We start from the raw sequence: 121,980 nt of genomic DNA on the forward strand, positions 1-121,980 counted from the left end.
CAACATTCCTTCTTAGCCTTCACCTTTGTTTGTACCTCCTCATTCCACCACCAAGATTCCTTTTGGTGTGGGGCAAAACCTTTGGACTCTCCTAATACCTCTTTTGCTACTTTTCGAATACAACTAGCCATGGAATCCCACATTTGGCTAGCTTCCCTCTCTCTATCCCACACACACTGGGTGATTACTTTCTCTTTGAAAATGACTTGTTTTTCTTCTTTTAGATTCCACCATCTAGTCCTTGGGCACTTCCAAGTCTTGTTCTTTTGTCTCACTCTTTTGATATGTACAGCCATCACCAACAAGCGATGTTGATTAGCCACGCTCTCTCCTGGTATAACTTTGCAATCCTTACAAGTTATACGATCTCCTTTCCTCATTAGGAGAAAATCTATTTGTGTTTTTGACGACCCACTCTTGTAGGTGATCACATGTTCTTCTCTCTTCTTAAAGAAGGTGTTGGCTAAGAAGAGATCATATGCCATTGCAAAATCCAAGATAGCTTCCCCATCCTCGTTTCTCTCCCCAAAACCATGGCCACCATGGAAACCTCCATAGTTGCCTGTCTCCCTGCCCACGTGTCCATTTAAATCTCCTCCTATAAATAACTTCTCCGTCTGGGCAATTCCTTGCACCAAGTCTCCAAGGTCTTCCCAAAATTTCTCCTTCGAACTCTTATCCAACCCTACTTGAGGTGCGTACGCACTAATCACATTGATAAGTTCTTGTCCTATTACAATCTTGATTGCCATGATTCTATCTCCTACCCTCTTGACATCTACAACATCTTGTGTCAAGGTCTTGTCCACGATGATGCCAACACCGTTTCTCGTTCTATTTGTGCCCGAATACCAAAGTTTAAACCCTGAGTTTTCTAGATCCTTTGCCTTACTACCAACCCACTTAGTTTCTTGTAGGCACATAATATTTATCCTTCTCCTCACCATAACTTCCACTACTTCCATAGATTTTCCCGTTAAGGTTCCTATATTCCACGTTCCTAAACGCATTTTGCTCTCTTGAACTCTACCCTTCTGTCCTAGCTTCTTCACCCTCCCCCGTCTAATAGGATCAAAGTACTTCTTTTGTGTGTCCCGTGTAAAGTTGATAGGAGCATATGCTCCCAAACAACTTTGAGTGGAGTCGTTCGAAAAGAAGTTTCTATGGCCCCCTTGCTCATTTAACACTGCATCCGGGTGCCGATGGAGATACAGCGACCCTTGCTCATTTATCACTGTGCTCGGGCCACACAGCGCGCCACTTACGGGTGACGCCCTAGCTTTAGCGCGATTTTGTTCTGGATTCATTTTCATAAGGATTCGACGTGATCATGGAGTGCCGGCTGTCGACTACCTGACGCCCTCCCCCTCCTCCTTTATCCGGGCTTGGGACCGGCAATGTAAGATACATAGGCGGAGTTTTTCTATTGATGTATAATGGGACTAAAATGTATTGGACCAGCCGGCCTTGGACAGGCAAGATTTTTAAGTATGTTCCGGAAATTCAGTTGAATTATTTGGTCACGAATATCAGCTATAAGTCCGATGAATTTGGGAGTTATGTTTCTTATGATGCTGTTTTCCCCGACATCTTTGTCCGGTACATGCTTGATATCTCCGGGCAGTTCAGGGCCTACAAGTGGGGGAAGGACTATAATCAGTGGACTTCATTTTGGTTGCGACCCTCCGAACATTGCGAGGTATATGGATTCTGCGGTGCTTCTAGTATTTGCAACCAGCAACAAGTGCCTCTTTGTGTATGCTTGGAAGGGTTTGAACCGCGAGCTCCAAAAGACTGGGACTTGGAGGATCACACGGAAGGGTGCGTGAGGAAAACCCCTTTAGAATGCAGTACAGGCAGTGGAGGAAATGACACATTTGTGGTGATACCCGATTTGCGCTTCCCAGAGAATCCCGAGACTTTAGCAGGTAAGAACATCGATGAGTGTAGATCGGCGTGCTTGAGTGATTGCTCGTGTACAGCGTTTGCTTATGACAGTGGGTGTTTAGTTTGGAAAGGGGATTTGTTCAATGTAAAACAACTTAAATCTGATGAGACAGTCGGCAGAGAGTTGTATCTTCGGGTTGCAGCATCAGAGGAACCAAAGGTGAAGAGAGAGAATAAAACCTTTTGGATTGTCATTGGAGTACTTGGAGGTTTGTGTGGTGTTTTACTGGTTATTGTGGTAATTGCCAAGAATGAATGTTCCGGTTCTGGGGAAAGGTCTGAGGCAGATGAAGGCTCTTTGACAATGTTCAAGTACCGGGTTCTAAGAAACGCAACCAAGAACTTTACTGAAAAACTTGGGGAAGGAGGCTTTGGTTCTGTTTTCAGAGGGACACTGAAGAGTTATACCGCCATCGCAGTGAAGAGGCTTAACTGTCCAAAGCAAGCAGATAAGCAATTTCTTGCAGAAGTGAGGACTCTTGGAAAGGTCCAGCACATTAATCTTGTTCGTCTCCGCGGATTTTGTGCAGAAACTTCAAAAAGATTCTTGGTTTATGATTACATGCCAAATGGTTCTCTAGAATCTCTTTTGTTCCAGAAGAGTCCGATTGTCTTGAATTGGAAAACTAGATATCACATTGCAGTTGGGACTGCAAGAGGACTTGCATATCTTCATCATAGTTGCAGAGAATGCATCATACACTGTGACATCAAACCTGAAAATATTCTGTTGGATGCAGAATATGCCCCCAAAATAGCTGATTTTGGTCTTGCAAAGCTCGTGAGCAGAGACTTCAGCCGGGTAATTACAACCATGCAAGGGACAAGAGGGTATATTGCTCCGGAATGGATATCAGGAGAAGCTATCACAGCAAAAGCCGATGTCTTTAGCTACGGAATGTTGTGTTTTGAGATCATATCAGGAAGGAGAAACAGAGATCTTTTGGATGATGGGTTGCAAAACTACTTCCCCACTCGTGTTGCAAATGTATTAACGAAAGGAGAAGATGTCGATACCTTGTTGGATTGCAGGTTAGAAGGTAATGCAAACAAAGAAGAAGTGATGAAAGCATGCAAAGTAGCTTGTTGGTGCATTCAAGATGACGAGAACGATAGGCCGACAATGGGGCAAGTTGTTCAACTTCTGGAAGGAGTCATAGATCTCGGCATACCTCCTATCCCACAGTTCCTCGACCGGTTTTCAAAGAGTCTAGTTGAGTCCATACATTACCATAACATTTCTTCCAGTACTGCTTCGGATTCAAGGCGTGGCTACTCGAGTAGTATTACTATATCTGGAGCTTAAACTTAAAAGCTACTAATTTCCAACTTTCAAATTTCCATTTTATTTATTTTTGTTAACTTGCAGGAGATTGTGAGTCCCCTCATCCTCCCCTGTAGTTTTGCTTTACAATGAAAAAATTGTTGAAATAGTTCTCCGAACTTCAGTCTTTCTTGTCGTGTACTACTCTTTCTTTTTACTAATTAAATTAGAATATCACTTGAATAAAGGAATAAACAATTAAAATCTTATTTGGCCCAAACCTTCTGCATAGTGCATACCTCTTTTTTCCTGCAGACATTTGGAATTCCAGCAAATAGCATTTTCACAGAAAGAAAATAGTGTGCTATGTAAAAAGGGCATTCGATAGAAAACGTGGACTTGAAAGGACAGTGTACCAAACATGTTTTCGAAATTCTACTGTTTTGACAAATCCCAGGGAATGTTGAGTTATATATGTTACGTCAACAACCACGGAATCCTCCGCAATGATGACCACACGTTTAAAATGTCATGGACTGCAACTCAACTTTCAAAGTTCAACGTCCTATTTTCTTACCTTTCAGCCGTCTGGTTAAAATTACACAGCTGAAATGTTAAAATTAAGGTACGGTACAAGCGGGTTGAAAGTGATGTGTTATAATACATGAAATGGCTTGAACAACATGAATGATGATATCTCAACCGAATATCAAATGTTATATTGAGGTATTGATGCTAAATATAGACGTCATATCAACAATATCTATTAAATATCGATAACATATCAACCTCTACCGAATATGAATGACACAAACAACTACATTAGTGAATATCGTTGCTTCCATCGACGTCGTTGACACTTCCGACACGTCCTTCATTTCACCATTGGTTTATTTGTTTTTCGTTTTGGGTTGGGGTTCACATATGGGTGGCAACCCGGTCGTACTATTTATTTATTTTTTTTGGTCAAGGGAAAGATTTCCATTCCAACAAAGCACAAATACATAAAGGTCTAGATACACCTAGTCAGAACAAGAGAACAGCATGACCAGAGACCTTGAAACCATACAAACCAAAAACCTAATTAATTTACACCCCTGCCATCACCATAACACCTCAAATTCTCTATCATCTTGCAGCCTAAATTCCGATCAAACAAATTCCCAGGAAGGAGAAAACACATAGCTACATCATCCTTGAACCAGCACCAGATGATCCGCCACCACATCACAAGAGAAACTAATAGGGAAGCCGATGGGAAAACCAGAGGCATCCGTGCCAACAAGGGCACACAAGTAGAAGGTGGTGGTGTAAACACCCGAGCCAGAGCTCTACGCACCTTCTGGCAAATCCGCATCAAAACGTATTTAGTGTTAACGTTTGATATAGTTAATTCGAAGGAGAGAAGAGAAGATGTAGTTTCAAAGAAAAACAGGGAGAGAAGAATGTGGTGGTTTCTTCCTTCTGCAAAGACACAGAGGAATAATTTCTCATTAATTGCCTCTCACTCTCACACACAACGTGCAAGGAAAGATATAGCTTTACAACAAAAACTAAGCTGGATCAAAACATTCAAAAACAGATCTCAGCCACTCATTTAGCTAATAGCTAAGATCAACACACATGGCACTCATGGCCTTTACATCTATTTACCTTCTCACTTAGCATTTAATCTAAGTGCATACACATATTAACATCACAACTTATTTCTAATCAGCTATAGACTTATAATTCAACACTCCCCTTTAAGTCTAAAGCTGATTTCACTCCAAGTTTGCTTCTGAGAAGATTAAATCGATCTTTGGTGAGAGGCTTTGTGAAGATATCTGCCAATTGTTCTTCTGTGGGACAATAGATCAGATCAATGATGCCTTCTTGTAATGCATCTTTGATAAAATGATACCTCATGTCAATGTGTTTAGTTTTCTGATGAAACACAGGATTCTTGGTGATTGCAATTGCAGCAGTATTGTCACAATGCATTGGAGTTGCTTCAGTTTGTAACTCACCAAAGTCTTCAAGAACAAACCGAAGCCAAATAGCTTGAGTAGTCGCCTCAGAGGCACTGATATACTCTGCTTCTACAGTAGAGAGTGCTACACAATTTTGCTTCACAGAGGCCCATGAGAACACTCCACTACCAAAAGAAAATGCATAACCAGAAGTGCTTTTGCTGTCATCAACAGATCCTCCTCAATCACTATCACAGAATCCGATTAACATTGCATTCTTTCCTTTTACATACTCCAGACCATAGTCTAATGTTCCTTTGATGTATCTAAGCACTCTTTTGGCTGTTCCAAAGTGTTTGTTTGTAGGACAGTGCATGAATCGGGCTAGAAGACTTGCGGCATACATTATATATGGCCGAGTGGCTGTGAGATACAACAAACTTCCCACAATTCTTCGATACTGTTCCTCACTTGTTGAACCACTGCCATCATCTTTGCATAACTTCTCTGATGAAACAAGAGGTCTGAACATAGATTTACATTCACTCAAACCAAACTTATCCAACAAGGAGGCTGCATACTTTCTTTGGTGGATAAATATGCTTGTGTGAGTTTGAATGACTCCCATACCAAGAAAATGGTGAAGAAGTCCTAAATCTGTCATTTCATATTTTATCATCATGTCCTCCTTGAGCTCCTTCAACATCTCACTTCTATTTCCAGTATACATTATGTCATCCACATAGATTGAAATAATTAGAATTTCTCTTCCCCTTGCCTTCATGCAAAGAGTAGCTTCACTTTGACTTTTCACAAATCCATAGTGAGCAAAATAAGTATCAATTTCACCATACCAGGCCTTTGATGCCTGTTTTAGACCATACAAAGCTTTATGAAGCTTGTACACCTTGTCTTCACTCCCCTTGATCACAAACCCATCTGGTTTTCTACATAAACCTCTTCTTCAAGTACTCCATTCAGAAAAGCAGATTTCACATCTAGTTGGTATAGTTTCCAACTCTTCTGAGCTGCCAAAGCAATTAGAGTCCGAATTGTATCAAGTCTAGCTACAGGTGCAAACGTTTCATTATAATCAACACCTGGTTTCTGAGCATACCCCTTGGTTACTAACCTTGCCTTGTTCTTTTACACTGTCCCATCAAGACTAAGCTTGGTCTTGAATACCCACTTAACCCCAATTATAGGTTTATCACTCGGTCTGTTCACTAGCTCCTATGTTGCATTCTTCTCAATCGTTGACAATTCATTTTTCATAGCCTTCATCCATGATTCATCTTTAGCTGCCTCTTCAAACTTTTCAGGTTCCATAATGCAGAGATTTCATTGTGCTAGAACATCATCCAGATTCCTCCATCTTAATGGAGTGTGATCAAAGGCTTGAGTCTTTCTCATGCTACTACTTACATCACTTACTGATTTATGAGAAGATACCAAACTTGGTGTCAAAACATAGTCACGACCTTTTGGAGTTGTCTCTGATGAAATGCTTTTAGGCATCTCAGATAACTCATCATGACTCAACACAGTTACATAATTGTCAGAGGCTTTCTTCCACTCCCAGGCTGCATTCTCATCAAACACTACATCTCTTGAGAGTATAAGCTTTTTATTAAGAGGATCATACACTCTGTACCCCTTTTCACAGGTTGCATAACCTACAAATATGCCCTTGACACTCTTTGCATCTAGTTTCTGTCTCAACTCACTTGGTGTATGTACATAACACAAACAACCAAAGATTCTAAGGTGTGCAATTCCAGGTTTTCGACCGCTAAATGCTTCAAATGGAGTTACATCTCCAAGAGCTCTTGTAGGACACCTATTCAGTATGTAGACAGTTGTGAGTACTGATTCTGCCCACAAATAGTAAGGTAATCTTTTGTCATGAAGCATAGCTTTTGCCATTTCAACTACAGCCCTGTTCTTCCTCTCACCACTCCATTCTGTTGTGGAGTATAAGCCATAGAAAGCTGTCTTTGAATCTCTGCATCTTCACACATTTTGTTAAACTCACTGGATGTGAATTTACCTCTTCTGTCACTTCTCAGACATTTTACTTTAAAACCATTTTGTAACTCCACCATGGATTTGAATTTTCTAAAATAGATCAAAGCATCTGACTTGTATTTCAGAAAATAAACCCACATCATTCTTGTACAGTCATCTACAAGAAACATAAAGTATTTGTTACTCGCAAGAGAGTCATTTTGCATAAGACCACAAAGATCTACATGTATCAGCTTTAGAGGTTTGCTTGCTCTCCATGCCTGATTCTTTGGAAACCACTCTCTATGCTGCTTCCCAAACTGACAACCTTCACAAACTTTATCCACTTCTTCTAAAAATGGCAGTCCATGCACCATTTCTTTGTTCTTGAGCTGTTGAAGACCTCTAAAATGCAAATGGCCTAGTCTCTTGTGCCATACCCAAGTAGACTTAGAAATACTTGCTCTCAATACAACTTGATCATTTGGTACCAATGTCAAAGGATAACACCTATTCTTTTTCATTTCAACTTTAAGTACCAGACAATCCAGAGAATGACCATCAAAGATGCTACACATTTTCCCCCCAAACACTAGGTAGTAACCGTGTTCATCCATCTGACCCACACTTAGCAAGTTTTCCTTCAACCCAGGTAAGTACATTACTTCTTTGACATATTTTCTGCATTTGCTTGTGTCTATCACAAGTGTACCAAAACCTGCCACATTCATGAGTTCTCCTGTGGGCATTTGAACTTTGCCAACCACATTTGTCTTTATCTCTATTAATAATTTTGAATCCCCTGTCATATGGTTGCTACAACCACTGTCAACATACCATTCTCCATTCACCTTTGATTCAGTGATTGTGCTATTTGCATAAAGCAGATTCCCTGTCACCTCTACTTGATTAGCATTGTTTTCCTTTTGCACTGATTTGCCCACTGTGCACTCTCTAGCCCAGTGTCCAAACTTTTCACAGTTGAAACATTTAGGCTTCCTCTTATATCTACATTCCTCAAAGTGAAACTTAGAACATACCCTGCACTGTGGTTTTGTACCTATCTGACTCATTGACTGTGCATTATGTGCAGAATTAGTAGGAAATTTCTGCTGAAACTTGAGTTTTGAATCCCATTTCTTACCCTTATGATTCCAATTATTCTGGAACTGAGATGAACCAGATTGAACTCCACCCCTATTTTGCTCATTTGGACTCACTGAGAAAGATGAGAATGCTTTCCCAGTAGTATCAACAGTATGCAGATCAAATCGTTGTTCTTAACTCTTTAAGATTGCAACTACTTCCTGCAATTCTATAGTCTCTAGACTCTTTGTATTTTCTATAACCAAACAAATAGAATCATAAGGTTTACTGAGACTAATCAGAACCTTCTGCACAAGTCTCTCATTTGAAAGAGATTCACCAAATGTTCTCATCTGATTAATTAGTTCATTCAACCTTGTAAGATAGCTAGATAAAGACTCATCCTCTCGCATCCTAGCATATTCAAATTCTCTTATAAGATTATGCAATTTCACAGATCGTACCTGATCACCACCATGATATTCTCCGTACAACAAATCCCGTGCCATCTTAGCTAACTTGGCATTGGCGATTCGTGGGAAGATTTGATCCGAGACTGCATTCTGAATGATTCCTAGAGCCTTTGCATCCTTCATGAACACACTAATCATTTCTTCATCGACTGCATCGTCCGATGACCCTTCAGCTTCCTTCTTCTTCTTTGAGTCAGGGGTTGTAATCCCTTTCTCCACGAAATTCCATAACCTAAGCGATTTGAAGATCGTTACCATTTTAATCCTCCAGAACTCGTAGTTCTCACCGGAGAAAATTGGAGTTCTCACCTCCAAGCTTCCAAATCCAGACATTTTGGTCCGACTATTAATTTCTCTCCTCAAATGGAACTCCGGCGACCTTCACCGAGCTTTGACTTAGCTTAGTGATTTCACAGCTTCATGCCCAGACTCAGTTGATCGAAATCAGCTCTGAGGCCATGTTAACGTTTGATAGAGTTAATTCGAAGGAGAGAAGAGAAGATGAAGTTTCAAAGAAAAACAGGGAGAGAAGAATGTGGTGGTTTCTTCCTTCTGCAAAGACACAAAGGAATAATTTCTCATTAATTGCCTCTCACTCTCACACACAACGTGCAAGGAGAGATATAGCTTTACAACAAAAACTGAGCTGGATCAAAACATTCAAAAACAGATCTCAGCCACTCATTTAGCTAATAGCTAAGATCATCACACATGGCACTCATGGCCTTTACATCTATATACCTTCTCACTTAGTATTTAATCTAAGTGCATACACATATTAACATCACAACTTATTTCTAATCAGCTATAGACTTATAATTCAACATTTAGGAGATATAGTTGTAGATCGAGATTGGTGTGAAAACAAGGAGGGATGGAGCAAAATTTAGAGGATGAGAAAAAGAAAGAAACGAGAACATAGTGGAAAGAAATAAGAGGAGTGGGAAGAAATTAGATCTCTGAAACATGTATGGAAGGAAAGGAGGACAAGAAATTTGAAGATCGAAGTTTAGAATTACAAAGTAGAACACCAACAGATTGGATGGAGAATCAAAATATAGCAGGGGAAATATAAGCAAAATAGAAGGGAAACGTGTCAAAATACAAAGAAGTTCTTGATTGTCATATGTATTCTTGAGAGAGAAAGAGAGATTTGAGAGAGTATCAATCTTTAGAGAGAGAAATGAATTGTATCTTGTTATGTATTGAATGAATGATTTGTGTTACAATATCTACATATATATATAGACAAGGCTATCTTAGTCACTAAGTAAGTTAACAAACTTTAACTACCTAGCAACCTAATCTACGTACACTTGTCTAAATCTGAACCACCTAATACATCTTTACATCCCCCCGCAATCTCATGCTTGATCGAACTAAGCATGAGATTGGAACAATGAGACTGAAACAAAGGAGCAGCAAGGCCCTTAGTAAGAATATCTGCAAACTGTTCTTTTGAAGACACATGGCAAACATTCAAATCACCTCGAATCACCCTTTCCCGGACAAAATGGTAATCTATCTCAATGTGCTTCACCCGAGAATGAAAAACTGGATTAGAAGATAAAGCAATTGCCGAAATATTGTCACAGTATATCACTGGTGCAGTGAAAACAGAAACATGGAGATCACATAACAACTGACGAATCCAGGCCAATTCTGCAGCTGCAATAGCTAGTGCTCTATATTCGGCCTCAGTCGAAGATCTGGAGACAGTGTGCTGTTTCTTAGAAGCCCAAGATATGGGACTGGAACCAAAGTATACGACATGCCCTGAAGTGGATCTGCGATCATTGGGATCACCAGCCCAATCTGCATCACTGTATGCTTGCAGATGTAATTGTCCAGGTTTGAAATGTAGACCATAGTCCAGTGTGCCACGAAGGTAACGAAGAATACGCTTAACTGCAATAACATGAGAAGTCATGGGAGAATGCATAAACTGACAGCATTGATTGACAGAAAAGGCAATGTCTGGCCTTGTAAAAGTCACATACTGCAAGGCCCCAACAATACTCCTATATTGCTCTGGACTGTGATAAGGATCACCATCATCTTTAAGAAGTCTGTGGTATGGTAAGCAAGGGGTAGGACAGGACTTAGAATCTTGCAAATCAACTTTGCTTAATAGATCTTTGATGTATTTGGATTGAGAGACAAACAGGCCACCAGATTGATATGAAACCTGCAACCCCAGAAAGTAATTCAACTGACCCAAATCCTTCATATCAAACTCCTTTGTTAATTCCACAATAACATCATCAATCAGTGTAGATGAACTGCCTGTAAGAATAATATCATCTACATAGAGTAACAACACAACCGTACCAGCACCATTATGTTTAACAAATAAAGAAGGATCTGCAAAGGAGGACTGAAAACCCAAACCAGGTAAATAACTTGTAAATCGTTCATTCCAAGCCCGGGAAGCTTGCTTCAGGCCATACAAGGACTTATTGAGCTTGCACACATACTGAGAAGGAGAAGCAACACTCTGAAATCCAGGAGGTTGAGTCATATACACTTCCTCATGTAACTCACCATGCAGAAATGCATTCTTGACATCTAATTGACGCAAGGACCAATTGAATTGAGCTGCCAAAGCCAGGATCAACCGCACAGTTGTTGGTTTAACAACAGGGCTGAAAGTCTCAGTATAATCAATACCTTCCTCCTGATTATAGCCTTTGGCAACCAACCTGGCTTTATACCGAGCTATAGAACCATCAGAATGTGTTTTGATCCGATACACCCACTTGCAACCAACCAAATTCTTCCCAGAGGGAAGAGGAACTAAACTCCAAGTGTTTTGAGCATGAAGAGCATCTATCTCTTCTTGCATAGCTGCTTGCCACTCAGGACATTTACTCGCAGATTTGTAGGAAGTAGGTTCACTACCTTGTGCAGAGGATTGAACAGCTGCGGTGAACATTTTTCTCTTTGAGATTCCACTTTTGGACCGAGTTTGCATGGGGTGCAAACTCACTGAGGGAAGGGGAAGAACAACAGGGAATTGTTCGATTTGAAAATCCGGATCAATAGGTATTTGAGACTGTGTAGACCTCGGAGAAGGTGGCTCAATGGTAGGAGAGGGAAGGGTTTGCAAGGATTCTGAGGTTGGAGGGGAAGGAGCAAGGGAAGAAGATGGTTGAGGAGGTATGACTAGGTTTTGAGAGGTGACTAAGGGTGGTAAGGACCGAGGGATAGGAACAGGCACCTGTGACTGTGAGAAAATGTTAGGAGACTGAGGAGATGAGGACTGAGAAATGGAAAATGGAAAATCAAATTCATCAAACAACACATGCCTAGAAACCAGGATTTTATTGGTAAGAAGATTAAGACACAAATAACCTTTGTATTGGCCTGCATAACCAAGAAATACACATTGAGATGTTTTGGGTTGCAACTTAGTGGTATTATATGGTTTTAAAAGAGGATAGCATGCACAGCCAAAGATTTTAAGATGGGAAATTTGAGGAGGTTGACCAAAAAGACATTTATAGGGTGAAAACATGTGCAAGGTTTGACATGGCATGCGATTAATAAGGTACACAGAAGCAGCACATGCATGAAACCAATACTTAGAGGGCATGGAAGCATTTTGGAGAAGAGTGATGGCAGTTTCTAAAATATGGCGATGCTTTCTCTCGGCAAGACCATTCTGCTCAGGGGTGTAAGGGCATGATTTGTTATGAACTATACCCTTGGTAAGTAAGAAATGTTGAAATTGATGACTAGAGTACTCACCCTTCCATCACTTTGAAAAACTTTGAGAGGGGCAGAAAATTGAGTTTTCAAAAACTGATAAAACTGAGCAAAGATATGGAACACTTCACTTTTATTAATCATTGGAAATATCCAGGTAAACCTGGTACATTCATCCACAAATGTAACATAGTATTTGTAACCTTCAACCGAAACAGTGGAAAAAGGTCCCCAAACATCACTATGTATCACCTCCAAGGGAGTTACAGTTTTATGTGCAGGAAAAACAAAAGGAAGTTTAGAAAATTTGCCCTCTAAACATGATTTACAAACAGAAGACACATGAGAAACAGGCACAAAGATATTGGATTGTTTTAACATTGTAGAAGTCACAATGTTGGAAGGATGGCCGAGCCTGTGGTGCCACAACGTTATTTTGACTTGTTGACCAAGAAAACCGGAATGTGTGGTATTGTATGCAGAAGGTTGATGAACTTTATTGATGAGATGTTGAGGAAGAGAGAAGGGAATGGGATATAAGCCAGCTCTACACAGCCCCTGAAGAAGAATTCTCCCTGTGACCTTGTCCTGGATCCAGTAATAAAACTCATCACATATAAATCGACATTTGTTATCCTTACAAAGTCTATAAATGGATAATAAATGTTGAGATATATGAGGAACATGCAGAATTTTGTGTAATTCAAATGCATATTGAGGTGTTCGGAGTGTACTAGAACCAATATGAGATATGTTCAAACCTGAACCACTGGCTGTGGTTACGGTATCTGTACCAGAGAAGGGAGTAGCAAAATTCAGATTTGCCAAATCAGAAGTCATGTGAGATGTTGCTCCTGTATCAGCCACCCAAAACTGGTCTGAAGGTGCTGATGGTTGGTAAGTGGTATGCATAGCAGATAGAGTAGAAGAAGGAGCCCGTCCTTGATGTGAGAAATCATTGCGATGATAGCACTGTAAGGCAGTATGGCCAAATTTCCAACAAATTTGACACTGAGGCCTAGAAGGTGGATTAGGAGAAGAAGAATGTCGCTGGAAGCAATCAACAGCAACATGACCTCGTTTGTTACAGATTTGGCAGGTTGGAATATCATAACCATGGTCAGGACATGTAGAGACATGTGGCTTCCCTGGACCAAGTATTCCAGCACTGGAATTGGAAAACCCCGATTGAAACCTAGGAGTGGAATTATAGTAGTTTCTACCTCTTCCTCTGCCTCTGTAGTTAAAACTGTACCCTCCATTGTGATTAGAAGAACCACCAATATAAGAACCAGCATTGATTGAACTAGTAGGACTATATGGCTTTGATTGAGTTTGAGGAGACCCTTCGCCCAACATCAGAGCCTTTCCTTTACCTTTGGTATCATTTGCCATCATTACAGACACAAAAGAATCACTCACAGAAGTATTTTCAACCACAGCTTCCTCGGCTAATAGCTGAGACCTGAAATCTTTGAGTGAAATAACATTGTCTCTCCCCCTTATAACTGTTCGAAAAGTATTATACTCAGCAGGCAAGCCCTTAAGTGCCAAGATGACAATGTCATCATCTTCAAAGAGTACTCCGGCAGCAGAGAGATGATCACGGACATCCTTGATCCTTTGAAGATATTGAGAGACAGAATCAGAGCCTTTCTTGATATTCTGCAATTCAGTTTTCAACTGAAAAATACTTGCTTTCGTGACGGTGGAGAACCGATCCTTCAAAGTAGTCCACATGTCATGAGAAGTAAGACATCCAATGATACAAGACATGGCTATAGAAGATAGGGTAGCAATGATCAATTGCATGAGAGCACGATCATGCATTTTCCAAATCTGAAATTCCTCAGTTTCCACACCTTCAACATCCAAATCATCTATAAACCGAGGAGGACAAGGACGAGATCCATCAACAAAGTCAAAAATACTATGACTTTCAAGAAGCAATCGAATCTGATAATTCCATACCAGATAATTTGTATCATCAAGCTTCACAGTTACAGAATTAGAGACATTCGAAATGAGAGTCGTGATTGGAGACTGTACAATCTGTAATTGTGCAGCAGTCACCATATTTGCAAGAATTTGAGAATTCAGGAGAAAACGATTACAAATCTATGGAGTCAGAGAGACGAATCGGACAAACAACTCACAAGGAATGCAATTGTGGAGATATCTTGGAAGACGATATCAATGCAAACAAATCGTGGAAGAAGCAATTAATCAAACACTTGGCGTGCACAATGAGACAGAAACGGCAAGAAAGCAACTGCGCAGATACACAACCTCACAAAGCTATAAAGAGAGGAAAATCAAGAGCAGAAATGCACACCAGAGCAAAGCGATCAGGAATGCGGAAGCAAAAAGAAACACAGATCAGGATCGAGAAGTCGTCATCACCAGCGAGGATACCATGTCAAAATACAAAGAAGTTCTTGATTGTCATATGTATTCTTGAGAGAGAAAGAGAGATTTGAGAGAGTATCAATCTTTAGAGAGAGAAATGAATTGTATCTTGTTATGTATTGAATGAATGATTTGTGTTACAATATCTACATATATATATAGACAAGGCTATCTTAGTCACTAAGTAAGTTAACAAACTTTAACTACCTAGCAACCTAATCTACATATATATATAGAGGTTGCCGCCGACCCCGACCATGCCAAGGGCTGACTGCTGAACGAAAATCGGATCGGGAAAGCTCACACACAAACAGTGTGAAAAGTTCTCACAGAGAGAAAAGAACTCTCACCAGAACGGGAGAGAAGTTTTTTTCTTGTTGTAGGATTACATGACTGGTAATTAGGTATGTTGCCTTTAGATTAAACAACCCGGCACAAACTTCCCCTCGTGAAACGTAGTTGGACCAACTTCATCGACCCAAGTTGTTAATTGCAATAATAAGTTGGTTGCGAACATGATCAAATCGTGATATAATTGTTAGTGAAATTCTGTTTATACTTAAAATTTATAACTGAACTTTGATAAATCAAAGACGAAGGTACCAAATAACATTAATAATGAACTATTAATTTATTTGATACATTTGGAAGATTAAACGATCTCCGTTTTGTATGATTTTTTTGTAAGAATTATCTTCAAATGAAGATTGAGACTTTTTTTTTTTTAACAAAAATAAAGATCAAGACATTGAACGATTCCAATAATAAATTTATTACGGTAAAGACACATTATTTACAAGTAGATAAATGAGCTAATCCCAAAAAAGCAGAGAATACAAGTATTATTCAATGAGAAAATTATTCTTTCTATTTTATTCATTATCTTCAAGTGATAATTAATCATTTGTTAGATAGTACGTGACAATTGACAAATATTAGATAAGAGGCTTTTAGTGATAAGACTAAAACTAATTGTTTTATCCGCTGTGATAAACAGTCCCTTTAAATACATATAGGAAATCTCCATCACCAACACCATGTCATCTGAGGCTGCAATTGTCACGCATGATCCTCTGCTTGTGTATAAACAAATAATCATTCGTTGGGAGAATTTTCCTGCTCAAAAGCAGTTGCCTCAACTCGTTAACCGTGCTTACGTCCTTCACTTCCAACGGCATCGTTGCCGCATTGAGTAAACTGGACAATGTTTGCACCACCACATTCAATCTTCTCGCCGCCGGCTCCTCTCTTAGACAACTCATATAGTGTTGTGGAAGATGACAATTCCGAAAATGCACGTATCCCATACTCTTTTGAAATGACACATCCTACAAATTCTTCTGCCTTCCATATTTTCTCTTGTAAATACATGGTCTTTAATTTTATAGTGAGAAGAATAAAATGTACAAACCCAGACAACCAATTAAGAGGTAGACTGAAAGAAAGCTAAAGATGAGTAATTTTGGGTCTTTTCTCTGAACTGTCCAAAATAATCACCGATTATTGACAATACAAATCTCCGTAATTTCATACTAATTAATAGTCAATCTATGCTGGTACATCGAGTGATTTAGCTTAATTTCACTCCCTAATATCGTTAATTGCGTAAAAGAATTAAAAGGCCCCATTTTTTCATGTATTTCTTTCCCGTGGAGTACTTCTCAGAACTAATTCCATATCGTCAGAGACTGGAATTCCAAGTCTCAAAAGTATTCTTGCTGTGATTCTTGGTCGCTGGTGGATCCATTGACAAATCTGTTAAGTTTTTCAGTTATTCTTGCAGCCCCAAACTCAGACATAGATTTGCCTATCTACATGAAAGAAAGACAATTCATAGTCCAAAATTAATATCCCAAAGTACTGATTAATATCAAATATTTTCTTGAGAAACAAACAGAGAAAAATTTAGCTAGTTTTACGTACTTCTGCACGTACTATGTGAAATGTTGAGTCTACCAAAGTTGAAAAGTTAGCATGAACAACGTTGGAATGAAGCACATTAAACTTGATTTTCAGTTTGTTCGGGATCGAGTCAATCGTGGGCTTCTTCAAGTGTCACATGTTTCTACTCAGGATCAGCTTGCAGACATCCTCACAAAAGCCCTTCCTCGTCCACGCTTCCAATTGTTACGATCCAAGATCGGTGTCTTTGAAGGGACCACCGTCTTGCGGGGGTGTAAAAGGGAATGTTCTACTCACCTGCTTGTCCACTAAGTCATCTAAGTCCACTAGCTGTCCTTTCATGATTGCTTCCATTAGCTATTCATGATTGTGTTTAGTCCACTAGTTGTCCATTAACCTTTCATGACTCATTGCTTTTCCACTAAGCCGTCTAAGTCCACTAGCTATCCTTTCATGATTGCTTCCATTAGCCATGAATGATTGATTGTTGTCTGGCTCCTATAAAGAGCACTTGTAAATCATTTGTAAGTTAACTGAATATACATTCATACTCACCTTAATTGGGAGTAGAGGTTGGAGTAAAGAAGTTTCATACGATTTCTCCTGTTCTTCTCAACAACCCTCCTTTCAACTTTGGTTGAAGAAGATTCATTTGCTTAATTACGATCCATTCTCTGGCAAGTTGGCCACAAATAAATAAGTACAAATACCATATATATATATATATATATATATATATGCACACACACACACAGATATATAATATAAGTCCGTCTGATGAGAAAAGTGCAGAAGGAAGACGAAGTCTTTACTCTCTAGTGATGAGCAAGGAAATCAAAGAGTAGAGTCAACGCGTACGACTGCTACTCTGCTCGTCATCCAAGTTACATCAGCCATATTTATAAGTCAGAAAGAAAGCCGTGTTGGAAAATTAGTTATTATTTTACTATTGTTTATGGTTTTCTTGTGGGCCAATGATATTAGAGTTTCTTACCCGTCAAGGATTAGGGTTTTGCTTAGTTTTCACTATATATAGGAGTGATTGTATTAGTTTATTTGATTAAGTCATTCACAATGTAACCTCTCTTGGAGTTTTGTACCCGTTTCGGCATTCTTATTTATTTAATAATATTTTTTTTTTGTTAGTCTTTTCGTTGCACACTCTGATATTCAACTTGATATCAAAGTAGGTTTGATCATATGGGATTTAATCTGCTTGTTTGATATTCGTTTGTCTATCGCCTCCGTTATCTGTTAGGGTTCTCGTCGTCAGTGTATACCCATCACCCCCTTCACACTCTCTTCTTTCCCCAAGAAACACCATTTCTCTTCATCCCTTCACTTCCCTCCAACCCCCTTCCTCCCTTTCCCACCAATTCCAACATCTCCAACCGCCACCACTTTTTCGCTCGGCGGTTCCGGCTTCTCCTTCTTTTTCGACGGCTGTCAGCGACGATAGAGATCAGCTTTCAGCTTTCTACTTCCGAAACATATTTGTTTATCCCTGCTCTGTGGGTCCTTGCCCTCCGACACCACGCTGGCGTCAGCTAGGCGTCACTTGGGCCGGTCTCAAGTTCTATCGATTTTAGGCCGGCCTGTGGACTGGCTTGGGCTAGGTGCCAGTTGATTCCACGGGTTAGAGTGGATTGGCTGAGTCTCAGCCTGTTTTTTCTACTGGGTATCGGCCTATCCCATCCCCTGTGGAAATGCTCTTATGGATATTCTCCACGTTTTTAATTCTTTTATAGTTAAACTTGTCCTATTTCATAAGTTTCCACGTGATCTTTTGTTTTTCTCATCGAGGATTGTATTGATATTTTTGTCCTGTTTTTCATCAAGTAGAAATGGTTGCCCAAAAACAAAACGAGAGGAACGTTTACTTTATGTTTTATTTTTTGTTTTGTTCACGAAGAACAATTCTTAAAAGGATATGAAATTGCATTAATATCTAAGAATTACATTAAACATAATTATTCATCAACCACAGCACGTGTTGCAGGCCTATCAAACAAGATAATAAGTTGGAAATATCCAACTCACTAGGAACTGAAAGAGGAAGATGATCAATAGAATCGATGAAGCTAATTTTATAAGTAAACAATGAAAAAAAAACATTACAAGACTGTATTACTAAGTAGACAGATGCCTATAATTTAAATCTCACAATTTGTAGGATGTTATAAGTTATTGACACATCTATATGCAATGGCAGAGGCATAAATTATTTCAAAGCACATCTTAAATAACCATACGGGTAGAGTATAATAACAAAAACTCATATAAAAATACAATATCACTTGAAAAAAAACAATCTCATCCCAATAAACAACATATAACCAAAAAAAAAAGGCAACAAGCTAATTCATGGTACTTTGTACAAAGAAAATTGTAAAATTGTAGTCAAGTGATTACATAATTACATGATTCATTGATTGAAAGAAGAATTAAAAAGAGGGAAATATGATGTCTTGGAGACGCCAAAAGCAATTGGCAAAGAGGGGACAGAATTGGAAAGCAAAAATTAATGCATGTCGTATTACCCTCTCTAGATGGAGTTATGCTAAATTTAAACAGAGGGGATGGAAAATCAAGGAAATGATGAGTCAGCTGGGGTGGCTTCAACAGAATTGGGGTAGGAATTTTGCGGAGATTCAAGTCTTATCCAAAACAGTTGACTCGTTGTGGTGTCAGGAGGAGTGCTATTGGAAACAAAGATCGAGGGTTCAATGGCTGAAGGAGGGAGATGCTAATACCAAATTCTTTCACCAATCAACTCTGCAACGAAGAAGAAGAAATAAGGTGGTCTCCTTAAAAGATAACAATGGAAATTGGGTGAAGAACCCTGGACAGATTCGGCGCATGTTTGACGATTATTTCATGGAGCTGTTTACATCGTCGGGGATGCGGGATTGGGGTCAGATTTTGAACTGTGTTACTTAAAGGGTTACTGATGAGATGAATGATGACCTAGTAGGAGTGGTTTCGAGTGAAGAGGTTAAACAGGCAGTTATGCAGATGGGCAGTTTAAAGGCCCCAGGCCCTGACGGCTTCCCCGATGTCTTCTATCAGGCTCACTGGGATATTATTGCAGCTGAAGTGAATGAGATGATTGCGACATTGATGCTTGGGTCGGTTGACCCCCGGAATATAAATGCTACTCACTTGGTGTTGATTCCAAAGGTTCAAAATCCAGTGTCCGTATCTCAATTTCGCCCAATCAGTTTGTGCAATTATTCCTACAAGGTGCTTTCCAAGGTGTTGGCCAACCGTCTCAAACTGATTTTACCGGTGCTGATCTCTCCTACCCAAAATGCCTTTGTGGCAGGCAGACAAATTCATGATAATATTGGGATTGCGCATGAGCTTTTCCACTTCCTTAAAACTAGAAAAACCAAAGGCCAATTTGAATTGGGAATCAAGTTGGATATGCATAAGGCATACGATAGAGTGGAATGGGATTTTCTGATGGCAGTTATGGAGAAAATGGGATTCAATGATAGATGGCGAAAGTTGATAATGGGATGTATTTCTTCGGTGAACTTTGCCATCATGCTCAATGGGCACCCTGGATCACGGTTCGCGCCTTCTCGTGGTCTAAGGCAAGGGGACCCTCTATCCCCTTACCTTTTCCTCCTGGTCAGTGAAGTCCTTTCGCTTCTTATCCAACAGGCCTGTGATAGGAGGTGGTTAATGGGAGTGAGAATGAATGCTTTGGGTCCATCTATTTCTCATATTCTTTTTGCAGATGACACTCTCATATTTCTGAAGGCTGAGGAAGTGAACTGTCGGCACCTTATTCAGCTGATTGATGAGTTTTGTGTGGCGTCCGGACAACAGGTTAACAAGTCGAAACCTAGTGTTTGCTTCGGGTCTAATGTTTCGGTGTCGCTCTCACAACATCTAGCGAACATTTTAGGTATGGAAATGGTAGGAGATCCGGGTTTTTACCTCGGGGTTCCGGCTGTTTGGGGCCGATCAAAGAAGGCCGGTCTGGCCTATGTTAAAGGGAGGCTGATGGAAAAGCTAGAAGGGTGGAAAAAATCGACGTTTTCACAAGCAGGGCGGGAAATCCTTATAAAGGCTGTGGCTCAAGCTATCCCGGCTTACCCAATGAATTTGTTTAAGTTCCCAAATTCGTTTTGCCAGGAAATGGACGCTTTGATTTTGAAGTTTTGGTGGGGACAAAAACAAGGGGAAAATAAGATTCATTGGGTTTCTTGTGAGAAACTGGGGAGATCAAAGGATGAGGGTGGTATTGGGCTGAGAAGCTTTACAATGTTCAATGATGCCCTATTAGCTAAGCAGTGCTGGAGGCTGATTGTGGAGCCAAACTCCATGTGGGCGTCAGTGCTTAAGGCCAGGTACTTCCCGAATTGCTCTTTCCTTGAGGCTAAGCGGAGTGGTAGAGCATCGTGGATTTGGTCTAGTCTACTTGCTGGAAGGGAGATCCTTCGTAATGGTGCTCACTGGCAAATTATGAATGGTAATGATACTCGGGTATGGGTGGATAGGTGGCTCCCATCTCTTCCCTTAGGGAGACCTATCCCTCTGGGTCCGGTGCAGGTTTCTAAAAACTTGAAAGTCAAATCTTTAATTTGCCAGGAGAGTGGTGAATGCGACATTGATTTTCTGAAGCCTTTCCTTGTGGATGCGGAGTTAGCGGCGATATTGGAGACTATACCGGGAGACCCGTTGCTGAAGGATAGGCTGATTTGGCCCTATGAGAGAAGGGGCTCCTATTCAGTAAAATCGGGTTACTATTGGTGCTTGACCCGGAGCAGGGGGAGGATCCCTCTGCCCAGTTTAGCCACAAACTGCCCCAAGGCGCTATGGAAAATCATATGGAAGCTGGAGACACCACCGAAAATCCGAAATTTCTTATGGAGAACTATGCATGGGGCAATTGCCACAATGGCGAATTTATACCAACGTCGGTCTTCTCCTTCTCCTCTGTGCCCCATTTGTAAAGCATATGATGAATCAGTTGAGCACATGCTTCTTAAATGTCCTTGGGTGAAAGGGATCTGGTTCGGGGGTATGCTGAGTATCAGAGCACATAGGCAGCATGCCTCAAACTGGGCAAATTGGCTTCTCCTGATGATGGAGTCGGCTAATGGGTTAAGGGAGGTTCGGATTATGCTTTTATCTTATATTGGCTTTACTTGTTGGCATATTTGGAAAGCCAGATGCGACTTTCTGTTCAATAATCTGAATCTTAACCCAAGGCAGGTTTTGGATGCTATCTCTCTCTCTGTATCAGGTTATAAAGACTCAATTCCTACAACGGGGACAAATCTGGTGCCCAGTTCAAGAAACGGGAATAGGACCCTGCCCAGTCCAAGAATTGGGGAAGTGGAAGTCCGTTGGGCGCCGCCGAACCCGGGTACTATAAAAATCAACGTTGATGCAAGTTGGGTAGCAAGTTCGGGGATGGGTTACACTGAGGTGGTGGCAAGAAACAGCGAGGGTGGTTTCATGGCGGCTTGCAGGTATCGCATAAGGGCTAATAGTGTTGCTATGGCTGAGGCTTTGGCAATTTTACATGGGTGTGAGCTAGGAGCTACTAAGGGCTGGGATTCTATTATGGTGGAATCTGACTCTCTTGAATCAATTTCCTGCCTTAGAGATCTGGCAAGGAAGGGCAGTTGGGAGGCTTTTCCCATTCTAAGGAAATGCTCTAGAATGGAATCAGGTTTCCAAGATTGCCGCTGGTCTTGGATCCCAAGACTGGCCAACTTGGCTGCGGACCTTTTGGCGTCGCGGAAGTGTAGGGAAGAATGTGACTTCGTTTGGGTTGACAGACCCCCATCTTCTCTGATTCATGTTCTGTGTAACGATGGGCTTTCTTGTCCCCCTTGATTTGTGGTTTTGGTTGTGTGTGAAGGGACGCTCTAGCTTTAGTAGCGGCGTCATGGTTCCTGCCTACCTTCTCGCACCACTCTTCTGTGTAGAATTGCTTGTGTTTGTTTGCCTCTTTGTAGGCTTTCTTGTATCTTTCTGGCATCTTTGCCCGGGTAGTGAATCTCCTGATTTCCAAAAAAAAAAAGAGGGGACAGTTTGAATGGAAGGTAAGATTTAAGATTTGAATTGCTAATTTTTTTTTTTGTCAAAGATTTGAATTGCTAATTGATTTGTTTAAGTATAATATTTGGCAATTCTAAATAAGATAAAAAATGTAAATAATGAAATTATGAGCATATTGTACATAATTAATGATTTTTTATATAAAATATAATATGATATCATCTTCACCTTTCTCCGATTTATCACCAGCAGTCTGCTCAAAATTAACTTGATGCAAAAAGATAGGAAGTGCACAGGGTCAACTGACCACTAAGAGGCTACATTGGCTCCGCCCATGCATCCATGCCTAAATGGATTGTTTTGTCGTTGCTTATGTTAATAGGCTACGTCAAGTATAATGATTTAGACCTCACAGAGCACTTCCTCCCGTTGTTTCTAGATATGGCAAGATGATGGAACACTCCAAAACACGTGAGTGTTGGTAATTGGCAGCCATGATTTTTGCCATGACAATTTTAGCCCCACGGCAATTTAGACCTCGCGGATTCGAGCACTTCCACCCTTTGTTTCTAGATATGGCCAGATGACAAAACACTCCGAGATGACAGAACACTCCAATACACATGTGAGAGTTGGCAACTGGCAGCCATGGTTTTGCCATGGCAATTTTAGCCCCAAGGCCAGCTTTGGAAGGATGATGTTAGACATGTGAACATGCCAGAGGAGCTCAGTTAAAAGTTGGAATACAATGGTTTTTGCCATGTGATATTTTTTGGCCTTCTGATGTAAACGGTAACTTCAATTTTTTAATTTCAATTTTTTTTAACAAAAAATTGTTAAAAAAATTAGAAACACTTCGAAAAAAAACTATTAAAATTTGAAAATATACATTTAAATAAAAAAATTCTCATTTTATTCACCAAATTAAAATGTTGACCCTTAACTCAACTATAGCAGCCTACTCTAAATAGTAGTAACTTCCCTAAGACCATTTCCAGTGGTTGAGCTAAAAGCCAAATATTTTAACTCAGAAAATTTAGCTTTTAGCCCAAAAACAGCTTTTTTGCTTCAACCGTTATGGTCTAAAATTTTAGCCTAGAATTATTAAAGAATGAACTTAAGCTATTTTTGTCTTAAATTAATTTTAAATAAATAAATAAATATGAAGACTATCATAAATTAATTTTATGAACATTTTAATCTAAACATATTTAAATTCCAATAAATATTGAAAAATCACTAAATTTTCCACAAAGCAAGCTTTCAACTTTCACCAATCTTTCAACCCTGGGCTAACTTTCAATTCACTAACCGTTCAACACCAAATTTTCAATTCACCAATTGTTCAACACCAAACTTTCAACTTTCACCGTTAGATTTGAACAAATACATAGGTATTTATAGAGTTTTGGGTGAATTTTGAGTTAAATAATTTTTTTTAATTATTTTAGCCGTTGGATTTAAATTTGGACCGTTAGCTCTTTTTTTTTTACTGTTAGATTTGATTATATTCGATGTTAGCTGTTGGATTCAATGTATTTTAAAATAACATATTCTAAAAAAATTAAATTTGAATCTGGACCGTTGGATCAACTAACGGTCCTTAGATCTCAGCCCTTGGTTTAAAAATAGGGCCTTTGGGGGTTTTTTGGGTGGCCGACAACCTATGACATAGGGGCCCACCCCTGTCAGGCAATGTTTGCAAGCCCATCGCGTGGGCGCGTTGGAGAGTGACGGGTCCAAGACTGGCCCAGCTTTGGAGGGCATTTGGCCCAGCTTTGGCATTTAGCTTTTAGCCCAATGTTTTAGCATTAGTTAAAGGGTGTTTAGGGGGGGAATAAATGGAAAAATTTAGCATTTAGCTCATCATTAGAGATGGTCTAACAAATTATCCATTATATCCACGCATGCAGAGACATTACTATTCACTTCTTTTTCTTCAAATAATTGGACAATTAGCTACAATAAATATATTTTGACATTCGATGTATGAATGACCATTTCACCTAATTACCCAAATATGTTTACCGTAGGTATTTTTCCAATATAATATACGATTCTAATATGACGCACCATTGCCAATAAAATGCTTTAATATCACGGAGAGGAAATGTGGAACTCGGATGACACTTTCTTACCAAATGCAATATATTACAACTTAGTATTTACTTCGCTAAATTTCACGTCCTATTATTATTATTATTATTATTATTATTATTATTATTATTATTATTATTGCCAAATTAATAAAAGTCTTCATATTAATGATTGTAGTACTGGACCCAGAACTACTATTCGTCTTTCTCTTACACAACAGATCAAGATAGATTTTTCAATGTGTTGAGAATATGTTTCGATACACTAAATGTTATAAGACAAGTGGTTGGGTACTTGAATTTTTTTTTTAACTATTTGTATTAAGACACTTGATGTACTGAGTCATATTCCCAGCACGTTGAAAAAAAATTCAAGGTCATCCTATGATGGCGGAGCTATGCATTAGCAAGAGAGTAATTTTGGGTATTCACTCTATAACAGTGGAAAATAATCACCCTTAATTTGAATTTTTTTAATTTTTTTTTACGGAATGACCAAAATGATGGATGATGGACAATCTCAATGACCACTTTTATCGATTTGAAATGTTAGGGATCAAAATGATGAGTTATGCAAATCTCAGAGACCATTTTGACATTTAGCCTATTATTTACACTAATGGGGAGGGGGTGGGCTTAGCCTCACAATGGCTAGTAATAATTTGATTCAAATTCGCCTTTGGCAAGAATTGAACCTAAGACTTCTCACTTACTAATGAAGAGAAATACCACTAGACCTAGTACTAAGTGGCAATTTGATTATTTATAATACAGAACTAATTAATAGCCATATTAAGTTGGCACATCATATATTCATATGATTTAGCTAAAATCTCACTCCCCTAACATCGTTACATGAAAAACGACCGCAATTTTATAGTTTTGTTCAATATACACAGGTCACCGGGGAAATACGATTGATTTATTTGTTTGGTGGAGTACTTCTCAAACCTATCCCATATTATTTCCGCAGGCTCGAATTCGAAGTCCCAAAAGCAATCTTGCCGTAATTCTTGGTCGCTGGTGGATTCATTGACAAATCTATCAAGCTTTTCATTTATTCTTGCAGCCCCAAAATCCAACATAGAGTTGTCCATCTACATGAAATGCAAGCCAAATTAGTACTCCAAATAAAGATCCAAAAGTACTGAATCATATCAAATATATTTTCTTGAGATGCAAACGGAGAAAATTTCAGTTAACTTTCCATACCTCTGCGCGTACTACATGAAATATAGTGTCTCCCAAAGTTGAAAAGTTGATTCCAAATAAAGATCCAAAAGTACTGAATCATATCCGTTCATATATTATAACTTATTTCATAAAATTTATTTTTTGAAAAATTATTAATGAAATATGAGATATTTTTCCATCATTAATAAAATATGAGATATTTTGTTATTGAACTGTAAAATATATTATGAAAATTGATGAAAAATAATATAATTTTTTATCGATTTATTATAATTGATTATTGACTACATTTTTTTTAAATTTATTTGCAACAAAGATGAGTGATTTACAATATTAATGGTTCGACACAAATACAAATTTCTGTAAACACTCAGGAAGCATTTTAAGGTAGAATTTCTCCTCATTTTTTGAGTGTCCAAGAATTATTTTACAAATATTGTTGTTGTTTCTTATTATTTTACAAATATTGTTGTTGTTTCTTAATCTTTCTTTGAAGATCATCTTTACAAAAATAAAATAAAAAACTCATTTGACTCGGATTTTTTTCAGTCATCCAAATGTATGGAACAACTCCGCCCATGTCTTACATGGCCGGTCCCAAGCCCGGATAAAGGAGGAGGGGGAGGGCGTCAGGTAGTCGACAGCCGGCACTCCATGATCACGTCGAATCCTTATGAAAATGAATCCAGAACAAAATCGCGCTAAAGCTAGGGCGTCACCCGTAAGTGGCGCGCTGTGTGGCCCGAGCACAGTGATAAGTGAGCAAGGGTCGCTGTATCTCCATCGGCACCCGGATGCAGTGTTAAATGAGCAAGGGGGCCATAGAAACTTCTTTTCGAACGACTCCACTCAAAGTTGTTTGGGAGCATATGCTCCTATCAACTTTACCCGGGACACACAAAAGAAGTACTTTGATCCTATTAGACGGGGGAGGGTGAAGAAGCTAGGACAGAAGGGTAGAGTTCAAGAGAGCAAAATGCGTTTAGGAACGTGGAATATAGGAACCTTAACGGGAAAATCTATGGAAGTAGTGGAAGTTATGGTGAGGAGAATGATAAATATTATGTGCCTACAAGAAACTAAGTGGGTTGGTAGTAAGGCAAAGGATCTAGAAAACTCAGGGTTTAAACTTTGGTATTCGGGCACAAATAGAACGAGAAACGGTGTTGGCATCATCGTGGACAAGACCTTGGTACAAGATGTTGTAGATGTCAAGAGGGTAGGAGATAGAATCATGGCAATCAAGATTGTAATAGGACAAGAACTTATCAATGTGATTAGTGCGTACGCACCTCAAGTAGGGGTGGATACGAGTTCGAAGGAGAAATTTTGGGAAGATCTTGGAGACTTGGTGCAAGGAATTGCTCAGACGGAGAAGTTATTTATAGGAGGAGATTTAAATGGACACGTGGGCAGGGAGACAGGCAACTATGGAGGTTTTCATGGTGGCCATGGTTTTGGGGAGAGAAACGAGGATGGGGAAGCTATCTTGGATTTTGCAATGGCATATGATCTCTTCTTAGCCAACACCTTCTTTAAGAAGAGAGAAGAACATGTGATCGCCTACAAGAGTGGGTCGTCAAAAACACAAATAGATTTTCTTCTAATGAGGAAAGGGGATCGTATAACTTGTAAGGATTGCAAAGTTATACCAGGAGAGAGTGTGGCTAATCAACATCGCTTGTTGGTGATGGATGTACATATCAAAAGAGTAAGACAAAAGAACAAGACTTGGAAGTGCCCAAGGACTAGATGGTGGAATCTAAAAGAAGAAAAACAAGTCATTTTCAAAGAGAAGGTAATCACCCAATGTGTGTGGGATAGAGAGGGGGAAGCTAGCCAAATGTGGGATTCCATGGCTAGTTGTATCCGAAAAGTAGCAAAAGAGGTATTAGGAGAGTCCAAGGGCTTTGCCCCACACCAAAAGGAATCTTGGTGGTGGAATGAGGAGGTACAAACAAAGGTGAAGGCTAAGAAGGAATGTTGTAAAGCCTTATACAAGGAGAGGACCGATGAAAATGGTGAAAGGTATAGAAAAGCGAAGCAAGAGGCGAAGAAAGCTGTCAGAGAAGCTAAGTTAGCGGCTTACGACGATATGTATAAACGACTAGATACCAAAGAAGGAGAGTTGGATATCTATAAACTATCTAGAGCAAGGGAAAAGAAGACAAGGGACCTAAACCAAGTGAGGTGCATCAAGGATGAGGATGGAAAGGTTCTTGCTACAGAGAACGCGGTTAAAGACAGATGGAGAGGTTATTTTCATAATCTTTTCAATGAAGGACATGAAATGAGTGCTTCTTTAGGGGAGTTGAGTAACTCAGAAGAGTGTAGAAACTACTCTTTTTATCGTCGAATCCGGAAGGAAGAAGTGGTTGTAGCTTTGAAGAAGATGAAGCATAAAAAAGCAATAGGCCCAGACAATATACCAATCGAAGTGTGGAAACTTTTGGGAGAGATAGGTATAACATGGCTCACTGACCTTTTCAATAGGATTTTGAAAACGAAGAAGATGCCAAATGAGTGGCGAACGAGCACTTTGGTGCCTATTTACAAGAATAAGGGCGACGTACAAAATTGCATGAACTATAGGGGTATTAAGCTAATGAGTCATACAATGAAGCTCTGGGAGAGAGTCATTGAGCATAGATTGAGGCAAGAGACACGGGTCTCGGACAACCAATTCGGGTTCATGCCAGGGCGCTCAACCATGGAGGCAATCTATCTCTTACGAAGATTGATGGAAAGATATAGAGATGGGAAAAAGGATTTACACATGGTCTTTATAGATTTGGAAAAAGCGTATGATAGGGTCCCAAGAGACATTATTTGGAGGATTTTAGAGAAGAAAGGAGTACGAGTAGCATATATCCAAGCTATAAAGGATATGTATGAAGGAGCAAAGACTGCCGTAAGAACTCATGAAGGACAAACCGAAAGCTTTCCCATAACTGTAGGATTACATCAAGGCTCATCCTTAAGTCCTTACCTTTTTGCGTTGGTAATGGATGAGTTAACAGGACATATTCAAAATGATATTCCTTGGTGTATGCTTTTCGCAGACGATATAGTGTTGATAGATGAAACTCAGGAAGGGGTAAATGCAAAGCTTAACCTTTGGAGAGAAGTGTTGGAATCTAAAGGTCTTCGCCTAAGCCGATCAAAGACAGAATATATGGAGTGCAAGTTCAGTGCAAATGGAGGCCAAAACGAGTTAGGGGTGAGGATCGGAGATCAAGAAATACCAAAGAGCGACCGTTTTCGTTACCTAGGATCTATCTTGCAAAAGAACGGAGAATTAGATGGAGATCTCAACCATAGAATACAAGCTGGATGGATGAAGTGGAAGAGTGCATCCGGCGTGTTGTGTGACCGCCGTATGCCACTAAAGCTCAAGGGAAAATTTTATAGGACGGCAATAAGGCCGGCGATGCTGTATGGCACAGAATGTTGGGCGGTGAAACATCAACACGTACACAAAATGGGTGTAGCGGAGATGAGGATGCTTCGTTGGATGTGTGGGCACACGAGAAAGGATAAGATTAGGAATGAGGATATCCGGGGTAAAGTAGGAGTAGCCGAAATTGAAGGAAAGATGAGAGAAAATCTGTTACGGTGGTTTGGACATGTGCAAAGAAGGCCTACTGACGCTCCGATTAGAAGATGCGACTATGGGACAGAGGTTCAGGGCCGAAGGGGTAGAGGAAGACCTAGGAAAACTTTGGAAGAGACTCTAAGAAAAGACTTAGAGTACTTGGATCTAACGAAGGACATGACACAGGATCGAGCACAATGGCGTTCTAAGATTCATATAGCCGATCCCACTCAGTGACTTGGATTTTCCAAGTCTCCAACCGAGAAGTTTTCCTCACTCGGGAAATTAAGGGAACACTACCCCAACCTACATGCTCCACTCAGAAAGCTTCAACATACAAGCTTCAACAAAAGAAAATTCAAAGAACTTAGCGAAGAAGGCTTTGGTGTATTTAACACAATACGTTGAAATGAAGGAAAGCTTATTTATTGATATCCCCGATAAGCTACAAATATGTACATATACATGAGTCAAAATAAACACACAAGAAGGAGCCTTCACAAAGGTTGCTTAGGAGAAGTCTCAGCAGTCGGTAGAGCCCCAGAAAGAGAAGGCACCGGAGGGGGATCATTTGGAGCCTCAGTACTGGACAGAACCCTAGAAGGAGGAGGCATCAGAGGTTGATCATTCGGAGCTTCATTACGCAGTACAGCCCCAGAAGACGAAGGCAATAAATGCCTTTGGAACAAACCCACAAATCTCTGATGATCAAGTAAAACCTGACCATCAGTTTCCTTCATCTGGTCAAGCTTCCTCTTCATGTTTGTAGCATAGTCATGTGCGAGCCGGTGCAACTGTTTATTCTCATGCTTGAGCCCCCTAATCTCCTGTTTGAGACTCATCACTTCAGCCGCCAATGATTCAACTTGGCAGGTTCGAGCAAATAGGCGTTGGGCCATATTAGACACAGAACCTGCACACTGAACACTGAGAGCCAGCGAATCCTTAACAGCTAACTCATCAGACCGTTTGGAAAGTAGTCTGTTATCTTTGGGAGTGAGAAGGTTTCTGGCCACCACCGCAGCGGTCATATCATTCTTCATCACGGAATCCCCAACGGTAAGAGGACCAGTAGGGGAGACGAAGGATGGGCGCCATATGTTGTCTGGAGAAGGCGGGGCTGCCTCTTCAACAAGGTTCAAGTCAAAACGACGGTCGGATGGGCCAGACATTTTCAAAGGTGTTGAAGAGAGAAGAGGTCGGACAAATCAAGATCTTAGAAGTGCAAGAATGAAGCTTCTACTGGTGGAGATTCAAGTGTGCTTTGGAACTTAATGCCAGCCCCTATAAAAATCTGCACTCGACGGAGCTTCAGAAATCGAAGAGGCGCCTGCTCAGAAATCGAAGAGGCGTTTGCTTTCTCAAAAGCTGGGCTGCTTAGAGATCACGAGGGTTGATCTCAGAAATCGAAGAGGCGTTTGCTTTCTCAAAAGTTGGGCTGCTCAAAGACCACGAAGGCCGATCTCAGAAATCGAAGAGGCGCTCGCTTTCTCAAAAGCTGGGCTCCCCAGAGACCACGAGGGCCGATCTCAGAAATCGAAGAGGCACCTACTTTTCCAGCCTTGTCAGCACCTGTCACACGCACACTCAGCTTTGCGGAAATTATGGGCATTCTGTCGAAGACTTCTGGGGAAGTAGAAAACACATGAATCTTACTGTTCAATCACCCACTTCCCACACGCAACAATAGCTCATGGGTACCACAGATAACTTTGCCAAAGTTCTCTGCCAAAGTTGAGCACGTGAAGCTTGCAGCTCCCACTACATCGCTCTGACCAAGAAGGGTAAAAGAATAGCAAAGAAACAGCACTAACAAAGTTTAGACCCATAAATTTTGAAGGTCTAGCTACCATATTATTACCCACAAGGGTAAAGGAACAGTACCACTGCTGGATAATTGGAAAGTCCCTGTGTGTCAACCTCTGTGCTTCGTGGCAAGGTAGACTAGCAAACATGCCCAACCTTTACTCACATTCGAGAAAACACTCCCAACAAGATTGCTTGCTCCAAAATCGAAGAGGCACCGTCCTCCGAATCTCGAGAGCCAGACTCCCAACATGACTACTTTCTCAAAAGCGAAGAGAGGGTAAAGGAACAGTACCATTGCTGGATAATTGGAAAGTCCCTGTGTGTCAACCTTTGTGCTTCGTGGCAAGGTAGACTAGCAAACATGCCCAACCTTTACCAACATTCGAGACAACACTCCCAACAGGATTGCTTGCTCCAAAATCGAAGAGGCACCGCCCTCCGAATCGCAAGAGCCAGACTCCCAACATGATTACTTCCTCAAAAATCGAAGAGACACTGCTCTCCGAATCTCGAGAGCCAGACCCCCAGCATGATTGCTTTCTCAAAAATCGAAGAGGCATCGTTTTCTGAATCTCGAGAGCCAGATACCACAGACCACTTTTTCAAAGTGCTCTGACAGAGTTAAAACATGTGAAACTGGCAGCTCCCACTACCGTGCTATGACCAAGCAGGGTAAAGGAATAGCATTACTACTTGTTGTTAGGGAGACTCCTATATATGTCGACCTCCATCCCCAACGGACAGGCAGACCTGCAAAAATGCTCAACCCTTCATCATATCTGAGAGGGCACTCCCAACGAAGCCTTTCGAAATATTCAGCTTTCTTTCCCCCCGATAATACCTCTGCAAACAAGCTATACTAGAGCAAGAATATCAAATATCATCAGGGTTAAAAGCAAGAGTATCCCATATCATGCTTTTTCCCTGTCTTTTCCTTTGGCCTTGTTTTTACCTGCAAGACAAGGAGAAAGAGAGCAATCAGTCAGCACTTGGAATCAAGCTTCCAGCCAGGAACTGACTGCCTGGAACCCCTTACCTGATTACTTACCTGGCATTGCTCTCGAGTACTCATCTTCAACATGTTATGTTTCCAGGGAAGATTCCGCATCTGCTTGAGGAACAGATAGGGCAAGTGCGAAAGATACAAGGAAGCATGTGGAGACAAGCGTAACAGCACACGTGCCGATACATCCATTACTCTGTCAAAAGCAAAAGTATCCCATATCAGCAGGGTGGAACGTACTCTAGATTTGATGGACTTGTTTTGACCCTCAAATTCTTCAGTCGGCCTTATACTCTGGAGGAAACCAGAAAACCCTCCAGCTCAATTCAAGAATAAGCCTGTGGAAAGTTACTTCTTCAAAAGCAAAAGTATCTCATATCATCTCTTCTCATTTTTCTTCTCTTTATCCTTCATGCTGCTGCAAGATGGGGAGAAGGTGAACAATCAGTCGGAGCTCTGATTGCTTACCTTGTCTGTCACCTCTTTCAGCAGACCCCCTAGCTCGGCGACTTGGGGGACTCCTACTACATGGTTTGTATCGCGCTTGACCAAGCCTGAAACTACAAGTAAGCTTCAAGTGAAATTGATACATTACCTTGTGCATCTCCACCAGTTAAAGATACCACCCCTGGATGGAGGAAGAGTACTTCCAGAGAAGATGCCACATCTACCTATGAGACAGATAAGGCAAGTCAAGACGACACCACACTCCGATACTTAGAAGTTTCGTGATTACGAGATCATTCTCCCACAATATTTCCTAATGTCATTTGTACTAAATCATTCACTTGTACTCACTAAAGGAGAGCTTGAACCTATGTACTTGTGTAAACCCTTCACAATTAATGAGAACTCTTCTATTCCGTGGACGTAGCCAATCTGGGTGAACCACGTACATCTTGTGTTTGCTTTCCTATCTCTATCCATTTATATACTTATCCACACTAATGACCGGAGCAATCTAGCGAAGATCATAAAAAGCGACCGTTTTCGCTACCTAGGATCTATCTTGCAAGAGAACGGAGAATTAGATGAAGATCTCAACCATAGAATACGAGCTGGATGGATGAAGTGTAAGAGTGCATCCGGCGTGTTGTGTGACCGTCGTAGGCCACTGAAGCTCAAGAGAAAATTTTATAGGACGGCAATAAGACCAGCGATGTTGTATGGCACAGAATGTTGGGCGGTGAAGCATCAACACGTACACAAAATGGGTGTAGCGGAGATGAGGATGCTTCGTGGGATGTGTGGGCACACGAGAAAGGATAAGATTGGGAATGAGGATATCCGAGGTAAAGTAGGAGTAGCCGAAATTGTAGGAAAGATGAGAGAAAATCGGCTCCGGTGATTTGGACATGTGCAAAGAAGGCCGACTGACGCTCCGGTTCGAAGATGTGACTACGGGACAGAGGTTCAGGGCCGAAGGGGTAGAGGAAGACCTAGGAAAACTTTGGAAGAGACTCTAAGAAAAGACTTAGAGTACTTGGATCTAACGGAGGACATGACACAAAACCGAGCGCAATGGCGTTCTAGGATTCATATAGCCGACCCCACTTAGTGGGAAAAGGCTTTGTTGTTGTTGTTGTTGTTGTATCCAAATGTATGGAACATAACGTAAGTGTAGATACATTAAGTAACATATTATGATGAACTGCCCATTTATTTAATACACATTTTTCAATTTGAATGATTATTTTTATAAATATAATTTTTAAATAATTATTAAAATTTTAAAGTGTTTAAATTTATAACATGAAAATACCTTATTCGTGAAGGATAGAGGCACGCATGGTATTGTCAAGAGCAGTGGCAATTCTTTTCTGTTCCGGGCACCATGATATTCTCCACGTTTTTAGTTGGTTGTTGTGTAGCTAAAATTGTCCATGTTTGTATTGATTTTTGGTCCTGCTTTCCCTTGACAAGGTTAAAAAGGTTGTCTAAAAATTTCTGTATACAACTCCTCCACGTCAAATAAGCCATCGAGTATTTTTAAACAAAAATGAAAAGGATCACCATCGAATATCTCTTGTTGCCAGCATCATCAATAATTCATCACTCACGAAATGCAAGTGGTTAAATTACTCACAGAAATTCGACCCACACGGTTCAATTGACATTGACACAAACTGATCATGATCTCTATGTCTATGATGATGAAGACGATAATACATCGTAAATGGTTTCGTTTCAGTTATGGAGTGGTGGTAGGTATAAAAGCACCACAAAGTAGCACACAATAATCCTATTAATTTTCCTTATTAACACTAAGATTTGTCAATTGTAGCATATGAAAATAAGGGTCTTTCCCGCAGAAGATTGTTTTATCCAAATACTTAAAAATGTCACAAAAACAGGGTGGCTGTCTCCACTGACCAGCCGCCGAACAATAATTATTAAACTAACTTACACTTATCCAAATGCAACGAAATTTTATACACATAAACTAGACACACAGTACGACAGTCTCACAAATATTTGGGATTTTTGGAGTTGATTTGCTGTTTAGATTAAATCGTACAAAAACAGTACAGAAACAGATTTTAAATAATACCAATAGATTTTAATTCACAAGTTAAGAAAACGAGTTAGGGGACATGCTATCCACCACCAAATAATCATGTAAGTATGTTATGTTTCATTCAAATCCCTTTTATTTCCGGATGAAGATGCTCAAGTTGGCTCACTGTTAGAACTCAACCTATTACTCTTTCTTACGTAGTATGTTAAGAGAATGGCGTTTTCAACTTAACTTAGTCCCTAGCATGCAATCTAGAATGGTGTGTTCATAGATTTAACAAGTAGAAATCATTAAGAATAAAAAGAGTTTGAGTCATCACAAGGCATCGTAAGTACTGGTGTTGTCTTACTTATCCTAGAAATCGTTTCACATGTTAACCACAATTAACAAGTGCTACTCTAGAACATATGTAGGTCCTCCTTCAACAAGGGCAGGCAGACATATATTCGTAGCATTAAAATCCTAGATATGCTCACTATGTATGCATCCATAGAAACACATAAAGAATTTATCAATGACATAAGTAGTGAAACAATTTTCATCCTTTCATAAAAGTCATTCAAACAAAATATCACAACAAATTTACGATCATATTCGGGGCTTCAAAACAGCCCCTAACTACTAAAAATTAGTTACACATAATTCTTAAATTAAACCAAAAGTAAAACATGGGTTTGAGAAGATAAAACCAAGAAAACTAGAGTGAAGCTCCTTCTCTGTCAGCTCTGTCGCGTCTGCTCTCTGTGCTCTCTTTCCACCCCGTGCGCTCCTTTCTCCCCGCGCCTATCTCCTCTTCTGCCTTCTGCTCTCTGTGCTCCCTTTCCACCCCGTGCGCTCCTTTCTCCCCGCGCCTATCTCCTCTTCTGCCTTCTGCTCTCTGTGCTCCCCGTGTCTCTGCCTTCCGTCTGCACCTCCTGCTCCGTGCTGCTTCTCCCCTTGTTTCTGTCGGTCTGTCCTCTCCTTTCTCCGCACAGTTTTCTGTGCTCTTCTTTCTTCTGTCAGTTCGCTTCTTTTATTCCTACTCCTCTCTTCTTTCCCCCCGCGTCAGTCCTCCACTTCTTTCTTTTATTTCCTTTCTTTATTCTTGCCTTTAGTCTTTCTTTATTCTTTTCTGTTTTTCTTTCCGTCAGTACTCCACTTCTTTCTTTTCTTATTCCTTCCACCATTCCGTGTCTTCCCACTTCTTTTTAGTCTTCTTTCATTTCTTTATGCAGTCCAGCACTCCTCTCTGTCCGTGTACTGCCCCACTCCCTGCTCATTATTCTTCTTTTCCTTTATTTTCTTTTCAGCCCATTTTGTTTGAAATTAATTCTAAAACAAAATTAATTGTACATTAACATAAGGTAAGGTAAAATGCCACAATTTTAACACAAAAACATCACAAAGACTTTAGAAATGGATGGTATAAATGCATGAAATATATAAGTGATCAAATACCCCAAAACTTACATTTTTGCTAGTCCTCTAGCAAAACAAAACACAAAACAAAACCACTCAACTAAGACTAGATTCAACAACTTAGTAACCAACTTCTAACTTCGATTTCATATATAAGTTCCAACCATGAAATACACTGCCAAGAAGTAAGTAACAAGAGTTCAAAACATCATCCAATAGTTAACCAAATTTCCTTCGAACAAAACGTTGAAAAGCCATGTGTAAGCTAGCCATGTCAATACAATTCCAAGCTCCTTTAAATCATCATATGCAAACATGTGAGTTTCTCACCAGACATACGCTCATTCACTCATAAGTTTTGGTTAATGTGTTTCACTCAAGTGATCTCATAGTACATGCCGCCATATGCTTGCTTGTCCACCTAACTCGCTTATCAATATTTAAGTAATACCTTAGATCAATAGGACTTTATTACGGTTGTAATGGGGCTAAAGGTGATAGGCTAATGAAAGAAAGGATATGGAAATCAAAAATTTTGAGAAAGTACACTTTGGTAGTTTTCCAACACCTCAATATCACACCACCTCAAATTGAAAGCAAAACAATAAACGTCGAGCACCTGTTACTCCCCAAATTTAACTTCAAAAAGGAAATTTATACTTTGCAGACATATTTTCAACAAATCAACACTCTCCAATTTTCATATATTTCGCTTTTTTTTTTTTTTTTTTATATGAAAGAAACAAATCTGCAAAAGCTACATCACCCATCAAATTCACATTTCATTGTAATACACATGCTCCATCCATCTTTCTACATAAATGAAACCCCCAAAAGCACAACCCATGTAATACTTTCTCAAAATAATAAGGAATCGATTTTTGTGTATGGGCTCAACTCCAATATTGGAGCAAGGTAAAGAGATGTGGCTAACAAAGAAATGGCTTAATTAAAGGCTCAATGGGCTACTACAGATAAACATAGCATATAAGGTAGGCATGAAAGGCTCAAACGATCCAAAGATGGCCTATATCACTTCCAAGTTATTACATGAATTGATTAATGAATCGAGTAGTATAAAGCAAGTTCTAGAGATACATGTATAGTGAGATCATATGCACAAGATGGAATGAGATTGATGCATAATGGTTCAATCATGTATAGGCTCAAAAACTCACAAGGTTTACATAATCTCACATGATTCACATATGAAACGCTAAATCATGCTCAAGTTTCACATTGACAAGACTAGGCACATTTATTTTTCAAGTTGATTTCTGGAAATCACAGTTAACACAAAGACAACGAAAAGAACTTAGACTTTCTTGAAAGTAAGAAGGAAATTAAAAACAAATCTCATCATAGAATTGAGAAGTAGCTACAAACAACAATAAAAATACAAAAACTTTTTTTTTTTTTTTCATTTACATTTTTTAATAGAGAAATAAACTAACGAAATATATTTCCACCCCCAAACTTAATTATAGCATTGTCCCCAATGATAATGAAAGGAAATTTTTGAACAATAAGACATAAAAATGGAATCAAAGAAAGATAAAATGAAATAAAGACATAAAGAAAAGGAAAGAACACACCAATTTGTGTAGGCGAAACTCGGAGTCTGATTTGAAACCAAGGAACTCTGAATTGTGCAGTCTGCATTCTTCTCTGCTTGTTTCTTCTGCACGGCGAGCAGGCACGAGGTAGAGGTATTGGTCTGTTTCTTTCTTCAATCTTTCCAAATGCCCACCTCTTGCTTTCTTTCTCCTTGTCCCTAGCTGAATTGTCTCCACATGCTTCGAGGTATCATTTTCACTTCCCTTATTTGTCCCCCAGGCAGATGTGGTAGACGAAGAGAAAGCACAAGATGATGAAGATGAGTACTCGAGAGCAAGGCTAGGTAAGCAATCAGGAAGGGGTTCCAGGCAGTTGGCTCCAGATCGGAAGATTAATACCAAGTGCTGGCTTATTGCTCTCTTTCTCCTTGTCCTAAAACAACAACAAGGAGAAGGACAGGGAGAAAGCATGATATGAGATACTCTTGCTTTCAACCTTCATGATATGAAATACTTTTGCTTTGGATGGGTTGTTTGTAGAGGTACCCCAAGGAATAAGGAACACGAAGTGACTCGAGAGGGTTTGTTGGAAAGGCATTCTCGGAGATGATGGAAGGTTATGTATGTCTTCCTTGCCATGAAGGGTGAAGGTCGACATTTATAGGAAATAATAACCGGTATTGTTCTTTTACTCTTGTCGGCAAGCATTAGATGATGGAACAGTAAACTTCACGTGTTCTCTACTTTACCAGAGATCTTCGACAGATTGCCCGTGATTTTCGTAAAGCAGACTCTGCATGTGACAGATGTTGACACGTCTGGATAAAGTAGATTCCTCTCCGATTTCTGAGCTTGCCTCTTCGAAATCTGAGCTCTGTCGAGTGCAGAGGGTGCATGTGACGAGTGCGGACAAATTTGGAAAAGAAGATTTGCCGTGGTTTCTGAGCAAGCTCAGCTTTTGAGAAAACTAGCGCCTCTTTGATTTTTTTAGTTGGCCTCTTCGATATCTGGAATTGCCTCTTCAATCTCCGAAATCCCATCGCGTGCTGATTTTTATAGAGGTATGCAGGACGTTCAAAGCATACTTGAATTTCTGCCTTCAAAAACTCCCTATTTGCATTTCTACTATCTTGACTTGTTCGACCTCTTCTTTCTTTACCACCTCTGAAAAATGTCTGGCCCTTCTGATTGTCGTTTTAACTTGAACCTTGGTGAAGAGGCAGATCCGCCTTCTCCAGACAACATATGGCGCCCATCCTTCATATCCCCTACTGGTCCCCTTACCGTTGGGGATTCGGTGATGAAGAATGATATGACAGCTGCGGTGGTGGCCAGGAACCTTGTCACTCCCAAAAATAACAGACTACTCGCCAAACGGTCTGATGAGTTGGCTGTTAAGGAATCTCTGGCTCTCAGTGTGCAGTGTGCAGGTTCCGTGTCCAACATGGCCCAACGCCTATTTACCCGAACCCGTCAAGTTGAATTGTTGGCGGCGGAAGTGATGAGTCTCAAGCAAGAGATTAGAGGGCTCAAGCATGAGAATAAACAGTTGCACAAGCTCGCACACAACTATGCCACAAACATGAAGAGGAAGATTGACCAGATGCAGGAATCTGATGGTCAGATTTTACTTGATCATCAACGGTTTGTGGGTTTGTTCCAACAGCATTTGCCTTCGTCTTCTGGGGCTGTGCCGCATAGTGAAGCTCCAAATGATCAACCTCTGATGCCTCCTCCTTCTGGGACTCCGCCGACTGCTGAAACTTCTCCTAAGCAGCCTTTGTGAAGGCTCCCTCTTGTATTTATATGCTTAATGTTCCTTTCGTTTTTATGAATGTAAAACTACTTTGCAAGAAGTTGTGGCAGAGATTACAAAATCATTACCTGCATAAAGGAACACAAGTAGGACTTAAACACAAAAAACAGAAAACAAGAGAAAAACAGAACAAGAAAATTTAAAATTATTCAAAATAAAGATGAAAGATAGAAAGCTTGGGTTACCTCCCAAGAAGCGCTTTCTTTAACGTCTTGCAGCCGGACGATGCCTCCAGTCACACTCCCCTAGGTTCCATGACATGGAAGTGAACTTCGAATGGAAAATGATACTTGAAGTGATCCGGCAGTTGGACTAAAAACTTCCCCAATGTGCAGTAAAATCAAATGATGACCCCCAAACTATAATTCTGCAATCAACTCCAAGGGTGGACATAACCCAAATACAAAGAAAAGAAAAAATTCAGTTTAGCACACAAGAAAATTGACAATGACAGAAAAAAAGGCAATGAATAGAAATATTGGGTTGCCTCCCAATAAGCGCTTGCTTTTACGTCCGCAGCCAGACGGTACCAAGAGTAATCATCCAAATGGAACTGGTTCTTGGAGAGGTACAACCTCCACATCATGCTCCGCAAAAGACTCGTAATATGGCTTGAGTCTATGCCCATTCACTTTGAACACGTATCCGGTCTTTTATCTTTCGATAGTCTGTACAGACTCTCCAACTACTTTGCACACGTGTAGGCATTAGCTCATGAGCTTCATTCTTAACAACTGTGACTCCAGATCGTTTAGGGACTACTTGAATAGGGCTTACCCACTTGCTATCCGAAATAGGATATATGATGCCAACATCAAGAAGTTTGATAACCTCTTTTTTTACGACTTCCATCATGAGTGGGTTTAAACGGCGTTGAGCTTCCCTTGTTGGTTTTGCACCTTCCTCCAACAGAATTCTATGCATGCATGTAGCTGGATTTATACCTTTGATATCTGCAATGCTCCAAGCTATGGCAGTTTTGTGATCCTTCAGTACCTGGATCAGTTTCTCCCCCTCTTCTGTTGAAAGTTGTGACGATATGATGACTGGTAATGTTTCATCCTCTCCCAAAAATGCATACTTCAAATGTTCAGGAATTGGTTTAAGCTCCAATTTGGGTGCCTGAATCACAGAAGGAAGAGTTTTTTCGTTAAAAGTAGGAAGAGAAATAAAATAAGAAGAACACTTACCACGAATTGGTGAAAGAGACTCAAGAGATGCCACTGTTTGGATTAATTCTTCTTCAATGTGCTCTGAATAATTAAAATTTCCATATGTAATGCTATGCATTAATGCCTTCTCTAAATTATCTTGTCCCACACCTTCATTAAAACAATCCTGCACAAAATAGTCAAACACATCAATAGACAAACAAGATTCTAATTCACTAGGATACTTCATAGCATTGAAGATTCTGAACTTGACGCTTTCCCCATCAATTTCCATGGTTAAGGTACCATCGTAGACATCAATCTTTGTCCGTGCTGTTCTAAGGAATGGTCTTCCCAATATAAGAGGAAGTGCAGTAGGCATAGGATCATGTTCCATCTCAAGAACAAAAAAGTCAGCGGGAAAAATGAGCTCATTCACTTGCACAAGTACATCCTCCAATAAGCCTTTGGGATATCTATTTGAACGATCTGCCAACTGGATTACTACCTTTGTTTCCTTCAAGTCTCCAAGGTTCAATGACTCATACACTGAATATGGCATCAGATTGATGGATGCCCCCAAATCACACAATGCTCTCCCAAACTTTTTGCCTCCAATTACACATGGAATGGTAAAGCTACCGGCATCTTCCAACTTCGGTGGCAGCTTTCTCTGCAAAACAGCTGATACTTCCTCGCTTAATGCCACAGTTTCTTGATCATTGAATCTCCTCTTGTTCGTACAAAGCTCTTTAAGGAACTTTGCATACTTGGGCACTTGTTTTATGGCATCTAAAAGAGGTAAGTTCACTTGGACTTTCCGGAAAGTATCCAAGATTTCCTTATCAGTTTGCTCTTTCTTAGACTTCATAAACCTACGAGGAAAAGGAATAGGGACACATGAGTTAAATGAATTTTGAACTTCTTTATTTACCTTATCTGAATCTTTTTTGTTCAATTCTGTTGAAGCCTCTTCTTGCTCAAAAACTTCTTTTCCATTCCTTAAAGTCACAACATTCATCTGCTCCGCATTTGGATTCACCACGGTTTGGCTAGGCAACCTTCCTGGTTGGTGTTGTTGCCCCATCAAACTTGCTAACTGACTCATTTGGCGCTCAAGGTTTTCAATTGCTTTGTCTGTTTTCTGTTAATGAGATTGAGTCGAGTTAGCTAAAGAAGCAATTAAATCCTCAAGAGACTTACTTGAAGCTGTTGTTGTTGAGGCTGAAATGGTGTCTGCGGTCTTGCTTGAAAGAAGCCAGGCGGACGGTTATAGTTGTTGGGAACATATTGTTGTCCATTGTCTTGATTGTTCCACTTTAAGTGTGGATGATCGCGTCATCCTGCATTATAGTTGTTGGAATAGGGATCATACTTTTGCCTTTGTTGCCCTTGAAATCCTCCTAATGCATTAGCTTGCTCAAAACCACCTTGATCCATCAACGAAGGGCACATGTCTGTGGCATGTCCCATCATTGAACATACACCACACACCTGTTTTGGAGCCACAATAACCTGTTGCACAAGATTAGTCAAGTTAGCTAATTGTAATTCAATACTAGAATTAGCACTTACCTCGTTAACTTTCTTAAAAGGTAGCTCATCTCTCCCTCCAAATTGTCGTGTATTGCCAGCAATGTTCTTTAATAATGCCTTAGCATTAGTAGGTGTCTTGTCCATGAATGCTCTGCCACTTGCTGCATCAAGCATTACACGATCAGTACCATACAATCCCTCATAAAAGTATTGTATTAGTAAATGCTCTGAAATTTGATGATTAGGACAAGATGCAACCAAATGTGTGAACCGCTCATAGTAATCTCCAAAGGGCTCTCCATGTTGTTGTCGGATTGCACATATGTCTTTCCTTATGCTTGCAGCTTTGGTGGCTGGAAAATATTGCTCCAAGAATGCGTGTTTCACCTGGTTCCATGTGTTCATTGATCCCGAAGGTAAATTGTAAAGCCACTCCTTTGCCTTGGCTTCTAATGTAAATGGGAATGCCCTCAACTTGACTTGCTCCTCATCCACATTTGCTGGTCTCATTCCTGAGCATACCACGTGAAACTTCATGAGATGTTTGTTGGCATCCTCTGTTGAGAAGCCATGGAACTTAGGCAAGTAGTGAATCATGCCGGACCTAAGCTCAAATCCTCCTCCTGTATTTGGATATGTAATGCACAATGGTTGTTGATCCGTATTTGGCATTGCCAACTCCCTCAACGTACGGTTATCAGCCATGCCTTCTTGTGGTTCCTCCTCCTCTTCCGAACTTAAATGTGGTGGAGAAGATGGTGGTAAAGACACCGATGCACACTTTTGCTTGATTTTTCTCTGAAGCTTTCGAAATGTTCGTTCAATCTCTAGATCGTAGGAAGCTAGATCAATGCTCTTAGACTTTCGAGTATGCATATACTACAAAAATTACCTGAAATAAACCCAAAACCAAAAACACTAAGTATACAAGAAATAGAAAATAATAAAATTAAATAAAAATAAAAACAAAAAATAAATAAAATAAAAATAAAATATAAGCAATCAGAAATAACAATCCCCGGCGACACGGCGCCAAAATTTGGTAGGTATAAAAGCACCACAAAGTAGCACACAATAATCCTATTAATTTTCCTTATTAACACTAAGATTTGTCAATTGTAGCATATGAAAATAAAGGTCTTTCCCGCAGAAGATTGTTTTATCCAAATACTTAAAAATGTCACAAAAACAGGGTGGCTGTCTCCACTAACCAGCCGCCGAACAATAATTATTAAACTAACTTACACTTATCCAAATGCAACGAAATTTTATACACATAAACTAGACACACAGTACGACAGTCTCACAAATTTTTGGGATTTTTGGAGTTGATTTGCTGTTTAAATTAAATCGTACAAAAACAGTACAGAAACAGATTTTAAATAATACCAATAGATTTTAATTCACAAGTTAAGAAAACGAGTTAGGGGACATGCTATCCACCACCAAATAATCATGTAAGTATGTTATGTTTCATTCAAATCCCTTTTATTTCCGGATGAAGATGCTCAAGTTGGCTCACTATTAGAACTCAACCTATTACTCTTTCTTACGTAGTATGTTAAGAGAATGGCGTTTTCAACTTAACTTAGTCCCTAGCATGCAATCTAGAATGGTGTGTTCATAGATTTAACAAGTATAAATCATTAAGAATAAAAAGAGTTTGAGTCATCACAAGGCATCGTAAGTACTGGTGTTGTCTTACTTATCCTAGAAATCGTTTCACATGTTAACCACAATTAACAAGTGCTACTCTAGAACATATGTAGGTCCTTATTCAACAAGGGCAGGCAGACATATATTCATAGTATTAAAATCCTAGATATGCTCACTATGTATGCATCCATAGAAACACATAAAGAATTTATCAATGACATAAGTAGTGAAACAATTTTCATCCTTTCATAAAAGTCATTCAAACAAAATATCACAACAAATTTACGATCATATTCGGGGCTTCAAAACAGCCCCTAACTACTAAAAATTAGTTACACATAATTCTTAAATTAAACCAAAAGTAAAACATGGGTTTGAGAAGATAAAACCAAGAAAACTAGAGTGAAGCTCCTTCTCTGTCAGCTCTGTCGCGTCTGCTCTCTGTGCTCTCTTTCCACCCCGTGCGCTCCTTTCTCCCCGCGCCTATCTCCTCTTCTGCCTTCTGCTCTCTGTGCTCCCTTTCCACCCCGTGCGCTCCTTTCTCCCCGCGCCTATCTCCTCTTCTGCCTTCTGCTCTCTGTGCTCCCCGTGTCTCTGCCTTCCGTCTGCACCTCCTCCTTCGTGCTGCTTCTCCCCTTGTTTCTGTCGGTCTGTCCTCTCCTTTCTCCGCACAGTTTTCTGTGCTCTTCTTTCTTCTGTCAGTTCGCTTCTTTTATTCCTACTCCTCTCTTCTTTCCCCCCGCGTCAGTCCTCCACTTCTTTCTTTTATTTCCTTTCTTTATTCTTGCCTTTAGTCTTTCTTTATTCTTTTCTGTTTTTCTTTCCGTCAGTACTCCACTTCTTTCTTTTCTTATTCCTTCCACCATTCCGTGTCTTCCCACTTCTTTTTAGTCTTCTTTCATTTCTTTATGCCGTCCAGCACTCCTCTCTGTCCGTGTACTGCCCCACTCCCTGCTCATTATTCTTCTTTTCCTTTATTTTCTTTTCAGCCCATTTTGTTTGAAATTAATTCTAAAACAAAATTAATTGTACATTAACATAAGGTAAGGTAAAATGCCACAATTTTAACACAAAAACATCACAAAGACTTTAGAAATGGATGGTATAAATGCATGAAATATATGAGTGATCAAGTGGAGGGGAGAACTATAGCTCCCCTTGGCCTTTTCTTGGACATCATGTGGCCCTGTCAATGGTGCATATTCATTTGCCTCTGCCTCTCAATCTCTTATGAAGATACAAACTCTTTTTAATGTAGAACAAATAGCATAATGGATCAAGGATTGATGGAACATCAGAAGACAAAAGGATGCAATGGAAATTTATCTTTTTAGCGTCCGAGCTCGGGCTCGGGCTCGTGATACATTTTCAGAAGAAAACGACGTCATGGGTCAAACTCATCACTTTGCCATGATGTACAATAGATTTCAACCATTCGGGATCGTTTTAGCCTCCAAAATGCAGTTTTAAGTTTGTAATAAAAATTTTGACTTTTTGTTTGTAATCCGAATTTATTTTATTAGTTTTTTGAGTTATCCCAACAATTGTAGTATGTTTATTTAAGCGATTTGGCTATTCGCAAGCATCAATTCAGAATTAAACAAGTATTCATTTGTAAGCATCAATTCAGACTTGGGGTTAAATTTAAGAGCTCGTTAGGCTTTTGTCATGCTAGAAGCATGATAAAAAGTACAACTGGAGATGAATTTTTCAACTTCTTTCTAAATTTTAGTTAAAAGCGCATATAGGGAGCCCATTAAAGATGTTCTAAATATTGTCAGCAAAGTTTTTACAAACTATATTTGTAGAGAAATGTTAAGGATAACTCTCTATGAACTTTTTGTCACCTCATATTTAGTTTTGTGTCTTTGTACGAATTAACATTGACAACACAAAATGTATCATTTTTTGGGGCCAAGGTTTGCTACAGCACAAAATGCGTCGTTTTTTGGGGAAGATGATCCTTTCCTGGGCTCAGGATGGGGATCCTTCTGACTAGCCCATCTGGGCCGTTCAAACTTAATCCAACGGTTGCAATTATTATAACTTTTAGAGGGTCCTCCTGTTTGGAGCTATTAGATTAAATTTAAACGGTCCAGATGGGCTGGTCAGAATGATCCCATCCTAAGCTCAAGAGAGGATCCTCTTTCGTTTTTTTGGGCCAAGGTCTGCTGTCTTTTGATTGCTTTTATTTTTGTCTCTTTACGATTTTTTTTGACATTTGACCCTCCACTCGTTCTAAAATTAACACTGTTAACTATTATATATTTACTAATTATAAAAATTAAAGAAAAATAAAAACAACACAGTCAAATAAACACCGGACAACAACCTACTACAACCACCCCCAGTCACCGCCGAAGCTCATCCGCACTGCAGGCAAAGTTCCTTTCTTTTTTCTCTCTCTCCTTGAGATCTTTCTCTCTTGAATTCTCGCACTAGATCGTGATCCATTCATCCATCCAGTCAAACAACAAATGTTTTGTGGAGTTGGAAATTTGAGAAAGGAAGATATAGTGAAGAATTCGATAGAGAAAGATCTCGACGAGAGAGATAGAGAAGGAACTTTGCGGTCGGTGAGGATGAGCTTCGGCAGTGACTGGGGTGATTTGTTTTCATCTTACTAAAAGTAAATCTAGGCAGTGATTTGTTCATATTCAGACCTTGATTCCATCTTATTATTCCTTTGTATCTCTTCTCGACAGTTTTTGGTTGCTGCGATTCAACCTTACAAATTTGTGGCTTCTAAGTTTCTTTGATCCGAGTCTCTGATTCTGCTTTCTCTACTTTCTTTCCAACATTATTGCTTCCATTAAGAGAAAAACTTGTTCTTTTAAGAGGTTTTAGATTCCCTTCTCAACAAAAGTAAATTTGGACCACATTATTGCTGATTCATTGTGAGGTTAAGCTCACATTTTTCCTCCTTAAGAGAAAAACTTGTATGAAGCTCAACTTGCCATTAAATTATGCTGAGTGACACTACAATTCATTCAAAACTTGCCGTTTGTTTGATTTAAAGTTTTAAAATATTAACATTAAAACTGAAAATGATTATTCAAAACTAAAACTAAAAATAGAAAAATAAAAACACATACCCCATCACCAGTACATCTCCACAACAATCCAATTACCCAAACCATTCATTTATAGTCTTCCTTTAATTTGTAGAAGGCTTCTATACACTCCTCTATCCTTAACGAGGCGAGATTTTTTTAAGGGAGACTTTGGATGCGGTCCCTAGTTATGAACAATCTTTGACTGAAACTTTGTTGGTTTTCAATTTTTGATCCAAGTCCCTAAAATTAATTGATAATTTATTTCTATGTACGTTACTATATTTTTTAAATTAAAAATTAAAATTTATAGTTGTTTATAGTAATGAGATTTTAAATGAAAAACATAATTTGTGGGATTAAAAATATTAAAATATAAATATACTATTGTGTGTGTGTGTAAACATGGGTACATTCATAAAAAATAACCAAAAAATGATTGTATCAAAACATGGGTACATTCTTCAAAATGGGTACATTTAGCAAAAATAAAAATGGGTACAAATAAATAAAAAAATATGGGTACAATACAAATAAAACTGTAAAAAATATGGGCACAAAAAGAAATTAATATATGGGTACAAATTAAAATTGAAAGGAAAATTGGTACAAATTAAAAAAGGGTTGCAAATTAAAAATGGGTACAAACTAAAAATAAAAATATATGATAAAAAATTTAGCCATAAATATAAATATACTAATTGTAACATTTTTAATATTAAATGAATATATTTAGAAATAAAAAATATTTTATTATTGAAATAATTAATGATATTATTAATACAAAGGACCTTGATCAAAAATTGAAAAGTAATAAGGTTTTAATCAATAGAGTAGTAAAAATAAGGATGAAAACCTAATTACTCCTTTTTTTAATGTAATTGGAACCTAAGATAGCGTACCACGTGATTTATTTTCAGATTTTGTGAGATGTGATTGAAAAAGAAAAGTCGGAACAGTTAGTTAGATTTGTTAAATCATTGTTAGTGGGTGTTTTTATTAAATATACAAACAAGCGATAGCCAAACCCGACCAAATAAAACCCTCCTATTTCTTTCTTACCAAATTCTCCTCTTTACAACCTTAAAACACGTCGACAATAATTTCTGTATCTTTATTAAAAAAATAGACACTGATCATTAGAGGAAAACAAGGTATTTGTAAGGTTTATTAACATGATTTTATAAGTTTAACGAATGAAAGAAAATTTAATGGATTTAAATGATAGGGTCAGTTGGTAAGAATAGATTTTTCAGTATGACTGTCACACGGGATGATACATCATGTGTCATTGCATAAATAGTGGGATATGTGTGTCAAAAAGTTAATAACTTAAAAAATATAATTTTCTACTACTTACATAAAAACATGTAGTATACCACTCGTGTTCCCATCACAATTAAAAAATTGGGAATTTTAACGAAAAGTACCTGGTACTGTTCACTTTAACGAAAAACCACATTTTTACACTAAAAAGTCAATCCTGGTACTATTCACTTTACCCTTTATTTTGTCCTTATCATTAAAACTCAAAGTTTTCAAATCCTTTTCATTAGTTTTCCTTAAAAAATTCTCGTTGGTGAGGACAAGGAGAGGGATGAGGTGCACTTGAGACAGTCTTTTGTTTTTCGATTTTAATTAACTAATCAATTATGTTATAATTTTTTTTTCTAATTTAAACACTACTAGGAAACCAGTTATTAGTGGCGTTTTGAAAACCGATAAAAAACATATATTACTGTCGAATTTTAAGCAAAATTCGACAGAAAATGGATGCAGTGGCGGATATAATAAGTGACAGAATTGCCTGCGTCAGGAAATTAATGTTCCGACAGAAAATACTCTAAAACCGACAGAAATTGTGTCAGATATAACCCACAGAAACTTTCTGTCGGATAAATCCGACAGAAATTAATTAAAAATGCATAAATAAAACCATTTACTGTCGGCTAAAACCGACAGGAATAAATCACTTTCTGGATTTTCCATATCTCCTCGTTCACCACCCGACCTTGCCTGAGCTCGATCTCGCCGGTGACTATCAGGTTCCTTAAAGTCTTAGGCAAGGGAGCAATAATGGACACCGTTTTCTTAGTCCAAGACCCGTCATCCAACCCCTCCGCCCATCCCCACCGTATGTTACCATTGTTTGCCTCCCTCCATCACTTCATCCAACCCTGGTTCAAAGTCTTAGGCAAGGTAACTAGCACTAATATATACAGTCGATCGGAAAAGAAGCAAAGTAATTTAATTAACTACCTTCAAATTATTCCAAGCAATCAAGTGGACTTATCGATGGATTGGAGAGAGCAACTGCATAGCTGCGCAACCAAAATAGCAAATCCAATGTTTAATAATTTCTGATGATAAGCCATTCACAATAAAAAATCATCAAAGAACTAAAAACCCAACAAGCAAAGTACCAAAAGCAGACGACTTTAACGAAACGAAACCTGGTCGAGTGAAGGGGAAGAGACGAATTGGTGGACTTACGTGAAAGCTCGGAAGGTGTGGGCTTTTGCGTCTTCGTTTTCTGGGTCTGACAGAGCGGCGTCTAGGGTTGAATTGAGGAAGCTGATGAGCTCTGAGACAGAGCTTTGGGGTTGATCGACTGATTGGGAGAGTGAGTTTAGGATTTCTTGAAGAAGGGGGAAGGACCGGTCAAGATTGTCCGCCATGGGAACTCTGCAACTTCTCAAGCTTGAACAAGAAGAAGCAGATGAGTTAGTGCGTGTTGTAATTTCAATTCCCAGAGATAGAGAGAGCGGCCGAGGCTTTAACGAATAGAATAGAAAAGAAGAGATGAGAAGGAGAAGGAAATGAGGACAGGAGAATAGGGGAAAGGAAGAAGCATCGGTCCAAGGAAGATGGAGGGGTTTTAAAAATTTAGGTTATTTTAATTATTGTCCGTTAAAACCGACAGAAAAAAATTTTTAAAATAAAAACCGACAGACAAATTTCATTACTGTCGATTATAACCGACAAAAACAAAATGGCGGCAAAATTCCCTCTGAAAATTTTAAAATTTCCTTCAAAATTTTAGATTCCCCCCAAAATTTTGTTACGATTTAAAACAAATAAAATAATAATTGTTTGGTTTAATAAATAAATAAATAATATGTATTTAAATAGAATATGTTTTTAAAATTTAAATAAATAATTTTTTGGTTTAATAGATAATTTTTACACTTTTGGTTTAATCGAGAATAATGCATGTAAAATATGCGATAAAGAAACAAAAAAACAATTGTACAATGAAAATGTCATCACACAAACTAAATATTGTCTAATCACTACTTGAAAAACATAAATAAATATTGTCTAATGAATAAATTTGATATTCAATTTAAAATATTTACATTTATACTTAATGGAAGTATAACACTAACTTTAAGTGTTTGTTTAATCTACCATTTTGATGCGATACGCATTCTACGAAGCGTTTTTCAACGATCCAACCGTCAAACTTGTTTGTACACACTCCGAGATCGCATACGTAAAAAATCACAAAAAAAAAACATGAAGAGATTAGGTAACGGAATAAAAGTTTTCAACGGTTATAAACGAAAAATCATAATTTAACGGTTACTTTAGCTCCGATTTTGGTGATTTTTTACAGCTACACTCCTCGACCCTATAAGAATGCATTGAATGAATTCGATCTTCAATTTAAAATATTTACACTAGTGGATAAATCTTATTTTATACGTAATAGAAGTATAACATTAACTCTAAGTGTTTGTTTAATCTACCGTTTTGATGTGATACGCATTCTATGAAGCGTTTTTCAACGATCGAACCGTCAAACTTATTTGTACACACTCCGAGATTGCATACGTAAAAAATCGTAAAAAACAAACATTCACATATTACGTACCAACAAAGGTTTTCGACGGTTATAAACGAAAAATCACAATTTAACGGTTATTTTAGCTCCGATTTTAATGATTTTTTACAGCTACACTCCTCGACCCTATAAAAATGTAATGAATGAATTTTATCTTCAATTAAAAATATTTACACTAGTGAATACCACAAAATCTTATTTTATACTTAATGGAAGTATAACACTAACTCTTAAGTGTTTATTTAATTTACGATTTTGACGCGATACACATTCTACGAAACGTTTTTCAATGATCTAACCGTCAAACTTGTTTGTACACATTCCGAGATCACATACGTAAAAAATCACAAAAAACAAACGTTTAGAAATTAGGTAACAAAACAAAAGTTTTCGACGGTTATAAACGAAAAATCACAATTTAACAGTTATTTTAGCTCCGATTTTGATGATTTTTTACAGCTACACTCCTCGACCCTATAAGAATGCATTGAATGAATTCGATCTTCAATTTAAAATATTTACACTAGTGGATAAATCTTATTTATACTTAATGGAAATATAACATTAACTCTAAGTGTTTGTTTGATCTACCGTTTTGATGCGATACGCATTCTACGAAGCGTTTTTCAACGATCAAACCGTCAAACTTATTTGTACACACTCCGAGATTGCATACGTAAAAAATCGTAAAAAAAAAACATTCACAGATTACGTAACGGAACAAAAGTTTTCGACGGTTATAAACGAAAAATCACAATTTAACGGTTATTTGAGCTCCGATTTTAATGATTTTTTACAGCTGCACTTCTCGACCCTATAAGAATGTAATGAATGAATTTGATTTTCAATTTAAAATATTTACAATAGTGAATACCACAAAATCTTAGTCTATACTTAATGGAAGTATAACATTAACTCATAAGTGTTTATTTAATCTACCATTTTAACGCGATACATATTCTACGAAACTTTTTTCAATGATCTAACCGTCAAACTTGTTTGTACACACTCCAAGATCACATACGTAAAAAATCACAAAAAACAAACGTTCAAAGAGTAGGTAACAAAACAAAAGTTTTCGACGATTATAAACGAAAAATCATAATTTAACGGTTATTTTAGCTATGATTTTGATGATTTTTTGCAGCTATACTCCTCAATCCTATAAGAATGCAATGAATGAATTCGATCTTCAATTTAAAATATTTACACTAGTGGATAAATCTTATTTTATACTTAATGGAAGTATAACATTAACTCTTTAAGTGTTTGTAAAATCTATCAATTTGATAGGATATGCATTCTACGAAACTAGTTTCAACAATCAAACCGTCAAATATGTTCATATATACTATGAGATAGCATGTGTAAAAAATCGCAAAAAATATAATATTTAAAACATGTGTTTATTTATTTTTAATTAATATAACATTTTAAAATAATAAAATCAGACATGATAAAGTACATCAGATGTTCATATGTGTTTATGTGCCAGACAATGTGCATTGCGACGCATTGGAAAAAATTGTTTAAATTTCTTTGTATCTTGTTGCTTGCCTGTGAGGGAGCATAATCCTTATTACAAAAATGATAGAGTTTTAGATTGTAGTCTGTTGTTATTATTCTCTCAGAAAATTTATGGCTTGTGGGAATTGAGTTCATTAAACTTTAGGGTCATGAGTGAAAAAAAAAATTTAAATATGTATTTATTTATTTATTTTTAATCAATATAACATTTTAAAATAATAAAAATTTCATTTATGTCGGTGATAACCGCCAGAATACTAAAATAATAACCGCCATAAAGTAAAATAATAATATAGTCAATTTCTATCGGTTATAACCGCCACTATTAACTTAAAAACCGCCAGCATATGTAAAAAATATTTAAAAAAAAGATTCAAAAATACCGCCAGTAAATATCCGCCATTATTTTCTTTATATCCGCCAGTAAATATCTGCCAGAAGTTTATGTCGGATATAACCGACAATATTTTTGTAATATCCGCCAGTAATTAAATTATCTGTTGGATATAATTTATCCGACAGAATTTTCTAATATCTGCCACCATCATCCGCCACCTAAAGCTAATATTGTAGTAGTGAAAGTTAAACTTAATAAGGAGAGTCCTCCATCAGTTTGGTTTAACACATGGCAAGTTTTGAATATAGTAGCGCCACTCAGCATGTTCTAATGACAAATTGAGCCTCACACAAATTTTTCTCTCTCCTTAGTGTAGAATATCGTTTAAAAATAATAATTTAAAAAAAAAACAAATGAGACATGTAATTTTTTTTTTGTCGAAAAGTAGATATGTAATTAGGGAAAGCATTTTGCTCACCACCATAAACTATGGTATATGCTCACCATATACTTAATAATTTGGCATGTGTCATTTTACTAAACTTTAGTTTATTTTTTTTTTCAAAATTTAAAAAGTAACATTTAATGTGAAAGTTGGTTAGAATTAGATGAAATAACACATGACAAATGATTAGATATGTGCTGAGCATACGCTATAATTATAGTGGTGAACAAAAATGCTCTGACATCAGACCTTTTTGCTGGTCACATTATTCTATAAATACATGGTCGTTCATGCAAACTGATGAAATGTTTATAATTTGAATAGTATCTATATTATTAAGAGAACCCTCCTTGTCAACTTTTTTTTTTATTTTGCCCTCATTTTTATACACACTATTGACCAAAATGAGGGTAAAATAGTAATTTTGTACCTTTTGACGAAATAACAATCATATCTCTTACTTTTCCTATTTTACCCCCTTTCTTTTTTAAAAAATGACAATCATATACTTATTTTTTCAATTTCACCCTCACTTTTGATACACAGTATTTACATAAGGATGACAAAATAGTAATTATATAATATTAAAAAAATATGCATTTATTAAGAGAAATTATTCACACACACAAAGTATGTGCACTCTGCTAGTACATACATAAACCAAGATGGAGGTTTGGAAAGAGGAACTGGAGCCAGTGAGCCTTATTAATGCCCACTATTTCAACAACTCTGTTTTATCGGTATCAGTTCTTGGTGTTTTGGAATGTGAAATTCCAATTGATGACTCTCAAACTTTGTCATTGCTCGAGAAGTGTTCCTGCCCATCAACCCTCTCCTCTATAATGGTACTCTCTCTCTCATAGTCTTTGTTTCCTTCCTTTTACTTGTTAAACAACTTTTCAAAAGCAAAATTTTGTTTGAATAGTTTAGTTGAAGGTTGGAGAATTATGTTAATTTTCGCATAAACTATCAAAGTGAGTTGAACTTCAAATTTATCACTTAAACGTGAACAATAAATATCATTAGATTTATGGTGAAATTCCTCTTCATTAGGTAAACGATTTTAGGTTCAAATACAGTTTCTTTTTTTGGTTTTTGTCACAAATAATTCCTGAAATTAACTCACCCCATCAAGATGATTCTTGAAATTGAAAATCGATCAATGTAGTAATTAAAAGTGAGGTGTCGCAAATCAATGTGGTCTTTCCATTACAATTCCGTTAAGAATTATGTTAAATGCTAATGTGATATATAAATGAGTCCCACAAATCTATTAAATATTACCATGTGAATCAAAAATTATTTAAATAAAAACAATTTTTATTTTTACAAAAAAAAAAAACACCTTTCATCATCTTCTTTCCTCTACCACCGAGCAACCACCATAGCCCCACACCACCCTGTCGACTGCACCTCCGACACGAGAGATGTTTCAGTTCGGATTATCGGCGCCGGATATCACGAGAACCGCAAGAACGGGGTGCAACCGCTTGGTCTGTCTGGAGCCGACGGCGCCAATACGATCACGGAACGAGAGATGTAGGTTGTGGAGGACATGTTGTTAAGCTTGGAGTCGAACAGACGGGGTGAGAGTCGAGGTGGTGGTGGTTTCATTGATGGAGGGAAGAGGTTGGGAGCTGAGGAGGAGGAAGAGGAAGGCGTTGGTGGTGAGAGAGTGTTGGGTTAGGTGGTCAATGCTGTGTGGGTGTGGGGATATATGCATATGGCAATTGCATTGTGTGTTTTTACAGGGTTTGGGTTGATGGCTGTGTCACTGTAGGAGTCGGGGTGTGTGTTCGGTTTTTGGGAAGGGGAAGAAGATGATGAACAATCATCTTCTTCTTTTTATTTTATTTTATTTTTAAGTTTTTAATTATATAATAAAAACTTATTTAAATATTTTTTAATTCACATGGTAATATTTAATTAGATTTATAGGATTCAGTTATGTGCCACATCAGCATATAACATATTTTTTGACACAATTATGACAAAATAATCATATTGATTTGTGATACTCATTTTCATGGACTACATTGATCAATTTTCAATTCCAATAATCATCTTGATGGGACGAGTCAGTTTCATGGACTACATTTTTTACTTGTTTCAATATTTTCCAGATGTGAGCATAATTAGTTATAGGGCAAACTACATTTCAAATTATTCTGGTTTGGAGTGACTTATGAACAAGGTCGTGAAGTGTGTTTTTTTTTTTGGGCACCAAAATGGATTTTTTTTTTTTATATAACGAATTCATACTAAACAATATCATTAAATCGTAGTATTAAGTAATTGTCCCATAATTGATTAAAATTGTATTACTTGATGCTTTTGGACAGTTTGATTGTTTGATCTTGTTTGACATTTAGATAGATGAAACATTGATCTACTCCTAACCACATTGATACTGTCGTAACTTTATCACCCATTGGTTGATGTAAAATTGACGTAAACCTGTATTAGTTATGCAGCTCCCCTTTTTGCTGAACAACGCTATACAGCTCCCCTTGAAGTTTGAATGCTAGTTTCAACGGTATTAATTAACACCGACAAGGAAACTAATTATATATGGGACCAGTTATAAAGAATAAATTTTACCGTTCAACGGTATTAACATTGACAATATAAAACGCATCGTTTTCTGGGGCAAGGTCTGCTGCCTTCTGATTGCATTTATGACGCGTTTACTAATCCGTAATCAAATTGAGAGGAATTGAATTGAGGAGGAATTGGATTGAAGATGAATTGAAATGAGGTGGAATCAGAATCAGATTCCTGTTAAAATTGTTTACTAAAACTGTCTGGAATCGGAATAGGAATGATGTTGAATCCATATAAGTTGTTTACTAATTCACTTTAATCGGAATGAAAACTAGGTTGATTACTAAATTGCCCTTACATAAATAAATTATTTTCATACTAATTAATTAAATTAAATTCTTAATTAAATTTATATAATAAAATTCATCTATATAAAAATATATAAATAGGTTTTATTTATTTATTAAAAGATGGTAGAAATGATGTTGAGTCAATATAAATTGTTTAATAATTCACTTTAATCGAAATGAAAACTAGGTTGATTACTAAATTGCCCTTACATAAATAAATTATTTTCATACTAATAAATTAAATTCATCTATATAAAAATATGTAAATAGGTTTTATTTATTTATTAAAAGATGGCATAATGAGTGTCAAATGAATGGTAATGTTGGGATAATAAGAAACAAGTGAGGGCATAATTGGTAGAAGAAATCCATTCCGGATTCCTCAAGTGTTAAGGAATTGAAATACCTCCCTCATGTAGGGAGTCCAATTCCTCCAAAATTAGGAGTTGGATTCCTTAATTCGTGTGGACCCCACATGTATTTTGATTCCCCAAGATTACGAAAACAAAGATGTATCCCGTAATCGGAATCCAATTCCGTAAATTGATTCCGATTACGGGTACGTAAATGTGCCATTAGTTTTGTGTTTCTGTATGAATTAACATTGACAACACAAAACACGTCGTTTTATGGGGCCAAGGTCTACTGTCTTCTGATTGCATTTATTTTTGTCTCTTTAGGAATTTTTTGACATTTGACCCTCCACTTGTTCTAAAATTAACACCGTTAACTATTAAATATTTACTAATTATAAAAATTAAAGAAAAATAAAACAAACACAATTAAATAAACACCGGACAACAACCTACTCCAACTACTCCTAGTCACCACCGAAGCTCATCTTCACTGCCGGCAAAGTTCCTTTTCTTTCTCTATCTCTCTCGAGATCTTTCTCTCTTGAATTCTCGCACTAGATCGTGATCCATTCATCCATCCAGTCAAACAACAAATGTTTTGTGGAGTTGGAAATTTGAGAATAGAAGATATAGTGAAGAATTCGATAGAGAAGGAGAGAGATAGAGAAGGAACTTTGCGGTCGGTGAGGATGAGCTTCGGCGGTGACTGGGGTGGTTGGAATCTTTCCTAAGCGGCAACAAGGAACGCAAATACGCACAGATCTTGTTGTTTCATTTTGTGAAATAGTATCAGTGAAATGTTTTGCCAAAACACCAAATAAGAGGAACAAAATAACTATGATTGCAGAGCTGCTGCTAGAAAGATGACTTGTAGATGACATTGAGAATGGTTCTATAAGCATTAATTGGTTCGGAGGATGCAGGTGAATTTGAACCGTTCCTAAGCGACAAAGAGGAGCGCAAATACGACTTCACCGACGAGCTATGTTTTCATCTAATTAAAAGTAAATATGGATAGTGATTTGTTCATATTCAGACCTTGATTTTCATCTTATTATTCCTTCTTGTCTATTCTCGATAGTTTTTTGTTGCTGTGATTCAGCCTTACACATTTGTGGCTTCTGAGTTTTTTAATCCGAGTTTGCGATTCAGTTTTCTTTGCTCATTGTTGTTGGGAAGGTGCCACTTGATACTACATTATTGTGGTATTTAGTAGGTGAGAATTCTCATTATAATATCATATGTTCATAAAATAAAATTTTAAAAAAAAAACTAAAAAAAAGGTTTTTTTTAGTTAAAATGGTCTCTGAGATTTTCATAAGACATAACTTTGGTCATTGATATTTAAAATTAATAGAAGTGGCCCATGAGATTATCCGTCATCCATTATTTTGGTCATTTCATTAAAAACTCTGTTAAGTGGTCCCTGAGCTTTTTAATGGAATGACCAAAATGATTGATAGTGGACAATCTAAGGAACCAAAGTTATGTGTTATACAAATCTTAAAAACCAAAATTATGTGTTATGCAAATCTCAGTAACCAAAGTTATGTATTATACCCTCAAAATATAGTGTAATTTGACATGTGTCATTTTACTTAACTTTGATTCTAATTTTTTTTTAAATTGAAAAAGTAACATTTAATGGGACAATTAACTGGAGTTAGGTGAAATAACACATAACAATGATTAGGTATATGATGAGCATACACAATAATTATAGTGGTGAACAAAATTATATGAGACCTGTTATTAAGAAGATAATTGTCTCTTCAACGGTAGGAACAGTGATAACATAAAAGGCATCCGTTTGATATTCTATAAATACATAGCCGATCATGCAAATTGATGAAAGTTATATCAAGATGGAAATTTGGGAAGAGGGACTGGAGCCAGTGAGCCCTACTGGCCACTATTTCAACAACTCTGTTTTATCAATATCAATTCTTGCTGTTTTGGAATATGAAATTCCAATTGATGACTCTCAATTTCTGTCATTGCTCGAGAACGTGTTCCTGCCTATCAACCCACGCTTCTCCTCTATCATGGTACTCTCTCTCTCTCTCTCATACTCTTTGTTTCCTTCCTTTTACTTATTAAACAACTTTTCAAACGCAAATTTTGCTTGAAAAGTTTACTTGGAAGTTGGATATTTATGTTAATTCTTGCAATAAACTATCAAAGTGACTCGAACTTAAGATTTATCATTTATAAGTAAATGATCCAACTACAATTTCTTTTTTCTTTTCTTTTTTATTGGTTTCAATATTTTCCACAGGTGAGCATAGTTAGTTTATAGGGAAAACTACATTTCAAACTCTTCAGGTTTGGAGTGAATTTTAAACAAGGTCATGAAGGGATTTTTTTAGGGAGGTATTATTGGCACTCAAAAAATCTCATTTTATACTCTGAACAAGTGTATTTTTCTTTCCTAATATAGAAAGTTTGGAGTGTAGAATGAGATTTTTAAAGTATTAATAACAATTCTCTTTTTATTTTATTTTTAAATACAATAATTATACTAAACAACACAATTTGATCGTGGTATTAAGTGGTTGCCTTATAATATATTAAAATTGGATCACTTGATGCCTTTGTCGGTTTGATTGTTTGATCTTGTTCGATATTAAGAGACGACCCATTGGAAGAAAGGACTCACTGAGCCGAGATCACTAACTAATACTAATCTAATACTAATGAAAATGCTAATATAATAGAAAAGAACTATCTTTTCTGTATACTTTTCCCGGCACGAGATTTTGAGTCTCGCGTGTCTACCATTTCACCACCAAGGCATCTTGAAAGTGAATCATATTCCATGAATATGATGCCTATCCAGTGCGATGTATGGAATTTTGTCTCAACTTAACCACCTATTGGTAGGTGTTGAGTTTTATTACAAAATGTCTCGGTAATATTAGGAGTGGAACCATACACTTATATGTTGTATTTTATTTTCTCCCATTGAATGATATCCCTAAGCTTGATAAAGTTTTAGATCTAAAGCATTGTACTAGATCATTATGGTAATATTGCATCATTATAGGACGTGGGCTAAATGTTTTTGAGCACGTTTGAAGTATCTTTTGGAGTACTCTTTACATGATGTACTCTTTTTCATGAGCAGTAATTATTTATTTTGGAAACAGATTGAAAAAAATGGAAAGAAACAATGGAAAAGGGTTGAAGTGAAGCTTGAAGACCATGTTAAAACTCCAATCTTCCCTTCCAACTTGTCGAATGAATCATATGACGAGTATTTTGACGACTACTTGTCAAACGTAGCAACAAAAAGATTTCCACAAGACAAACCACTATGGGAAATTCATGTTATAAAGTACCCAAATCGCAATGCAGCTGGTAATGTAGTATTTAAGTTGCACCATGCGTTAGGTGATGGCTACTCACTCATGGGCGCTCTTCTCTCTTGTCTACAAAGGGCTGACAATCCTTCTCTTCCCCTAACTTTTCCTTCACGGAAGCCATCGAAACCGAAGAATGAAAATGTTATGACCAAAACTTTCTCATCCTTGTTGAACACCATATCCGATATTTGGTGGGGCATTTCAAAGAGCATCACTGGGGAAGATGATCTATCACCAATAAAATCCTCGAACAATGAACTTGAGTTCACGCCAATTATAGTATCAACTGTGACGATCTCTCTTGATCACATCAGATTAATTAAGAACAGACTTGAAGTGGTAAGTCTCAGGTTTTCTCTGTAATATTTTGGTTTATGCATGTGGGTGTGTTTTTTTCTTTCTAAAACACGGGAATAAGCTTTCATGTTGATCTTCCATCTCTTGTTGATAAAAAGAAAAAAAAATCCTTGTTAATTTTAACATTATAGGGTCATGATTGATAATTAATATTTAAATTCTATTATGAAAATTGGACATTGGTCTTGCAACACTTTATTTTTCTAGTCTAATGATACTTTTCTTCCAAATGTTTAAATTTCCAAAGCGATTGATCCACCCCCTAAAATCTAAAAAAACTTTAGTTTTAATAAAAGGAAAACTAATGAAAAAAACTTGAAAACTTTAAATTGTAAAGATAAAGACAAAATACAGGGTAAAGTAAATAGTATCGAGATTGATTTTTTAGTGTAAAAATATGATTTTTCGTTAAAGTGAACAGTACCGAGAGCTTTTCGTTAAAGTTTCCTTTAATAAAAAATGAAAAATAAAGGCATAGTAAATAGTATCAGGAAAATGTAAGAATGTGATTTTTCATTAAGTGTGATTTATTCATTAAAAATGAACAGTACCGTGAGTGTTTTATTAAAACTTAAAAAAAAAAAAAATGTTTTCACTTCTTTTTAAGCCACATATTGCCTGAATATAAATTTACGGATTCGGGCATGACATAAACTGAATATATAGGCAGTGGCGAAGCTACGTGAGGACGAGGAGTAGTGGCCGCCCCTCCCTTCGCCGGAAAACATGCCTAGGAGCGCTAGTTCAGCCCCTCTACTCTAGTCGAAAATGAGAATTTCCGCTCCGGTGATTTGGTTTCTGCTGCTGCGCAGCAAAGATGGATTTGTTTTTTTCCTCTTTTTTATTAGATTTTGGAGAAGGAAATCTGAAAAAAAAAATGTAGTTGCAGACCGACGGAACTTGCGAAGAAGATGAAGGTGTGTTTGATATTCCCTATACCAAACGGTGTCGTTTGGCAATGCTGACCCTTTTTTTATATTTTTCTCTCTTAAAAGTTAAAACTGATTGTACTGACACATTTGTTTACATTTTTCTCTCTTAAAAGTTAATACTGATTGTACTGACACACCCTTCTCCTTCTGTCCCTTCTGCCCCACTTTGTTTTCCCATTTCCCCCTCCTCTTTTTTTCTATTCTGACCGCACCTTTGTTTTGGTTTGTTAATCAATTTCTTTCTCTTTTTTATTTTATTTTTTATTATCATTCTTGTATGTATTTTCCCTCTTTTGAATACCTCAACATATGTATTTTAAACTCTCACATTATCTATAAATATTGTATTAATTTTAAAAAAATAATGTAAATATTGTTTAATGCTTATTTTACAATAAAAGAAATTCATTTAAATCCATCTAGGCTCCTACCTAAATCTCGCTTAGGCGCCTAGCTGCAGACTCCAGTCCGCTGCCTGACTAGTGCTTAACGTTTTTTTAGAATCTAATCCTAACTAATTTAAGCTTCTTACATGGCTTTAATATTACCGCTTACAACCGCTTTGGTGAAGAGATGGTTTGCTGTTATGAATATTGATTCAAAATTTTGCACTCTCCAATGTGAAAGCAACCACTTCAATTGAACCTTGCACTCTTTGGAATTTCGCCCCTCCCCTCCGTAAATTCTGGCTTCGCCACTGTATATAGGCTAGGCTAACTGTCTGCTTGCAGGTCAATCTCAATGCCTGTAAACCTAAAAAGATCTGAATGCCGTAATAAAAACCTACCCCGTGCATATGGTGGGCATGATTATAATTAGCCACTAAAATTTAAAGTATATTTACTTTAGAAAGTCAAAACCTGCCTAATTCTTTTTTATTTTTGCAAAGTCAATCTGGCTAGTTCGTCCTAAATTCCAAACTATGTAACATTAATCTGACCTATTGAAGCTCATGAAGAAGCCATGAAACCATGATCTTCAAAATTAACCTTTTCCTCGATCTGTATCAAATTCTCAATGCTCAAATTTGTTTAACTATCCTATAAAATAACACATAATTTATCAAAAATTTCGCCATAGTGGTCTTGATATTGTTGAAGCCCAAGGTGAAACAGTTAAAATGGGAACTTTCAGTCCTTAGACTCCCCATACATTACACATTTATATAGATCTTTTAATGGCTAGTAACAAAAATCTCTTACATCTCATTGTTTAAAAAATGGAGAATATCAAAAAATAGAATACAAAATACAAACACAACATGCAAATCATCAAACACCATACTATCAAATTTATAATAAATTGTAGCATAATTAACTTATTTACTATCACAGACGATAAATGATGTCCTTACCGGGATGGTCTTTCTTGGCTCTCGACTATATATGCAAGAGATGAACCAAAGCTCAAGGGAAGCCCATAGCACTGCATTGGTTTTACTAAGTACGAGGATCATGGGGAATTATACTTCGATTGAAGAAATGGTCAAACCCGACAGCAAGAGCCCATGGGGAAATCATTTTGCATTCTTGCAGGTTCCCATTCCCAAGTTGACTGAATTCTCAAATGCGCTTGACTTCGTCTGGGAGGCTCAAAAATTTATCAAGATGAAAAGAAATTCTTTAGCTATTTATTTCACTAGTGGGCTATTGAAGATGTTGAACATGTTTGAAGGCCATGAGGTAAGTAAATTTAAGGATTAGTTTGGTAGACATGATTGAATTGAAATAGATAATTTTTACGTATTAAGGTATATTGAAGACGGAAATGAGTGATTTTCATTTGGAAGGGATCATAACAGGATTAGTTATGAAGAAAATTTATTCTTTCTAATCGTACTATTTTATGAAGGACTAGAATGAACAAGTTTTCTTTAGTTTAGTATCTAATCCATCCAATTATGTACACCAAACGAGCCCTAAGAAAATGCATGCCATATTACATATGTACAACATTTATTTAAAAATTAGAATGCTACTTGTGGTGCAGGCAGCATCAAGATACATCCGCAGAACATTAAAGAACTCGAGCATGGCATTCACAAATATGATTGGGCCCGTGGAACAAATGTCTTTGGCAAACCAACCAATAAAAGGATTATACTTTATGTTAGTTGGATCACCTCAGGTAAGCAACAGGGTCTCAAAAGTTTTGGAAACAATATGCATCGTTTTGTTTTCAAAATTAGGTGCATATAAAATTAAAAGATATAAACATATTTCACACACACACACACACACACACATATATAAGGTGTGTTTTCTCAATGATAGCATAGACATGTTATATATATAGGTAACACAATTTACGTGTACCTGCAGGATCTTGACATATCAGTCCTAAGTTATATGGGAGAGGTGAGGCTTACCTTAACAATGAAAAAAGGCACCATAGATCCACAAAAACTGAAGTTGTGCATGGAAAACGCCCATGATATGATATTCAATGCCTCGGACAAATATCCTGTGGAAAATAGCACTGAAAAATAGTCACTCATTTGAAATTCCACTATTACACAGAACAAATTATAGCGTTATTATGCGTATTTCTGTCGAAATTTATAATTTGAGTAAGAAGTTATTGAAAACTTACAAAATAATACTACATTTGTAATAGTTGGTTAATAACTATGATTTTGTTATTACTTGTGTGTATTTGAACTTTTTATTTTGTGAGTATTCTTATTAACACGTCATCTTCATATGAGTTGAACCATCATTAACTTCAATTATTCTTTTAAACTTTTAATTGTGTAAATGATAAAAGATATTACGCTTTGATGTCTAGATACGTTTAAGATCCATAAGTCGCATTCGGTAGAACCGACTAGAACTCATAGGTAAATTAGATCTGATACACAATACAATAAAACTTAACAATAACCTCCAATAGAATAAAAAATAACAATAACCTCTAGTTCACAGGAAAAATAGGTATTCAAATGAACTCATCCTTTTTTCATTCTCTTCCATCATTTTATTCATCTGGCTCCATCATCTCTTTGACCATACCAAATTCCATTCAACTACTGTTGATGTTCACCGTAATTTGTCACGAATCTATGGGAGGGTGTGTAGAGCTTTGGCTCGGGTGTTCGCACCATCACTTTTGTGAACCCTTCTTGGTCCTCCCCGATGTTCGCCCTTGTTGGCGATGTTTCTCGTGGGATCTGTCATCTTGCTTGCTTCCTTGGTTCTTGGTTCAGTTTGTGGCGGCAGATGTTTTGGTGGCTCTACGAGGTTGATCTAACTTTTTTTTCCTTCATGTTGGGGTTCTTGTTGTCGAGATCTCTGGTGCTAGACAATCGGTGATAAGGTTGCTAGGGTTTTGTTTCTATGTGTTTGTTGTGGACTCAAACTTTAGGCTGGGTTTTGCTTCTGTTTGTTTATTCTGGGCTCAACTTTTGTGTTGGGTTTTTTGTTTTGGGGGTCCATCTATTAGTGTTTTACTTTATTTGTAATTGGGCCGTTGTATATGTATACTTTTTTTTTTTTTTTTAAAGATACAATAGTAGATTTCATTTCATCAAAATAGTTTTACATCATACAATTTTGAATCAATGTCGTACATAGTCTTCTACAAGTAAGTCCATAATAACACTTAGAGGAGTCTCATTCCATTCACATTGTTGGGTCAATGAGAGCCCAATCCGTGCGAGTCGATGAGCAACAGAGTTTGTATTGCGGCAAGTATGGGCAATAGTAGCTTAAGTGATTGGATGGAGTAGTGCTTTGACGTCCTCCACCACTTGTCCAATTGTGGACAAGTTTAGAGTTGGATTCTTCAAAGCCTCCACAATCTGAAATAAATCTATCTCAAAAGATAAGTTTGAAATTTCCCCATTTACTGCCCAATACACAGTCTCCCGAAAAGCCACCAGTTCCGCCTGCAGAGGAGATAAGACATCCTCAGTACTGCCACAAAATGCATTCACAAAACCTCTAATATCACTCGAATAATTGCCCCGAATCCCGCCATCTTACTGACTTCATTCCATGCCCCATCAATATTCATTTTGAGTCGTCCAGGAGGAGGAGGAATCCATTTGGATCTATTTAGTGCCCTTGCAGTCAAGCCATGAGTAGTTTTAGCCTTAACAAAGGCCATCCACCATTGCCGAGCTCTTTCAACACACACATCTGGGGTACTACTTCCCTATTCCACAACTTCCCATTTCTAGCCCCCCATAATGCCCAACACGTCATGAGGAATAAGTTAAAGCTGGACTTGGGAAGAAGTCCTGCAGTTTCAGTAATCCAATCAAGGAAAGATGGGCGTTAGACATTCCTCATAATTACTCCCAAATCAGACATCATCCATGCACACTTTGTATATGGGCAATTCTTCATCAAATGAATAGTGATCTCACCATAAGAATTGCAAAGAGTGCATTCCAACTCAGTGATGATATGGCGTTTATTCAGGTTTGCACGAGTTGGGCACCACTCATTTCCAAGTCTCCGTACACAAATTTTGACCTTAGGTGGAACGTTTACATTCCATAGCTTAGACCACAATGTGCTAGCGGGCAAAGGTTAGGCTGAGGACGGTGCACCGTTATTTGTAGGTTGGAGCCAAGACCTCACAATGTGATATGCACTCCTAACTATAAATTTTTCACCTTTGTCGTAGTGGCATACTAGGGAATCCGGTGGGGATCGTCAGCTTAATGGGATTGAGCGAATAATATCTACTTCCTTCATTGAGAAGAGATGCTTAAGCAACCCAATGTTCCATCGTTTTGTAGATTGGTCAATAAGCTCGTCGATTGTTTTCAGGGAGCAGCCCTCTGGTTCGATTGAGAAAGGCCGAAAGGATGACAGGGTGGGTAGCCATGGGTCCTCCCATATGTGGACGGTAGAGCCACTCCCCACTTGCCAGCGTAACCCGAGGGTGATAATCTTTTGCGCCACACATATACTCTTCCAACAGTAAGAAGCATTGTGCATTACCGTTGCCTTCATGAATGATCCTTGTGGAAAGTAGTTTGCTTTTAGTATCTATGCTACTAACGAGTAGGGTTCTTTAATGATCCTTCATCCCTGTTTGGCTAACATCCCCAAATTGAAGGCAAAAAAGTTTTGAAACCCAAGTCCCCCCTCACTTTTTGGGATGCAAAGACGTTACCAAGAGCACCAATGCATTTTCCTTTCACCTTCATCACCATCCAAGCAAAAAGATGCGATCAGTTTGTTCAAATCCTCGCAAAAATGTTTTGGTGGGAGAAAAAAACTCATCGTATAGGTTGGGATTGCTTATGTGACTGCCTTGACTAGCACTTCTTTCCCTGTCGCACTAAGTAGCTTACCCTTCCACCTCTGCAGCCTTTTCCACAATCGGTCCTTTATGTAACTAAAGCACATTGACTTGTTTCTACCAACAATGTCACGCCCCGATCCAGACCTACGTCCAGGATCGACACGTGACATCACCAAGTAACCATATACTCAACAAATCCCGCCTTCAGGATATGAACGAAGCATAACTCAAGAATCGAATCGCATAATAATTTTTCGTATACTTTATGGTTGCATCTAACCTTCTCGTTAGACTGCCTACGTACCATACACAGAGATCAAAACATTTGTAGTTCATCATGGACTATAATTGACATATATCACAGTCCGTTTAAGCCGAAAGGCATAACATTTCTCAATCAATCAATAGAACTTGCCAAGCATGAAATTACTAGACTCAGGGTTACATAACAAACACACCAGAAAATCATGATTTCGCTTCCATCTTCTATATAAGTCATTATGTCGCATCATGATACCGCAATTCACAACATATATCATATCAAAGAACCGACAGAGTTCAATACAATTCTCTAGCCACATTAATTAACTAATTTGACCAAAATAATAACAACTATAACCATATCTTCTAAATTCATACCTTATGAAATCATAATCGAATCATAGAAAATCCTGAATGAGTCATCCAAACGTCCAACAGCTTTTCTAATTCAATTCACAAGATTATCAAAACCATTGCTCACAAATATACTAAAACAAAACTAAGGCTAGAGTGACACAGTTAAGCCAAGCCTACATCTCTGAAGTTGATATCAAATCTAAGAAACCAACAAGTCAAGTGATGCGACTTTGGACCACTCAACGGAATCCAAACCAGGATAAGATTCCGGACCATCACTCAACGAAATCCAAACAAGGATAAGATTCCGAACCATCACTCAACAGAATCCAAACAAAGATACGATTCCAGACTATCACTTAACGGAATCACGGAGTAGAAGGGATTTCGGACCATCACTCAACGGAATCCAAACAATGATACGATTCCGGACCATCACTCAATAGAATCACTTGCACTATCAACTACTCATGACCATTAGCATACATATCATGCAAGCATATAAATTCTATGGAAAACTTCTAATAGGATTTTAGGATCACATGGTCATAACCTTTATCATTCATATTATCAAGAAAATAACTAAACACACACACACACACACACACACACACACACACATATATATATATATATATATATATATATCACAATATGACTTCGCATACACGTAAACCGACGTATATATTATCCGGATAACTCACTAACCAATATAGGCCTACTAAGCCCTACATAGTCTCTAGTAATACTGAATTTAATATTTAAAATCAATTCGTAGCATATTGACCAAAAGTAAGCAATAATTAGATTAATACATATAAGGTTTCCCAGAACCCCCTACCTTGAATTCGATTAATTTTGTTTCTTTGAAGAACCTAATCGGAACATAAAATTACAATCAAAAGTATAAATACCAGTAACACACCTTAATAACCAAACTAAGTGTTTAAACACAAAATTAATATTATCTAAAGAAAGTACACTGATTCTGGAATCTACCACTCAAATAATATCACTCAAATAGTAGTAAAGAAGATTAGAAAGGAATCTGGAAAAGAAGATTGGTATGGCAAAAACAGTACTCTGCTTCTCCACAAAATCTGCAGAAAACAGCATCATTGGACCAAGTTTAGACTCTCTTTGGAACATTCAAAACTAAACCAAATCATGTAATATTATATGGGTTTTGAAGCTTGTGATTTGTACTTTAAAAGCATATAAAGTTTGTAGAAAACGGAACTCTAAATTGGAAGTTATGCCAACAGAAAAATAGAGTCTTGAAACTAGAAACCCAGTTTTCTGCTGCTGTTTGGCAGCTTGTGACCCAAGTTTAAATAAGGTTTTGATCAACCAAAACTCAACGGAACTGAATGAAAACAATAGGGTTACGATCATGAACATATGCACTTTCGATACACTAAATTTTTTTCTTCAAATGAGCACATAAAGACCTAAAAATTAAGAGTCAAAGAAGGCTGCTCGAAACTTGAGTTTTCTTTGTGAAGAAATCAATTTTCTGCAACTTACGTAACAGCCCATCTCCAATTCATATAACAAATCCCAAAATTATTCCAGGTAGTCCATAAGTCATGTATATAACATCCAAAACTAACATGGCTCAAAATTAACAAGAAATTGACCTTCTGAACCAAACCCTTAATCAAGAAATTTGATCTACACACCCAATCCGAATTACCCAACTCTAATTCATATTCAGACTGGTTCATTGAATGGTAGAAAACCCTAAACAAAACCAAGAACTCCAAATATATCATGGCAGTTTCAATTCAAATATATATGTAGCAAGCGTCGACAACACCGACTAAAACCAGAAAAGAAATTGAAGTAAAAGAACCTCATACTCATTCATTGAATCTGATCAACAACACCACACACACACAAAGAACAACAGATATTGTAGGACATGTGGAATTAACCCATGGATTTCAAAATTATAAAAATTAATCAACAAAACCAGAAAATATCAAACACATTTTAAAGCCTTCCGTCTGTTATACTACTCACCATTTATATGTATAATCTCTTGGTAGTCTTGCTAATCTGAAGGGCATCATAATGACTGGACCAACATGAAGTCCATCGAATCTTGCTGCAATTGTGTCCTCCATCTCTCCTTCTTTGTTTATTTCTTCAGTCACCAAATGCTTAGCAAACAGAATTTTACGAATTCCTTCGTCGTCTCCTTCCTCCTTCGTTTTGGAGCTGCAAAAAAGAGAAAACAGAGGGAAAGAAGAAGATTCCACCAACCCTTCCCCTCTCTCTGTCCCTCTCCTTCTCTCTCTTTTCTGATTTCCCCCTTGCCTTTCACTCTCCTCTTTTTTTCGTTGGGCCTCCCCCCCACAAAGTGGGAGTTATATGAAATTTATAATCTAAAGCTTAGTAAAACGACTTCAAATGTCCATAACTATACCGTCATAATCCGGACTCGTAAACGATTTTTGCCTATGTGCTTGTGGTTTCGAGATCTATTCGAAAACGTTACTTGTGATAGGTCAACAAATTTTAAAGATTCAATATGAAACTTTAACCGATAACTATTCAATTTAATTTCTAAATTAACGGAATTAGAATTAACTAATGAAAATAGCGAAAACGTGTAATACGAATTTAAATAACGAGATACGTAATTAATAATGAAATTCTAGGGACGAAATTTCACAAAGGTAGGCATGCCCAGATACTTGTCATGCTTATCTACTCGTTGTACCCCTAACATCGTTGCAAGTTTCACCTACAATGGTCTTTTAACATTTCTACTAAAGCAAACCTCGCTTAATAAAAGGTTAATTCTCTGCCCAGATGCACTATAATAAATTTGGAGGGCCTCCATAATCTGTCTACACTCAGCAACATAGGCTCAGCAATATAACAAGTTGTCATCGGCAAACATTAAATGATTCACCGACGGCGCTTCGGGCATATAGAAATACCTGGAATCAGTCCCCTGCACTCCCGTTGTGCAAGCAAAACTGATAATCCATCAGCGCATATTATGAACAGATATGGGGATTGAGGGTCTCCCTGGCGCAATCCTCGTCAAGGAAGAATATACCCCCGAGGATACCCATTGAGTATAACAGAGTAAGATATTGTAGACACACAGAGCATAACAATGTTAATTTACCCTTGATAAAAAAAATTAAAAAAATAAAAAAATAAATAAAAACCTACACCATAAAATAGTGTATTGTGTTGGTAAAAAAATCTGATAAGTAGTGAAGTCCGTAAGGGTGACAACAATAAAATATATGATATCATATAGTAAATTAATCTCAATTTTTTAAACACACATCATCATTTCATAAAAATTATATATATAAAACTAGCTGCACTAATACACGACACGCACACGCACACGCACACGCACTCTCTCAAAAACCGATTGACCCCGCAGGTTTACAATCGTTTCGTTTGTATCCATATTGGAATTAATAAGACTCGAGCAATCCGTAGTTCGACCCAAGACTTACAACACATGAGTTTCTGAACCCACGTCGTTAGTTCCGAATCTCCCTACTAACTAGAGACGTCAAGTGTACCATTATACGATCACGTCGTCAATGTATAATGGGAAATGCCTCACGCTACCCAACTCCTTGGTTTTTGTTCCACTCGATCAACAGACGTAGAGTTGTGCATAAATTGTGTAAAATGCCTCTATGATTTGAGTCCTCATCAATTGGATTTACCCTCATCAAGTTCTAGTCCAATGATCCGTCAATTGACCTACAAGTTCATGGCAAGATAAGATGAGTTCTACGGAGGTGTGAATTCAATCATAGTGGCAATCAAGATTTAGGGTTGGACTAATTTAGAGTTTTTGTTATGGTGTTGGCTTTTTGTTATGCTTAAATTTAGCAATTTAGGCTATTTTTATGCGATTGTTCTCCACGTTAGCTTTTACTTTTGGGTATTTTTATTTTTATTGTTAATATCTTGATATCTTGTCGACATCTTTGATGTACAATTAAAATTTATCAAAATAAACTCATTAAATTAGGGATGTTAACTTACCATAAGTAGGAATAGGAATATGAGAGAATAGTGATATGAATGATTGAGTACGGGATAAAGAACACCCCCTGATAATCCCATACCTTGAATTTTCAATTACCAGAAGGTGTGGGATGGAAAAGAATAGGAATGCTACCGATTCCTTACAAATCATTCTAAACATGCTGTTACAAAAGAATAGCACCTATGTCACCGATCACCAAAATTTACTAATACATAACTCATAATCTTGAAAAGTTATTCACATAGTTGCATAATTAGTAAATGAACGAAAGATAGGTTAGTTTCTAACTCTTTATTTGATAAGCATAACAAAACTATTATGGAGATGCTGAAAAAAGCTAACGATCACAACACGCATATACACATATTTTTGAAGGTAACCAAAAATGTGTGTGTGTGTTGTGATCTTTACAAATAGCATTTTTAGTTACCTTCAAAAATCAAACCTAGGACGTTATGTTAACTCAAAGCCTAAAAAAAATGCTCTAGAACTAGTAGGACAATATTGCTGACTTGGGTCATGGCTTGTCTCTTTGTCTTCATGGTTTTCAGATACTCTCTGGATCACTTCCACCTAATCCTTATGACTTACAAATTCGGATTCTTGAAATTTGATCAAACGATTAAAGTTATTATAACTTTTAATAGGATTTCCTGTTTGTATCCGTTAGATCAAATTTCAAGAATCTAAATTTACGAAACATAAGGCTTAGATGGAAGGGATCCAGAGAGAAGATCCCTTTCCTTGTTTCTCCTCCTACCACTGCTACTAATTTTTTTAGTTTCAAATATATTATTGGCCGGGCCCATTCTAGGGCTCTTCCGGCCTAGCTTTTTCTTGTTTTGTTTGCCTTCCTCTGTACCAAAAAAACTAAAAATAATATGTTCTTAGTCAAGCAAAACCCCTAGATCTAAAAAATTCATAGCCAGGCGGACTTTTGCTCTAGCTTGGGGATGGTGGTAGCCTCTCTGCTCCTCCTTTCCCTCACCTTTCTCTTTCCTGTTCTTATGAATTGATGCAGATTTGTTTTTCGTTTTAGTATTTTAATCAATAAGTGCCTTTTTAGTGAGGTTATTTTGAGTCACTCCTAGTGAGTATTTTAGTTTTAAGTTGGTGTATTATCGGGTCTTCTTGGGTTTACGAGGCTCTTTTTATTAGCTTTGCTAATGGTGTTGAGCATAAAATTCATGTTGGTATGGACGTTGGTTTGTTGTCAATTCCTTTTCTAAGTCGACGCTACTCGTTGTAAAAAAATGTCTTCTTACTCATTATATTGCAGTTTTTGCTTTTCAGATGCCAATTTGTTAAATGTTTGAACTTTGATCAAGAATGAAGTTCCTTTAGCTTTGGAGTGCCATCTCATTATTTTGATATGGGTGTGGAAGATTTAAAAAAATTAAATTTGTCCATTTGCTTAGTACCCGTCTTGTCTTCCTCTCTAATTCACAGTATGGTGACAATTAGTTTAACCAAGTTAGGCCTTTTATGTTTTATTGTATGATGAAACGAAGTTCTATCTTTTGAAATTTCCCATCTGGTCAATTTGGGTTCGTTACTGATTCCACACTCAATCAAACAAATACCAAGAAAAAATATTCATATTCTATAAGGATTGCAAAATGTGCATGCGCATATTAAAAAGGTGCATCAATATTTAAGGGTGACCGTTGAAATAGTTGATTCCTTTGACAAGAACAAGGTGTGGGTGGGGTTGTATTAGAAAAAGAAAAAGAAAAAGAAAAAGGCAGGCATGAATTGGGTGGTGTTGTCTTTGATGTAAGATCCTAATCGGGTAAATAGTTATAATAAAGTAGTTGAAAGATAGTTTTTGCGAGAAAAAAAAAATCAAATTTAAACATATGTTGTAAAATCTATTAGAATTCATACAAAATTTTAAAATGTTGTTTTCTCTTTATTATTAGCATGCATGTGCGAGTCGAAAATTACATTTCTTTCCTTTCTTCTGTTCATCGCTCTTTTCTCCATCCCTCCCTGCAGCTATTTTCCATCGGTAGGTAGTACAAGGCCATAAAGGAAAATCCTAAATTAGCAAAGCTTAGAGTTATTTCTATGCATAAATCTCAACTGTAAGCCATGGGTCTCGCCAATTAATCTTGCTGCCTAGAAGTCTTTTGTCCAATTTTTCTAAATTTTAAGTCATTTCTTATGTTCTATCCGCAAGAAGAAAAAAATCTTGCTGCCAATACTTTAGACAAGGCTTTAAATTTGAACATTTTTACCATACAAACTATCTTTCGACTAATCAATCACCACATGGACTATATATCCATTAGGCATTGGTATAAATAACAAAATAATAAAAAAAACGTTAAGCTAGTTCAAGAAATGTCTACATGTGGCAGTTGTAAAAAATTGACCAATGTCAAGATTTAAGTGGTTGGTTACGCTGCTAACGTGGTAAACATGATACACACAATAATTGGTTGTTGTTAAGTAGTATACCGGATGACAATTTAGCTATAAAAGATAACAAATGTCGAGATTTAAATGGTTAAATATACTGCTACGTGGTGTATACGTTACACCCAACTTCTTGTGGAAATGGTTCAGCTGAGATCCAGCAGAAAGAACATTTCTCTGTAAATTATCAATACATATTCAATGACCTTTTAGTTTATAAAAGACATGCACTACTAGCACTAGCAGGCGACAAAATTCAACTATAAGATATCATACAAAACAGTTGATGCGTTTATTTAATTCAAATTAGGCGTCGCAGCTTTTGTTTTATTAGGTAAATTCCTTTTTATTTTATATTTTGTTGTCGAATATTTAGGTAAAACCTATTTCCTACATTGGAAGTTGGAACTCCACGTGCATAAAGAACTGTAGACTTAATATAAAATACAACGAGGGCCGATCTAGAGTCTTCTGTTTTTGAGTGGACAGTGCAAATTGACACATGCTATGGATCACGACTAGAGTTATGTTATCTCCATTATTTTGTAATTAAAATTAAAGAAAAATTAATAAAAATAATTTTAAAATTTTGAGTTTTAACGATAAGGACAAAATGAATAGTACTAGAATTGATTTTTTAATGTAAAACTATGATTTTTCGTTAAGATAAACAGTACTGTAAATTTTTCGTTAAAATCCTCTAAAATTGAAGGAACTAAATTAAGAAGCAAATTGACACATGGTGCTGATGGATCACGACTAGAGTTATGCTACGTCTATTACTCTATAACTAGAAATCGAGCAATTAAATTAAGAAGGAGATCAATGACTCATAGTATAATTCAAGTAGAGATTATTTACTAAATTATTTGGATCAAAGTAAATATGATAAATTATACAAGGAGTTGTTTTGTTGACCTGTGATCTAAACCAAATGAATTCGAACTATAAAGCCAACATGACAAGTGTGACTGACGATTTTATTAGAAAAGTATCAGCGCAATTATAAATAAATAAATAAAAAATACTTAATATAAGTTATAGTTTTGGGATGTGCTATCCACACACTCATTTTTACTTCTTACACACCCCTTGTTAATTTATGTCATTTAATCTTCTTCAATTCATTTAATCCGATGTCCGAAAATTATGTTATTTGATATTCTTCAATTCATCTAATCCGATGTCCGAAAATTAAAAAGTTGTGTGAGAAGTAAAAATGGATGTGTGGATATTACACCCCATAGTTTTTTTATTGACATATGAGAAGATAATTTACATTAAATTTATTTAAACTACGGAAATGAGATTCAAACATAAAACCTTAACTGCATGCATGGGCGAATACTCTTAACCAACTGAACTATAAACCAATATAAATTATATTTAATTTCACCACTTTTTTAAGATTTCTTGTAAATATCATTCCTAACCAAAAAAAGTAAACCTAAGTTATAAGATAAGAAAACTCCAAATATTAGTGGAAGACAAGGAATAAATAAATATATCCACTAAATATAATTATCCACTAAAGACAAGATGAGTTGAACTGCTCCATCAATTAGGAGCCTTTTATTCACATCCCATCGTCCACCTTTGCTCCTATTCTGCGTTGGAGGAGGAGACCAAAAAAAGTAAAAAACAAAAGGGCAAGGCGTTGGAGGAGGAGACCAAAAAAAGTAAAAAACAAAAGGGCAAGAAAGAAATGGGATGGAAAATGGGGAGAGCATCTGCACATCTTTTCTTCGTCTTTTCCTTTTTCAATTTCAGATGTAGACAAAAGAATGGTTTTTTTTTTTTGGGGGGGGGAATCAATCACCACCCTTCATCCTGGACCGTAACCTAACATTGTGGGAATATAGGGGATCTAGTCTTTGAAAAACGGCTGACCACAAAACTAGTCCATATTGTAACACAACACATGTAATGGCCAAGCTCGTTTAACAAAAAGGTGGCTAGAACATTTGAGAGAGAGAGAGAGGGGTAAAGCTTCAGTCCTACTCTTAGAGAGAGATATAGAGGTTGTACTTTATGAAGAGATGAATATGATGAATAGCAGCAGGAACAAACTCAGTTACATGTCATCAGTTGTGGTTCTTGTGTTATGCTTGAACTTGAAAGCCGCCCATGTGTCGACGGCGTCTGGCAACATCATCTCCCAAGGCCAATCTATTTCCGGCAACCAAACAATCAGCTCATCACCACGCGGCATATTCGAGCTTGGTTTCTTCACTCCAGGTAACTCCCACAACCACTACATAGGCATCTGGTACAAAAAACTACAAAAAACCGTTGTTTGGGTGGCCAACAGGAACCACCCTGTTTCCGATCCATTTTCTTCCTCCCTTCAACTCTTCCCTAACGGAACCTTAATACTGCTCGACCAATCCAAATCTTCCATTTGGTCAACAACTCGTGATCTCTCAGTTGCTTCTAATTCTACCAGTGAAGTAGCAGCAGTGCTTCTTGACAATGGCAACTTTGTCATAACAAATGCTTTGAATTCGTCTGCTGTCATATGGCAGAGTTTCGATCACCCGACCGACACTTGGTTGCCGGGCGGGAAGCTTGGATACAACAAGCTGACCAATGAGAAACTAACCCTCACTCCCTGGAGAGGCTCACAAAACCCAGCACCTGGGATTTTCTCTCTAGAGATCGAACGAAACGGAACAAGTTTTCTATTGATGTATAATGGGACTAAAATGTATTGGACCAGCGGGCCTTGGACAGGCAAGATTTTTAAGTATGTTCCGGAAATTCAGTTGAATTATTTGGTCACGAATATCAGCTATAAGTCCGATGAATTTGGGAGTTATGTTTCTTATGATGCTGTTTTCCCCGACATCTTTGTCCGGTACATGCTTGATATCTCCGGGCAGTTCAGGGCCTACAAGTGGGGGAAGGACTATAATCAGTGGACTTCATTTTGGTTGCGACCCTCCGAACATTGCGAGGTATATGGATTCTGCGGTGCTTCTAGTATTTGCAACCAGCAACAAGTGCCTCTTTGTGTATGCTTGGAAGGGTTTGAACCGCGAGCTCCAAAAGACTGGGACTTGGAGGATCACACGGAAGGGTGCGTGAGGAAAACCCCTTTAGAATGCAGTACAGGCAGTGGAGGAAATGACACATTTGTGGTGATACCCGATTTGCGCTTCCCAGAGAATCCCGAGACTTTAGCAGGTAAGAACATCGATGAGTGTAGATCGGCGTGCTTGAGTGATTGCTCGTGTACAGCGTTTGCTTATGACAGTGGGTGTTTAGTTTGGAAAGGGGATTTGTTCAATGTAAAACAACTTAAATCTGATGAGACAGTCGGCAAAGAGTTGTATCTTCGGGTTGCAGCATCAGAGGAACCAAAGGTGAAGAGAGAGAATAAAACCTTTTGGATTGTCATTGGAGTACTTGGAGGTTTGTGTGGTGTTTTACTGGTTATTGTGGTAATTGCCAAGAATGAATGTTCCGGTTCTGGGGAAAGGTCTGAGGCAGATGAAGGCTCTTTGACAATGTTCAAGTACCGGGTTCTAAGAAACGCAACCAAGAACTTTACTGAAAAACTTGGGGAAGGAGGCTTTGGTTCTGTTTTCAGAGGGACACTGAAGAGTTATACCGCCATCGCAGTGAAGAGGCTTAACTGTCCAAAGCAAGCAGATAAGCAATTTCTTACAGAAGTGAGGACTCTTGGAAAGGTCCAGCACATTAATCTTGTTCGTCTCCGCGGATTTTGTGCAGAAACTTCAAAAAGATTCTTGGTTTATGATTACATGCCAAATGGTTCTCTAGAATCTCTTTTGTTCCAGAAGAGTCCGATTGTCTTGAATTGGAAAACTAGATATCACATTGCAGTTGGGACTGCAAGAGGACTTGCATATCTTCATCATAGTTGCAGAGAATGCATCATACACTGTGACATCAAACCTGAAAATATTCTGTTGGATGCAGAATATGCCCCCAAAATAGCTGATTTTGGTCTTGCAAAGCTCGTGAGCAGAGACTTCAGCCGGGTAATTACAACCATGCAAGGGACAAGAGGGTATATTGCTCCGGAATGGATATCAGGAGAAGCTATCACAGCAAAAGCCGATGTCTTTAGCTACGGAATGTTGTGTTTTGAGATCATATCAGGAAGGAGAAACAGAGATCTTTTGGATGATGGGTTGCAAAACTACTTCCCCACTCGTGTTGCAAATGTATTAACGAAAGGAGAAGATGTCGATACCTTGTTGGATTGCAGGTTAGAAGGTAATGCAAACAAAGAAGAAGTGATGAGAGCATGCAAAGTAGCTTGTTGGTGCATTCAAGATGACGAGAACGATAGGCCGACAATGGGGCAAGTTGTTCAACTTCTGGAAGGAGTCATAGATCTCGGCATACCTCCTATCCCACAGTTCCTCGACCGGTTTTCAAAGAGTCTAGTTGAGTCCATACATTACCATAACATTTCTTCCAGTACTGCTTCGGATTCAAGGCGTGGCTACTCGAGTAGTATTACTATATCTGGAGCTTAAACTTAAAAGCTACTAATTTCCAACCTTCAAATTTCCATTTTCTTTATTTTTGTTAACTTGCAGGAGGTTGTGAGTCCCCTCATCCTCCCAAGTAGTTTTGCTTTACAATGTAAAAATTGTTGAAATAGTTATCCAAACTTCAGTCTTTCGTACTTCTCTTTATTTTCACCAATTAAATTAGAATATCGCTTGAATAAAGGAATAAACAATTAAAATCTTATTTGGCCCAAAATCTTATTTGGAATTACCGCAAATAGCATTTTCACAGAAAGAAAATAGTGTGCTATGTAAAAAGGATATTCGATAGAAAACGTGGACTGGAAAGGACAGTGTACCAAACATGTTTTGGAAATTCTACTGTTTTGACAAATCCCAGGGAATGTTGAGTTATATATGTAACGTCAACAACCACGGAATCCTCCGCAATGATGACCGCACGTTTAAAATGTCGTGGACTGCAACTCAACTTTCAAAGTTCAACGTCCTATTTTCTTACTTTTCAGCCGTCTGGTTAAAATTACACAGCTGAAATGTTAAAATTAAGGTACGGTACAAGCGGGTTGAAAGTGATGTGTTATTATACATGAAATGGCTTGAACAACATGAATGATGATATCTCAATCGAATATCAAATTTTATATTGAGGTATTGGTGCTAAATATAGACATCATATCAACAATATCGATAACATATCAATCTCTACCGAATATTAATGACACTAACAACTACATTAGTGAATATCGTTGCTTCCGCCGACATTATTGACACTTCCGACATGTTCTTCATTTCACCCTTGGTTTATTTGTTTTTCGTTTTGGGTTGGGGATCACATATGGGTGGCAACCCGGTTGTACGATTTTTTTTTCTTTGGTGAATATCAGTTTACTACCCTCATGTTTCATGATTTTCAACCTTTAGTACATCAAACTTGTTTTATCCCACAGTCATACCTAATATGTTAATTTTGAGACAGTCTCATGCATCCGTTAGTCAAACTATTAAGTCTGCCATTAATTGACGATGTAACGCTTATGTGGATAATGATTGAGGGCCATGTGGCAACTCGTCTTCTCCCTCCCTCATCCCCCCGCACCCTCTCCCTCCCTTCTCTCTTCTGCAACCCGCACCCCTTCCCTCCCTTCTCTCTTCTACAACCTGCACCACCTTGCCTTCTCTCCTCCTTCCTCCCTTATCCCTCCATTATCTCCTTTGCACCAACCCACCAAACCCTAGTTTTATAAAATTTCATCAAATCTGTCGGCTGATTAACAAAATACAGGCATCTATCAATTAGCAAGCAGAATAATCCCAAAACTTTCCTCGACTAATCAGTGATTCTTTACGGTACACAGCTTCTATTTTTCATGTTGTTCCATTGCTGCATAACAAGCTTTTGGTTGTAGTTGTTGGGTTCTGAAAGGTTGCAACGCGTACACAAGTTTCGTGAACTTGGATCAGGGTTTGCCCGTTGATCGATGGCCTGAACCGGGAATGGGGTTACAATGGGCATCGCCAAGGGTGCCCGAGTGTGGGACGCAGGCGGATTGTGAGGGGAAGTCCACTTATAGGTTTGACCCGGCTGTCGGGGTGCTAGTAATTGACGAGCAGGTAGACATTGAAGACGAAGACGATGATGCAGAGAACAATGGTGACGATGACGAGCGCAAGGTTGAAATCAACCCTCGCGGCGGCGGCGTTTTAGCTGCTCTCGAATCGAATCGGAGAGATGGAGATGGGGAATCAGAAATTAGGGTTAGGGATGTGAAATTTCGAGTTCAAGTGATCGCAGATCTCTATCGTTGGTCCGAAAAGGAGTAGAGCCATTAAGTATGACTTAAGTATGACTCTGGATAAAAAAACTTGTTAGTACTAAATATTGAAAACCACGAAACATGAAAGTAGTAAACTGATATTTACCCTTTTTTTTTTTTTTTGGTCAAAGGAAACATCACCATTCCAACGAAGCACAAATACATAATGTCTAGATACACCAAGTCAGAACAAGAGTAGGATCAGAGACCTTAAAACCATACAAACCATACAAACCAAAACACCATACAAACCAAAAAACCTAAGTAATTTACACCCCTGTCATCACCATAACATCTCAGATTCTCTATCATCTTGCAGCCTAAATTCCGATCAAACAAATTCTCAGGAAGGAGAAAACACACAGCTACATCACCCTTGAACCAACACCAGACGATCCGCCACCACATCACAAGAGAAACTAACAGGGAAGCAGATAGGAAAACCAGAGGCATCCGTTCCAACAAAGGCACACAAGTAGAAGGTGGTGGTGTAAACACCAGAGTCAGAGCTCTACACACCTTCCGGCAAATTTGGAGGATGAGAAAAAGAAAGAAAAGAGAACATAGTGGAAAGAAACAGGAGAAGTGGGAAGAAATTAGCTCTCTGAAACATGGATGAAAGGAAAGGAGGACAAGAAATTTGAAGATCGAAGTTCAGAATTGCAAAGTAGAACACCAATAGATTGGATGGAGAATCAAAATATAGCAGGGGGAAATATAAACAAAATAGAAGGGAAACGAACTGGAGGTTGTCGTCGACCCCGGCCATGCCTAGGGCCGACGGCTGAACGAAAATCGGATCGGGAAAGCTCACACACCAACAATGCGAAAAGTTCTCATAGAGAGAAAACTCTCACCGGAACGGGTGATAAGTTTGTCTTGTTGTAGGATTACATGACTGGTAATTAGGTATGTTGCCTTCAGATCAAACAACCCGGCACAAACTCCCCCTCGTGAAACGTAGTTGGACCAACTTCATCGACCCAAGTTGTTAATCTCGAGTTCATGGCTACACCTGTTAACCGCAATAATAAGTTGGTTGCGAACATGGTCAAATTGTGATATAATTGTTAGGAAATTCTATTTATACTCAAAATTTATAGCTGAACTTTGATAAATCAATGGTAAAGGTACCAAGTAACATTAATAACGAACTGTTAATTTATTTTATACATTTGAAAAATTAAACGATTTCCGTTTTGTATGATTTTTTGTAAGAATTATCTTCAAATGAATATTAAGACTTTTTTTTTTGAGCAAAAATAAAGATCAAGACATTAAATGGTTCCAATTATAAATTACGGTAATGACACATTATTTATAAGTGGAGAAATGAACTCATCCTCAAAAGAGCAGAGAATACAAGTATTATTCAACGAGAAAATTATTCTTTCTTTTTATTCATTATCTTCTAGTGATAATTAATCATTTGTTAGATAGTACGTGACAATTAACAAATATTAGATAAGAGGCTTTTAGTGATAAGACTAAAACTAATTGTTTTATCCGCTGTTTTAAACAGTCCGTTTAAATACATACAGGATATCTCCATCACCAACACCATGCCATCTGAGGCTGCAATTGTCACGCATGATCCTCTGCTTGTGTATAAACAAATAATCATCCGTTGGGAGAATTTTCCTGCTCAAAAGTAGTTGCCTCAACTCATTAACCGTGATCCTCTTGCTGTGATTCTTGGTCGCTGGTGGATCCATTGACAAATCTGTTAAGTTTTTCAGTTATTCTTGCAGCCCCAAACTCAGATATAGATTTGCCTATCTACATGAAAGAAAGACAATTCATAGTCCAAATTAATATCCCAAAGTACTGATTGATATCAAATATTTTCTTGAGAAACAAACAGAGAAAAATTTAGCTAGTTTTACGTACTTCTGCACGGACTATGTGAAATGTTGAGTCTCCCAAAGTTGAAAAGTTAGCATGCACAACGTTGGCATGTTCTTCGTCAAGCAGGCGAATGATGTCGTAGAACATGAACTGATGATTTTCTAAGCCACTTATCAGTACTACCTCTAGTGTGGAGTCTATCTCATGGATTTTGATGTGGGGTGCCTTTGCGCTCCTTGTGCTCTCAACATTTACGCATGCTGTAGCATATGATCTTTTTCTAGTGCGCATTAAGCTCTCCTTCTTCTCCTTTAGCTTCTGCAGGTTCGACTCTTGGCTTTTTATGTAGTTTATGGCTTCATCTATTTGATCTGTCTGACTTAGTGGCTCCTGCATTCACAACAAACACCCACGTTCCGTATTAGCTATGAATTTCAATGTCTCACATCCACAGTCCGACAAAGATATCTGGTGTAACAAGAGAGTATTTCTGGCATTGACAGAGAGAGAGACCTTAAAAGTTTGTTTAGGGAGGAGGGAGTAGAGGTTGGAGTAAAGAAGTTTCATACGATTTCTCCTGTTCTTCTCAACAACCCTCCTTTCAACTTTGGTTGAAGAAGATTCATTTGCATGATTACGATCCATTCTCTGGCAAGTTGGCCACAAATAAGTACAAATACCATATATATATATATATATATAGACACACACACACACAGAGATATATAATATAAGTCTGTCTGGTGAGAAAAGTGCAGAAGGAAGATGAAGTCTTTACTGTCTAGTGACTAGCAAGGAAATCAAAGAGTAGAGTCAACGCGTACTACTGCTACTCTACTCGTCATCCAAGTTACATCAACCATATTTATAAGTCAGAAAGAAAGCCGCTAAGATGGAATTTTGCATCCAATTTAAGCACGTGGATTTATTATATTAGCATGCGTTTAATTGTTTCTGCGCCCTACTGAGCATTCACACTACCAGAAAATATCTTGAAGTGGCAGTGTGATTTCTGTTACGCGGGTTTATGGATATTCTCCACGTTTTTTATTCGTTTATAGTTAAACTTGTCCTATTTCATAAGTTTCCACGTGATTTTTTGTTTTTCTCATCGAGGATTGTATTGATATTTTTGTCCTGTTTTTCATCAAGTAGAAATGGTTGCCCAAAAACAAAACGAGAGGAACGTTTACTTTATGTTTTATTCACGAAGAACAATTCTAAAAAGGGCTATGAAATTGCATTAATATCTAAGAATTACATTAAACATAATTATTCATCAACCACAGCACGTGTTGCAGACCGATCAAGCAAGACAATAAGTTGGAAATATCCAAAGCTAACAAAGGAAGATAGAGATGTAAAAAATATCTTTTCTTATTTCATTTTCTTACTGAAAATTACATTTACATCAGTATATATAGATACAATTCTATTGACATAAATGACCCTAGCATTCACATCTAATTACACATTTACCCTTGTCTAACTAACTCCAACTACACAACTACTATTAGACTCTTTACACCCCCTCAAGCTGAGACTTGGGGCAGGAAAAGTACCAAGAGGAAGCTTGGACTGAAGAAAACAAAATCTGTGTTTGGATAGAGACTTGGTGTGTATATTAGCTAATTGATCTTGACTGCAGACATAGAGAACTTTAACAAGATGCGCCAAGACTAATTCCCGAATGTAATGATAGTCAACCTCAACATGCTTGGTTCGAGCATGAAAAAAAGGATTGGATGCAAGAGAGATTGCTGAAATGTTATCACACCAAATGATTGGAACTTTAGACAAAGGAAAACGGATATCAGAAAATACTTTGCAAATCCAAGTGATTTCTGCAGCTATGTGAGCTAAAGATCGATATTCATCTTCAGTTGAGGATCGAGCTACAGTTGGTTGCTTTTTGGCATTCCAACTAATCAAGTTCTTGCCTAGAAAAACACAAAAACCACCGGTAGACCTTCGATCATAGGTACAACGGGCCCAATCGGCATCAGAATAGGCAGTGAGATCAAGAGAACCCTTTTTAAACCATAGACCTTGTGTAAGTGTGCCTTTGAGAAACCTGAGGATCCATTTGGCAGCTTGCAGATGTTGGTCCCGTGGTGCATGCATAAATTGACACACTTGATTGACGGCAAATGAGAGATCAAGTCGTGTCCAAGTGATATATTGCAAGGCACCCATAATAGATTGATATTCAGTGGGATTAGAGAGCAAAGGACCACTGTGATCAAGTTTAGAGGTACCAAGAGGAGTTACACAAGGTTTAGCACTTGCCATATGAGTCTTGTTGAGAAGATCAAGTAAATACTTACTTTGATGCATGAAGATGCCTTCAGAAGTACGTTGTACCTCTAAACCCAAAAAATAATGAAGGGGTCCCAGATCCTTAACAGGAAAGACTTGGCTGATATTGTGAATGAATTGTTGATAGAGAACTGTATTTGTTCCTGTCACAAGAATGTCATCAACGTAGACCAAAACAAAAACTGGAACTGGGGCTTGGAGAACAAGTAGTGAAGCATCAGAGGATGATTGCTTGAAACCAAATGTGTGCAAAGCTTGAAAAAGTTTGTCAAACCAAGCTCTATGGGTGCTTGCTTTAAGCCATACAGAGATTTGTTGAGTTTGCAAACATGACTAGGGAGAGTGGAGTCAATGAAACCAGGTGGCTGAGTCATAAAAACATCTTCCTTGAGATCCCTATGTAAAAAGGCATTGCTAATGTCCAATTGATTGAGAAACCAATCAAACTGAACAACCAAGCTTAATAGAAGACGAATTGTTACTGGCTTAGCTACCGGACTGAAAGTATCTTGATAGTTAATACCCTTTTGTTGATGGAATCCTTTTGCTACTAAATGAGCTTTATATCTATCCACTGTACCATCAGGTTTTCTCTTGATTCTGAACACCCATTTGCAACCGACAATATTCTGAGACTGAGAGGGAGGTACCAAGGTCCAAGTACCAGTGAGTTGAAGTGCATTAAACTCTTCTTGCATAGCTGTCCTCCAGTGTGCATACTTTAAAGCTTGTAAATATGTAGAAGGAACAAAATCAACATTGATAGGTAATGGATGCTTAGTGGCAGAATAGGCCTTTGGTTTAAAGATGTCTGCTTTAGACCGTGTGAGCATATGATGGGTGTTGATAGCTGTAAAAGTAGAGGCAGAATGAGATGATGATTTTGGAGAATAGACAATTGCAGGTAAGGAAGCAACCTCAGTTGGGGAAGGCACAAAGGATTGAATTGCAGGACTCAATGAAGATGATGATGGTTGAGTTGTTGAAAGAGGCTTCGGTGAGACAGAGAAATGCAAATCAATGGCTGGAGATGGAGAGGGAGAATGTGGGGAAACTAACACAGGTGAAAGATGATGAAATGGAAAAGTAGTTTCATTGAATTGCATATGTCTAGAGATGTATACTCTGTGAGTAGCAAGATCAAGACACCGATAGCCCTTGTGCTGCAAGCTATAGCCAAGAAAAACACATTCTTGACTCTTGCCGTCTAACTTTGATTGAACATAAGGCTTCAACCAAGAATAACATGAACAACCAAAAACCTTTAACTTGGAGTAATCCGGTGAAGACTTGAATAAAAGTTCCTATGGAGAACAATTCAAGCTGGAAATAGGCAGACGATTTATGAGGTAGATGGTAGTAGAGAATGATTCAACTCAATATAAATGTGGGACTTTGGATGCCATTAATAAAGTTCTTGCAGTCTCAACCAAATGCCTGTGTTTTCGTTCAACGCAGCCATTTTGTTCAGGAGTATACGGACAACTAAGTTGATGAGATATACCATGATCTTGAAGAAAAGATTTAAACTGGTTACTAGTAAATTCACCCCCTGAGTCAGATCTCAAACATTTGATTTTATTCCCAATAGAATTTTCAACATAGTTTTTGAACAAAAGAAAAGTGGAATATACATCAGATTTGGCCTTTAAAGGAAAGAACCAAGCATATTTGCTATAGTCATCCACAATAAGGAGATAGTACTTATAGCCACAAATAGAAACAACGGGAGTCGGGCCCCAAACATCACAATGTAACAGACTTAAGCTAGTAGTAGAAAATGAACTAGATTGAGGAAATGGAAGCTTGTGGGTCTTCGCAATTGCACAGTCAGAGCAGAAGAAATTAACAGATTTTTTCCCATGTAGTGCAAGCTTATTGGTAGATAGAACTTTCTTGATGATGGAAGAAGAAGGGTGCCCCAAGCGACTATGCCAAATATTCACGGATGCTTTAGTACATACTAAAGCATGAGATGACAACCGAGTAGGAGAGAAAGAAGCAGGGGTACCTTGAAGAAGATAGAAACCTTATGTAATTGGGCCCCGCAAAAGCATCTTCCCCGTAGAACGATCCTTAACAATGGAGCCATTTGAAGTCAAAGTCGAAGAACAATAATTGTCTTTGAGAAATTGATAGGCAGAGAGCAAATTGTGCTTCATTGGCGGAACATGTAACACATTAGGCAATTTAAAAGAAGCATGCTCAGTATTCAAGGATGTACTGCCAGTATGATGAATGGACAAACCTTTTCCATCGCCGATATACACTTTATCTTCACCAGTGTAAGGAGTAGAAGAAGTAAGATTGGAGATGTCATTGATGATATGAAAGGTAACACCAGAATCAAGAATCCAAGAAGGAGATGGTTTGGAGGCATAATGAGTATACATGGCAACAAGTTTAGTAGGAGGTACTTTGCCAAAGATATCTGGATTCATTCGATCGTAGCAATCAATAGCTTTATGGCTTGTAAATCTACAGATTTGACAAGTGTTACGAGAGCCAGAAGAACCCTGAGAAAGAAACCACTGATTGTTGTACCTGTTAAAACTAGAATTAGAGGGATGGCCTCTATTGTTGCCATGATAGTTGCGATTGCCTCTGTTGTTGTGAAAACGATTAACATTTCTGCCACGATTAAAGTTGTAATGAAAAGAATTTTGCAGAGGTTGATTTTGAGCTACATAAGCCTGAGAGGAAGGTGGAGTGGGAATAAGTGGTGGCTGATTTTGAGCTGTATAAGCTTGAAATGGTTAAGTAGCAACAGATTTCTTGCAACGAGCCATTGATAGTTCCTTGGTAAGAAGAAGACCATGAAGTTCATCTAAAGTTGTAGATGATAAGCGAAGAGTGATAGAATCAACAAATGAGTCAAATTCCTCGGGTAGACCATGTAGAGTAGCCGCAATTATATCACAATCAGACATAGTGGCATCAACAGCAGTTAAGGAATCAGAAATTTCCTTGATTTGCTGCAGATACGCAGAGATTGATTAAGATCATTTCTGAATAGACTGAAGACGAGATCTAAGCTGATGAACATGAGCATCAGAGATTCCACCAAACCGATGTTCCAATTTGAGCCAGAGATCACGAGAAGAAGAAACCCCAACTGTGAAAGGAATGATCTCCTCCGAGAGTGTAGAATTGAACCAGATCAAGAGATTTTAATCTTTTTCGTACCACTGTTCAAACGCAGGATTGAGTGATCGGTCAGAAAGTAGAGGAGATGGACATGGCTCAGAACCATCAATAACACCAAGAAGTTTATAGCGACGAAGAATTGGAGCAAAGAGCGCACGCTATGGAAGATAATTCGAGCTCTTAAGCTTGATCGGCACCATACTCGCAATGTTCTACATCGTGAGAGAAGTATAACCAAAAATCCTTTGACAACAAATCTCATCCCAATAAACAACATATAACCAAAAATAAAAAACGAAACAAGCTAATTCATGGATACACTTGTTAACCACAATAATAAGTTGGTCGCAAACATGGTCAAATCGTGATATAATTGTTAGGGAAATTCTGTTTACACTCAAAATTTATAGCTAAACATTCAATAAATCAATGGTAAATGTACCAAGTAATATTAATAATGAATCGTTAATTTATTTGACGCATTTGGAAAATTAAATGATTTTTTTGTAAAAATTATCTTCAAATGAAGATTAAGACTTTTTTTTTTTGAACAAAAATGAAGATTAAGACATTGAACAGTTCCGAATATAAATTTATTACGGTGAAGACACATTATTTACAAGTGGAGGAATGAGCTCATCCGCCGGAGAATGCAAGTATTATTCAACGGGAAAATTATTCTTCCTATTTTAATCATTATCTTCTAGTGATAATTAATCATTTGTTAGCTAGTACGTGACAATTGACAAATATTAGACAAGTGGTTAAATAATTAAACAAAATTAATTATTTTTATTATGACACTTGATGTACCGAGCCGTGTTCCCGACACGCTGAAAAAAAATTCAAGGTCGCATCCTATTATGGTGGAGCTATGCATTAGCAAGAGAGTAATTTTGGGTATTCACTCTATAACAGTGGAAAATAATCACCCTTAATTTGATTATTGTTGTGGCCTATATTTAACTAACAGGAGAAGGGGGTCGGCGGCACAGAGAGAATATAGAAAGATATGTGTTTGTAGGGTTGTGTAGATGATGTTATTATTTCCCATATGCAGTGCCTTTATTTATAGTAATATGAGAGAGAATAAATCCTTCTCCTCCAAGGAATACACATCCTAATAGGGAAGAATAACTAGAATCAAATCTAATTTAGGATTTACACAATCACACTTAAACAAGAAGTTTATAACACTCCCCCTTGAGTGTGTAAATACTTAAGTAGATTTGGCATCAAGTAGAGGTTGAGGAAGTCTACTTGTCAGTACTGATTATGGGACCACGTTATTCTCAAATAAGGTAGGAACTTGCATAACAAACTAAGTCTCACAAAAAACCCTATGGCTATGGTAAAAACCCGAGTAGGGACAAAATCCATAGTCTAAGGAAAAATGCGTGAGTAATGCAAAGTCAAATGAAATGTCTACAGGACGTTATCAGGGATATGATCAACCCAAGGTGGGTGCCTTGTCAAAACCTCGTTAGGTAGCAAAAACCCAGTGAGAAAAAATGCTCCTAATTGTAGGGAAAAATAGTGAATTAAGATCAAGCAAGTATACTTTAGGATACTCCCCCTAAGTTTAACACAATTCCAAAAAGAACTAGCAATGTTACAACTCAAAAAGTTTACGCATACCAATTCCTTGAACAAGCTTCTGAAATGTTGCCTTCGGTAATGATTTGGTGTAGAGGTCAGCCAGATTGTCTTGTGAATGGATTTGCATGACTTCAATCTTATGATGCTCTTATTGTTGATGTGAAAAGAAGAACTTCGGCGCAATATGCTTGGTGTTGTCTCCTTTGATGTAACCCTTATTGAGCGATTCGATGCATGCTACGTTGTCTTCATAGATCATTGTCAGGACATCAACGACGAGATAAAGATCGCAGGAGCTTCAAATATGGCTCATAACTGCTCTCAACCAAAAGCATTCCCGAGTTGCTTCGCGTAAGGTAAGAATTTCAGCATGGTTAGACGAAGTGGCAACTAAAGTTTGTTTAGTTGACCTCCAAGAGATTGCGGTGCCTCCAACAGTAAAGACATAACCCGTTTGAGAACGCGCTTTGTACGGATCAGATAAGTATCATGTGTCGGCATAACCAACAAGGCGAGAATCAATTTGAGATAAGGGGGTGCGGCATCACTCGAGGATCCGTAGAACAAAACAAGCCCATATCCGTTGTACCTTTAAGGTAGGAAGATATCTTTAACACCAGTCCAGTGTCTGCATATAGGTGTGTTACTATATCTTGCCAAAAGATTAACAACGAAGAAGATGTCGGGTTTAGTGCATGGAGCTAAGTACAATAAAGCGTCCATCGCACTTAGATAAGGAACTTCAGGCTACAAAATCTCTTCATCATCCTACTTCGGATGGAAAGGATCTCGTTTTGCATCTAGCGATCGAATGACCATAAGAGTACTCGAAGGCTTTGTTTTATCCTAGTTAAAGCGACGTAACACCTTCGGGGTGTAGTTCGATTGATGTACTAATATTCCATCCGAATTGTGCTTTATCTCGGAATCGAGATAGCATCGGGTATTTATTAGATCTTTCATCTCAAATTTCGACTTCAGGTGCGCGGCAGTTCTCGTGAACTCTCAGGAGTTCCGATGAGATTCATGTCATCAACATGAACTGCGACAATTGCAAAACTGAAATGTAACTTCTTAATGAACACACAAGGGCATAGTTCGTTGTTCACATATCCCTGACTAGTCAAATACTCACTCAGACGGTTATACCACATTATTTAGAATTGCTCCAAACTGTAGAGTGAACGCCACATTCTTCAGTTTGGTAGTTTCAAGATCCCCATAGAGATACGTAGTTACTACGTCCATCAGCTGCATACTCAGTTTTTCAGAAACTACCAAACTGATAAGGTAGGGAAAAAAGTAATCACATCCATAACAGGAGAATACGTTTTGTCATAATCAATCCCGGGGCGTTATGAGAAGCCTTGTGCAACAAGACAAGTTTTGTAATGCACAATTTTGTTCTTCTCATTACGCTTTCAAACGAAAACCCAATTATAGCTAACGGGTTTTGCATGTGGAAGAGTAAGAGCTACAAGTCCAAACACCTAACTTTTCGTAAACGAATCGAGTTTAACTTGGATTGCTTGTTTCCAGTTTGACCAATCACTTCTACATCGACATTCATCAACAAAACGGGGTTCAATGTCATCACTCAACATGATCTCAGTAGCTACTACATATGCTAATGCATCGTTGACGATCATCTCATTTCTACACCAAACATCATCCAAGCTAGCATAATGGATCGAAATCTCACAATTCTCGGGAGGTGGATTGGTCTCTTCAAGGACACTTCCGTAATCTAGAATTTCCTCATTAATTAGATAGAATGAGTAGGTGACAGTCGAATTCACGGTAGGCTCTTCAGGTGCATGTGTCGTCAGTTTCCTTTTTCGGGGGTGTGAATCTTTTGACCTGTGCCGTGGGTTTCCTTTTTTGGGGGTATGAATCTTTTGAACAAAGTGGTCTGCCGTGCTTATGTGTAAGGGCAGATGATTAGCTAGCCGTTAATATATGTGGATCGACCAAAATGGTGTCCCAGGACTCCAATAGGGAAGTCCATCGTACATTTGGTACATCTATTTTTGCAGGCACATTCGCAACTGGAATATGTGATCTTATCACTTACACTAAATTAGTGAAAGCATCTGGCATGCTTTGAGCTATGCTCTGAAGATCTAATATGCTCTACACTTCAGTTTCAAACTGAGCGGTGTGAGGATCTAAATGAGATAATGTAGGAGTCGTCCAAGATAATTTGCATCGTTCTTCAAGAACGTTGACGTTCTTATCTCCCCTTAACAACAGGAAGATTGTTTCATAGAAGTGACAATACGCAATACGAACGGTAAACAGATAGCTGTCAAAGGTTCTAAGTAATGAATAATTGAAAGAAAATCATATCTAACATAGACTCTGATCCTTCGCTGAGGCCCCATTTTTGTACGTAAATGCTACGAAATCGGCACATAGACCACACAACAAAAAAGGCGTAGATGAGATATGTCGGGTTTGTATTCGGCAACCAACTGAAGGGCGCTATATGGTTGGGTCGTAACAGGCCTCAGGCAGACTAACATGACTGCGTGTAAAATTGCATAGCCCCAAGCAGCGATCGGGAACTTGGTACGTATAACCAACGATCGAGCAATCATTTGTAAGCGCTTAATGAATGCCTTTGCCAGGTCGTTCTGGGTGTGAACATGGGGTACTGGATGTTCAACTTCAACCCCAACCGACATGCAATAGTCATAAAAAGTTTTATATGTGAGTTCTCCAACATTATCCAATCGAATAGATTTGATCGGATAATCAGGGTGGTAAGCCCTGAGCTTGATAACCTGAGCCAAAAATTTGGATAATGTAGCGTTCCTTGTGGACAAGAAGCACACATGTGACCAACGAGTGGAAGCGTCAACTAAAACCATAGAATATCTAAATGGTCCACAAGGAGGGTGAATCGGTCCATAAATGTCCCCCTGAATCCTTTGTAGAAAAATAGGAGGATTCTAACCAATCTTGTCATAAGAAGGCTTAATAATAAGTTTTCCTATGGAGTACGTTTGACATGCGATTTCTTGAATCGAACCTAAACTTCAGGTTAGTGGATGTCCGTGTGATGATTTGAGGATACGATGCATCACTATTCGTTCAAAGTGTCCCAAACGATCATGCCAAAGTGTAATTTTGTGTGTGGTCTCAGAGGTAGGGTCGGCCACATAGTGGCTTTCTATAGGGCGTATGGTCATAATATACAGACCACTCAGGATACGCTCAATCTTCTCTAGAATGCGTTTCTGGCATATTCGTAGGAAGTTATTCACAGAAATTCAACTCTGTTTTCTACATATGTTTCAGCATGGTAATTATTATCTTTAATGTCCTTGAAACTCTACAACGTTCTTCCAAAACGCGGAGAATAAAGTGCCACATCAATGATCAAAATTGTACCATTAGACAACATTATACGTGTCTTACCGTATCATTCGATCAGGTTAGATGGGCCTGAGTGGGTTGTTAGAGGTGCATTTTTAGGTATGAAGTTAGTGAAATAGATGGGTTCATGCAAAACGGTGTGCGTGGTTGCAGAATCTGCAAGACAACTAACTTTCCCATAAGTCATACCTAGAAGTAAAATTAATTTGAATTGGTTACATGCATAAAAATTCTTAAAACAAATATCCATTCAAAATAATTTAAGTATTCAAGGATGGTAATTAATTGAAACTTAATATCCAAAAACAAATCACCAATAAATAATCCAAATATAAAGGAAAATTGTTCCAAATTAAACCAAAAAACATGGGGAGGGGGGTTCGGTCACCAGGTGGAATTTGGCCCCATTATTCTAAATTTCAACTAGAAAAATAGTTTATGTCTAAGATTCTAATATCTTCCATATGGGTGGTATCCTCTTGAAAGTCAGAAACTTCCATCTTGGTACTCTCTGGTTCATCCATTTGCACAAAGTTTAATTCAAACTTCTTACGACGACAATGATATTCAACTACAACCTTTTGGGGAGCTCGGAAAACATGGGACTAATGGTTATTTGAACCATAGCGATATCACATGTTTGCATCCATGGTTTCAGGTGCTTTGCCCTTATTCTTAAAGTATAGGGCCTTGGAAGCGAGGTTAGTGAGCTTCTAGGCTCGGTTTCCTCCCTTAAATGAACCTTGGCTCTGTTGACCTTGACGGTGTGGCTTCTGGCCGCCCCTACCACGCTTATTTTGGCGTTTTTTTGTGCTATAATATGCTTCAGGCACAACAATCGCCCAGTAAGTCAAGCTTGATGATTTTTCAACAACAGCTGATTCTGTTTTTCAGTGAGAAGTAAAATAGAGATCGAATCCGAAAACTTAGTGAACTTCTGAGCCCTATATTGTTGCTGCAGGACAATATTAGTAGCAGAGAAAGGCAAATAGGTATTCTCCAGGGGATCATTTTCAGTCAAAGTTTTGTTACAGAACTTGAGAAGTGGTCGAATTTGACAAACTTCATAATTATATTCATTCACAGACTTAAAGTCTTGGAAGCGTAAATGCTACCAGTTATGTCTTGCTTCAGGCAAGAAGATGTCCTTTTGGTGATCAAAGCGATCAACCAAAGTGACCCAGAGTGCTCGTGAATCTTCCTCGGCAAGGTACTTGGTTTGCAGTGTGTCATGAATATGTCTTCGGATGAAGATCATGGCAGTGACTTTCTTAGCTTCACCAACCGGGTTGTCTGTCTCATCTTCAATGGTGGGACGCAAATTCTTTACGGTGAGGTGGAGCTTCACATCTTGGACCCACTGGAGGTAGTTCCTTCTAGAGACCTCTAAAGTGAAGTCGAGTTTGTTCAAAATCGACATGTTCTTATCACAAAATAAATGGACAAGATGTGGTTAGTGTAATGGAGAAAAAATCAATCCATTGACATATGATTAGAACATTCAGGTTCTAATAGACATGTATTGGTTTAAATTTTCATGAAAAAGCTTCGGGTTTTCATGGGTGGTGTTTTTAAGGAAAACCTCAGGTTTTCAAACAAGGCATGTTTCTAGAAACTTTAAATAATTATGAACTTCAGGTTCATATGTTCTTGCAGGCAAACATAAATATATATACAGAAATATGTAACAAGAAAATATGCAAATAGAACTTTAGGTCTATAATTATAATTGAATTAATTATTTGGACTTCGGGCCAAATTTAAAGTGTGGGTGAAAAATTATAAAACCCAAAAAGTACCTTAAAATTAGGCAATTGAAACTCAGGGTCCAAAAATAAGAACCGTAAACCCATGGGTAGGTTGAGCAAATTTGTATCGTGGTCTAGGCCAAAAAACTGGGCTTAGATAGACAAGGGTTGATCAAGCCCTAAACAGAATTTGGGCTGCAAGCCTAATAGCAGCAAACGAGCTGCAAGAACTTGGTCCAAGAATGGAGGCTCAGATGGGCACTGATTAGATGCAGCACGATGCAGGTGCATCGATGCATCAACTGCAGGCTGGGATCCTGTGTATGCGGAACATGGATGCACCAGCACGGGGCTGAAATTCGGTGCATCGCAGGCATGTGGGACACCATAACCCTTTGGCTGATGTCACGTGTTGGGTCGAGCCATGTTGTTGGGCCGCTTCAGGCGAGCCCAATATGGGCTTCGGGTTTTGGTGTCCAAAACACCCCAGCGTGTGTTGGGTAACTTCGTTGGAGAAGCAAACCGGGGCCACTACTGCGGGCAGTTGAGTTTTGGGTTGAAAACCATAGTGCACGTCCATGAGTTTGATGGGGAACAATTCCAAGTGATGGAGAAAAGGTTTCTCGATTGAGGAATTTAGAACCAAAGATTCAAAAAAAAAAAAAATCAAAGGAATTCTTCTAGAATTCTGTTCAATTGTTGTCTAGAATTCAGGTCGTGGTTGCCCAGAAAAGAAGATAGCAAGGCCATGGCTTGTGACGGCAATGGGGGTTTTCTGGGTTTTGGGATGACGCCAAGAATGGCGTCTTTGGTTTGTTCATAGGGGTAGAGCTTCTGGCTCCACAGGGTTGGCTCGAGTCTTGGGTTCGAATAACCCTAAAAGAATCATCTTTTATTTTATTTTATTTTTTTCAATTAGTTCAATGCATATGTATTCAAATAAATTAATGCATGGACATATATTTGATGCAATTCATGGCAATATCAAATTCAAATAATTCAACAATTATGGATATAATGCATACACAATTTATGTAAATCTAAAATTCGAAAAACGTAAAGTTGGATCATGCATTATGGTGAATGGTCATGCTATCAGGGCTGCAAAAATATCGAGATAAAAACCGTTGTTTTGGAAGAACCTATTGAGTGATGATATTGGTGAACTGGTTTAATGCAGAAAGCTTCCACGTCAGATTCCTCAGCGCAGTGGTAGGAGTGTGTTGATAACGTTTTGTAGCCTATATTTAACTGACAGAGGAAGGGGGCCGGTGGCACAGAGAGAATATAGAGAGAGATGTGTTTGTAGGGTTGTGTGGAGGATGTTGTTATTTCCCCTACGCGCCTTTATTTATAGTAATAACAGAGATAAGAAATCCTTCTCCTCCAAGGAATACAAGTCCTAATATGAAAGAATAACTAGAATCAAATTTAATTTAGGATTTAAACAATCATACTTAAACAAGAAGTTTATAACAATTATTTATAATACAGATCTATCTAATGTTATAACTAATTAATAGCCATATTAAGCTGGCACATCATATATTCATATGATTTAGCTAAAATCTCACTCCCCTAACATCGTTACATGAAAAACGACCCCAATTTTCTAGTTTTGTTCAATGTACACAGGTCACCGGGGAAATACGATTGATTTATTTGTTTGGTGGAGTACTTCTCAAACCTGATCCCATATTATTTCCGCAGGCTCGAATTCGCAGTCCCAAAAGCAATCTTGCCGTAATTCTTGGTCGCTGGTAGATCCATTGACAAATGTATTAAGCTTTTCAGTTATTCTTGCAGCCCCAAAATCCAACATAGAGTTGTCCATCTACATGAAATGAAAGTTGTGGAGCCAAAAATATTCATAAGGCGACATGTGGGTTTTTTGGACAAAAAGGACAAAAATACCCTTGCAGTACAACGAGGTTCCTACGCGCAAGCAGCGGGCAACCCTCTTTCAACCAAGACAGAAGTGCCCAAAATAGGTAACAATTCAAAGTCCATCTCATCAAATCCTTTCTACAAGGTAATTCCCAAACACATTCCTTTTAAATTATGTTAATTGGCTAATTAATGGGTTTATTGCCTAATTAACCCATTAATTCTCAATTAAACCATCCATTATATCCAAATAACCACAAAATACAACCAATTCAACCCTAAAACATCACATGGCCGGCCATCCCCTTAATCTTTCTACTTTCCCTATCTTTTTCCACTTTACTACCCCAATTAAGCTAGTATAACCATCCATTTATTCCCTTTATGTTTAATTAGCAAATTTATCATAATAAATTGGCTAATTAAACCTAAATTAAACCTAAAAACCCTAGCCACCTCCTATCCCTATAAATATATTCCCATTCTCACCAAAAAGCTAATTCCAACACTTTGGCAAAAATCCCAAAATTCTCTAAACACTCTTTCTCTCTAAATTCTAACTTTGGCATCGGAGGTTCTTCGGCCAAAGCCCCCCCATTCATCGTGGGCGCGTGAGGCTCTTGGCCTTAACCTAAGGTGTTAATTGTTTTGTAGGTGCAAAATCGTCCAAGATCGAGGAGGAAGAAATTTGCATCCACAAATTGGTGCTTTCATTGAGAGTTGAAATCCATACTCGTAGAAGACTCTCGCACAAAAAGGTTTTTTTTTCTTTATTTTCTAGTCCATTTGAATATTTTTCATACGTTCTTATTATTAGAATTTTTTACTTGCAAAGGTTCTTTGATAAAACGTATAAGCAAAATATAATGGCTAGAAATTTAGAAAATTCCACAAGTGAAAATTCTAATGTTCAAGAAATGGGATTGCGGAGATCCGTGAGGCTAAATGCGACAATAAGGGGAGCGGCATCATCATCACGAGCTTCCACCATGGGAACCACCGTGGTGGCTACCTCGGTAGCCACCCGCAGCGAGGTCCATGATGCCTTCACCACGGCCACCATGGGAACCACCGCGGTGGCTACTTCGGTAGCCACTCGTGGCGAGGTTCATGGAGCCTTCACCACGGCCTGGAGATCCGTGAGGCAAAATGCAACAATAAGGGGAGCGGCATCACCACTACGAGTTTCCACCATGGGAACCACCGCGGTGGCTACCTCAGTAGCCACCCACGACGAGGTCCATGGTGCCTTCACCACGGCCACCATGGGAACCACCGCGGTGGCTACTTCGGTAGCCACTCGTGGCGAGGTCCATGGAGCCTTCACCACGGCCCGAGCCGTGCCATCCAAGGCTCACGGTACCAAGACCACGATCCAAGCCGTGCCATCCAAGTTTACGTGGACCCAAGCCCAAGCCTCGCATTCACATGCACCGCGCATTGAGCAGCCTGCTTCCGTGATCCAGCCTGCTCCCGTCAAGCAACCCACTCTCACGGCCCAACCTGCTCCTGCCGAGCAGCCTGCTCTCGTGACCCAGCCTGCTCCCGACGAGCAGCCCACTCCCGTGGCCCAGCCTGCTTTCGTCGAGCAGCCCACTCCGGTGGCCCAGCCGGTTCCTGCCAAGCAGCCCACTCCCGTGGCCCAGCCTGCTCCTGCCAAGCAGTCTGCTCTCGTGACCCAGCCTGCTCCCGACGAGCAACCCACTCTCACGGCCCAACCTGCTCCTGCCAAGCAGCCTGCTCTCGTGACCCAGCCTGCTCCTGACGAGCAACCCACTCCCGTGGCCCAGCCTGCTTTCGTCGAGCAGCCCACTCCGGTGGCCCAGCCTACTCCTGCCAAGCAGCCCACTCCCGTGGCCCAGCCTGCTCCTGCCAAGCAGCCTGCTCTCGTGACCCAGCCTGCTCCCGACGAGCAACCCACTCCCGTGGTCCAGCCTGTTTCTTTCGAGCAGCCCACTCTCACGGCCCAGCCTGCTCCCGTGGCTTTCCAAGCAGCCCAAGTCGGCCCAAGACTATCTCAACCATCCGGACCTACCATCGAGCCGGGGGCATTCTCACCATATTTTTCACGGATTTGACATTTCCCAATTCAAATCTCGCGCCCGGAGTCTACCACATTTCCACTGCCCAAGGAGGCGCATTCCTTCCAAGCTCTTCCAATCCAAATGGCGAACAACACTTGTCTCGACAAGTCATAGAGTTGACGAGCGCCCTTGCACAACAGACAACTTTGGTGAATCAACTTTTGCAACGCATCGGGATCCAACGTGCCCCGGACGAGGTATCCCGAAGTAGGACAAGGGCAGACGAACCTTTCCAGCAGCGTCCCGGCAAGCAGCCATTCGACCAGCCACGAGCCGAACGTTCAGGCAGTGTACATTCCCTATTGGGCCCCCGAGATAGCGTATACTGCCGTCTTAGCGCGCGGAGGAGCGTGTACTCTCGACTAAGCCCAAGGATGAGCATACATTCACGGTTGGGGTCACACTCCGATAGTCAACATGAGCAACCTTCCGGACAAAGTGTTCATTCGCGGCTAAGCCCACAAGAAGCATCATCCACCTCACATCAGAGTAGGCAGCACGACGGACGGAGAGAAGCAGTCACTCAATCCAGCTCAAGTTCAACCAGCAGCCTGCGAAGAACTCGCTCGCCTACTAGGAACGCACCACATGCACTGCATCTGCGGCGTAGACGAGCCAAACACATGGAAGAGCAGCCTAGACCAGCAAGTCATGGCTGGGGGCAGCCGAGAGCTCCGCTACCCCAACAAAGGCAAATTCAGGAAGAAGTAGAGAGACTATTGACCAAGCGATTGCTTGATTTCCAACGCAACGAGGTCACCGACGAGGCACTACGACGGAACATGACCAACATAAGCAGGTCACCCTTCACGGACGAGATCGAGCAGGCAGAGCCTCCACGAGAGTTCAGCATGCCACATTTCACATCTTTCAAAGGGGATGAAGACCCAGAGAGACACTTAAAGCACTATCGAAGCGCAATGATCCTTTATCGAAACAACGATGAGCTTATGTGCAAGATATTCGCCACCACTCTACAAGGCGAGGCGCAAGATTGGTTCTACACCCTGCCGCCACAATCCATCCGGAATTTCTACGAACTTTCTTTGGTTTTCACCAAAGAATATTCATCCTATCGCTCGATCAAAAAGAAATCTGATCATTTGTTCAACGTCAAGAAGAACCCAAAGGAGTCACTTCGCGACTATGTGAGGAGGTTCAAAGTAGAGAAGGCAAAAATAGTCGGATGCAACAACTCGATAGCTAGAGCAGCCTTCCAAAAAGGACTTCTAGCAGACCACCCGCTATTCGGAAAATTGATCATGAAAGAAGATCTAACTCTGGCAGACTCTTTTGCTTTGGCAGAGAAGTATGCACTTTGGGATGAGGCTCGCCAATGCACATTCAAGGACTTGAAGAAGTACCCGACATCACCTCCCTAGAAGTAGCGGAGGACTTATTCACATGTTTGACGGTATCTAAAGTAGCAATAAGCTCTACCATCATGCGAGAAGAGATGGGAGCCCGACTACCTGTATTCCACAGTTACCTGTATTCTACAGTTCAAAAGCTCTCCTCGATGTTATTAAAAATTCAAAAGCTAACTTTGGCGATAGTTGTTGCAACCCAGAAGCACAAGTTTTACTTTCAAACGCATGCAATCATCCTAATGACGTACTATTCTGCCCAATCCAGACGCGCGACGATAAAGGCGTAGACCCTGGCGGATGTAAAGTTTTCTGACGAACGCAACACTGGAAGGACACACTCGAAAGCAAGTTTTGTCCTCTTCACCCTAAAATATTCTACATAGGAGCAACATGTACCGGCAGTTGAGTACTATTTCTTGCTGCGCATCACACAGCCCTAGCCAACCCTTACTCAATGATTCAACTCTAGAGTGGCCCAATACTGGCAGTTGAGCATCTCCTGTTGCGTATGACATGGCCCCATCTCCACAGCTCCCTACTGCGTCTTCACGCCGAGCCTAGGTGACGCAATAGAGCGGCCCAACGATGCCTCAGAAGTAGCCGAGCACACTCTAGCTGCGCCTACTCCACCTGATGGAGACTTCTGGCATTTGCATGTCGACGACGCAGAAAAGCCTTCATCACTGCCGGCAGAGAAGGCTCCAAAAATATGGATCCCATCTGGGAAGGTCCGTACAAGATCAGCAGAGTAGGGGGCAAAAGTAATTACACCCTCACCACCATGAAACGGCAAAAAGATTGAAAAGAAATGGATGGCCTACAATCTGAAGAAGTACCATGTGTGACCTTCCGCTACATTAAAACCCGAAGACTCAATAAGCTCGACGGGCACCACCTCACAAGCTGAGGACTATCCAGTTGTTATGCAGTTCCTACCTTACAGCTAAAGTTCTCGTTCGTTTCACTCGTTTTTCAATGAGGAATTTAGAAGTAATCACAACTTGGCTTGGCTGCATGCTTACAACAACTAATCACTCCTGCACTTCAAAAGAAGACTGCGCCCTTCTTAGGGAATCATCGCAGGAATTACGCCCCCCGATGGACCAACCATACTCTCCAGTGCGAGAGGGTAAACCAATTCTCCGACACCCATATGGGTCAGCTCTCCAAGACGGGAGGATAAACTTTACACTCCGAATATCCAGACGTGGATGAGCCTGGCTGCCCTAGTATAACTAGATGCACGATGGCTTGCGCCGGGATTCCTAGAAGTAGCCGCAATGGTCTTTTTCAAGGCTTAGCTAACTGAAGGATTTTGGGTCTCTTGGCCTAATCCGTGGGGAACCGGGCCCTAGAGATGGAGAGGGCACATTACGCAGTACATCCGATGGACGGCTGCCCTGGAATCCTAAAGCTGCTACCGAGTGCACTAAGGTAGCCTACGGATTCCGGAAGACTGCCTACGGCTTACCCTTCAAGCAGTGAAGCCGCACTAGACTTATACAACTGCACATTCTTGTGAAAGGTTAAACAAGCTAGCGCGCATATACGAAGTTTTATCCACTGCCGACATGCTACGTAGTCGATAAGCTTCACCTCTGCCAAGCGCGGAACAACCTACACCAAGTCCTAAAGTGTTGTGATACTTGCTACGCAACCTACGGAATTGAAGAAAGTCAAGGTTAACAGCCTAGTGGTTACGCGGACTTCTCTGCTTCTGTAAGTAAGGCATCCGGCTGCCAACCCTATAGCTAACAACTTTGCAAAGTTCTACACCAACACCTACGGCTGCATAGGCTACGCGAGTTTGTCTGCTTATAAAAAAGTAGCATGCCTGCCACTGGTCTATCAAGTCTAAAGGTTAGGGCATGAACAAAAGAAGTGAAGATGAAGAAAAACGAAGGAAAACATGTTTATAAACAACTAGCAAAGGCCGAAGGAGTTCAAGCAAAACAAAAGCTACAAGGAAAAACAAAGAAAATCCTAAAGGCTACCTAAAATACTACACTACAGCAGCTTGGACATCCCACGACTACTCGGTCGCCACACCTTCAACAGCCGTAATGCTCTTAGCAGCGGCATCATCCGACGCTTCACCCTTGGCTGCCCCAGTCTGGGTACTAACTTCTCCAACTACTTCACCAATGGAAGCCTTAAAAGTAAAAGCAAACTAACACGGACGCGCTGCAACTCATCCATTCCCTTCTTAGAATAAACAGCGAAACGAAGCTCAGAAATTGCAAGCTTAAGATCTTGAATCTGAGGCGAATCAATCTCAGCAGCAAAGGGAGCAGGCTTTGGCGCCACTTTAGCAGCAGAGTCCACCTTACCACTCTTCATAATAGCAAGTCTCTACAAAGGACTAAGCTCCCAAAGAATGTCCTGGTACAGACTTCGGCACTGGGGGCATGATAAAACCTTTACGCTGAGTAATCTTATCCACAATTGTACAAGCCATTCTCAACATGGAAGACGCCACATGCTCAGATCTAGCAGCCTTACATTTCTTCCCATTGGAAGAAGTCATGTCAATCACATACCTCTCGGTAGCAAGCGGACCCTCATGAGCAGCAGAAGAAGTCTTCAGTTTTTTCTTAACTGGCATCTCATGAGCAGGCGGGGAAGATCTCTTCTTTCCATCTTCATTCATAGTAAGCTCCACGACAGCGATCAGACGAGCCAATGCATCCGCCTTGATCCGCTTTACCTCCTCTTTCTGGAGCAGCCCACCTTTCTTTCAGCAAAGAGGACTAAGCAGCCAACGACATTCATGGTACTCAGCAAGGGAGTTCAACCCAGTATTCCAGCAGGCAGGAGGCCTGCATGCCCACATTCCAGCAGCCCATGAGACCCGCAATCTCCTTATTTCTCTCAATCGCCAGCCTGGCCTGAGTCGGGTCCAAGAGCCCAAAGGACATGAGCCATGCGGCTTGCCTAGCACTGCGCCCCAGCGCCACAATCCGCGACCCTAGTTGCACAAGCTGCCTTTTGGCTCAAGCCAAGCCAAGCTGCCCAAACAGTGGTCCCTGCCACGACATCTCCTCGGCCCATGCCGAGCCAACTCCTGGCCCCTGCCAGCTGATGTGCCGCACCACCCCGATGGCTGCCCCGCAATAGCACTATCCAAGAATAAGGCAAGAAAAATTAAATTTTTCTTACATCGGTGCGGCACGAAGAAGACGAAGAAAGCAACGAAAGACGGTCCTTTGCACGGGCAAGATGTAGAAGATTGCTAGAGAAGGGGGAACAAATATCCTCTAAGCTATCTCTCTCTTGTAGGGTAGAATAAATCGCTCTCCAAAGTTGATTTAATAACCCACTTAAGGTGGACTTAAATAGGCTTTGAGAGAAATTTTTCCCTTTCCTAGAAGGATCTAATTTCCTATTAAAGAGAGAATCTACATCAAAATAGGAAGCAGTCATAAGTTTCCTAAAGCAAGAAAATCTCTACACCTGCCGTCCTTTTCTGCTAGCAGCCCAACAGGTGTGGGGGCATTTGTGGAGCCAAAAATATTCACAAGGCGACATGTGGGTTTTTTGGACAAAAAGGACAAAAATACCCTTGCAGTACAACGAGGTTCCTACGCGCAAGCAGCGGGCAACCATCTTTCAACCAAGACAGAAGTGCCCAAAATAGGTAACAATTCAAAGTCCATCTCATCAAATCCTTTCTACAAGGTAATTCCCAAACACATTCCTTTTAAATTATGTTAATTGGCTAATTAATGGGTTTATTGCCTAATTAACCCATTAATTCTCAATTAAACCATCCATTATATCCAAATAGCCACAAAATACAACCAATTCAACCCTAAAACATCACATGGCCGGCCATCCCCTTAATCTTTCTACTTTCCCTATCTTTTCCCACTTTACTACCCCAATTAAGCTAGCTAATTGATTCTATAACCATCCATTTATTCCCTTTATGTTTAATTAGCAAATTTATCATAATAAATTGGCTAATTAAACCTAAATTAAACCTAAAAACCCTAGCCACCTCCTATCCCTATAAATATATTCCCATTCTCACCAAAAAGCTAATTCCAACACTTTGGCAAAAATCCCAAAATTCTCTAAACACTCTTTCTCTCTAAATTCTAACTTTGGCATCAGAGGTTCTTCGGCCAAAGCCCCCCATTCATCGTGGGCGCGTGAGGCTCTTGGCCTTAACCTAAGGTGTTAATTGTTTTGTAGGTGCAAAATCGTCCAAGATCGAGGAGGAAGAAATTTGCATCCACAAAAGCCAAATTAGTACTCCAAATAAAGATCCAAAAGTACTGAATCATATCAAATATATTTTCTTGAGATGCAAACGGAGAATAATTCAGTTAACTTTCCATACCTCTGCGCGTACTACATGAAATACAGTGTCTCCCAAAGTTGAAAAGCTAGCATGCACGATGTCCGCCTGTTCTTCGTCAAGTATGCGAATAATTTGGTAGAAGATGAACTGATGATTCTCTAAGCCACTAGTCAGTACTACCTCAACTGTGGTTCCTGTCTCATGGATTTGGATTTGGGATGCTTTTGTGCTCCTTACGCTCTCAATGTTTAAGGTTTTTAGTTCCATGCTCTCAACGTTTACGAATGCTGTAACATTTGATCTTTTTCTAGTGCCCATTAAGCTCTCTTTCTTCTCCTTTGCTTTCTGCAGCTTCGACTCTTTGCTTTTTATGTAGTTGATGGCCTCATCTGTTTGTTCGTTCAGACTCGGTGGCTCCTGCATAACATCAAACATCACATTCAACATTAGCCATGAATTAACCTAATCAATGGCTCAGATTCTCAGTCCGACAAAGATAGTGTCACATGATAAATTCTGGTGAGTTAGTTTTGGTTCCTGGAGGCAGACAAGAAAAATGAAAGCAGAGAACACAGAAATCGGGAGGAATGTGAAAGGTTTCTTATTTGTGAAGTAATCACAGATATTTCAATAAATATCAACTTAGGATATTTCCTTACAAGCTAATCTAGAGCAATCTCAGCCCTTGATTCAAAACAAAGATCTAAAGCATACACTTGTCTTATGAGACTAGACATACACTTTTCTATTGATTTCTTTCTTCTTAAACACTTGAACAAAACTGAATTCTATTTAATTCCAACACTCCCCTTTAAATGAATTCTGGTTTTGATCCCAAGCATTCCTCTGAGATAGACAAACCTTTCCCTCGGTAGAGCTTTGGTGAAGATGTCGGCCATTTGATCCTGTGATTTGCAGTAGATTAGTTCAATGGTATTCTCCTGCAAGGCTTCCCTTATGAAGTGAAACTTCCTTTTGATATGCTTGGTTTTCTGATGAAAAATAGGATTCTTGGTCATAGCTATTGCTGATGTGTTGTCACACATAAGTGGTGAAGCATCCACTTGCATTTCACCAAAATCCTTTAACACAAACCTCAACCATATAGCTTGGGAGGTAGCCATTGCAGCACTCACATACTCTGCTTCAGCCGTAGACAATGCAACACTTTGTTGCTTGACAGAAGCCCAAGAAAATATCCCTGAACCGAATGTAAATGCATATCCTGAGGTACTTCTCATGTCATCTTCACTGCCACCCCAATCACTGTCACAGAAGCCTACCAAAATTGCTTTTTCTCCCTTTTCATATTTGATTCCATAGTCCAAGGTCCCTGAGATATACCTTAGTACTCTCTTAGCAGTTCCCATGTGAATTCTCGTGGGATTATGCATAAACCTTGATAAGAGACTGGCTGCATACATAATGTCAGGTCTTGTAGCAGTCAAATAAAGCAGACTTCCAACCATCCTTCGGTATAAACATTCATCAGCAGATTCAGAACCATCCACTTTACAAAGTTTCTCATTCGTGATCAATGGTGTTGCCACAGATTTGCATCCTTTCAGATTGAATCTTTCAAGCAGTGATTGTGCATACTTCTGCTGATGTATGAAAATCCCAGTAGCTTCTTGTATTACTCCAATTCCCAAGAAGTGATGCAACAAGCCAAGATCCGACATCTCATATTGTCTCATCATTTCCCTTCTAAATTCTTCAATCATTTCTTCACAATTACCAGTAAAGACCACATCATCAACATATATAGACACAATAAGCATCTCAGAGTTCTCACCAGTTTTTGTATATAATGTAGCTTCACTAGGACTTTTGTTAAATCCACTCTTGCTGAAATAGGAGTCTATCTCACTGTACCAAGCCCTGGGGGCTTGTTTGAGTCCATACAGTGCTTTGTTTAACTTGTAGACCTTATCCTCTTTATTTGGCACTTCAAATCCTTGTGGTTGATCCACATACACTTCTTCCTCCAAAATGCCATTTAGAAAAGCTGATTTGACATCTAACTGGTGAAGTTTCCATCCCTTTTGGGCAGCAAGAGCAATCAAGGTTCTAATGGTGTCTAACCTTGCCACTGGGGCAAATGTTTCATTGAAATCTACCCCAGGTTGTTGTGAGTAGCCCTTGGCAACTAATCTTGCTTTGTTCTTCTGTATTGATCCATCCAAATTCAGTTTGATCTTGTAAATCCATTTCACACCTATCACAGGTTTATCACTCGGTCTATTTACCAATTTCCAAGTAGAGTTTTTCTCAATCATGGCAATTTCTTCACTCATTGCTTTCTGCCAGGATTGATCCTTCTCAGCTTCTTCAAAACTCTCTGGTTCAACAACACAATAGTTACACACTGCATAGATCTCATTTAAACTCCTCATTCTCACTGGAGTTGTTTCAGGGGAGGAATCCTGTAATTCTTGTCCTTCTGCATTTGAAGTAGAGGACTGAGATCCTTGTGTTGGAGTTGAAAAGTCAGTTTGACTCTCATCTTGTATAACAGGTTCATTCACATTTTGCACTTCAGCTTGTGCTTCTTCCAATGCTAGTGGAAATGAGATAGTGTCTATCTTATTGGTTTCCCAATTCCATGCTTCATTCTCCTTGAACACCACATCCCTTGAGAGAATCACTTTGCGTGACTCAATATTGTAGAGCCTATAGCCCTTTTCACAGCTTCCATAACCTACAAGGACACACTTGACACTATTGATCTCAAGCTTGTGTCGTAGTTGAGATGGTATCTGTGCATAGCAGATTGATCCGAACACCTTCAAGTGCTTCACACTTGGTTTTCTGCCACTAAATGCCTCAAACGGTATTTTCTTCTCAAGTGCTTTAGTTGGACACCTGTTTAGGAGATACACATATGTATTGACAGCTTCACCCCAAAAAGAAAGTGGCATTTTCTTATCATGGAGCATTGACTTGGTCATTTCAACCACGGTCCTGTTCTTCCTCTCAGCCACACCATTCTGCTGTGGTGTGTAGGCCACTGTCAATTGCTTCTGCAATCCTGCTCCTTCACAGAATTCTTGGAACTCAAGTGAAGTGAATTCACCACATCTGTCGCTTCTTAGTCTTTTGATCTTGAGACCACTCTGAAGTTCAACCATCATTTTGAATTTCTTGAAGATTGAAAAGACTTCACTCTTGTTTCTCATAAGATATACCCAAACCATCCTGGTGTAGTCATCAATGAATAGCAGAAAATATCTGTTCCCACTGAGTGTAGGTGTCTTCATTGGACCACACACATCTGTGTGTATGAGTTCTAGAGGTTGACTTGCTCTCCATGCACTTCCAGTTTCAAAAGAGTCCCTGTGATGCTTCCCCAATATGCAACCTTCACACGGTTCTTTAGTCTCTTGTAACTCAGGAAGACCAGTCACCATTTGTAGTTTCTCCAATCTCTTTAAACTGTGAAAGTTGAGATGTCCGAACCTCTTATGCCATAACCAAGAGTTTTCTGCAACACTTGCTTTTAGGGCAATTGAATCATTGTAATCTAGCATAAGTGGAAAGCTTTTGTTTTCTGTCATGCCAACTTGTGTTACCAAGTTTTGGAGGCTTCTGTCATCAAAGATCTCCACCATATTGTCTCCAAAAAGTAAGAAGTAACCATGAGCAATCATCTGTCCCACACTAAGGAGATTCTCATCAAGACCTGGTACAAGTATTACATCCTTGATGAATCTTCTTCCACCCTTTGTCTCTAGAACAAGAGTTCCTTTTCCAGTAGCTTCCACTAGTTGTCCATTCCCCATTTTAACTCTGCAATTGAAGCTTCTGTCAATGTTGATCAGCAAGGATTCATATGCAGTCATGTGATTACTGCATCCACTGTCAATATACCAGATTCCTCTCTTGTTTTCAGTTTTTGCAACACTACAAGCATAAAAGACATTTACTTCCTCTTCTTCTGCTCTATGTGCATAGTTGACAACTTGGTTCCTTCTTGGATTACAATCTTTTGCTAGATGGCCAAATCTGTCACACTTGGTGCATTTGGGTTTTCCCTTGAACCAGCAAACACCATAGTGTAATTTGTCACAGATTTTACACTTGGTTTTGGTAAACTCACTGCTAGATTTTGATTTTGATTGTGAAGTATGGTTGTTGTCCCATTTCTTCCCTTTGCCTTTCCATAATTTCTTTTGATTTGAGTTGCTCCCCTGACCCCTGTAACTGCTATCTCTCTCAGTCACACTTAGGCTAGTAAAAGCCTTTTCAGCTAAGTTTTCAGAATGCATATTTAACCTCTGCTCATAGCCTTTCAATGTACCAATCACTTCTTGAACCTCAATGGAGTCAAGGTCTTTAGTTTCTTCTATAATAGATGCGATGGAATCATAAGATTTAGGCAAGCTAATAAGTATCTTTTGCACTAATCTTTGATTTGTCAGTTCTTCACCAAGAGTTTTCATTTGATTCACAATATCAGTCAATCTTGTTAAATAAACAGATAGAGCTTCACCATCATTCATCCTAGTATACTCAAAATCTCTTCTTAAACATTGTAGTTTGACAGACCTAACCTTTTTGTCACCACGAAATTCTTGTTGAAGAACATCCCATGCAGTCTTGGAGGTTTCAAAGTTTGAGATTCGAGGAAAGATCTCATCAGACACTGCCCCTTGAATGATACCAAGAGCTTTTGCATCTCTGGTTTCATTAACTTTCATTGCTATCTTCCTCACAGACTGTTGATCTTCATCGCTAGAATCATCTTCAGTTTCTGCAGTTTCATAACCCTTGTCCACCAAAGTCAGAGATCATGTGATTTGAATATGGTCTTCATCTTGATGGACCAAAAATCGTAGTTGATCCCATTGAAAATAGGAGCCCTCAGATCTCCTCCACTGCTCGAAGTAACCATGTGAGGCTTTGTAAGAACAGATGAGATTTTCACGATCCGGGTATGTTTTTCCCCCTTTTCTTTTCAGAGATACGAAGCACACACAAAACGCCCAGTCCTGAATTTGATCAGAACCTAAGCTCTGAGGCCATGATAAATTCTGGTGAGTTAGTTTTGGTTCCTGGAGGCAGACAAGAAAAATGAAAGCAGAGAACACAGAAATCGGGAGGAATGTGAAAGGTTTCTTATCTGTGAAGTAATCACAGATATTTCAATAAATATCAACTTAGGATATTTCCTTACAAGCTAATCTAGAGCAATCTCAGCCCTTGATTCAAAACAAAGATCTAAAGCATACACTTGTCTTATGAGACTAGACATACACTTTTCTATTGATTTCTTTCTTCTTAAACACTTGAACAAAACTGAATTCTATTTAATTCCAACATCAGAGAGAGAGAGAGAGAGAGAGAGAGAGAGAGACCTTAGGATTTTGGTTAGGGAGGAGAGAGTAGAGCTTGGAGTAAAGAAGTTTCAAATGATTTCTCCTGTTCTTCTCTACAACCCTCCTTTCAACTTTGGTTGAAGAAGATTGACTTGCTTGGTTATTATTCATTTGAACTTTCTCTGGCAAGTTGGCCACAGAGATTCCCATGAAACAACTTCCAGTTAGCGCTGCTACTCTCTTATAATTGCAAAAGGTAGATAGGGGGTTGGTATAGGTGTGATCATGGTATGTGGTTGATATAGGTGTGATCATGGTATGTATTTATACATATGGTAAATTACAGTTTGTAATCTCAAGTTTATGTATAATTGCAACCTCATGTCTCATCTTTTAAATGTTGCAATATCATACACAAACTTACAACTACATTGTAATGCCCCGTACATCTATATTTTTCATGGAGTAATGCTATTCTTACTGCATTTTTATACCATATTTTTTACCATCTTAGGTGGCAGATGAGTTGGATAAGTTACATCATTTAATTTCAATCTTTTTATTAATTAAAACACTTAAATAATCTTAGGTGAAAGAATGAGACTACTCATATACCACAATCATCATTTAATTAACATTCTTTTTATTAATTATTGATTAACATTTTGAAATTAATGCTAATTATTTTAGATGATTTGGATGTCCACATCAGCTGTCATGTCATTAATTAACGAAAAAATTTCCACGTTGCCATGTCATCAATTAGTTATAAGTTTGACGAAATTTGTAACGCATGTATGACATTGCAATGAACTTGTAAGTTTGTGCATGACATAACATTACAACGTTTTAAAAATAAAATATGAGATTGCAAAATCCAAACTTAAATGAAAAAGGAAGATGACAAGTCTGTCCTCTGTGGACTGTAATGATTTGCAAAAGGAAATGAAAGAGTGGGTCAGCGAGACTGTTACTCGTCCAAGAAGTCAGAAAGCCAGCCGTCAGGTTTGAATTTTCTATTGTAATGTTGTCACGTGGCTTTATTAGCATCTTGCATTTCTTTTCAAAAAGAACCCCCCTGCGGCCCTCCTCCTTTAACCCCCCATAAGCCTATTTTAAGGTGGTTATTAGACCTAACATTCGTGTCGTGTTTTTCATGTTCATATCGTTTTTTGTCATATCCAATATCTTAACGGATCGTGTCGTGTAACACCCGTTAAAATAAACAGGTAAAATGACCCGACCCGAAATTGACTCGATAATATTAACAGGTAATATAACCCGACCCGTTACCCGTTACTCGTTAAAGAAAATATATTTTAAACCAATAAATAATAAAATAAAAAACATAATACTAAATAAGTATATACATACCATATTGTCATGTCCAAAACATAAAAACACATTTTTCTTTTAAGTATATTTTCACTTACCTAAAGTCTTTAATAGTTTTTTAATTAATGTAGATGTGTAAAAAAATATAGAAAAATGTAGAAACGCTCGTAATGACAAGCTTTACAACTTTCATGAAGAGCTTAACTTTGAAATTCGCCACTATAATCATATAAATCATAGATCAAAATTTAACCGTTGATTGTTGTTTACATTTACGCTTCATTGTTCTCATCAAATTTTGTTTTTTTTTTTGAAAACTTGATATATTAGATGATGCAGGCAGATAGACGGTTTGGATCTTTAATATTATATTCAGAGTTTTACGGTTAGTGAAAATATTGCTTGATGTTTATAAAGTTTCTACAAACTATATGACATCAACTCATATTTCAATTAAACGTAAATATCGAAACATGACATCAAAGATCTGAACTGTTCATCTTCTTACATCCACCAGATGATCATGTTTTCAAAAAAGAAAATTTAAAAAATGAAATTCAGTAAGAAGAATAAAGCATAAATGGCAATCGACGGTTAAATATAAATTTAAGGTTTATGAATTATAGTGTTGGATTTCGAAGCCGACCCCTTCATGAAAGTTGTAAAGTTTGTCACTATGAGTGATTGTATATTTTTTTTACATTCTTTACACTTATACAATAATAATTATTAATTTTATCAATGTTTCCATCAAATAAAAAACATTATTCATGAAGGTTTGGAGGATTTTAAAAAGCTAAACGATAATGTAAGTGTAACCATTATCTACTCGTGGAGGAATAATGATGAATCACGAGTGTTTATATATTCTTTCACATTTTTCATACTTGTATGTATGTCTTCTTAGTTCTTGCCTATACAAATACTATATTAGTTTATTTTAATTTTGGACAACAACATGTTAAGTAAAATTTATCCTGATAATAATAATAAAGAACTCTCATAATAAAAATAAATAATGACTAAAACTTTTTTTAAAAACTTATATAGAATAATAATACAAAACTATATATTTAATATAGAATATATTGTATATATTAATATGGCTATTGTAATTTATAATAAATCTTTTAGTAATTAAACTTTAAAAATTATCAAAATAAATTTTTCTTAACGGGTTGAAACGGGTTACCCACGTGTTACCTGCGTGTATACCCGTTAAGAACCAGTTATCAACGGGTTCTTAACGGGTCACCCGATAATGACCCAATAAGTTATCATGTTGACCCGAAACCCAGTATTTTCGTGTCGTTTTCGTGTCGTGTCAGAAACTGCCGGGTCTAGTGGTTATGATACAATTGTTTTAGGAATTTTAACAAAAAAACGCCCAGTATTATTTATTTTAACGAAAAATCATATTTTTACACTAAAAAGTCAATTTTGGTACTATTCACTTTACCCTTTATTTTGTCTTTATCATTAAAACTCAAATTTTTCAAACCATTTTCATTAGTTTTCTTTTGTTTTTGTTGGTAACTTAAATGATGAGGAAGATTTTTTCTTCAAAAAGTTTCTAGGAGTTCATAAAGCTTCGCGTTTTTATATTATAACTTAGGGTTAAATTCTGTTTACTACCTTCATATTTCATGATTTTCAACATTTAGTACATTAAGTTTTTTTCATCTCAAAGTCATACCTAAAGTGTTAATTTTGGGACAGTTTCATACATCTGTTAGTCAAACTGTTAGTTCTCATGTTAAGTGATAACGTGACGCCCAGGTGGACAATGACTGGGCGACACGTGTCATTAAAAAATATTAAAAGAATTAATTAAATAAAAGTTATATAAAAAAAAAACCCCTCCCTCCCCCAACCCAAAAGAAGAAGAGAAGAAAAAAAAAATCGAATCTGCAACCCAGAAGAATAACCTTCTGGGTACGTGTTCGCGGTCGCCCGGGGGGGGGGGTGGGTCTTCTTCTTCTTCTGGGTTGCAAATTCATTTTTTTTTCCTTCTTTTGGGTTGCAGATTTGTTTTTTTTTTCTTCTTTTTCTTCTTCTTCTTCTAGTTTGCAAATTAGTTTTTTTTTTTCTTCTCCTCCTTCTTCCTTCTTCTTCTGGGTTGAGGGGAGGGATGGTTTTTTTTCCTAACTTTTACTTAATTAATTATTTTAATTTTTTTAATGACATGTGGCGCCCAGTCATTGTCCACATGGGCATCACGTCATCACTTAACGGGAGAACTAACATTTCACTAACAAATGTATGAGACTATCCCAAAATTAACAATTTAGGTATGACTCTGGGATGAAAAAAACTTGATGTACTAAATGTTGAAAACCACGAAACATAAAAGTAGTAAACAGAGTTTAACCCTATAACTTATTATATAAAATTTATTTTTTGAAAAATTATTAATGAAATATGAGATATTTTGTCATCATTAATAAAATATGAGATATTTTGTTATTAAAACTGTAAAATATATTATGAAAATCGGTAAAGAATAATACAAATTTTTTTTATCTATTTATTACAATTGATTATTGACTACATAATTTTTTTTTAAATTTATTTGCAACAGAGATAAGTTTTGCATAATGATTTACAATATTAATGATTCCACACAAATACGAATTTCTGTGAAACGCTTATCAAGCGTTTTAAGGTAGAATTTCTCCTCATCTTTTGAGTATCCAAGAATTATTTTACATATATTGTTGTTGTTTCTTAATCTTTCTTTGAAGATCACCTTTACAAAAAAAAAAAAATTTAAAATCATTTGACTCGAATTTTTTTCAATCATCCAAATGTATGAAATATAACGTAAGTGTAGATAACATTAAGTAACATGTTCTGATAAACTGCTCATTTATTTAAGGGCAAAAGACTGTTTACTACCCTCATGTTTCGTGGTTTTCAACATTTAGTACATCAAGTTTTTTTCGTCCCAGAGTCATACCTAAAGTGTAAATTTTGGGACAGTCTCATACATCCGTTAGTCAAACTGTTAAGTCTCCCGTTAACTGATGACGTGGCACCCACGTGGACAATGACTGGGCGCCACGTGTCATTAAAAATATTAAAATATTAAAAAAAAAAAACCCTTCTTCCCTGCAACCCGCACCCCCCCAGCTTTTTTTCCCCTCTCTCTTCTTCTTCCCCTACCTCAACCCCGACCCCCTCCCTCCTTTTTCTCCTCTCTTCCGTTCCAGTGCACGGTAGCACCCACGATTGCCCCTTAATACAAGCATCAGGATTTAAATGGGGGAAAAAACTTGGCACAAATCACAAAAAAATAACACGGAAATGTTAAAACCTACTTGAATCTCACATTAGAAGCTTTCACAGCAATAACATTCAAACCCCAATTCACTAAACAAATAACCACACCAAAAAAAAAACAGTTTAATTAACAAAACCTATGAAATTAAGCACGGAATGAAAGCAACTGAGACGCAAATACTTCACAATACGAAAAGAAGAAGAAAACCCAACAATTCGAAGAGGAATTAGGGCTTACGTCGAGAACATCAAGGAGGTCAGGGACGGAAGACGGAGGTTCCAAGAGCTGATTCCCAGCTTCCGTAAGCTGTGCTTCGAGCTCTTTCTCTGCCAATGCCATTGTTCCTCCTTTCTCCTGGGTTGTCCGGTCTTGGGTCGAAAACTGGACAAGAGCGGGGATTTGAGGCCGTTGAGGGTCATGAGGGAGATTTGGGGAACGGCAAAGTCAATGAGTAGATTGTGGAGGAGTTTCAGTGATTTGCTGGAGTGAGAGGACGACAGCGGTGCTGATTGAGGCGTGGGGGGAGAGATACTTGGAGCTGAGCAAGGAGAGAAGGGAGGGATGGGGTCGTTGGGTAAGCAGCAAGGGCGGAGCAGAGAGGGAAAACAGAAAAAAGGGGTTGGTCGCTGGATTGGGTGGGGAAGAAGAAACAGAGATATGAACCCAGATTGGCTTTTTAGGTTTAGGTTTGGTTTTTTAATTTTTTTAATTTTTTTTTAATTTTAAATCACAAATTGTTTTTATTTTTTATTTTTTAATTTTTAATATTCCACGTGGACCCTTTAATGACACGTGGCGCCCAGTTATTGTCCACGTGGGTGCCACGTCATCAGTTAACGGGAGACTTAACAGTTTGACTAACGGATGTATGAGACTGTCCCAAAATTTACACTTTAGGTATGACTCTGGGACGAAAAAAACTTGATGTACTAAATGTTGAAACCACGAAACATGAGGGTAATAAACAGTATTTTGCCCTTTATTTAATACACATTTTTAAATTTGAATGATTATTTTTATAAATATAATTTTTAAATATTGATTAAAATTTTAAACTGTTTAAATTTATAGCATGAAAATACCTTATTCGTGAAGGATAGAGGCGCGCATGGTATTGTCAAGAGTTGTGGCAATCTTTTTTTTTTCTGTTACGCGCACCATGATATTCTCCACGTTTTTAGTTAGTTGTTCTGTAGCTAAAATTGGTCATGTCTGTATTGATATTTTGGTCATGCTTTCCCTTGACAAGGATAAAAAGGTTGTCTAAAAATTTCTGTATACAACTCATCCACATCAAATAAGCAATCGAGTATTTTTAAACAAAAATGAAAAGGATCTCCATCGATTATCTCTTTTTGCCAACATCATCAATAATTCATCACTCACTAAGTGCAAGTGGTTAAATTACTTAATTCGACCCACTCGGTTCAGTTGACATTGACACAACCTGATCATGATCTCTATGTCTATGATGATGAAGATGATAATACACTAATAGAAAAAACAGCTTGCACGACGAAAACATAGATTGATGGCGCAAAAATAGCAGGATGCATAAAAAAAAAAAAAAAAAAAACAACTTTATGCAACGAAAATATTCTTCACACAACGCACAAGAAAAAGCGGGAAAATTTTTTTGCCACCAAATGTTTGCTCAACGAATATTTCCACATATTCGTCACGCAAAGTTTCACTGAAAACAGTTAGATGCCCTTTAACCGCTCCCATTTATTGCACATTTATAACGCATTTTGCACAACCAAGTGGTTCGTCACGCAAAGTGTTACAGGTTCTATATAAACACAATTTCAGAACCCTGGTTTTCAAATGTTTTGTTTCAAAGGCGATGGCCAATTCGGTTCTTGGTTCAACGAAAAGTTACAAGGGAGAAGGCTCTCGCGAAAGGAAAGGTAAAAAAAAAAAATTCTTGTTGAATTAGTTGTCTTATATTTGATATGGTTAAAATTGTTTTTTTTTTAATAGTCTATTACTTTTCAAATTTTGTGGTAGAAAAAGAAATGAGGAAAAATTGTGTTGCGAATAAAGAGGTACCGTCGTAAACGATTGCCCTCCTTTGAAGATAAAAGTAAGGCTAATGCGTATGCTGAACTTAGGTTTGACATTGGGGGTTTGGTGCGAAACCAATGTTCTACCAAGTTTGAGTCTTGAAAAATGGTGCCTGAGGAGTTGAAGAAGTCCATGGTGGGGGAGTTATCGGTAAGTTTGTATTAAAGAATGTATAATTATTTTTGTTAAAAAGTAGTATTTTTTAAATTACTAATTTATTTTTATTGACATTAATATAGGTTCATTGGGATGTTGATGAAACTGATTAAAAGCATCAGAAGTATCTGGTTGACCTTTTCAAGATGCATTTCCGGTAGCGGAAGTTCGATGTGCAGCAGAATGCGGAGCGTGGGGAGTTCCCAATGCCCCTGTTGATGCCCCAGAGGAGGAGGATTGAAGTTTATTTGTTTTTTTTTATGAAATAAAATATATTTGGATGTTATGTTTGACTTTAATTAATAAATTTATGTTATATGGATGACTATTAATATTTACATTAGTTATAATATGTATTTGCGTTAATAAATTAGTTTTATTAATTATTTTGGTAATGTTTAATTAGGTTTGTTTTTTTTATTTAGATTAAAATAAAAATTTACATTGTTAAAAAGAAAACGGAAAAAAATGAAAAAAAAAAATTTATAAAAATATGCATGTTGTGTGATCAACGGAGTATTGGTCACGCAACTTGTTTACATTAATTAATTATAAAGAAAACGAAAACTGTAATAAAATATTTAGACTTGCGCGACAAATATATACATTAGTCGTGCAAATATACTTTGCGCGACAAACACCATATTCGTCTCGCAAAATGATTCGTGCAAAAGTAATCTTTATAATGTGGTTTCAACTACAGAGGCAGAAACTGCAGTAAAACTGCAGAATCGGCTTCTGCACCTCATACCCCTTCGTTTTTCTTCAATCCGGCATCCATCACTTCCATTTTCTCTCAATTTCATCATCTAATACTTCATTCATCTTCTTCTTTAGATTGATCGAGCTATTTCAGTGTGTTTGGTAAGCGTTTTTTTTGTTAGGGTAAAAGTATTAATATTAATTCGTACTAACGCCATGAAATTCGTTGTCGATGGGGATATTGTGTGTGATTAGCGATTGATGGAGAACAGTTTGGAAGGTATTTTCTTCGTTTTTTTTTAATATAAAATTAATTAAATTATGTTGAAAAATTATATTTATATTATGTTGTTAAATAAGTACGTGACGTACAAATATGTGTTGTGATGTACAGAGTTAATTGTAATTAACTTCGTACTTTTTTTTTTATAGTAAAACTTAGTTTCCCGTTCGAGGATTAGTTGGATTTCGCGCATGGATGACAACATATATATGCATTGAATTTTTTTTCTTCTAATTTCTTCTAATTGTGCATATGTCGCATCTTATTAGAAATCGTAAGGCAATGACGACTGCACCCTGTTCCATTCCCAAGCCTCCTACTTCAACCGTCACTGCTCCAGGAGAAATGGACCCCAGGCCGGTTGATCCGGTTAGTCTCCGGGTCTCCCAGGCGCCGGCGTCATCGGCCTCTTCAATAACACTACCTGTTAGCACCAAGCATGCTCACTACCTCCCCGGCACGCTCGACATGATATCGGCATCCACTACTGATGCCTCGGGGTCACAACCAGGTAAAGTTAAATAACTCCTTTTATATTCTTGTGAATTTAGTTATTCATGAATTATGTTTAATCAAAATTGTTACATACTGCAATTGTGCGCTTGGTCCAAATTTGGCTTATTTAACTATTGTGATTGTTGTTGGATATCATATATTATTCATTACAATGTCCAGGGTTTGGGAAATGTTATAACTTTAGGGGAGGTTCTGCCGAAATTTCGGTATAATTTGAAGTGTTTGTTTGACTTTTTTTTAATTCTTTTTTTAGCAAAGAAAAATACCAGGGAACCTTGTCGCCAGTTGAAGACGGCGAAGGTCACCCGGGTGACCAACAAATGTATCACGATCGGATATGACGACCAGCATCGAGTTGCACCAACGGCAGAGCAGCATAGCGCATTGGCTCACAACATTGGTCACATCATTTAGACCTATTGCCCTATGCAATGGAAGTCTTGGAAAACGATGTTGGACGATAGTGCGCGATTATTTGTCAGTAAGTATCCTGACTTTTTATTACTTTTCCTTTATAAAGTCTAAATATTTATATTAATTAATGTATTTAATTAATTTGTTACATTGCAGACGAACTACACTTTCGACAACATCAACGACAGTATGTTGGCGTACGTCAACAAGCTATTCGTTGAACTGTACAAGCTGTGGAAGAGCGACCTACGCCAATATTTTGAGACGTTTGATCATCTACAAGTTGCTCTTAAAGAGGGTTGCCCAAAGGAGTTTGAGAACCGAGAAGAAAATTGGGTATGGCTTTGCAGTTATTTTCAGGAGCCTGCCTATATGGTAGGTTTTTTATATTAAGTCTAAAAGTATTATACGTTGCTTACTAATGTTTATTGATTTTTTTTTATATTTCATTTAAATTACAACTAATACGTTTATTTTGTGTATAACAGAAAAAGGCGAAAGCCAACAAGATCAATCGGAAGAATAAGACTTTTATTCACCATTCGGGTTCGAGGCCCTTCTCATATAAGATGAAGGTGCGGTGGCAGGTAATAATAAAGCTTTTCATATTCAATTTTTAATATGTCAGTAATATTTTTTTTTTTTTCGTACTAACATTTTTCCTATCTTGTTCTATTCAGGAGGTTCAAAATTTCTGGAAATCGATGTCTTTGCAGACGTTTATGTTCGACCCGAGGATGAGTTAGCCGAGTCCCTTCATGTAAGTATTTTTCAATTGTAATTACTATCTTACGAATTCAAGTATCATGGTTATTATTTCAATGTTATTATAAAGATTTCATGTTATATTACACAGACGACGATGATGGAGAAGAGGCAGTCGGTTCTTCAAGAGTCCGCTTCCCAGCATCTTCCCAACACTCTGATCGAGTCTGTGGATCCCCTGAGGATGCGGGTTTTAAGATCCTTACAGACACCTTGGATTAAAATCTCGGTTGGAGGCCAGGGACGTATTGTAGGGGGATGGGGAATGTCTGCCGGCTGGAACCTAGAGCCTCTTCATCCTCTCAATTGAAGGGCGAGGTGACAGCTCTGACAGAAGAGGTGGTCGGCCTTAGGAGTGAGCTCGCCTCATATAAGAGCCAGATGTCACTGATTGTAAAGACCCTTAGTAAGCCCAGCATTCGTCTCCCGGATATTCGTACCCTGTCAACATCCAAGCCCCTCCAACCCAAGCATGCCCAAAACTCCGCCCCTTCGACCTCTAAGCCCGTCCTCATCCCCGATGCCTTTTTGCCCCAAGATTTCCAGCCGCCTGCAAATGACGACCTCATAGATCTTTTCTTAGTTTTTTACTCCCTTACTTTTTAAACTTTTTCCTTGTACGTACATTTTCTTTTTATTTTAAATAAATTATTTTTCTCTTCATTACATTTTTTATTGCAATTTAATTTCATTATTTTATTACAAAATTAAAACCAAAACAAAAAAATATATTTAAAAAATATATATATTTTTTTTTCTCGACGAATATGTTCGTCTTGCATAATTTTTTGCAACTAATAGTTTTCGTCGCACAAAGTTCTTAGAGACGAAGATTAGTCGTCCCATGTATGTATCCTAACGAGTGTTACTTGTATCCTAGCATTTTGTGCGACGAAGATCTTCATTCCAAAAAATTAGTGCGACGAAGCCGGAATCGTAGCGCCTTCTTCTCCGCGACCAATGTGTTTTATTCGTTGCGCAAAGTCATTCTTCACGATCTTTGAGCGACGAAGTTTTCGTCGCTTTGACGTTTGAACTTCGTCGCTTTGACGTTTGTGCAACTAAGATAGGCTTTGCGCGGCCAATTTGTGTTTGTCAAGCTAAATGTTAAAGGTAGTAGTGATACATCGTAAATGGTTTCTTTTCAATGATGGAGTGGAGTGGAGAACTATAGCTTCCTTGGCCTTTTCTTGGAGATCATGTGGCCCTGTCAATGGTGCATACTCATTTGCCTTTTCCTCTCTATCTCTTATGAAGACACAAACTCTTTTTGATGTAGAACAAATGGCCGAATGGATCAAGGATCGATGGAACGTCGGAAGACAAAAAGATGCAATGAGAATTTGTCTTTTTGGCGTCAGAGCTCGGGCTCTCGATAAATTTTTGGAAAGGAAACGACTCCATGAGGCAAACTCATCACTTTGCCATGATGTACGATAGATTTCGGCCAGTCGGGATCGTTTCAGCCTCCTAATTGTAGCTTTAAGTCTGTAAAAAAAAAATTGACTTTTCGTTTGTTGTCCGAATTTATTTCATTAGTCTTTTGAGTTGTCCCAACAATTGTATTATGTTTATTTAAGCCATTTGGCTGTTCGTAAGCATCAATTCAGTATTAAACAAAACAATCTTTGGGTTTTCAACTAAAATCTGGTGGACTCCAGAAATTGTGTTCTTCAAGGATTTACGTTCGTATCCCTCTTACTTGTGTTGCGTTACTCTTGAAATCATATATATTATTTCAGTGACATATCGGTTGAGAGGATCTCTCTTCGCATAGTCACAAATTCAAGTGCTGTTTTATGATAAACTTTGATCAATGGTAGAAGAGCAATGGCGTGGGGACTCTGCAGATTTCGGCGGAAGAGCAAAAAGACTTGGACTATGAAGTCTTTCAATTAAGAACGACGAGTGCATGTAAGTCAAGAAGAATCCATTAGGGTTGTTAAGGACACTCTTTTATTACTTTTATTTTTGTATATTACGTCATTTGTTAGGAAGGCGAACTTGTTTTTTCTTTTATCAACAGAAGAAACGGAGAATAAAAATAGTTATCAAAAACTTTAGATAGGTGGTGGGATCTTCAATTTATATTGGGGTGTACTATGTCCACTCCTATTTTTACTTCTCATACACCTTTTGTTAATTTATGTCATTTAATCTTCTTCAATTCATCTGATTCGACGGCCAAAAATTAAAAAGATGTATGAAAAGTAAAAAATAATGTGTAGATGTCACACCCTTTTATATTTTGAAGAGTCTTGAGGGAGTTATAGACACGTCAACATACTCTTGCATACAGATGTCAATGAGAAATTGGAGGAGTGTCAACTCAACTTTAGTTGTTAAAAGAGTGCCTCTTAAGTGGTTAGAAAATTTTTTAAGAGGTTGTTAGTAGTTATTTAGCTTAAGAGCATCTACAAAAGCTGTAAGTTTTTGTTCAACATAAAAATTTTATTTTAGTTTCCGTTCAATTTTTTATTTCTAACAACACTCCCTATTTTAATAAGTTTTGAATATTTTATTATTAGCAATTCAAATCCAACCTACTCATTTTTTAAAATAGTCTTCTCTCTCTTTCTTTTTTTCTTAGGCAAGGGTCTATCCTTGAGTTTTATTATTTTTTCAATATTTAACTGATGAAGAGTTGCTTACTAACTTTATGGAGTAACGGTTCATTTTGCTATATTAAAGACTCTTTTATAGATGTTGCTTACAACATCTTTTGGGGTTGCTCTAAGCAAGTTAGTTTAGCTAACACTGTGTGGAGCCAAAAATAATTCAGAAATGCCAAAGCTGACATGTAGACTTCTATTCACAGTTCATAAGAATGTCGTCATTAATTGGCAAGATCCACATTCATTCCTACTACATCCAACGGATGGCACACTTTGGTTAACTGGACGCGAACATGTGACGTGGACTTTTCCACATACCATGGTCGGCCACTATCTCCCATGAATACCCTATCACCAGTTCGTTCTCTGTAAGTTGATTCTATGCAATTCCACTCGAAATCTCTCTCTCTCTCTCTCTCTCTCTCTCTCTCTCTCTCTCTTCACAGAGAAACTAACTTAGGCATTGAAGGTTATTGGCCAACCTCCCTCCCCCTCCCAATTAGGCGTGTGGCTTTGGCCATAACCAAAGGAGTTTACTTTGTTTTGTTGGTACAATTTCGTCAAATCCTAAGGCGCAGAACTTTGCTACAACAAATTGGTCATTTCATTGAAAGCTTGATTTAAATCTCAAATAAGCTCTTGCAATATTTCTTTCAGATTTCTACCTCTTTAAATTTTTCTAACGCACCCCATGTCTAAATTTTTTAATTCTTTGATTTGCGTGCCTTTGGAAAGAAAAACATGATTGAAAATTCTAAAACTATAACAAAAGGCCCTTCCTAAGTGCCTGACTTTGGACCGGATAATGGAACCAATGAGGAGGCCCCATCCCTGCTCTATCGCTCGGGCTACAAGAAAAGTGAGTATTAGGGATGTTATATTAGATGCAAAAATAAAATTGTGCCTCTAATAGTTTTCATTAGGGGGAAAACATGCAATAGTCCCTGTTAATTTAGTAGCGACAA

The 121,980-nt window shown here is 38.3% G+C and overlaps 4 protein-coding genes and 2 long non-coding RNA genes across 14 annotated transcripts; 2 read left to right on the top strand and 4 right to left on the bottom strand.

The window, feature by feature from the left end:
- Positions 1-1,447: 1,447 nt before the first annotated feature.
- LOC139193455 (G-type lectin S-receptor-like serine/threonine-protein kinase At2g19130) lies at positions 1,448-3,253 on the top strand. Its single transcript, XM_070816480.1, has one exon. The coding sequence runs from the start codon at positions 1,448-1,450 to the stop codon at positions 3,251-3,253; it is 1,806 nt and encodes a 601-aa protein (XP_070672581.1).
- A 12,912-nt stretch (positions 3,254-16,165) lies between these two features.
- Positions 16,166-82,639, bottom strand: LOC103417363 (transcription factor bHLH162-like). 8 transcript variants are annotated; one of them, XR_003770871.2, is made up of 4 exons: positions 82,234-82,639; positions 81,763-82,110; positions 81,412-81,651; positions 80,010-80,887 (listed from the first exon to the last, which is right to left on the bottom strand). XR_003770871.2 is itself a non-coding variant. In XM_070817677.1 (3 exons), the coding sequence occupies exons 1-3, from the start codon at positions 82,363-82,365 to the stop codon at positions 16,550-16,552; spliced, it is 588 nt and encodes a 195-aa protein (XP_070673778.1). In that variant the 5' UTR covers positions 82,366-82,639; the 3' UTR covers positions 16,166-16,549. The 8 variants fall into 8 exon arrangements, 5 of the variants coding, with proteins under 5 accessions (XP_070673778.1, XP_070673779.1, XP_008353778.3 ...); XR_011578396.1 differs by having other exon boundaries at positions 82,290-82,565; XR_011578395.1 differs by having other exon boundaries at positions 81,775-82,110; positions 82,234-82,560.
- On the top strand, positions 58,402-63,857 carry LOC103417361 (wax ester synthase/diacylglycerol acyltransferase 11-like). 2 transcript variants are annotated; one of them, XM_070817675.1, is made up of 5 exons: positions 58,402-58,607; positions 59,709-60,263; positions 62,548-62,895; positions 63,203-63,340; positions 63,535-63,857. In XM_070817675.1, exons 1-5 carry the CDS (start codon positions 58,425-58,427, stop codon positions 63,700-63,702), a joined length of 1,392 nt encoding a protein of 463 aa, XP_070673776.1. In that variant the 5' UTR covers positions 58,402-58,424; the 3' UTR covers positions 63,703-63,857. The 2 variants fall into 2 exon arrangements, with proteins under 2 accessions (XP_070673776.1, XP_070673777.1); XM_070817676.1 differs by having other exon boundaries at positions 58,587-59,221; positions 59,399-60,263.
- Positions 62,321-63,722, bottom strand: LOC139193874 (uncharacterized). Its single transcript, XR_011578397.1, has 2 exons — positions 63,582-63,722; positions 62,321-62,795 (listed from the first exon to the last, which is right to left on the bottom strand). It is a non-coding gene; the product is annotated as an uncharacterized lncRNA (long non-coding RNA).
- Positions 67,873-69,466, bottom strand: LOC139193875 (uncharacterized). Its single transcript, XR_011578398.1, has 2 exons — positions 69,116-69,466; positions 67,873-68,190 (listed from the first exon to the last, which is right to left on the bottom strand). It is a non-coding gene; the product is annotated as an uncharacterized lncRNA (long non-coding RNA).
- A 12,695-nt stretch (positions 82,640-95,334) lies between the features above and the next one.
- Positions 95,335-109,341, bottom strand: LOC103433450 (transcription factor bHLH162-like). Its single transcript, XM_008371714.4, has 3 exons — positions 108,919-109,341; positions 103,601-103,978; positions 95,335-95,748 (listed from the first exon to the last, which is right to left on the bottom strand). The coding sequence occupies exons 1-3, from the start codon at positions 109,192-109,194 to the stop codon at positions 95,596-95,598; spliced, it is 807 nt and encodes a 268-aa protein (XP_008369936.2). The 5' UTR covers positions 109,195-109,341; the 3' UTR covers positions 95,335-95,595.
- Positions 109,342-121,980: the final 12,639 nt, after the last annotated feature.

This window comes from Malus domestica, chromosome 17 (genome assembly GCF_042453785.1).
Source record: "Malus domestica chromosome 17, GDT2T_hap1".
NCBI classification, from domain to species: domain Eukaryota; kingdom Viridiplantae; phylum Streptophyta; class Magnoliopsida; order Rosales; family Rosaceae; genus Malus; species Malus domestica.

Bases quoted from the DNA above. Each gene is read 5' to 3' on its own strand.
- LOC139193455 (XM_070816480.1), top strand. From the start codon at position 1,448: ATGTATTGGACCAGCCGGCCTTGGACAGGCAAGATTTTTAAGTATGTT.
- LOC103417361 (XM_070817675.1), top strand. From the start codon at position 58,425: ATGGAAATTTGGGAAGAGGGACTGGAGCCAGTGAGCCCTACTGGCCAC. The intron at 58,608-59,708 runs GTACTCTCTCTC...TTTTGGAAACAG, and splicing joins CACGCTTCTCCTCTATCATG to ATTGAAAAAAATGGAAAGAA. The intron at 62,896-63,202 runs GTAAGTAAATTT...CTTGTGGTGCAG, and splicing joins ACATGTTTGAAGGCCATGAG to GCAGCATCAAGATACATCCG.
- LOC103417363 (XM_008355556.4), bottom strand. From the start codon at position 82,365: ATGGATCGTAATCATGCAAATGAATCTTCTTCAACCAAAGTTGAAAGG. The intron at 82,111-82,233 runs GTCTCTCTCTCT...TTGTGAATGCAG, and splicing joins TCCCTAAACAAACTTTTAAG to GAGCCACTAAGTCAGACAGA. The intron at 81,652-81,762 runs GTACGTAAAACT...TCTTTCATGTAG, and splicing joins TTCACATAGTCCGTGCAGAA to ATAGGCAAATCTATATCTGA.
- LOC103433450 (XM_008371714.4), bottom strand. From the start codon at position 109,194: ATGATCACACCTATATCAACCACATACCATGATCACACCTATACCAAC. The intron at 103,979-108,918 runs GTCTCTCTCTCT...GATGTTATGCAG, and splicing joins TCCCTAACCAAAATCCTAAG to GAGCCACCGAGTCTGAACGA. The intron at 95,749-103,600 runs GTATGGAAAGTT...CATTTCATGTAG, and splicing joins TTCATGTAGTACGCGCAGAG to ATGGACAACTCTATGTTGGA.